This window comes from Squalius cephalus (genome assembly GCF_949319135.1).
Source record: "Squalius cephalus genome assembly, chromosome: 20".
Lineage (NCBI taxonomy): Eukaryota > Metazoa > Chordata > Actinopteri > Cypriniformes > Leuciscidae > Squalius > Squalius cephalus.
In genome coordinates this window covers 29,284,446-29,408,770 of record NC_137141.1, presented here as the reverse complement: position 1 = coordinate 29,408,770, position 124,325 = coordinate 29,284,446, and the positions used below count along the sequence as shown (strand labels likewise).

The window sequence follows — 124,325 nt, the reverse complement described above, 5'->3', positions numbered from 1 at the left end:
GCAGAGGTCAGGTACGGATGCCCTTCCCACAGGTGGACCTCGAACACGAGATGATGAAAGAGAACGCTCGATGGTGTTTTAAGCCCCCAATGGCTCCTTAGAGGCAGCTAACCCTACCCTCAACCTTAAACCTACCCATCCCCTCGCTACCTGGAAGGCGCTGTTTGGGGCTTAAAACACCAAGTGCCAAAGAGAACATCATGCAACCTGCAGCGCTGTTCAAAAGAAACTGCTCAAAGTTAAGTGTCAGTCTGTATTTAGTTTTTGACCATAGCCTTACAATTAAAGTCTTGCAAATACATTGTCCTGTCTATGGCATAACACCTTTTTAACACATATTTAAGTTACCTGTGAACTGTTTCAGATCACTGAAAAAAACACATTCTGTATATTAAAACTTGTTGCTCAAGCAAGGCTAGCTTGTAAATATTTTGGTGATGAGCCAAAATGAATGTTAGCTGGCATATACAGCTACTTGACCTGCTCCCTTTCAATGTCTGGGGAATATATATGTCTATTTTTAACAGCTAACAACTAGCTCTTAGCAGCTCAATATTTTCCTGACCCCATAATGACCCCTGTCCACAGCCAAGTGCCTACATGGGTGAGTGTCAGAACTGGACCATGGAGCAATGGAAGAAAGTTGCCTGGTCTGGCGAATCACGTATTAGATCAGGGGGATGGCCGGGTGCGTGTGAGTGTGAGTTGTTTACCAGGGGAGGATGGCAGCCAGATCCACTATGGGAAGAAGGCAGGCCGAAGGATTCAGTGTTGTGCTCTGGGCAATGTTCTACTGGGAAATCTTTGGTTCCTGGCATTCATGTGGATGTTACTTGACACGTACCACCTACCTAAACATTGTTGCAGACCACATAGGCTACACCCCTTCATGACAGTGGTGTTCCCTGCCCTGATAGCATTGGCCTCTTTCAGCAGGATAATGCACCCTGCCACACTGCAAAAAGAAATTAAGGAATGGGTTGAGGAACATGACAAAGGGTTCAAGATGTTGCCTTGGCCTCCAAATTCCCCAGATCTCGTTCCGATTGAGCATCGATGGGATGTGCTGGACTAACAAATCGGATCAATGGTAGCTCCACCTCACAACTTGCAGGACTTAAAGGATCTGCTGCTAATGTTTTGATGCCAGATACCACAGGACACGTTCAGAGGTCTTGTGGAGTTCATGCCTCGACAAATTATAACTGTTTTGGGCATTTTCAGCTGAAATTAACATGGCAATAAAACTACTTTTATTAATTTTCCCACAAATTTTCCCACAATTCCTTGCAAACTTACCTACATTTTGATGTTTGTATCACATAACCAGCTCCATATGGTTTCTCACATACATTTTCGGTAGAGCACCTGATACAGCATTGCACTTGAGTACTTTAGTCAGAAAAAAAAGCTCAAATATTTGTAGAAACAAGCTAAACTGGCGATGTTGCTTCAGTAAATGTCTTTTTATCTCTCGTTTACTTTGTTAACTATATCGGTTAGGTATTCAAATAATACTGTGCACTGACTTGACATTTCACTTTGAAAGTGTTGTGAAACGTGAAGAAGCAACCTTAATATCATTTTGCAGAAATGACTATTCCCTCCCTCAACATGTTTGTTGGATTAACAGCAATTTAGTGATAAATTATATTTAACAAAACAAACCTGTGTAATCATCTTCATATGCCAACCATATAAGCTGCAATAGCTCATCAGACTCAGGAGCTGATGCACAAGTGATAATTGAGGAGACATTTAAACAGCTGTCACCAAAGAAATAAAGCACCCTGCCAGTGCCACCCCAGCAGGCAGTCTCAAATGCCAGAGTCAGTCTCATGCAGAGACAAGCGAGAAGCAGGCATGTTAGCTAATGAAAAGGCAAACTGGGCAACAGATAGAGAGATGGGTCTAGTTAAATAAAATAAAAGATGTTAAGCAGGAAGGAAAATTTCAACTCTTACAGCTTTTTAGTTTCTCATTTGATAAACCATTGACTATAAGGGGCAGCAGTTTATAGACAATGTTCTTGTCTTTGCTGAAACAGAATAATGAGTAACATGAGAAAGTGCTGAGAGTCGGAAAGCCTGCTGGACTTAAATTACAATGCAAAAACACATTTCCATATCATTGACATTGACATGCAGTATTTCAGGTCAAAAATGCCTTGCTGAGCTCTCCTACCCATTCTATAACCCTAAAACCATTGGCATATTGTGAGCATAGCAGACAACTCAGTGGGGAACTGCTGATCTCACGCTATTACCCTGTGGACCATGGGAGAAAACAGCAGCTGATCTTTGTAAACAATAAATGCCATTACTTTGTAGTATCAGATTAAATTCTATTCCAGATACACAGAGAGCCTGCCCCTCTCTTCTCTCTTCAGCAGCCAGGTGATTGAAAATCAAAAAGCCACTTTTGCTGGTTTTGGCATTGCATGCGAGTTAAGAAGTGATAGTGATGGACTACAGTTTTCTTATGAAGAAACGCAGTAAAGAATATGATTTCAATCATGTTTCTTCAAGCCCACACTTCCCCAAAGAACAAGCGCCACATGGAGAGGTCTGGTACAGGTGGCCAAACACATGAAAAAAAAAAAATTCTCTCCGCTAGGTCAAGGCTACCCCATCTGAGTCCACATGGTTCAGGCTGGCAGAGAAGGATCTCTATACTGCACGTGATTCTGAAACTTTCCTGGTCAGAAGATGCAGTAGTCAGAAGTACAGATATGTGAAAGCAAGCATTCTTCTACAACTTAGAAACTTGGTTCACACAAAAATGAAAATTATGTCAATTACTCACTCTCATGTCATTCCAAACTCATAAGACTTTCCATCATCATTGAAACACAATTTCTAATGAAATCTCTGTCTCTCCAGTAAGTCTAGGCCTATTCACCCAAAACTCTGACCATTCAAAACATTCATAAAGAGATTGTAAAACAAATCCATATCAGTCGAGCTGTCTAGTCCAAGTCTTCTGAAGGGCCACGATCGCTTTATATGATGAATAGATTTAATTTAGGTTTTTATTCACAAATATTGATCAGCGCCAGCGACGTATAAAACACTCAAATATGGTAAACAGAAGTGCAAGCATGCTTGCTTGACACGCAAAACCAATGAGATTTGTTCTCGCGTGTCTCGCAAACACATTTGAGCTTCTGCAAGAATCAATGAGGGTTTGTTGAGTGCTTTATGTATGTATGTCAATCAGAGTGGACGACCAAAATGTCTGGATCTCAACAGGTAGAGTTAGTTCCACACCCAAAGTCCTGTAGTGAAGATTCTGGAAGGGACACTTAAATTTGATACTAATTACATAATCCATTTTCTCTGAATCTGAGAATACTGTAGTTGAGTTAAATCCAGCTCATTTTTGGCCATAGCAAAATTTTGTCTAAATTTGTAGTTACTCTGTTTTACATTTGTACATAATAGATGACAATGATGTCAACATATACTGTAGGGTACAAACCATAGAAAACCTGTATGAATCAGTCTACACTGCCATCTAGTGGCACCATATAAAACCACCATGTTTGGTAGAACGCAGCTCAAAACTATCAACTTCATTAAACATCAGTCACATACACGTTCTCACACATCATGCAAATGTGTAGCCTGGCTAACGTCAGACCACTTTCTCTTTGAGACGTGGTCTGGAAACCACATGTACATTTTCTCGTATTTGAGGCGTGGTTTACGAATGCCCAAGAGCCGTTTATTGGGCGCTACGAATGTCTATCAAATGCGCCTGTACGCAGCTCATAGCCAATCATTTCAAATTATACCAGATGACGTATGTAGAGCGACAGATATTCAAAGAAGACGACGATGGGTCAGAGATTTATGTGTACACCAGAGAGTCCTGCACGGGTCCGATTTTGTAAATCCGCACCCGACCCGTTTTCCAACAGCAGCACTAATAAAAATCTGCACCGACCCGCTTAAAATAGAACCGACACCCGACCCGCACCCGAAATAAAATCAGTTTAGACTATCACATTATAGACACACTTACAAACATTTTTATTGCCAGGTCATACAGAAGTTATTACACGACCATTATAGCCGAAGCTGTCAAAAGGCCGATACATGAAGAACATGGCTAACGTTACCACACAAATCGAACAGACGCGGCTACACCACTATATGCCACACAATTTCGTCTAGCCTACATCTGACAATTTTGGGTTCAAACACACCCTGCACACCACACATACTTAACAGTGTTAAATATGAAAAATACCGTTCGATAGAGCTGCTTTGTTACCAGTTATCTGCGTGCTTCCTCAGGGATGAAGTTCCACATTTGCGGCTATCCAACACGAAAATGTTTGCAGCAAAGCCTTTCACAATATTTTCTTCAGATAACTCCAAATTTCTCCCACACACTAGACTTGATTTTTGATGACGTATTGTCGACAACTTTACAATCTCCACTAGCTATTCTTTTCTTCAACTCCTCAGCATCTATCTCGACGACTGCAAGCAGAACGCGCGCGCGCGGTTGTGATGCATTTTTAAAAGTGGAAGTAGCCTTGGTAACGTTATAGATCCTGGGAGGGCGTGGCGCGTCGGCACAAATAAACTGATGTGGATTTTAAATTATTTTATCAACTTGAAATACAGGCATATTTTTGTAGATGTGTTCCTAAAAATATGCATATATTTTTACGTCTGTCATGTTGGATCCATAGATAAACAAACTGCTTCGGTGTGTCGCATATACTTCGTCATCGTCTTCCTGCTCCCTCCCCGTTCTGTGATTGGTTCCCTATTTCAGGGGAAAAATTAGTCCATGGTGTCCAGACTACCTTGCAGCGTGAATAAAATCGCGCTGCTCAAGGCAGTATGGGGAAACCCAGGCTAGCAAATGTGGGTAACCTGTCACAAAAACGGAAGTGTTATATGAATAGGCCTATTATTAATATGAACTATTGATCAAGCAACCAAAATGGTATGGAAAATCTTGTATGACACACACACTGACTGCATGTCCTTGACAATAAACTCAATGAACTTTATTTGTAATAAGTTGTTTATGGAGACTTTAAGCTGCAATGGAGCAAATAATAAACAATAAAATTACTTAAATAAATAATAGCAGTAAGCCGTTTCAAATATATGGTAAAACTACAATATTTTGAAGTCAGTTAGGTAGTTCTTCTTTATGACAATTGACAAACACGTGCTTAGCTTCCATATGTCAACTAACTAGACTAGCTAGCTAGTTCTTTGTAATGCAATTTTCTGTTTATAAATTTGGGATTTTCTTAGGCCTATTTGATGCCAGTCTGAAAGACATTCCACTACCTGTCGGACAGTTTACTAATAGACCTTATGCAGAGCAATGCCATGATAGGTATGACAGCGAAGCTGTGAGGGATAAACTTACCTGTTTTCAATGGCATCCGCAGTAAAAAGCTTTATGTATAAGCTGCTGCTTGATCACTTATAATTGTCCACAGCTATAGGCTATGGTCTGGGTTTTTTTGACAACTGAAATTTCTCGGAAAGATATTTTTGGAGTGTTTCATCAGCAGAACAATCCAAAAATACATTAACACTATAACCCAGAGATTGTCTATCTATCTACAGTATCTATACCTCACAGCCTCCCAAAGGTGGCGCTGCTGTGAATAAGGTCTATTCTGTGACGGACCGGTGAAAACTTAAAAGTTAAAATACCACTTGAATACCAGTTCAACAAACAGATTTACGCATAGCCAAAAAAAACCAAAACAAACCCCCCAACATTACACAAACAGCCTATCACCAGTATTATGAATAAACTGCCAAACGATTTGAGTCCATCAGTGAAAAGAACCGGTTCAAATGAATGATTCGCGAATCAGACGTCACGGAGATGCGTGACGCAGAATGCGTGCAGTGTTCAGTGCAATGGCGACTGACGAGGATTCAGAAGATTATTTTGTTAGAGAAATAGAAAAAAATGACGGGTCTATTTTAAGAATGTATCAGTGCAGCAAAGGGGACGTGGGCTGTGTAGTATGGGACGCTGCTATTGTCCTGTCAAAATACCTCGAAACGGAACAATTTTGCAGTATTCAGTCTGGTGTTAGTACGTGGTTCTCCAAGAGCATTATTGAACTGGGTGCAGGAACAGGGCTAGTTGGTCTCGTGGCTTCAACTCTGGGGTGAGTTATAAATGCCGTGCCATATAAACATATTAATTAAAATAGGTTAGATGTGATATGTGGCCATTTAAACAACTGATGAAAATGAATTTATTATATTCGGAAAGTTATAGGATTTTAATGTATTATTATTTGTTCTGATAATAAATATTATGCACAAATATTGTTTAATTAAATTTTTTTTTGGCTGGATTTCAACCTGAGTAATGTGCACCCATAGGGCAAATGTTACAGTGACAGATCTAGAAGAGCTGCAGCCTCTCCTAAAGCTGAACATTGAGAAAAATCAGCAACTGATCCGTACAGGCTCAATCACAGCCAAGGTACTGAAATGGTTTGTACTGCATTTCATCTACACCACAGGATCTTTTTGGGAGGGGTGTGTTTTCATCCTTAGCTATGAAACCTATTTATTCATTACATTCAAGGTTTAATAAATAAACGTTTTACATTAAAATAAATTAATACACTTAAAAAAAAGTTTTCTTCCAAATAAAGTTGCCCCCACATGATCACATTGCACACAAATAAATTAAAATATTGTCATCGTTTATTCACCCTTATGTCATTCCAAACATTATGACTTTTCTTATATAAAATATTCTTTTCTTATATGAAAATATTTTGAAAAAGGTCTGTTTTTTTGTCCTTACAATGAAAGGTTTTCATTTTATGGAAACGACTATTGAAACTTATTAAATGTTTTCCTTTTAAAAGGGGTGGAAGTGTTGAAGATTTTCTACCTAATCCTCATTATATTCTGATGGCTGATTGTATCTACTATGAGCAGGTACTCTAACAATGAATATTACACTAATATATATATATAATTTTTTTTTTTTTTTTTTTTAAGAACTTGTGTTACCCATACAGCAATGGATCTTATTAACAGCAGCGCCATCTTTGATTTTTAACGGGAATGAGACTGTGAGGGATAGACATACATCTCTTCTTTGGGTTGTACTGTTTACGTGTTTATGTGTACTTCAATGTGTTTTTTGGTTGTTCTGCTGACAAAACACTGCAAAAGTATCTTTCCAAGAAATTTCAGTAGACACAAAAACTCCAGACAACATGAAAAAATTATAAGTGATAAAACTCTAGCCCCTGGTTTCACAGACAGGGCTTAAGACTAGTCCTAGACTAAAATGTAAGTCTGAGCTGTTTCCACTGAAATAAACTTGCACTGACTGATCTTAAAAATATATCAGTGCCTTTTTAGTTTTAAGATGCACATCGGTAATGTTTTTTTCTAAGCATGTTTATAAAAATTACTTAAATGTCCTAATTGATCTATGGTCTAATCCTGGCTTAGTCTAAGCCCTGTCTGTGAAACCGGGCCTAGGAGTTTTATACAGCTTTTTACAGCGGATGCCATTGAAAACACGGTAAGTCTATCCCTCACAGCCTCGCTTTCATACCTGTTATGGCGCTGCTCTGAATAAGGTCTATAGTTAGCTCTACATTCCAGATTTGTTAACAGTACTAGGTTAATACCCTTTGTGTTTTATATTCCACAGTCTGTGGAGCCACTAGTGGAGACTCTGAAACTCTTGGCTGGACCAGAGACGTGCATCATCTGTTGCTATGAGCAGCGCACTGTTGGTGTCAATCCTGAAATAGAGAAGAGATTCTTTGAGGTGAGAGAAATAAACTGTAAAATCCTCTATTACTCCTATATATTTAGTGGCACACTTTAATGAGAGTGTGTTAGATCAGTAGAATATAAAATAAAGGGGACCTATTATGCCCCTTTTTACAAAATGTAGTAAAAGTCTCAGCTTTCCCCAGAATGTGTCTGTGAAGTTTCAGCTCAAAATACCCCACAGATCATTTATTATATGATGCCCAAAATGCCCCTTTTTGGGTGGAAGCAAAAACATGCTGTTTTTCGTGTGTGCAAATGAGCTGCTGCTTCCCGCCCCCCTTTCCAGAAGAGGGCTGTGCCTTTACAGCTTGTACCTGGAATAGTCTGGCAACAACAAAACAGGAGAAACAGTATGGATGGATTTTTGCATTCCACTCCACTGCTTTTCCATTATTTTCGATGTAAACGTGCGCTAGACAGACCTTGTGTTTTTTCTCCCTCCCATGCGGGGCAATTCACTCAATGTGTCTTTGCGTCTAAAAACGCAAGACGCGGACAGTGGAAAATGATAGGTGTTGAGATGCGAATTTCGAGATTAAATTTCTTTTAACTTTAGCGCTGCATTTTTAGAACGATGTTTCCTGTGGGCGGGAAGTTTCCTAACAGCCTGTTACACTGTCACCTCACAATGTACAAAATTTGCAGACAAGTCATTTTGAGACACTGTTTATGATTTATGGGGAATAAAAAAAAGGAGTAGGTGGATTTTTATTCCATTGTAGGGTGTTTGTGTACACATTTATGTTTTGCATAAAAGGTTCCTTTTAAATGCATGAATAAAAAGCCAGTTAAATTTCTTATCAGGCTAAATCTGCTATTGTCTTATTCCTCATTTAATACACTCTGTTTCATAGCTACTTCTGCAAGAGTTCCAGTCAGAGGAGATCCCACCTGAGAAACAAGACCCAGAGTTCAACAGTCCTGACATTCGTCTTCTCCACCTGCGACGAAGAGTCGACTGAATGCCTTTTACGAGGATGGGCTGTGTGTTTGTGTTTTAATAGACTGCAGTGTTTGTCACTGTACCTATTATAAAAAAAACTATTTTTAAGTGCATGTTATGTGGTCTGGGAATTTGGCCTTAATGTGAGCCCAAGTGTGTTTTCAGACAAACAAGTTTAAGCAAATGGTTTTGCATGTGCATTGTGCACTATGTTAAACTGACAATAAATCTCAAGTGTCTTTTTTTTACACCAATTCAAAGAATGTTAAACTGAATGTGATCTGTAAATAGGCTAATCACTGTCTAAACTTCACCAAAACATTTTTGTCAATACCAAATAATTTAAAAACCTTTAGACAATGCTCAGTTTCAGTGTCATTAATCATCTGATTGTGATGTTTCAGCATTATTTATTTTTTTACAGTTTTGTCCAGTGTCATTCTGGGCCCTTGAATGCATTGAGACTACAGTGGAGATGTTTAGTGGTATGTTTCATAATTTCTTAAGACTTAAAGAGTTACATCTGAAGCAGAAAACACTGAATTTTCAGCAAATACTGATCTTTATTTAAATTTTAAGTATGTATTATTTAGTTATTAGATTCATGTTAATGTGTTTACTTTTCAAAGTCACAATTAATTACAGAGGCAGATGTTTTTTCCTATTGGGGAAACATTTAGATTTTTGTCAAATCTATAAAATAGAAATGATGACTTTAAAATTAAAATGTAAGGGATTTATTTTATTGTGATGGTAAAGCAGTGTACAAAATATGTGTTACAAAACCCTGGAGATTGATCAGCTTGTTCCTTTCATTTGCAAGATTTTTAAAAGAAAAAATAGGAAAAGATTAATATATAAAAAATAGGAAAAGATTAATATATAACCCCAAGTGTCTTTGGGATAAAATGCTATTAGGATTTTTAGAGTGCTTTACTGTACTAAATACTACTAATAATGATTGTTCAAAGGATTCTACATCAGACCACCTGATCTTAACTGGTATTCCCTCTTCTACACCAAAGATGAACTAAATAAACTATGTATTCATTTTAAATAATGCATGGACTGGAGTTAGTGGTTTATGGCCTCATATAAAGTCTCTGGTGGGAACATGATTGAGGATTGAGTTTAATAATTCTTTATTTTACAAACAACATTACTTGTTTTCCCATCATTGTGTGTCTAGAGTTAAGGCTATATATGGTGGAATTCACTGTTTGGCAAATTTACAGGTGGGAGGAAAAGCCTTTTAAAAAATTCCAAGATATTTATTGACAAAAAAAACAACAACAACTTTGCATTTGAGTCCACCGCTCTATGCTTGTTCATACAAAAATGCAGTTATTTTAGTCACAATGTTGCAACTTAAGTCAGTGATAGACATAAATCAAAATGTCTTCAGTGTGCCTCCTGCTCCTTTCTTTGGGCCTTTATTGACCTATTCTGGACGCATATTTGTGGAAACACCAGACTCCACTTAATCTACAGTTCATAATGATTCAGAAGAATCCAGAATTATTTTTGCCAGACATATACGCCAGACAATACGTGGCGCACAACTGATCAGCATAAAATACTATACACAGTTAAAAAATCCAGTCAAATCAAATCAAAATGTATTTCTATAGCACATTTAAAAGCAACAGATTTGTAACAAAGTGCTGTACAATAAAACACTGAGCATATAAAAAGAAAGCATAAAAAGCAGCATACAAAATATAAACACATGAAACAAAATACAATAAAAAGTAAAAAAAAAAAAAAAAAAAAATCTAATCTAATCAAAAGCCAGAGAGAACAAATAAGATTTAAAACTGGCTAATGAATGAGCAGACCTCACATTTAAGGGCAGACTGTTCCAAAGTTTAGGTGCTGCAGAAGAGAAGGCTCGACCACATAGTTTTATAGCGAAAATGTGGGACAGTTAAGAGAAGCTGATTACCAGATCTAAGTGTTCTTTGGGGAGAGTAAGGAATCAGAAGGTCACAAATGTATTTTGGTGCAACGCCAGATAAAGCCTTTTACACAAATACAGCAAAGTTAGAATCAATTCTTAACTTTACAAGAAGCCAAAGTAAAGTCGCTAAAATGGGAGAAATGTGTTCTCTCTTTTTTGTGCCGGTTAAGATGTCTCACTGCAGCATTTTGGACAATTTGCAGGCGAGAGATTGCAGTTTGAGACAGGGAATTAGAGTAGTCCAGACGTGATGTTATGAGAGCGTGGATTACGGTCTCCAAATCTTTCGGAGGTAGAAACTGTTTTAATTTCCGATCTCAGATGAAAGAAACTGCCCTTTACCAATGTACGGATTTGTTTCTAAAAATTTAGTGAGGAATCGGAATCAAATGTAACCCCAAGATTCTTTACATGAAGTTGAACACTGGCGGCAATAGAATCTAAATAAAAAAGAAATCAAAATTTCGCTTTTGCTTTCATTTAATTGCATAAAATGATTAGCCATCCAACATTTGATCTCCTCAAAACAGTTGCAGAGCACGTCCAAAGGATAAAAACTGTCAGTTTTAGGAGGTAGATAAAACTGTGTATCGTCAGCAAAGCAATGGTAGGAAATCCTATATTTCTTAAAAATGGCACCCGATGGTAGCATATAAATTGGAAAGAGAAGAGGGCCTAGAATGGACCCTTGGGGCACACCACTTAATAGGGGAAATGAGGAAGAAGAAAACTTGCTCACTGAGAAAGTTTTGTCTTTGAGCTAAGAGGCCAACCACTGCAAGGCGACACCCTGAATATTAAACATAGTTTCAAAGTATCAGTATACCTGGCAATAGAGAAACACACAGCAATTGTGCTGGAAGTTTTGCTTACAGATGCTTTCTTCAGTGGTTTTCCAAATCTCTCTAAATACCCAAATGGAACAAAAGAACTGTAAACATTTAGCACCCAGATATTCATGAAGCTTTTGTGGGACCTACTCTCATGCACATAGGGTCACACCTGGTTTCGGGCATGACTGACTGAGGGAGTGGGGGAGACAGGGGGGAAGAGATGAGAATGACCAAATGGAATCCTGTGCTCTCATTTTGAGATTTTACATTTTTACTGCTTGTACTACAAGTGAACTTATAGGTATACTGATAGTTTACTAGCCAAATACTTGTAGCACATTTTTTAGCCTATGAAAGTACACTTTGAAGTATACTCTCAGCAAACTACTAGATTGGTAGTTTTATACTGCAAGTATACTTGAAATTTTTCATTAAATGAACTTAACATCATACTTAGTTCACTATTCATGTATTATTTTGCACTTTAAGTATACTACTATGTTTCTTAGGAATTAATTTGACTAGAAATATACCTTTAACTGTATTTTAACACTTTCCCCGCCAGCTTTTTTTTTTTTTTTTTTCTTTTTTTTTTTACAGTTGCCAGCCAGCGTCAGAATCTTAGATCATTTTCAGAAAACTTTCATGGCCCCCAGAATATTTTGTTTAATGAATATCTGAACATACAATAAATCAAATGAAAAAACAGAACCTCTGTTTTTACAAAAAACAAACAAACAAAAATATTGTATTCTAGCTTCATGCCTATTTTGTTATCAACACTTGACTGTGTTTAAGTTTCTTTAAACATTTAGAAGTAAACTGGAAGTAAACCAGTGGACTAGCCTAAAAATGCATATACCCAGAATTAGGAACATATCTGTTTTCTTTATAAATAAAACAATGTAAATTTATAAGACATTATGTAAAACTGTGTGTAAAGCCTACTCAGTCAAACACAACTACAAGCCAAGTATGCTTAGAATAAGTCGTTATACTTTTAAGTATATCACGATCAAAAGATTAAGTACAAGTATAGGCCAAATATACTTTTCTGTCAGTTTAAGTCAAGTATACTTGAGTAATTTTAAGTATACTTCTGAGAAGTCCATAAATTATATGAAATTATACTTTCTTATATTTTAATTTATAAGAAGTATACTTTGAATAAACTTTTTAAGGGGAGTTTCAGGTGAGAACATGAGTGAGATTTGTGAAGAGATCAGTAGAGTTTTTCATTTTCATGATCTTATATATCATTTTAACTTTATTGATAAGTCAGATGAAGTTTCTTTATTAATTCAATATTATATTAAAAACAAACATTATTTTGGCTACAATCTTAAAAACACATTTGAAGTTCAAACTGCTTTCTATGTTCATTTGCATATTCAATTTTTTTTAGAGTTAAGTCTATAAATGGTGGAACTGGTGTCCCTGAGCAAAACCAAACCTACACACTGCTCTACACCCTTCCTGAAAACATCATTCGGTCTGAGCGCGGAATTCCAGAGCCTAGGGCAGAACAAAGAGAATCGGTCAAACCTAGTAAGAGAAAACTGCTCAATTAGGTGAGTTGTTATCTTTGAAGGTGAAGTATATCATTTATATCTTAAAAACTGAGTTTAATCTCTAATTATATTGTAAGTCTCTTAAAAGCTATCAAGATGTGTCTTCCAAAGGGACAAGATTTCTCTCCCAAACAGGTCTAACAAGCCTAGAGTATCTCATCTCTTATAAGTCTTTGGAAACAAAACATATTATAGCATAGTGTTGTGTCATCTCACCAGTAACAGATGCCTTTTTCTTTATATTTTTTTCCTAAACATCTGACTTTTACAGCTGTAAAAATGCCACCACCTCCTGTGAACAGAATACCCACGGATGACCAGCCCACAAGAGACAAAACGGGCACTCTTGACGTCCCTTTGAAATTCTTGGATCAGGACTACCAGGAGTTGAAGAAGAGCTGCTTCACCAATAAAAGGAGATATGTTGATGAGAAGTTCCCTTCAGACAGCAGCTCCATTGACCCAAAGAAGAAACTTGGATTGGATATGGAACAAATCAAATGGTTTAGGCCATCAGTAAGTTATTGACTTTCTATCTTCAGACCTTCAGAAACTTTCAAGAAGAATATATAGACATTATTGTTTGAACGGATCTAATAACTTGTTGAATATTACCATCATCAATTGTTGCTAAATGTCTCTTAGAGCTTGTAAGAAAAGGTTTATCTGTGGCATTTCCCAACATATATTTATTTACAATTGTGGCAAGACATCTTAAAGGCGCAATAGATAGATTGATCTATTGATAGATATCTAATAGATAGATAGAAAAATAGATTACATTTTTTAGATTAAAATATCCAAAACGACTAAAACAATGCTATATATTTTGTTTGTTTTGATGTTCTTGCATGATCGCAAATGTTTCCAGCAATGTTTAAATCCAGAGAAATCAGGTATTTTAACCAGCGTAACGGCCCGTGTCATTATGTCGTCTATATATCCACGTTACCAGTAGGACATATTTGAGTTTGGATACTTTTATTGACAGAAAACTAATCATTGTTATATAGTTCAACACGGTTATTCTTATTTCTTGAATCTCTTGTTTTCTTGATTTACCGCGAGTAACGTGTTTGCACCATGCCTCAGAGACAATGTAATTTAGTCAAATGGCTAACATGGCATTATCAAAAAGAGCTTGTAGTAAAAGTACAGCATTTTCTCCACAATACAATATATTTTAAAATTAAGTGCATGCCATTTAGCAACACAAGTCACCCAGCTTTTAATAATATGATATTCTAATATCGATCTAGCTTACTGTAATTAAACAGCCACTGAGCAAACGCACAGAGTAACGTTAACATAACTTTCAACACACTCAAATGCATTTTAAGATGACAACTCCCATGATTCCACGTTCAGTCACGGCATCATCAAGCTCCGCCTTTGTTATTGTTTTGAAAAAGGAACATCTAGAGGCGTACTTTGATTTGATTTGATTTGATTTATTAGACAGTAAAAAAATAAATGCATAACATGAAGTCATCACAGTGACATTATTACATTATACTGTGCCTTTAAGTGTCTTGAAAGCAGATTCAAAATACAATATACAAGTCTAAATGTCTTCAGTTGTTCCCAAATCCACAGGGCAAATTTCATTGTATAATGTATTAATTTAATTAATTTCTCTCTTTAGAAAATAGTGGCAGACCCTCAACTCATTGTTAAGGGGGTTTCCAGGTTTGACTATTCCCAAGGATCTTTAGGTATGCTTATATATCTGTGTTTATTACATACTCCATTAGGTGTTGGTTTAAAAATGATACTGTATCTGTGCAGTAATTTGCATCACTCTGTATTTTGTCTTTTGTTAACACAATGAAAGATACATTTTTGCTAATGTTTGTGCTTTTACCTTAGGAAACTGCTGGTTTCTTGCTTCAGTTGGAGCTTTAACCTTTCAGGAGGATGTCATGGACCAGGTCATGCCAGTTGGCCAGTCATATGGTGAAGATTATGCAGGGATATTTCACTTTAGAGTGAGTTATTTGGTCTTTTTCAAAATAACTTAAATACATTTTATGAAATAATATGATCAGTCCTTAAGCCTTCTGCTTTATTCATATAGTTCTGGAGGTTTGGGGAATGGATTGACGTTGTCATTGATGACAAACTGCCAACAATCGATGGCAAGCTCATTTTTGTTCATTCAAACACATCTAATGAGTTTTGGCCTGCCTTGCTGGAGAAAGCTTATGCCAAGTAGGTTTATTCTTAAAATGATTCTTCTTTCATAGTATAAATGCATGTTTGTTTATTGAACATAAACAAAGAGATCCAAATACAGGCCAAAAAGCCCACAGGATTTTATTGTCCAGAGGCCACAAATAAAGTGCAAAAAAGTGCAAGAGTGCAAAGCGTTTTTGTGTTCAACCCTTCATCAGTGTCACACTTTATTGATCATAAAAATATTAGGTTACACTTGATTTTACAGTAAGTGTACTTACCCAAGACAGCACTGGTAATATAAGGTAACTACATGGGTAATTGTTAAGTTTAGGGGTAGGTTCAGGGTTAGTACCTAGTTATTACCCAGTTATTGTAATTGCTATAATAAGTATGTATGTACATGGGGAACAACACAGTAAATAAAGTTGGTTACACTTTATTTTAAGGTGTCATTGTTACATAGTAATTATACATTTAAGTACTATGTAATATTAAGCAACTACATGTACTTACTATAGGGTTAATGCTAGGATTAGAATTTAGTTGCATGTAATTATGCATAATTTACTTTTATTACTATAGTATGGTAATATTTTTTAACCATAATTACAAGAGATTTTGGCCCTTTTAATGTTTTGTATGTACCTTGGTTCTGTACCTTACAACATTGTCACAATGATAACAGTCCAAACCCGGTCCTGGAGGGCCACTGTCCTGCAGAGTTTAGCTCCCGCTTGCCTCAACACCCCTGCCTGAAGTTTCTAGTAAGCCTAGTAAGACCTTGATCAGCTGGTTTAGGTGTGTTCAATTGGGGTTGGAGCTGAATTTTGCAGGACAGTTGTCCTCCAGGAGCAGGATTGTACACCCCTGGTCTATTTTAATCACCAACAATTTGAGTAAATCCACAGAATCAATCATTAAAGGCTTGTTGGTCCACTGTATATTGAAATGTAGAATGACTTTTACAGGACGTGCGGCTCTTATGCTGACATGAAGTCTGGTCTTGCATCTGAGGCTCTGTTGGACTTCACTGGTGGCATCCACGTGCGCTTTGAAACAGCAAAACCTTCTATTGATTTGTGGAGCCTGATGAACCGTGCAGAAAAAGCAAAGGCTCTGATGGCGTGTAGCACCTTTCTGGGGGTAAGCGGTGATCTCAGGCTTGTCCAGATTATCACCATGTCTAAACACTGTCACTGAAGTATTTCGCATTAAAGATTTCAATGTTCAATTAAATACAAATTACTATAGTGAACATTTTTACATTTTTAGAAGATGTAGGCAACAATGTAGAGCATTAGCTGTACAAAAAAATATTTTTTCCTATTTCCTGATACATATTTCACAGAGCAGCATTATTAATTCAATGTCTTTTTTTCATACCATATCAGAAAACATCTGCAAACACAGTATTACCCAATGGCATTGTTCAAGGCCATGTATATACAGTGACGGGAGTTTACAAGGTAAGTCTGCACAGAATCAAATGTCAGATCACAGTGCCATCAGACTATCAGATAGATAGATAGATAGATAGATAGATAGATAGATAGATAGATAGAGATAGATAGATAGATAGATAGATAGATAGATAGATAGATAGATAGATAGATAGATAGATAGATAGATAGATAGATAGATAGACAGTCTGTCTTATTTCTGATTGGAAAGCAAGAATAGTGCGTTCTTTTCCAAAATATAACTGCAAGTAAACTCACCAGGGTTCCTTCCAATTCCAGTCCTCTAAGAAATATCAAAACATGTAAAAATCTAGCTGTCTAGAAACTTTCTGAATTTGTTTTCCATAGGAGCATCACTTTTTAGCTATTGTAGATCTTCAGGAGCGCTTGATAATTACAGACGGGTGTGTTAGATCAGGGTTAGATCTGAACTCTGCAGGTTTGATCTATACTATAGGAACAGGATTGGGCACCCCTGAACTACAACAATACTTGCTTTGTTCTCATATTAACCATTTTTGTTATTGTGTACACCAGTATTTATTTACTAATTGCATTCACATGTATTCAGCATGAGCTCCACACTTTGGTATGTCCTTTGTTCAGTTTGCATTCATTCCTGTGAATCTCTTATTTCAAGCCTGTGATTTTGCAAGAGAAGTTTCTTGAAATAATGTTTTGTACTTTATGTAACTCAAAGCATTGTGTTTAGTCACCTTAGTCCTGAGGTAAATATGTTATTTCACAATATCCCTGGTGAAATGGCATATTCTGGATTTAAACTGTGGTGGTAAAATCACACAGAAGAAGCAAGTAGCCCACACTAAGGTTTAAAAGACTTATTACAAGGATTTTGCATTAAAAGTGTCATGTCATGTTGTATTCTACAGGTAACATGCCGAGAAAAACCAGTTCAGCTGGTGAGAGTGTTGAACCCTTGGGGAAAAGGCGAGTGGACCGGTGACTGGAGTGACAAGTAAGAGTCATATGAAATTATAGGTTCACTAATCACAACCCTGATCAAGCGTCATTCTTTGTTTGTACCACTAGATGATTCATGACTAAAATATCAAAACAATTCTTAACAGGTTTGAGAGTTGTATTAAGTTATTAGTATGCCAAATAACTTTTTTCAGTTAGCTTGTTAGCTTTCAAACTGTAAATCTTTAAAAGTAATTTTGTCCCCATCATATATGTTGTATATTAGATAAAATATTAAGCTCACCAAGCTGAATTCTATATTATTTTTTCTAGGTTTCTTTGATCAAAACATAAATAATTATAATTATACCACTACTTTGGTTTGTCCCCATGTTTTAAAATGTGTATATATATATATAATTCCCAGGTGTTTCATTTTTTTTTATCAAAATGAAAGCAATTGGTGATCAATTTTATATATTTTTTTGGGGTTAAAGGTCCTTGCCCACTGAGTCCGAAATTTCCGCATGCGTTTTTCATATTTGTGATTCGGTGGCTCTGAATTGTCAAAACACCATTCAAAATATGTAAGCGAAAAACGCAGAAAATCCTTGAATTAAGTCCTTGAATATCTGAAGAATAACCAAAACCTTATGTTAAGATGGCTCCTGCACTGAGTATTGTTTATTAGGCAATGACATTGAGAAACGTTGCATGTGACCAAAATGTATTTTCATTGAAGTAGTGGTTTTATCTCACAATTGTCAGTTTTCCTTCATTGTTAGAGTGAGCAGGCCTTTTTTAATCTTAGGGTACGTTTACACGACAAAGTAAAAGTCTTTCATTTGCGTTTTTAGCGCACAACGACAATGAAACACTACGCGTCACCTATAGACTGAACATGCAACATGCATATGCATGACGTCAGTGTTTTCACAAATTTGCGTTTTTGTACTTTACATGGAGACGATAACATTTTTGGTGTATGCAAAATCTTGCATACTTTTTTAGAAAAATATTTATTAATTCCAAAAGAAGCTTATTCAGTTCAAAAGGTACAGTATATCTGTTTTTTTCCTCTTTATTTTCTGATGCTAATTTCTCAGTTAGCATAACACCATTAAATATTTTAATATATGCTTTTGCTTAACTTTAGGTCATCTTTGTGGGACAAAGTGAGTAAGGAGGAGCAATCCAGGTGTCGTTCTTTGGCCAATGACGGGGAGTTCTGGTGAGCATTAACTGTAGTTTCAGATATGATCTCTAGCATTAATGAATCAAATGTTTTCAGTCAAAATGAAAAAATCAAAATGAAAAAACTCATTTTACTGCAGGATATCAATGGAGGACTTCACCAAAAACTTCGAAGACATTGATATTTGCTGTCTCAGTCCTGATTTTCTGGACAGTTCCTCTGAATGCAAATGGACTTCCACATGTTACAAAGACAGCTGGGTTGATGGGACTACAGCCGGTGGCTGCCTCAATAATAAAGGTATCATAAATATATAATGAGAAAGTGAGCATTGAGCATGTGAGCATTTCATACAATTATATAGCATGCATGAATAAATATATTATATACAGCATGCAATATGCTTTTTGGGTATCTATGCATAATATTGGCCATATGGTGTGTGTGTGTGTGTGTGTGTGTGTGTGTGTGTGTGTGTGTGTGTGTGTGTGTGTGAATGTTTATGTGTACCTACTGTATGTACCTCAAAGTTCTGATTCAATGGATGTCTTGTAGACTCTTTCTGGAAGAACCCTCAGTTTCGGGTGAGGATTGAGGAGCTTGATAAGGAATGTAGTGGCCAGTGCCCTGAAAACATACTGGTGTCCCTCATGCAGAACCACGGGAAGAGAAACAGAAGTGAAGTTTCTAACTACTCCATCAGCCTCTATGTTTTTGCGGTCAGTATTAACAAATAACTCTATTGGAGTCACCGGAAATACAGTAATTCTGGTTTCCACTTATTAATGGTGTGTTATTCTATTTTCTACTTCAACAGATTCCACCAGAGGCAAGTAAAAAATATAATTCAAGCTCAAAAGTGTAAAACTTTGCTTTGAAACTGCATAAATTACATGGTATTTACTAAATAAACTGGTTGCTTGAATAGAAGTTTATATTTAATCCTCCTTTAGATGAAAGATGTGAAGCTCCCGGACAAGTTCTTCTACCGCAAACGCCCCATTGAAGTTGGGAACTTCATCAATACAAGACATGTGATGAGATTCTTCAAGCTTGAACCAGGAGAGTATCTCATTGTACCGACCACTTTAAATCCTAAAGAGTCTGCAAAATTCATATTGTCCATCTTCTCAAAGAGTGAATCCCAGAAGAGAAATATGAAACCTGAGATGACATATGTATGAAATGACCAATCAGTGACTCCAGATAAATGAAAAGTCACGACTGTACTGACAGTTTCATACATGATCAGTGCTATGCTATATATATTCCCCGGGGATTTTTGTTGTTTACAAGCATTAATGTTTCTCTTAAACTATTGTTATTTCATGTAATATCTGAATTTTTGAGCTGTGAAATTAATGTTATTAGTCATATTTATTGTTGTTTATGTGTAAGGTTTTAGATTTTCTGTCATGTTGTAATGTTGTGTTTGGGTCAGGTCAATCAGTAACATAATGACACCTTGTTAATGCCATTTCAGTGACTGAGTGCCCATCATGTCTTCAAAATTAATCGTATACTGTAGACTGAAGTGTCACAAAAGATCCAATACTAAAAAAATAAACAATGTTTTTCAAATAATTATTTTCCCATATTATTTCAAATGTCTGATTACAATTTTAATATTTGCTATGCAATAAGACTGATTGACCGCTAGTGCGGCTGCGTCGAGTTTTTCCAGCTAAACTGCTCCAAATCCATAAAACTATTATTTATGGGACAGTGTTTTGAGAATCTAGAATCAGAGGAAGACGGAGGAACTGTTTCAGTTAAATTTATTGTACAGTGAAAACGGGGGAAAAAATGGAGATGTACAGTAATCTAAAAATCAAAACTTGTGTAGTCGTCTCCGTTAGTAAGGGTAGACAGCATACTGAACTTACAGACTTTACAATGGCTGTATACAAGTATTTTATTAAATGTTCAAATCTCACAACTTTCACTGGTGTAATGAGTTTTTGTCCTCTGATCCTTTTTTACTGTTAACCCTTTAACTGCCCCCTCCCCCTCTCATGTTCAAGAAACCAATTTGAAATGATTCGAGCTTTGTGACATAGTGCATTATCCTGCTGGAAGTAGCCATCAGAGGATGGGTACATGGTGGTCATAAAGGGATGTAAAATGGTCAGAAACAATGCTCAGGTAGGCCGTGGCATTTAAATTATGCCCAATTGGCACTAAGGGGCCTAAAGTGTGCCAAGAAAACATCCCCCACACCATTACACCACCACCACCAGCCTGCACAGTGGTAACAAGGCATGATGGATCCATGTTCTCATTCTGTTTACGCCAAATTCTGACTCTACCATCTGAATGTCTCAACAGAAATCGAGACTCATCAGACCAGGCAACATTTTTCCAGTCTTCAACTGTCCAATTTTGGTGAGCTCGTGCAAATTGTAGCCTCTTTTTCCTATTTGTAGTGGAGATGAGTGGTACCCGGTGGGGTCTTCTGCTGTTGTAGCCCATCCGCCTCAAGGTTGTGCGTGTTGTGGCTTCACAAATGCTTTGCTGCATACCTCGGTTATAACGAGTGGTTATTTCAGTCAAAGTTGCTCTTCTATCAGCTTGAATCAGTCGGCCCATTCTCCGCTGACCTCTAGCATCAACAAGGCATTTTCGCCCACAGGACTGCCGCATACTGGATGTTTTTCCCTTTTCACACCATTCCTTGTAAACCCTAGAAATGGTTGTGCGTGAAAATCCCAGTAACTGACCAGATTGCGAAATACTCAGACCGGCCCGTCTAGCACCAACAACCATGCCACACTCAAAATTGCTTAAATCACATTTCTTTCCCATTCTGACATTCAGTTTGGAGTTCAGGAGATTGTCTTGACTAGGACCACACCCCTAAATGCATTGAAGCAACTGCCATGTGATTGGTTGATTAGATAATTGCATTAAAGGGGCTATATGCAACTTTTTCCCCAAAATAAACATAACAATAGCCTTTTTATTTTACCATTTATGACTCAAACATCTCCTGATGAGCATACTGACACCTTGTCCGCTCACAGTGGGTGCACCTATAAGCCTGTATCCTATTTTTCCTATTTTCTGTCGGGTCGGATTTTTCCCGCGCTGTCTGCGGATGTGACGTCAAGCGCGTTCATGTTAAACGTTTCAGATCACTCTGCCACCGCCGCAAGTCAGCAAACAAACTTAGTTTCTCAAACAATATATGTATTTGACTGTTCTTACCTCTGTAAACATAATGTTGACTTCTTTGCAGCGGATGACTTGTGAAGTGTGCACGTATGAGAGCGAGCAGAAAGGAAGAGCAGTTCCGTTTTTTGGCCACAGGTGTCAGTCGCAAGTTTAAATTTCAGAAAATCGCATATAGCCTCTTTAATGAGAAATGGAACAGGTGTTCCTAATAATCCTTTAGGTGAGTGTATATATATATATATATATATATATATATATATATATATATATATATATATATTACAAAATATATTTTACTCTAAAACTGTAAGAAAATTAAAGCCAAAAATCTGAACAATATATCTCAAAAAATTAGCTTTCAGTAAAATTTTATTTGAGCGCAGTACCACACTTTTTCACTAGATGGACAGCCAAGCTTCCTTACTGACCATATAAGGGTGCCTCAATTTTCATATATGTTTTGAGTGATCTGAACCATGTATTTCCATAATTTTCATAGAATTTATGAAGTAGACATCCTAAACAGAAATAGTATGGGTGGGTTGGCAGTATTTGATTAGATTTCAACCTCTAATAAACACATAAAAAGAGCGCAAATGTGCGTTATAGTTCGCTGCCACATCTCAAATCCATAATATTTTTCCTTATATTCAAACATTTTCAGACCTTTTTTCTCATAAAATTGAATTGGACGACCACCATTCAACCCGAAAAAAGTCATATAACCATTCCAATGACTCTGTCAGCTGTTCAGTTGAGGTAAAACAAACTGCATTCACCTTTAAGTCAATATTTCTGGAGCATGACATTTCATGGGTGTGACAAGCTTATCAAGTCTTCTGAACAAAATAAGGGTGTGTGGGATGTCATGGCAAGAATAAAAAGAAAAGAGAACATTCCACAGGTGTCGAGTATAAAACCAGATGCACTGGGCGAGAAAGCACCATTTTATGCTAACTTTCTGACCAACCAGATTCTTACAGGTAAAATGCGTATTCTTCTTTTTGATGAATGTATTCATTTTATCTAATGCATTTAATATTTAAATATTTAAATGCATTTTTTTATTTATTAATTCTGCTAAATATATTTTGTTTTGAAACATGTATTTAGCAGATACATGAGCTGATACATGAGCATTAGCTATAACACATGGGACAGCATAATATGAAATTAGAAAGTCACAGACCATTTTTGTGTTTGTAGTTTGTCTTTATAGAAAGGCTTCTCTGAGTGAAAAATGCCTCCTCCTCATAAGCGCCATGACACCACGACGGATCATCATGTGGGTTCTCCGACTAATCCTATGGCATTCCTGGGTCAGGACTATAAGAAGCTGCTCCACCAATCTCTCCATAGAAAGAAGCTGTACACTGATGAGTTGTTTCCTCCAAACAGCAGCTCTATTGGCACTCTGGCTAAAGACTCTGATCTGGACCTCAAAAAGATCAAGTGGAAAAGGCCATCAGTATGTAAACAATGTTCATTAAAATAAATAACTTTAATTCTCTCTTCATATCCATGGTATGAATATAAGGATACTTTGATCATTCTGTCTAAACAGGAATTAGTGTCACCTAATAAACCTTTCTTCACTGTTGATGGAATGTCCAGGTTTGACTACAAACAAGGGGAATTAGGTAAGGCTGGGTTTATTTGAATAGTTCGGCTTAGGCTGCATCATCTTAAGGGGGGGGGGGGGGGGGGGGGGGGGGGGTGAAATGCTCATTTTCACTCAATCTCCTGTTAATCTTGAGTACCTATAGAGTAGTATTGCATCCTTCATATCTCCAAAACGTCTTTAGTTTTATTATATTTATAAGTGAAAGATAGGCTGTACCGAGTCTTTCCGGAGGGGCCGTGTGGGCGGTGTGCTATAGCTGTGCTAACTGATCTAACAACAACACAGAGAGACATTTGAAGTAGTTTACTCACAGCATGCGACAGCGAACCTTTATCATTGTGACTGCTCGATCCTTAAGCATTAGACGATCTGCAAATCCGTCGATCTGGGCTTTGTTTATAAAACAATCATCGTCGAAATGCAGGGAACAAAGAGTCGTGCACAACCTCCGTTGATGCTTCGAAAAAACAAACTCCATCCACTATTCCCTTAACGCTGGGTTCTTTGGGAATCTGTGCAGGGTTGTCTTGCCCTGCCAACCAAAAACCCACTTCTTTGGTGACATTGACTTCCCTAAAAGCCGAGCACAGCGCTTTGAGGTAACGTACTGCTTTCGCTCTCTTCTCTCTCTAGTCTACGAGTGCGCGCGCGGCCGCAGAGAAGTGCCCTTAGGACCCATATAAGGAAATTCCGCTCTATCTTACGTAAGACAGAGCCATACTCGAAAAAAACTTTCCGAAACTTGTGACAAACCGGAAGGAGTATTTTTGGAACAAAAATAGCCTACTCCTTCAAACGTACAACTTACCTTTTGAAACTTTGTCCATGTTTAGCATGGGAATCCAACTCTTTAACAGTGTAAAAAACTCAGTATGCATGAAACAGCAATTCACCCCCCTTTAAATGAAAAATGTGATAAAAAAGTTCTTAAAATAGTGCACTGTAGGCTATAGGGGATATGGAACGATGTTGTAAATAGACAGTGTAAATAGGCTTTCCACTGGGGCGAATGAAGTCTTGTTTCACGTTAGTGCCCCGCAAACTGCCGCAGCTCCGGTCCATAGACACGATAGCACAGAGTGTGTACTGTACAGTCTGCTCATCGCCGTGGGCGGTAGAGCTGCACAATTCTGGCTAAAATGAGAATCACGATTTTTTTTTTTGCATGGAATCAAGATCACGATTCTCTCACGATTCTGAAAAGCTTTATTATTTTAAAGATCTTCAAATCCTGAACATTAGGTTACCAAACAAGATAGATATAATACTCTTGTTTCAGTCAAATTTAAATAAATGCAGTAAACAAAAAGAATGTAATATTTAAAGTCCAACTGAAATCAAAATTGACCCTATTTACTTTGTTAGCACATATTACTAGTCTTGTGGTGAAAAATTAATCCGTGCACGTTAATACACAGAAATTTTTTTTTGCCGTCGTGATCTTTAATCAAAGTCTAAAAAGTTACTTCCAGTCTGGAATGGCGTTCCTTCTCTGATGATGTAGGTTTGACGGCTTGGGTTGGGAAACGCTTAACCACTCCCCTCAAATCGTCAGTCTGCTATGAGCAGAGATGGAGAGGAGGAGAGCTAGAGTAAAACCCTGCCCTCTGTTCAATATTCCTTTTCACTTGGAAATACATCACACACAACACTGGAGAAAAGTCGTTTGCAACTTCCGGTTCACGCTGAATAAATAAAAAATGACAATTAAACATTGACAACATTCAAAGGTATTACACCAGGCTAGACCTATGAAAGATTCTTAGCAAGAAACACTATCAACATTTTTGGGTATGGTGTGCGTTGAATAGCGTTGCTTTTATAGACGTTTGTTTCGTCTGGCCGCTGGTACTTTGTGATTGAGCAGTTTTGTTTTTAACCATCTCATGTAGTTTAAGATAAGTGTTTAATTGAGATAAGTTTATAATAACTTTGCTTTTCATTTATTAGGCCTACTTAAAGCTCAGTTGAAGTTTTTCGATAGCTACTACGTTAAAAACTACTAGCCTAACTGATAAATTTCACATGTAACGGGTACCGTGGTGACGGCACCCGAAGGGGACAGATAATTCTCCTGTAAATATACCTCAATTACTTCTCTTAAATGATTAAACATTTCTATTCACAATATTTTACCAGTATCACATTAATACGATGCTGCAAATCACTCTCAGAATTATTAATATACTTCAAATATAACTTTAAACCTTATTTAACACATTAACCATTATCAATTGACATTCAACACACATAGATAGTACATTAAACAATACTTATTAACCTTTAGAGCTTATAGAATACCTTCATGTGCATTTGTATAAGGAAAAATTTATATTTTTAACTGACACGCTCACAAACGTTACACGTGCGTTTTCAGTAGGCCGCTAATCGGTCGAGCTTTTCTCTCTCGCTTAAATCAAACTCAAAAACAACCTCTGACGAACATCACTTCTCTAAAACAATTCACTTATATTCTAAACACATTTCAGCATGGTTAAATTCAACTTTAAAGTGTTTTTATACATTTACCCACCTATAACACACGTTCAAGCTCTCTGGAGTAATGAAAAACTCACGACTCGCACAGCGTAACACCCATCGCTCGACTCTGCACCTAATGGTCAGGAGTAGCATTGCACACTTCTCTCTTTTTTTTTTTTTTTTACAAGGAATCACATTAAAATAAAACCCTTCCGAATGTTTCTTTTTCCAAAATAACACAATAACATATTCAAAATGAAACCAATAATTTTGAATATACCTAAAGTACAATTACAATACTTGTGTGATCGTCACACACACATTATTTAAAACAAGTGAACAGTCAGTAATAAAATAAGAACAAATACACAAATTACAAGCAGAGATGAATACTAAATAACAAAGTTTACAAAGTCTAACAGTATATTCAGGTACATAAATGAATAATTAAACTTAAATGTAAAATAACACTATTTGTCACTGTATAAATTAAATATAGTTTAATCTTTGTTAAAGCTGTATTTTATTATTTTATTTATATCAATGACACAGAAAACAGTATATAATATTAAGTGTGTGCTGTTTAAGACCGACTGCACGGACTGAAAAAAACTGACAAATATCCGTTTCTTTCTCAGCTATTCACATATGACATAAACGAGAGAATAATGTCGAGACGGTCATTTAGACCGGTATTTTGACAATTTTGTGTTTATGTGTCCGTTCGAGCGCTGTCTGAAATGCGCCTCTCTCTCTGTGTGTGTGGCGGCTCTTCTTCCGCGTTTAAAATTGTTGAATGTGTAAATTGGCAAGTCAATACACGCCCAAATTATGAACTTTCACTCTATGATGGTTAAATTTAGCAGTTAATCCGCAAATCACATGCGTGCAGAACCGAATCTAGTGCGATCCGTTCCACCCCTAGCGCGAATATCATTGGCAGAACCGTAGAAAAGCAGGATTAAAGGGTTAGTTCACCCAAAAATGAAAATTCTGTCAGTAATTACTAACCCTCATGTTGTTCCAACCCCGTAAGACCTTTGTTCATCTTCGGAACACAAATTAAGATATTTTTGATTAAATCTGAGCGCTGTCTCACTCCTCCACGTAGCGCGTCTGTTGCACGTCACCACGTAGGCTCACTATTGGCCGACGCTGGTCATGTGTGTGATACGTGGTGACGTGCAACAGACGCGCTACGCTTAAACACTACGCGAAAATACTCGAGGCCCAGAGAGAAGGAAATGAAAAGTGGAATAAAGTCGTTATTTGTGTTTGTTTTTGCGCACAAAAAGTATTCTCGTCGCTTGATAAACTTAAGATTAAGCCACTGTAGTCACTTGGACTATATTAACGATCTCTTTAATAACTTTTCTGGGCCAGCCAGTTTCAGTCCCTTAGAAGCCTATGGAGGAGTGAGACAGCGCTCAGATTTAATCAAAAATATCTTAATTTGTGTTCCGAAGATGAACGAAGGACTTACGGAGTTGGAACAACATGAGGGTGAGTAATTACTGACAGAATTTTCATTTTTGGATGAACTATCCCTTTAAGATCGCGTGGGGGGTTGAATCGAGATCTAGGTCTTTTAACGATTAATCGTGCAGCTCTAGGGGCGGCCTTCTGCGTCTGCCCTTGCTCCCGCGACGCAGTAGCAGCCTCCACCTAAAGTGTGTACATTGTCATATTTGTCATTGTTTGTTTCCTATATTGCATGTATACATTGGTCAAACTCCATTCAGATTTGCACATTTTTATTTGTGTTTAGGAAACTGTTGGTTTTTAGCTTCAATTGGGGCTTTGACCTCGACAGATGAGAAGACATCGGTTATGACTAAAGATATAATAAACCAAGTCATTCCAGCTGATCAGTCATTCAGCAGCAATTATGCAGGGATATTTCACTTCAGGGTGAGCTGAATTAGATAATTCAATGTTAATGAATCTTTGAATGAATTTCCCTGGTTTAGCCTCTCTGTAATTTATCTTACAGTTCTGGCGGTTTGGTACATGGATTGACGTTGTCGTTGATGATCTACTTCCAACAGTCGATGACAATCTCATTTTTGTTAATTCAAAAACATCGAATGAGTTTTGGCCTGCTTTACTGGAGAAGGCTTATGCAAAGTAGGTGGCATTAGAGACTTTGAAATAAACACTGAATCAATTAAATTATTGTTTCTTGTCTCAAAAATATTGGTTGGAGAATGGATGCATGATCTTTCCTTTGATTTGTCTCTCTTGGATTTGTATGTTGTTGTGTGGAGTAACATTTTAAAGTTTTCAGTTATATGTGTAAACAGGGTATTTTACATCATATTCATTAAATCGTGTCTGTGACATTGTAGCATTTACATTGCACCATAAAAATGGTTCTTGCCTTGACAGGGTGTGTGGATCTTATGAGGACCTGGATGGTGGATTCATATCTGAGGCCCTGATGGACTTCACTGGTGGGGTGCACATTGAGTTTGCACTGAATGAAGCTCCTCCTTATCTGTGGGACATTATGGATCGAGCAGCCAAGTCAAAAACCCTTATGGGCTGTGCTACTTACAACGGGGTAAGACCTCAACTGCAGTAATCCTGGATCTATTTTTCTTTGACAAATACAGTGCGTGCAGAATTATTAGGCACGTTGATTTTCTGATCATATTTTATTTCCAGGAACATTTTGCCAATTCCAAACCATATTAATCTTAATAACTACTATTAATTTTGTATTTAATCATGTATAAGTGATATATAATTGTTCATGAAGGCTGGAAATGAAAAATGTCTTATTTTCAAGTGTGCAGAATTATTAGGCAAGTTTTCTTTTACAGATAAAATAAGCCAAAAAAGAGATTTAACAAAGACTGAAAAGTCAACAATTATTAAATGCCCATGAGAAGAATGCAATACTAATGCAATACTAGAGATTGCAGTTAAGGCATGACCATTGGACAGTGAAATGCTCATTGGGTCAGCAGGGTCAGACAAAAACAGGTGGAGAAGAAAAGACACATGCTAACTGCAAAAGAATGAAGAATTAAGGTGAAGAATTAAGTGTGAAACCATCAGGAACCCTTTAGTCTTCAGTGCCACCATTTTCCAGAACTGCAACCTACCTGGAGTCTCCAGAAGTGCAAGGTGTCAGGGTCTCAGAGACGTGGATTAGGTAAAGAATCCTAAAAAATGACCCCCTCTTAATAAGATTCACAAGCTGAAGTGTTGTGAAATACATGAAGACTGTTTTTATAGGCTTTATAGACTGACAGATTGAGAGTGACTCTTGAAGGACCAGCACCACATCCTCTTCTACCACTATTTGAAGAATTCATCTTCTAGAATACGTTTTAATAAGTTTTGGGAGTTCATTTTTAGTCCATCTCTGCAAAACGGACTTCAGGGTAGGAGATGGACTAAAAATGAACTCCCAAAACTTATTAAAACGTATTCTAGAAGATGAATTCTTCAAATAGTGGTAGAAGAGGATGTGGTGCTGGTCCTTCAAGAGTCACTCTCAATCTGTCAGTCTATAAAGCCTATAAAAACAGTCTTCATGTATTTCACAACACTTCAGCTTGTGATTCTTATTAAGAGGGGGTCATTTTTTAGGATTCTTTACCTAACCCACGTCTCTGAGACCCTGACACCTTGCACTTCTGGAGACTCCAGGTAGGTTGCAGTTCTGGAAAATGGTGGCGCTGGAGACTAAAGGGTTCCTGATGGTTTCACACTTAATTCTTCACCTTAATTCTTCATTCTTTTGCAGTTAGCATGTGTCTTTTCTTCTCCACCTGTTTTTGTCTGACCCTGCTGACCCAATGAGCATTTCACTGTCCAATGGTCATGCCTTAACTGTAATTTCTAGTATTGCATTAGTATTGCATTCTTCTCATGGGCATTTAATAATTGTTGACTTTTCAGTCTTTGTTAAATCTCTTTTTTGGCTTATTTTATCTGTAAAAGAAAACTTGCCTAATAATTCTGCACACTTGAAAATAAGACATTTTTCATTTCCAGCCTTCATGAACAATTATATATCACTTATACATGATTAAATACAAAATTAATAGTAGTTATTAAGATTAATATGGTTTGGAATTGGCAAAATGTTCCTGGAAATAAAATATGATCAGAAAATCAACGTGCCTAATAATTCTGCACGCACTGTATTGTTGGCATAAATCTTTATTAAAGTTGACAAATTTAAATAGACAAATGCTTAAGAGTCTATGCATTGCAGTGATTATTATGTTTCTAGCATGTTAAATGTTTGGCAACAGTTCTTCGGTTTAATTTACGTGTTCTAAATACTCAACTTTATGAAAGTCCTTCCATGGACTGAAGGACTTGTTTGTTTTTGATTTAAGGAAACACGTGAACCTGTGTCATCCAGTGGCATAGTTGGGGGTCATGCTTACACTGTGACAGGGGTTTCCAAGGTAAGAACACAGAAAATCAATTCTCATAGCAACCAAATACCTGCAGTGATGGACATTCGTTTCAGACGACAGACGTCCCTTTGCTTTTTTAGGTTTATTCTAGAGGTGGGCATAGATTAATTTTTTTAATCTAGATTAATCTAGATTAATGTTGAAATTAATCTAGATTAATCTAGATTAAAATGGCTCATTTGAATTCTGCCGAAGGCATTCAGAATATGTGTGCTACCCAAATAAGGACTATAAAAGTAAGTCTTTGAGAAAGGGTTTCTCAAGCCAGGTGGCGCATTAGACCAGGGGCTCATCTCCTGTTTCCAAAATGCATCACAAACTGCTTGAGAAAGCTGTTCTACTCATAGACTGTAAAAGGTTACTACTGTACTGTTACCGTACGTAGGCAACATTAGGTAGGCCTATGTTATTATCAACTACTATAGGCTATCAATTAGGGATGGGCGATATGGCCTAAAATCCATATTGTGATATACATTGCAGCCTCTTGCGATAACGATATTAAAATAAAACCATTTCAGAACAGGTTACACAGACCCTGCTAAACAACTATTAAAGGTTTTTTTTTTTTTTTTTTTTTTTTTTTTTTTTTTTTAAAGGGTGTATGTAGTTTTGAGAACATATATTGTGCAAAACTGTAAGTATACAACATAATTTTGCAGATAAATAAAATTTAAGTACACTAGCTGCAGAGACTTAAGTAGGTCTAATGTTTATTATGGCTTGGAGCTTATGAAACCCCAAATTTAAAATTAGAATATTGTCTAACTGATGTCTTTTCAGTTAAAAAGAAACACAACAACGATTCTTAAAATTGGGCGCTTTTAATAAAAAGAGATTATGTGCTACACCACTCACTAAGATATATTGGGAATAATACGCGCGCGCTGGTATTCAGTGATATGTTTCGTTTTGAATTTGAGGTGGTAGAACGGATTAGTCGTGTGTTAACTTACCGAACTGTTACCCCACACAGTCTACGTCGGACGGCTTAAATCCGAACCAAGTCCAAATAAGGGTTGCACCGATCTTTTTCACCAGCTTTCACTTTCAGCCGTGTTTACTGATGACGACGAATATGATGCGTTGCAGCCGGGTGTACCTCGCGGCCGCGGGTAGATTGCGTCATCATAGCTTGTGTAGCTTGAGCCAGCTCACAACGCTCCCAACCCAACTTGGTAGGGATGGGGAAATGAAGCCTCATGAATCACTGAGGCTTTCCCCTGACTGTTCCGGGAAAAGATTCAAAGCTTCGAGAGTGTCGAGAACAGCGCCGAGAACAGCGCCATCTGGTGCTTATTTAAAATAAAGCAGCCAGAAGCCTGTGTTAGAAGCTCTGGCAGATGAAGCAACCACAACACACTCCATAGTTTCAGTGTTATGTGTACAAATAAAAGCCTTACATGTTTGTGTTTGATTTGTTCATTAAATAAATTAATTTTCCCATTAAAGTGTGACAATAAAATATAATAGCTTATATGATTCAATACGATTTAATGTAGGCCTACTCTCTTTCTCTCTCTCTTTCTACACACACACACAATGAATAAGGACAGTCTGATAGGATCATCTGTTATTAAATGTCAATATCGATAATTGTAAATATCAACCAGACTGAGGCAACAATGACTCGTTAAATACGATCTGAAGTTCGAGCCTTCTGACACCCAAAGCGAAACGCGCACGTGACTGGACAGAAAGTGAGGCTTCATTTGTCATCGATCACGTGACTCTAGTAAACCAATACACGCCTCGATACGGGGCTTCACTACAAATTGTGTCGCTTATGTGATACGCGCATCGAAGCTTCAGTGTCATATGTAACATCACTACAACTTGGAGAATAGATTAACGGCGATATTTTTTTTATCGCGCGATAAGAGTCTCGCGTTAACGCAGCGCGTTAACGCCGATAACGGCCCACCACTAGTTTATTCCTAAAACCATAACATCTTCCTGATTATGCGTGCATGAACTTTTGTACTTTTTTTGTATGTTAACGCCCCCTCTACTTATTCATGTATACGCTATTACCTGCCCTCTTAAAAGTTTTAGTCTGACAGCATCATTCTTGGTTTTCAGGTGATGAGTAAAGGACACCCAGTTCATCTGGTGAGAGTGTTAAACCCATGGGGAGACACAGAGTGGAATGGAGACTGGAGTGACGGGTTAGTGTTGCTAATTTGCTTTTATGTACTGAGTAACAGCTTTCTTTATTGACAAACTTGCATCCACATATTGTCGCTGACAGGTGGAAATCTCATATCTGTATATTTAGCCAATGAATATTGAAAAAGAGCTTGTGACTAAACTTTCTATCTCCATTGTATCCTCAAACTGTCGGTAAACCGCCTCTATCGCAAATGAAGTGCCATCTTGCAGTGCAAGGGTAAATAAAGAACTGGTTCTTTGAGTAAGTACAGCATTTGTATTATTTAAGAAACACAATATATATATATATGATAATATGTGTATATATAATATGTCTTAGTCAAGCATTTGTGGTCAAGCCATTGCCAGTTCTGTATGGAAGCTTATAGGTAGCAATATTCAATTTGAAATGTAAAATGCAAAATGATGCAATATGTAAAATGGCAATGCATTTCTGTATTTAAATTTGAATTTTACCATACATTTGTGCAACGTTTGGTGCAAAATGAAAATGAAAATTAAATTATATAATTTACATTTCCCATTTCATACACTAGTTTTAATATGTAAATTGAATACATATTTTAACGCTTTATAAGTTGCAAAATTTAAATTAAAATGTATTACAGAAATGATTAGATATGTTTAGCATGTTCAAGCAAAAACTGTAGCAAAATTGTAATTTAAATGTTATTTTTTCTTAATTGCATTTACACTCACAGTTAAGACACTTGCTATTGCATTTCCACTAAAGGCACAATATGTAACTTTTTTGCTTTAAAAATAGCAAAAATCACTATATCTGTTATATATATTTTTTAGTTGTGTACTTACATTATCCCGACTGTTTCCAACAACTTTCAAACCAGGAGAAATTTGTAATTTAATTCGAGAAACATCCCGTTTCTTTATTTCCGTTTTGTCGTCGCCAATGGCGTCATATCGGCGTTGTCCCTGGTTTCCGCTCGTGCTGCCATGGCAACCAGAGCTATGAACCAGAGCCGTCTGATAGTAACCAAAGCGACTGACGCGGACAACTTTGTAGTTCGCAATGTCTATTTGCACGCTGTTGTTGTTTCGTTCAAACATTATGGACCATGGCAAGCAGACTTTGGATAAAAAAATGAGAACTAAAACGAGAATCAATATCAGCGCGGTGTTTTCGAGATGCCTAGAGCTCCCATGGACAGTACGTTATATAAACGAGAGCTCCACGTCCGAGACTTCGACCGCTCCTACATGTACTTTATTAAACAGGTGAGCACATTTACATAAAACTAATCAATGTTATATAGTTCAACAATGATAAAATGTCAGAATATGATCTGTATGTTATTCTAATGTTGATCTAGTTTACTGCTAGTCTCATACAGACAGACTAACACATACATTTCAACACATTCAAATGCAGTTTAGTGTGCTAGTGTAATGTTAGACCAAGTGAAACAGCACTGCGTTACCTCACAAGTTTAATTTGTCTAATAAACTGACCTGTGAGTAGTAATTTTGCGTGTAGCTCGGTAGAATGAAATGTCCATATTCCTTTTATATCCGCGGGACCCGCGTCGCGTGTGGAGCTGATAGCTGTCTCTTAGCAATCCCGACCTGCTTAATATCACAGTCATGATAAAAGCATCGATGTATTCAGTCATCCATAAACATTATTAGATCGGTCGGCTTGACGTTGACGACAAGATCCATAATTCTTAGCAAATGTTGCGTCATCAATCTACGCCTTTGTTATTGTAAATAGGTTAGAGACCCCTAGTGGCGAAAAATGCCATACTGTACGTTTAAGTGTCCCGCAATGAATGTAGCAAAATTCAAAGTGCAATTTGAAAATGCATTCTGAGCTGATCACGTTCCTGCCCCGCCCTGTCAATCACTGCGTGAAGGCGTGGCTCGGCGATAGGCTATGGGGCGTATTTTGAGGTGTTGGAAGGAATCACTAGCAGATGAAGTGGAGCGTGAACAGAGAAATGGTAGTGTTTCCGAAGATTATTACACGTCTGCAGGTGATAGAACCAGTACGATGTTGGACCGTCTGGGTCTGGGAGAATGTTCTGCCTTATCAAGCGTCGACACCCATGTCAACATATGCTGAGCTGCTGTTGTCTGATGCTGGACTGTGTTGGTTTCGTTTTGTATAAAATATTCTCTTTGTCTGATACATGCTTATCTTTATTCTTATTACTATTAACTGTAATACCCAATAATGTTGGAGATCCTATAGTTTTTCCTTACAAATGCATAGGCCTATTACTCTTGAGATCACATAATATGACAAAGCTCCGTTGGTATTCGCTATTAATAATAATAATAATAATAATAATAATAATACATTTTATTTGTTTGGCGCCTTTCTGGACACTCAAGGTCGCCTAATAGCTACCGAAAAATGTGACCACTCTTTATTTATTTATAACTGAGTGTAGTGTTCAGTAAAGTGACAAATGTGATGTGTGACCATCTCTGTTTATGCAGCGCTGTATAATCATAAAATATGAGGCAGACATGCGAGTCCCCTTTCTATTTTATAAAGCATATTGATCAGGTATTAATACATATGTAGCCTACATTGTCACAGGATCTGACGGGTCAAATTCATCGACCTAGCCTTTTTTGGGTAAATGTGGAGCAGGTCGAGGGCTGGCGACGTCATCGTCTATAATTCAGTGTCTAATATTTTAAACAACGAAGCAGCACACGAAACTTTAACCGGCACAAACAAACAAGACTATTTTGGGTGAATGTGGAGCAGGTAGGGGGGTCGAGTGACCTCAGAATGACCAATAAATATTATTTTAATATTATTATTTTAGAATTGCTCAAAGTAAAAAAATATCATACTTTATGATGTTAGTTTTAATATAAAAAATAATAAAAAAAATTAAATCAAGGAAATTTCTCTGGCATTTATTTCTTTTTGCTGTATCAAAAACGTACCGAACCATGACACAAGTGTATCATATTGAACCGAACCGTGAATTTTGTGAACCGTTACACCCCTAATATATATATATATATATATATATATATATATATATATATAGCCTATATATACAGGTATATATATATATATATATATATATATATATATAATGTGTGTGTGTGTGTTATCAGAAGGGGCTCTCTCAACAAATATTGCATTGTGGTTCAATTATAAAAAGATGCTTTAGAAATATGCAGTAGGAGTACATGAAAATACTATTTGAAGGAAATGTGTAATTATCCTTACACAACTTCTATTGTGACTGTGAAAATGGTCATGACTTTCAGGGCTTGAACTGTCTTACTGTCTAAATAGGCCCATTTAAAATGCTGTAATTATTATATGTAGACCTAGTTGTAGCCTATATTCTGAAAAGTACATTGTTCAACATGTATTTCCACATTAAAAACTGGTATTTTACAAGCTTAATCTAGTTAGGTTCTCTGTGTTTGAACGCGTTAACGCGTAAATGACGTGTTAACGCGTAAATACGTGTTAACATGCCAGTTTCACACGTTTTGGCATTTTTGGCCTTCCATACTTCTTCAGCACGATTTCCTACTGATAAAATTTGCGTCTCTTAATGACGCCACAGTTTCCCATTGAACGCAATGGAGTTCCTAATTCGTCATATAGTGACGTACAGGGGCACCTTTGGCGTCTTTATTGTGACGCCGGGGGCGCTTGACCATGCTTCAGTTTTTGACGCCTTTGGAGTGAGACTGGGTTGACTTTGACAAGGCAGTGTTTAATTATTAAAAAAAATACTGTGTTTTTGGAGATATGAGGTTTCTACCCAACAGCGACAATATATATATATATATATATATATATATATATATATATATATATATATATATATATATATATATATTTCAAATGTACAGCAAAATATTTAGTTTTTCAATTAGAAGTAACCAATTAGAAGAAACTGAGAAAAAGCATAAGTAACAAAATGCATTACTTACAATAAAAAGTAACTGACACAATTAGTTACTTTTTAAGGAAGTAACGCACTATTGTAATGCATTACTCTTAAAAGTAACTTTGATTACTTTCTCCCATCACCTCACATTCACGTACGTAAATGGTTATTTGCTATATATCATAGGGTTATATCATATATATCATTCTATACATACTGTATAACAGGACTGCTGTGATGCTGGTATGGCACATCAAAGCCAATATATTTTGTGTGTATACTGTACATAATTCTTTCAGATCAACTTTGTGGAACACAGTGAGTGTGGAGGACCGCAAGTACCGTGAAAAACTTGACAATGGAGAGTTCTGGTTAGTATTGATCTGAAACCTTAATTTACAAATGTGTGATTCACATATTGGGTATTATTTACTCAGGATAATTGTTTTACAGGATGCCAGTGAAAGATTTCACCAAAAACTATGAAAGCCTGGATATCTGCTGTTTCTGTCCTGATTTTCTGGATAGATCTCCTGGATATCACTGGACATCACAACGCAGTTTTGGCAAATGGATTGCTGGGACTACAGCTGGTGGTTCCATGGACAATATAGGTATGTATACAATAAATGATCTATGATATACTGTACTTTATGCTATTAACAAAACATTTTGTGCAAATGCTGTTTTCAGTAATGACTCTTTTCTCACACACTTTATGGACTTCACCTTCACATTCTGAATTTGATTTATAAAAAGTCCTGTGCACAAGCTTAACTATTTTGTTGTGTTGTAGAGACTTTTGGGAAAAACCCTCAGTTTCGTGTGAGGATTGAGGAGCTTAGTGAGAACTTTACACATGAGAAGGGAGCTGAAAACATACTGGTGTCTCTCATGCAGAACCACGAGACGAGAGACAGAAGTAGCCAAAACAACTACATGATTGGTTTCTACGTTTTTAAGGTTAGTATTGACATATGTAGGGACACTTTTTTTAACATTGTAACTGTTTTTTGTTTTACATTAGGCTACAATTCCCTACAAATGTTTTTAAATTAAACCCTTTATTTTAATTTAATCTTCTGTAACCTCGGGAGAATGATGGTCATGATCATGATTTTACTGCAGCAGCTATTTATATGTATAGAAACTGAGGGTACGTTTACATGACAATGATGTACTAAAAATGGAAAAGTTTTTACTTGGCTTTTTTAGCATACATAAGACAACGTTGCCAAACCGATCCCCGTTCACAAAGATCCGCAAAAACGGCTAAAAATGCTGCATTATGGATGCCAGGCCTGTAGTTGGTGATGTCATTTTGTAAAGAAATATTATGCGCCTATAGACCTTATGTAGCCCCGCCCCTTTTCAGCGCTGCGCTCATTGTCTTTTGACATCCGGTCTGTATTTTCACAGTGATCTTGCGTATGTATGAATGAACGGCTCGTTTTAAAATCTTCCCGGTCTACTGACATTTGTTAAGAGATCTGCTTTAAACATTACAATCCTCATGATTACTTTTGTTAACTTTAAATTATGTTATTCCACTTCAAAAGCCAATTACCTCTGGACAGTAATGCCATAGAAATAAACAGAGCGACCGCAAAACAGAAGTTCAAAGACAATATTCCAAAGATGGCAGGACATAATTTGTTTCTCTGCTGCATAAGGTCTATAGACTGAACACGTAATACGTATACGCATGACGTCAACTTTTTCACAAATTCACATTTTTGTTGTTTGAATATAGACGATAAATGTAACGTTTTCATAAACTTGCACTTCGAAACACGATTTTAAAAGCTTGCATTTTCAGGCCGCCAATACGCTGTTGACGTGTAAATGTAAGGCCAAAACCCAATAAAAAAAAAAATAGTTTTTTTGGTTGAAAACAGTGTCTTGTATTATACAGCCCCCAAATAAAACAAATATAGATTATGTGGTGAGATGCTTCTTTATTCTTTTTATTTCACTGTTTTATCAAACTTTTTTGTACTTTTGCAGATACACATACTCACAAAAATATATAACCAAATACAGTATTGATTCATTCTTCTTTAGATGAAACGTAAGAGTGGGAAGTTCTCAGCTGTGTTCTTCAAAGACAAGACACCTGTGGCAAAAAAGTCTTTCGATAGTTTGAGAGAGGTGATGGGGTTTTTCTGGCTGAAGCCTGGAGAGTACCTGATTGTGCCATGCACCAAAAATCCTGATGAATCGGCCTCCTTCATCCTGTCTATATTTTCAAAGCATGAGACACACTTTGAGTAAGTTGTGGTGCAGTCAAAAGTTTGTTCATTTTGAAAGTGACAAAGCAAAGACAACCCAGGGCCACAAACACATACACTCAAATATCATGTTAAGGCTTATTTGTGTGAATAACAACCATTAAATAAATGAATAAAATGCAACATTGATGTGCATTACATATATGATGGTACAATACAATTTTCAATCTTTTTAGGCACACATGATATAGAAGTATATGCAGTAGAAAATGAATTCACTGATTCGTATCCTGGGATTTTTCTGTTAGCTTCTGTCATCTAAATTTATTTTCCCATCAGATACATTGAAGAGACTGAGGAGAATGAAGACGATCCCTGATGAGAGTGAATCTGTCACACAAAAGGGCTTCTTGGAGAAATAAGTCAACATATGCCTCATCAATTTTTCTTTGTTTATTCATGCTCAGTTCAGAATGGGTTTCAAGTGTAAATGGTTTTCTTTTTTTCTTTCTCCCCTTTATGTAATCACTTTTGACATCACATAACTAAAGCTAATGTATTCTCTGATTGGTGCTTGATTTACTGTGTAGTTATATACTTTTTGGTAACACTTTATTTTACAGTGTTCTTGTTACACGTGTAGGGCTGAGCAAATATGGGCAGAACTCTTTACTGCCCTAGTTTTTCAAAAAGCCCTTTAAAGGGGTGGTTGAATATGACTGAACTTTTCTAACTTCAGTGTAATGTTGCTGTTTGAGCATTTGCTTTTAAAGAAATGTTTTTTAAGGACTACAACAAACGGTTGGTAGGGACTACACAAGCTTCCTCCCGGGTTAGTGACATCACTAACTCTAAAATTTACATAAACCCGCCCCCCGGAACACGATTTATAGATTATCATTAACACTAACCATTCAGAAATGTCCTGTTGCTTCTAGATGTTGTCACTTCTTCTTGAGTCTCTCCATTACTGTCTGACTCCAGTTTGAACATAAACATTGACATTTTCAGTGCATGTCTGTGTGAGTGCAAGGTCTTGAAGCTCCGCCCCCTGTGCTGAGAGCAGCAGCTCATTTGCATTTAAAGGGCCAGACACAAAACGGTGCGTTTTTGCTCACCCTCAAAAATTGACAACTTTAACTTTATCCCCCTCTGGATCTATTTGCCTCATCTTTTGGTTTCCTGTTTTCGGTTGGGTTCGGTGTTGGTATTCCACTCATGTTTAACAGTGCTTTGCTCAGGGTATAATAAGGAAAGGTAACTGTTGATCTAGGAGAAAGGCTTTAACCCCGCCACTCCCGAACATCGGTGCGTAACCTCATACAAGAAAGACTTTTACAGCCTCATCTGCACAACAGTGCATTATTTGTTTTCTATACAGTATGTTGTTCCATTCTACTGTCTGTATATTTAAACATGTAACTTAATAAATAACTTTGCTTGCTTTAAAGGCTTTGAGAATCTTTCCTTTTATCACTTATTATGTTTAAAGCTAAAGCTGAATCTAAACGTTCAGGTTAAATCCTACGTTTTCCTATTAGTTTTAAGAAAGATCTTTACCTTTAAAGAATAAGAGGTTAAAGAATAACAACAACTTTAATAAAGTCAGATTAATTATATTGGAGTCAGATAAATATTTGGATCATACACGTCATCCTTCAACTGCCTTTTGTTTCCGATTATGGTTCAAAATAGCAGCGCAAGTTTCCACGTTACATGTAGTTATAGTAATAACTAGAGAGAGTGTGTGTGCGTCTGTGAGTGTGTGTGTGCGTCTGTGTGTGAGTCTGTGAGTGTGTGTGTGTGAAATATGCATAATTGCATGCAACTAGCCCTAAACCAAACCTCAATCATGACCCTATAAGTACATGTTGTTAATTATTATTAGTCAGTACTTAAAATAATACACTGTAACTGTCACGGGTGTGTGCAAAGTCAGACGAAGGCGAAGAGGCTGAAGGCTCCAGTGCAAGAGTTTAATCACAGAAATAACTCAAGGTACAAACAGGCAGGTAACACACTCAAAATAAGACTAACTACAGACAAAGACTGGTCGAACTGAAGGAAACTAAATACTAACACTGATGAACAGAAACAGGTCACACATATGAACTATTTAACTGTTGACTTGAAGGCCACAAGCATATAGGCTGTGCATTGCGGTAGGGCTGTGGGATAGGAGGGCACAGTCATTAGCGTATTGCAATTCATGAATTGTGGTCGTGGTGGTCTTGGTGTTGGCTTGCAGGCGGGGGAGGTTAAAGAGGTTCCCGTCCAGACGAAACTGTAGGAAAACACCATCGTCAGGGCTGAGGGAATTGCGGGTGAGGAGGGTGACTGCTGCCAGGAAAAGGTTGAAGATCACTGGAGCCAGTATACACACCCCTGTTTCACTCTGCTCCGCGATGTATTTTTCACTGCGTGAGGACATGGTGTGGCGTGAGAGCAGCATAGCTTGTCGGACATAGCGAAAGTAACTAAGGGCGCCCCCTTTCGGTCTTTGTGAACGGTCAATTGTGTAAAATTTGCTGGCCCCGTTCAGACTGCAGGCAAAAGTGGCCCAAATCCAAAAATTTTTGGGGTCAAGTGACCAGGTCAGACTTCTTCAGAAGTAGTGTGAACACTCAAATCTTGTCCAGATCTGATTTTTTCAAATCAGATTTAGACCACTTCCATATGTGGTGCCAAATCAGACCCAGATCTGATTTTTTTTCAATGCGGCCACAGTGTGAACAACCAAGGCAGATTTGATGCGACTTTTACGCCAATCTACATCGACATTGATACATAAAATTGTAAGTCCCGCCCCAGCTCGTGAACAGAACCAATGAGAGTTGAGGCGGCAGTGCTGCGTGAAGTTAACAATGAACTTGGTGGAAGAGCAGGAGACTGACTGACTGAAACATGTCGGGGAAAAGAAGGAGAGGAAGGCCAGGAGAGTTGTTGTATCCCAATCAATCAAGACGTTCTTAAAGACATAGGCCGCAGTACGTGAGCTGTATCGTTCAGTTTTGTTCCGACAAATGGGGCACTACTTTTTCTTTTGCTCAATATGTTCAACGTTAATAAAAGGTATCCAAGCAAAAAGTTCTCCACGCATTATCCTGCAGTTAATGAGAAAAGTGTAATTTATTGGCGCACTATATTGACTGCGTATTGAGACATATAAAACTGTTGAGCTAGATTTTCAACCAATCAGCATCGAAAATGTAAGTAGGTCAGAGCCAATATCAAGCCAATATCACTACTCACATGTAAACATGGAGGAGGACGTAAGCAGCGCATCTTCATCTGATAGCGGCGATCAAGCTCGATTAACACCCGTAAAGTGTATGCTTCATGTCGGAAAAGATGGTGGGAAAGGTCCGCAGCCCTTTACTGAAGTCCGATGGGAAAAAAATCAAGCAATGTGCGAAGGAATGGCTCAAAACGTCGGACACTACGGAGCTAGCTATTGCTAATAAATATGTTGCCCTCCTGGACAAACCGGTCTCTTATGTCCGAACAAACTAACGTTACGGGTTTCAGGTTAGGTGTTTTTTTTTTTCATATATGCAGCCGCCTAGTAAGACTACTAAGCCGTTTCTCAATATGCGTTCTTGTTTCACATCTAACCAAGTCCAGTTCAAATCCCCGGATGTGTTCTTGATCCGCCCCTTTTACCGAGGATGCATCGAGAGGTGACTTGTGAGGACTTGAGACAGCCAGGTATCCCAGAATGCATCTCACACCAACCAGCAAGCGTCAATAGCAGAGGAGAAACCCCGCGTAATTTAAAAATACTGCTGTAATTGTGTCACGAAATGTAGTTTTAAGAGTATTTCAGGCGAGAATGTAGTTGTTTAAAGCTCAAATCTTTGGTTTATTTATAAAGATAGCGCCTATTTGAAAATTTGATCTGAAGTTTTCGGAGTTGTGAGAACCAGGCAGTCGGACGCTCGGCGCTCACGTACCCCGCCGAGAACAGCCTTTCCTCGGTTAGTGCAGCTGACGTTTGCCGCTGGCTCGAATGTCTCTAGTCTAGTGGTTTAACATGAGATATAAATCGTCTTGTGTATATCTAACGGACGATTTATTTATTTATTTATTCTATTTGTCTCATTAATCTATAATTTGTTCCACCTACAACTTGGAGAGTTGGCAATGGCTGCGGTGCGAAAGCGGTTTGCCACACCATTCAGGAATCGACCATAAGCCTGTAAGTCTTCAAGCACATCTAAAGGGGGAACTTTATTCATTTTATCAACATATCTGAGCTCAAGACTGTGCACGCACACATGCATATCCAGGTTTGTTTTACTATACTTTTGGGGACAGGCATCAAATATAGCCTGACAGTATTCGGAAAATAGCTGTTCTATAAGCTTAACTTGGTCACTATCAAAGCATCCTGGGCTTCTAGAACACCTCAGCAGTGCCACAGGTTGTTACCTCTGTACCACACCACACTGATGCAGTAATTTGTTCTAAAACAGGCACCAACAAAGTATTGAGTGCAGAAATTAACATATTTATCAGAAAGTTGACACTTTTGTATTTTAACCCATTTGGACCTGACTCTATGAGGTTGACTCTAAAGAAGTCTTCTAAAAAGCAAAGCATCTACAAAGCATTTGCGGCCCATCTATCTGACCACCTAACCCCGCTGCCCATCGGCCAGATAGGATAGTCAGATAGGTGAGCCGCATGCATTTTCTGAGCATGTTTATTGTAATGATATATGATCAATCAATTTATGGCTTTTTAGGTCAATTGAGGTCTGAATCGTTTTTTTAATTGTTTTCTGTAATGTGAGCTATATGCTCTAAGACTTAATCAAAAAATATTTTGTTATGTGCAATGAAATGTAGACTATTACAGTTCAGCTTTTTGAATTAGAAATGCACCGAATCTTTACCAAATTGTAAAGCTAACTAGACTTGTCATAAAACAATAATTTCTCTAGTGAGGACCAGGAAAATGGTCCTCACAATGTCTATATTTTAATTATACTATAGTCGGAAGACATTTGGTCCTTACTCACTTGCCCTCTCTAACTCTCGCTCTCTTGTATTTTCTTTTTTAGCCTGGAATAAACATGGTGGAGTACCTCCATGAGGCCAAGGCATGCAAACCTCCACTGCACCAGTTCCACTATATTTTTGATATGAACTGCACCAGTTCCACTATATTGTTGCTATTAATTAATGTAATATAATAAAAAAAATTCAGACATTCCATTGTTGTTTTGTTTTTGGATTAAGTGTTTATTGCATAATATGTGCATAAATCTAGCATGTATTCTGTTCTAAGTTTGTAGTTTAACAGTTTTATAGCTATGGGTAGTCTATTGCAATTTATTTTCTTAAATTGTACTGTAATGTGTTAGAATTAATCTGGCATTTGGGTTAATTTTACCCAGCATTTGTGTACACTTTATAACAAATAAGTAGTTGAATCAACCCAGAATTGTAATTAATTTGACCCAGCATTTGGGTACACTTGATAACAAACAAGTAGTTGAATAAACCCAGAATTGTAATTAATTTGACCCAGCATTTGGGTACCCTATATAACAAATATGTGTAGTTAAATCAACCCATAAATGTATTTAAATTGACCCAGCATTTGGGTAGAATATTTAAACTCATCTGTTGGGTTAAAAATGACCAACCCATCTTGCTGGGTCAAATTAACTACTGCTGGTCTGGTGCAATATTGATCCAGCGGTTGGGTTATAAAACAACCCAACTTTTGTTATTTTTAACCCATCATTTTTAAGAGTGAAACTAAGCTCTAACCCTACCCCACACACAGACAGAGAGCTTCCACGACCAATAATAAAGATAGAGAGATTTCTCCGCCTCCACCTTTTAGCATGTCCATTACTCCAACCTGCAGATACTCACACTGGGAGAAAAGAGATAGAGATTATCCTACCGCTCATTAAACATTCACTACTAGGCTTAAGAGATATAACCAGTTTAGATGGAGAGGATCTCAAGCTGACTAGCTAAAGATAGCTATATCCATTAATAGACACAATATTTCCTTGAAAATAAATCATGAAATGACCCTCTAACAATAGATAATGCTTTACTATGAACTCTGTTAAAGAGCTTCATGTATCTGTTAAATAAAATACCTTACTCACCTGTTGAGTAATAAAAAATGCCACTTTTACAACATTTCAAATCCCTAGTTCTCGCCATCTCCGAAAAGCCAAAAACAAAGTGGATTCTTGCTTTATTAAAAGCTCTGTCGTGTTCTCTTTTTGCCAGCAGACTTTTCCCGGAGATTGGAGATTTAGCTGCTCCATGTCAACATTTCTCACTCGTTGTGACAACTAACCTGTTCCACTCCCACACAGACACACGATAAAATAGCTGGAGCTACTATGAGACACGCACAGGAGAGTGACGAAAATCTCCCTGCTGGGTCTAATATATATATATATATATATATACATATATATATATATATATATATATATATATATATATATATATATATATATATATATATATATATAAAGTTCTCCAGTCTTAAACTCCAGTCTTCACAGAAATAAATTATATTTTAAAGTATATTACAATAGAAAACCATTATTCTAAATTGTAATAATATTTCACAATATTACATTTTTTTCCTGTATATTTGATCAAATAAATGCAGGCTTGATGAGCATAAGAGACTTTTCAAAAACATAAAAAATAACAATGCTTCCAAACTTACACACACACAATAGTGTGTGTAGTTTGGTCAATGGTCACCAAAACTGGTTACCAACATTCTTCAAAATATATTTTGTGTTACGCAGAAGAAAGAAATCCATACAGGTTTGGAACAACAAGAGGATGAGTAAATGATGAAAGAAATTTCATTTTGGGTGAACTATCCCTTTAATGCTCAACATAGCCTAATACATTGAACACAAGTACCCAATGAATCAGAATGTGACTTATTAAAAATATATTTATCAAAACTAGTAAAGGGTTATGTGTTTTCCTGGACTTGCAGCTCTAATTGAATAAAACTGTTTTAAGTGGTTCCTCTAAAAGTTTAAATATTATATTGTATTGCTTGTAGAATTATTTTTTTGTTACAATTTTGTTGTGGTTCTCTTTGTTCAGTCTGGCATCAGTGTGATGTTCCGCATTAAAGTAATTCGGGCAAAGTTTCAGTTATATGACTATAGTATTGATTCATTGTTCTTTTAGAATGAAATGATCATGTCAGAAAAAGCTAAATGGATAAGGTCTTTACTGGCCTGTTCCAGCAGGACACAACAATAAGTATTCTATTCTGCTGAATTATAATTGCCCCTCCTCAAAAAAAAAAAAAAAAAAAAAAAAAAAAAAAAAATGTGGAATGTTACTGTCTAACAGTAAGTGTATAGATGAAGTCTTGAGTTTGTGGTTAAACCGATGCCACAATGTTCTTAGTTTCTGTTTATAATTATGGTCATTATAATCGTGTGTCCCTTTTTTATCTTATCAACCAATCTAACACACTAAATTTTCCGTCAAAACATTAATTGGCTTAGCAACAATCTTAAAAAGACATTTGAAGTTCTTGAGCGCTGTCCACGCTCATTTGCATATTCAATTGTTTAGAGTTAAGGCTATATATGGTGGAACTGTTACGCAACTGCACAGGTGGGAGGAGTTTTTAAGTCTTTTTAAGTCTTTCACCCTTCCTGAAAACATCATTCGGTCTGAGCGCAGAATTCCAGAGCCTAGGGCAGAACAAAGAAGAATCGGTCAAACCTAGTAAGAGAAAACTGCGCAATTAGGTGAGTTGTTATCCTTGAAGGTGAAGTATACAATTTATATCTTAAAAAAACTGAGTTTAATCACTAATTATATTGTAAGTCTCTTATAAGCTATCAAGATGTGTCTTCCAAAAATCTGACTTTTACAGCTGTAAAAATGCCACCACCTCGTGTGAACAGAATACCCGGGGATGAACAGCCCACAAGAGAAAAAACGGGCACTCTTGACGTCCCTTTGAAATTCTTGGATCAGGACTACCAGGAGTTGAAGAAGAGCTGCTTCACCAATAAAAGGAGATATGTTGATGAGAAGTTCCCTTCAGACAGCAGCTCCATTGACCCAAAGAAGAAACTTGGATTGGATATGAAACAAATCAAATGGTTGAGGCCATCAGTAAGTTACCTGTATTGACTTTCCATCTCCAGACCTTCAGAAACTTTCAAGAAGAGTATATAAACATTATTGTTTGAACGGATCTAAAAGAACTTGAATATTACCTGTCATCATCAAATGTTGCAAAATGGGCTTGTAAGAACAGGTTTACATGTAGCATTTCCCAACATATTTTTATTTACAATTGTGGCAAGGCATCTTAAAGGCACAATATGTACGATTTTTTGGATTAAAATGTCCAAAAACCACTAAAATAATGTTATATATTTTGTTGATGCATACTTGATCACATCATGATCCCAAATGTTTCCAACAATGTTTAAATCAAGAGAAATCGGGTATTTTAACCAGTGTAACAGCCCGTGTCATTATGTCGACAGAAAACAGCGCTGTGTTACCCCACAATTTAATTTTTTCAGATAAAGTGACCTGTATGGGAAGTAATTCAGCACTTGCTGTCAGGTATGTGGAGATAGATAGGACCCGAAGGCGTGAAGCAGATTTAGTTATCCTTTAATAGAAACAAGGCAGGCCGAATAGGCAGACAGAAAAACAATACTCTTCTTAATATAATGTCCAAACGAAAACGAGAGACAATATAACAGTAGGTCTCTACTTAAATTACAAACAGAAAGCAGCGCTGATCTGCAACGTCTGGTCAGGTCGGTGAAAGCGGGGAATCTGGCGGCACCACGAACCCACAGCAACTCTCCTCAGCAGGAAAAACTGGCTGAGCACAAAGAGAGAACAAAATAACAGGAGGTAGATACCACACAGTGTAACACTCGACAGGACTGGACTGGGCAGTGGTCAGGACCTCTGTAGACAGAGATAGCGATCAGTTACATACGTGACAGTCAGCAATAATCCGACAGAGGAAAAGAGAAAGAGGGGACTAGAAATAGAGATGATAGAAGATGGGAAACAGGTGAGGAGAGAGGGGAGAGGAAGATGGGGTGACGAGATACAGCTGGAGGGAATGAGCGCGTGTAATAATGGGTGTGTGTGTAAACGGGTGTGGGCGGAGGGGAGTGTGTGAGTACGAGGGAAAGGGAAAAAAACAGAAGGAGGAATAAAGAGAGAGAGCCAGGATCATGACACTTGCGGCTGTTTTATTAGAATTAAATAAAATGAGGGGAATTTAAGTGATCAAACATAACTGTAACAAAGTTTAAGTTCAGGAAAGGAGGTGAACTTTAAATGTAACTAATAAAAACAGCAAGGTAGAATGTCCCACGGCTCTCGGCCCGCCCTGCTTCATACCACAGTAACGTTAATAAAATGAACACATTAGCTCAATCATTAATCATCAATCAGCTCAAGGCTGTGGAGGTGAAGAAGACAACTCCCATGATTCCACGTTCAGTCACGGCATCATCAAGCTACGCCTTTATTATTGTTTTGAAAAAGGAACCTCTAGAGGCGTACTGTGCCTTTAAGTGTCTTAAAAAAAGCAGATACAAAATACATTATAAGAGTCTAAATGTCTTCAGTTGTTCCCAAATCCATAGGGCAAATTTCATTGTATAATGTATTAATTTAATTACTCTCTCTCTCTAGGAAATAGTGAAAGACCCGCAACTCATTGTTAAGGGGGTTTCCAGGTTTGACTATTCCCAAGGATCTTATTTATGTATGTTTATATCTGTGTTTATTTACATACCCCAGTAGATGTTGGTTTTTAATGATACTGTATGCAGTAAATAACATCACTCCATATAGACCAGAATGCCTTTTGTTAACTCAATGAAAGATCTATTTTTGCTAATGTTTGTGCTTTTACCTTAGGAAACTGTTGGTTTCTTGCTTCAGTTGGAGCTTTAACCTTTCAGGAGGATGTCTTGGACCAGGTCATATAGTTCTGGAGGTTTGGGAAATGGATTGACGTTGTCATTGATGACAAACTGCCAACAATCGATGGCGAGCTCATTTTTGTTCATTCAAACACATCTAATGAGTTTTGGCCTGCCTTGCTGGAGAAAGCTTATGCCAAGTAGGTTTATTCTTAAAATGATTCTACTTTCATAGTATAAAAACATGTTTGTTCATTGAACATAAAAATATTAGGTTACACTTGATTTTACAGTAAGTGTACTTACCCAAGACAGCACTGGTAATATAAGGTAACTACATGGGTAAAGGTTAAGTTTAGGGGTAGGGTCAGGGTAAGTACCTAGTTATTACCCAGTTATTGTAATTGCTATAATAAGTACGTACTACATGTACTTACTATAGGGTTAGTGTAGGACTAGGATTTGGTTGAGGGTTAGTTAGTTGCATGTAATTATGTATAATTTACTGTTATTATGGTAAGTAACAAGGACACTGTAAAATAAAGTGTTACCATAAAGTGCTACCAAATATTATTTAACCATAATTACAAGACATTTTGGCCCTTTTTATGTTTTGCATGTACCCTGGTTCTGAAGCTGCCTTACAGATGGAAGGATTGGACATTGTCACAATGATAACAGTCCAAACCCGGTGCTGGAGGGCCACTGTCCTGCAGAGTTTAGCTCCAGCTCGCCTCAACACTCCTGCCTGGAAGTTTCTAGTATGCCTGTGTAACGGAGGTAAACCTCACTGCTCTGATCTCAATAGGTGCTCTGGCGACAGATGCTAGAGGCTGCAGTCTTTAGCCTCCTTGTTAGAGCGCCTGACTCTCATGCCGGAGACCCGTGTTCGAGACCTGCACAGAGCGGGGTGAGAAGGACCCGGGTGGAGGGGTTACGCCTAGTAAGACATTGATTAGCTGGTGTTTAATTGGGGTTTGACCTGAACTCTGCAGGACACTGGCCCTCCAGGAGCAGGATTGGACACCCCTGGGCTATTTTAATCATTAACAATTTGAGTAATCCCACAGAATCAGTCATTAAAGGCTTGTTGGTCCACTGTATATATTGAAATGTAGAATGGCTTTTACAGAGTGTGTGGCTCCTATGCTGACATGCAAGCTGGTCTTGTATCTGAGGCTCTGTTGGACTTTACTGGTGGCATCCACATGCACTTTGAAACAGCAAAAGCTTCTATTGATTTGTGGAGCCTGATGAACCGTGCAGAAAAAGCAAAGGCTCTGATGGCGTGTAGCACCTTTGTGGGGGTAAGTGGTGAACTCAGGCTTGTCCTTTCATTATCGTGACAGATTATCACCATGTCCATCTAAAACACTGTCACTGAAGTATTTTGCATTAAAGATTTTATTTCAATGTTCAATTAAATACAAATTACTATAGTGTACATTTCTACAATGTAAGATGTAGAAAACAATGTAGAGCATTAGCTGTACATAAAACAGTATTCACCGGGCAGCATTATTGATTCAATATGTCTTTTTTTCATACCATATCAGAAAACATCTGCAAACACAGAATTACCCAATGGCATTGTTCAAGGCCATGCATATTCAGTGACGGGGGTTTACAAGGTAAGTCTGCACAGAATTAAATGTCAGATCACAGTGCCATCAGATAGATAGATAGATAGATAGAACAGACAGACATACAGTCTCTCTTATTTCTTATTGGAAAGCAAGAATATTGCGTTCTGTTCCAAAATGTAACTGCAAGTAAACACACCAGGGTTCCTTCCAATTCCAGTCCTCTAAGAAATATCAAAACATGTAAAAATCTAGCTGCCTAGAAACTTTTCTGAATTTGTTCTCTATAGGAGCATTACATTTTCTATTGCATCATTTCCAGTCCATTTAGTTTTAAAACCTCCTGCACTTTAACTTTGTGTTGATTTCCTAAGCAGTGTCCTCAAGGCTCTGTTCTGGGACATGTAATCACCTGGGAAAATTTTCTTTAACTACAACAGGGGTGCCAAATCCTGTTCCTGGATATCTACCTTTCTGCAAAGTTCAGCACCAATCTTGATCAAACACAACAGAACCAGCTATTGTAGACCTTTAGGAGCGCTTGATAATTACAGACGGGTGTGTTAGATCAGGGTTAGATCTGAACTCCTCAGGTTTGATCTATATAGGAACAGGATTGCGCACCCCTGAACTACAACAATACTTGCTTTGTTCTCCTATTAACCGTTTTTGTTATTGTGTACACCAGTATTTATTTACTAATTGCATTCAGATGTATTCAGCATGAGCTCCACACTTTGATATGTCCTTTGTTCAGTTTGCATGATTCATTCCTGTGTATCTCTTACGTCAAGCCTGTGATTTTGCAAGAGAAGTTTCTTTAAATAATGTTTTGTACTTTATGTAACTCAAGGCATTGCCAAGTCAAGTCACCTTTATTTATATGGCACTTTTTACAATACAGATTGTATCAAAGCAGCAGTGATAACATGAAAATAATACAACAAAGTTTGTTTCTAGAAGAAAACTGCATCATCGTCCACCTTAAGTAAGGCAGATCAATAATATTGTTGAATATTAAATGTCCCCAACTAAGCAAGCCAAAAGCCAAGGCAACAGTGGCAAGGAACCAAAACTCCAGAATGGAGTGACAGAATGGAGAAAAAAAACCTTGGGAAAAACAATGGCTCAGTCAGGGGCCAGTTCTCCTCTGCCCAACGTACGAACAGTGTATGATTATGATTCAGGCAGCATTACAGGTCAGAAGTTAGATTGGATCAGAACATTCACAATATTTATCCAGTTCCATCTGGTTGGAGGTCAGAGTCATCATGCCGGTATGGAGACGAGTTTGTTGAGGATCAGTGCCGATGGCTGTCGTGTCCATGAGGCTAAACTGCTCCAAATCCATAAAACTATTATTTATTGGACAGTGTTTTGCTCCATTTAGTTTCTGGAGGAATAAGTGAAGTGCCCCTGTAAGTATTGAACTAACACTGCAGTTATGGGTTTCTTACAGTAGAGGGCAGCAGTTTACTAAAACAATGGATGTCACATTGACACAAACAACGTAACTTACCAGTTTTGAAAATGTTGTTTTGAATTTATTTAGGGTTGCCAACTTATGGAAAGGAAAATAGGGGACAATTGTGGTTCTTTATAGGAAAATAAGGGACACTCAAAATATTTGTACTGTACCACACAGTGCATATCATTTTAGCATCTGCTGTTAAAATGTGTACAAAAGATGTATAAAAGGTTCTCAGACAAACACATTTGGTGCATCTCGTGGAAAAATGCACTCTGTCGTTCTACTGGGGGACTTCAACGCCCATGTGGGCAGCGACAGTGACACCTGGAGGGGCGTGATTGGGAGGAACGGCCCCCCTGATCTGAACCCGAGTGGTGTTCTGTTCTTGGACTTCTGTGCTAGTTACAGCTTGTCCATAATGAACACCATGTTCAAGCATAAGGGTGTCCATCAGTGCACATGGCACCAGGCCGGAGGTCAATGATCGACTTTGTGGTTGTTTCATCTGACCTCCGGCCGTATGTCGTGGACACTCGGGTGAAGAGAGGGGCGGAGCTGTCAACTGATCACCACCTGGTGGTGAGTTGGATCCGATGGCGGGGGAGGAAGCTGGACAGACTCGGCAGACCCAAACGTACTGTGAGGGTCTGTTGGGAACGTTTGGCCGAATCCCCTGTCAAAGAGATCTTTAACTTCCACCTCCGGCAGAGCTTCGACCGGATCACGAGGGAGACTGGAGATATGGAGTCCGAGTGGACCATGTTCTCCGCCTCCATTGTCGACGCGGCCACTCGGAGATGTGGCCGTAAGGTCTCCGGTGCCTGTCGAGGCGGCAATCCCCGAACCCGGTGGAAGTAAGGGATGCCGTAAAGCTGAAGAAGGAGTCCTATCGGGCCTGGCTGGCTTGTGGGACTCCTGAGGCAGCTGACGGGTACCGACAGGCCAAGCGGACTGCAGCCCGGGTGGTTGTGGAGGCAAAAAATCGGGCCTGGGAGGAGTTCGGTGAGGCCATGGAGAAGGACTACCGGTCGGCCTCAAAGAGATTCTGGCAAACCGTCCGGCGCCTCAAGAGGGGGAAGCAGTGCCCTACCAATGCTGTTTACAGTGGAGGTGGGCAGCTGTTGACCTCGACTGGGGATGTCATCGGACGGTGGAAGGAATACTTCGAGGATCTCCTCAATCCCACCATCACGTCTTCCATTGAGGAAGCAGAGGCTGAGGGCTCGGAGGTGGACCCGGGCTGAAGTCACCGAAGTAGTCAAGAAACTCCTTGGTGACATGGCACCGGGGGTGGATGAGATCCGCCCCGAGTACCTAAAGTCTTTGGATGTTGTGGGGCTGTCTTGGCTGACACGCCTCTGCAACATCGCGCGGCGGTCGGGGTCAGTGCCTTTGGACTGGCAGACCGGGGGGGTGGTCCCTCTTTTTAAGAAGGGGGACCGGAGGGTGTGCTCCAACTATAGGGGGATCACACTTTTCAGCCTCCCCGGGAAAGTCTATGCCAGGGTACTGGAGAGGAGAACATGGCCTATAGTAGAACCTCCGATCCAGGAGGAACAGTGCGGTTTTCGTCCCGGTCGTGGAACACTGGACCAGCTCTATACCCTCTCCAGGGTGCTGGAGGGTTCATGGGAGTTTACCCAACCAATCCACATGTGCTTGTTCCCGGTGCATGTTGGACTCCAGCAGGGCTGCCCTTTGTCGCCGGTTCTGTTCATAATTTTTATGGACAGAATTTCTAGGCGCAGCCAGGGGCCGGAGGGTGTCAGGTTTGGGGACCACATGATCTCATCTCTGCTCTTTGCGGATGATGTTGTCATGCTAGCCCAATCAGACCAGGACCTTCAGCATGCACTGGGATGGTTTGCAGCAGAGTGTGAAGCGGCTGGGATGAGAATCAGCGCCTCCGAATCCGAGGCCATGGTTCTCAGTCGGAAAAGGGTGGCTTGCCCACTTCAAGTTGGTGGAGAGTTCCTGCCTCAAGTGGAGGAGTTCAAGTATCTTGGGGTCTTGTTCACGAGTGAGGGAAGGATGGAACGGTAGATTGACAGACGGATCGTTGCAGCTTCTGCAGTAATGCAGTCGATGTACCGGTCTGTTGTGGTGAAGAAAGAGCTGAGCCGCAAGGCGAAGCTCTCAATCTACCGGTCAATCTACGTTCCTACTCTCACCTACTGTATGGTCATGAGCTGTGGGTCATGACCAAAAGGACAAGATCCCGGATACAGGCGGCCGAAATGAGCTTTCTCCGCAGGGTGGCTGGGCGATCCCTTAGAGATAGGGTGAGAAGCTCGGTGACTCGGGAGGAGCTCAGAGTAGAGCCGTTGCTCCTCCACATCGAGAGGGGCCAGCTGAGGTGGCTCGGGCATCTTTTCTGGATGCCTCCTGGTTGCCTTCCCGGGAAGGTGTTCCGGGCATGTCCCACCGGGAGGAGGCCCAGGGGAAGACCTAGGACACGCTGGAGGGACTATGTCTCCCGGCTGGCCTGGGAATGCCTCGGTGTCCCCCCGGAAAAGCTGGAGGAAGTGTCCAGGGAGAGGGAGGTCTGAGCATCCCTGCTTAGACTGCTGCCCCCACGACTTGGCCCCGGATAAGCGGAAGAAGATGGATGGATGGATGGGTCAAAATGGCAATTTTCACCTGAGATTTGGAGTCAGATTACAGGGGGGGTTAAAATGACTTTAGAACTGCATCATTATTTTACTTTTACACAGAGATTGTTAGCTAAATCAGTTGACTTTAGCCATCTTCGTTTTATTATAGCTATGCCAATGGTGACATTTTAAAAATGGGAAAAAGCACTACTTTTGTTTTTTGCCCAAAGTTTGCCTGCAACTCATATTAAAAATATCTTAATATCCTTTTAGATTCTAATTCTTAACACAATTTTCTTTTGGTTTCTTAATTTTTAAGGCCGAATATGGTTAATTTTAAGTCCCAATACATAGGGATGTTAATGTGGATCCATAATTAAATTAGTACACATTTTCAATGGTCGCACATTTTCTGAAGAACAAATTATGTTGAAACTAGAAATATATCTTGTTTTTTGTTTTTTTTCTATCAACACAATTGAACATTACTTAGTGTCATAAATAGTATATTTCCTAAGTTTGTGTGCCTGTAACTCTAAAAGTAATATAAAGTCATCTTAATATCCTTCTATATTCTCATTCTTAATAAACTTTTCTTTTGTAATCTTCATTTTAAAGGCCCTATATGGTTCAATCTTATAATGTGGCTCCATGTTCAAATTGTTGAATTTTACCCATTTTCTATATATAGCTACACCAATGGATATTACTGTATCATCAACCTCTATTCAAAGCGATAAACAAAAGTTTTTTTTTTTCTTTGTCAGGAAGATATATAGATGGCATAAACATTTAAAAACACAATAACTACTTTGAAATTACAGCAAAAAAAAAAAAAAAGAAAAGAAAAAAGAAGAAAAAAAGAAAAAGCATTTATGGTACTTAAATTTTTTAACTAGGCCTAAATGTTTTTGCAACCGTGTATGAATAAATGAAAAGTGCATACTTTCCAGATAAAGAGAACTTGGATGATTAGTATGGGCTGCTTTTGGTGCTTGAGATTTTATTGGTTATTTTGTGTTTCAATAACGAGGTCCAACAAGTAGCCTACTGTACAAGTTACTTTAATGTAAAATGTTTTTCTCTATTTAACATTAACGTAGGCCTACAATAGTGAAAGGTTTTTGACAACGTCTTCGCCCAACAGGGCTGCCAACTCTCACACATTCACCGTGAGACGCAATTTACTCTTCTCACACGCTCTCGTCTCAAGGCCTCATTATACTTCTGCGTCGGACCTACGCCGGAGCCTATACGCCGTAGGCAACGTGTTGGTTTTAATTTATACTTCTGCGTCGTTGTCCGCGTTGACGCGCACCTAGGGAGCATGTGAAACCCCGAGGGAGGGGTTCTGGCAGACCAATCACAGCGCTTTGCGTCCGCGTAGAATTGACGCGTTGTTACATTTTTGGAGAGGTGCACGTCAGGGTACGCCGTAGGGTACGCGCGCTAAACACAGCCTACGACGTAGCTACAGGCCTCATTATACTTCTGCGTCGGACCTACGCCGGAGCCTATACGCCGTAGGCAACGTGTTGGTTTTAATTTATACTTCTGTGTCGTTGTCCGCGTTGACGCGCACCTAGGGAGCATGTGAAACCCAGAGGGAGGGGTTCTGGCAGACCAATCACAGCGCTTGTGTCCGCGTAGAATTGACGCGTTGTTACATTTTTGGAGAGGTGCACGTCAGGGTACGCCGTAGGGTACGCGCGCTACACACAGCCTACGACGTAGCTACGGCGGCAGTTCGACGCAGAACTCAATAGAGAGCCTAAGTCCCTCCCCTTCCGGTCGACCACCATGGGACCTTATTTCAGAAAAATATTGTATGGTAGTCAATGGCGAGAGACAACAAATATTTTGATCTCGTTTGAATTGTGCCCTGATTTACACATATGATGTTTGTCAATTTAAAAGATACATTTTAAAGTCAAGAAAGTCGCAGCTTGATGTAAAACTGCTGAGGTATAAGACTGTGAAAATACGTAATTACAAAGACTACAAACCCAGAAGGCGCACATGCGACGTCATACCTTTTCTCTCAATGAATGAAGCTAACTTTACTGAAGCTAACATCTGTCATTTTTTCTATAGTCTTACATTATAATCGTAACGTAACGCCGTCATGCCTGAGTGTTTTGAGCCAGAATACACACATACGAGCAACAGATCTTGTGACGTACATAGTGCGAGACGAGAGATGTAGTTCATTGAGCGATTTTCACATAAAATTAAACGTTACTCTTCTGTTTTATGACAAACTGCGACTTTCTTGACTTTCATAATTACCTTTTAAATTGACAAACATCATATGTGTAATTCAGGGCACAGTTCAGACGGAATAAAAAGATAAGTTGTCTCTCGCCATTGACTTCCATACTGTCACATTCACCGTCTGTCATCGTCCTGTCTGCACTACAGTTCCCAGAATCCTCCTTGTTTCCACACCTGAACTCACTCCCTTCATTACCCGCCTGTTCGTCATCATCATCATCTGCATCACCTGTCTTGTGTTCATCTGTCTGTGTATTTAAGTTCCTTCTGTTCACTCATCACTTGTCGGTCAATGTTTATGTTAGGTTTATCTATGTTCTGAGCACACGCTCCCTTTTTGTTTGTATTTGTTTATATTGAGAATTAAAATCTTGGAATTCATCATCTTCGTGTTCGTCTCCTACTTCATCCTCCCAGAAGCCTGACAGATACATATTTTTTCTGAAATAAGGTCCCATGAGCCGGAAGTGGAGGGGCGGGACTTAGGCTCTCTATATGAGAGTGAGGAGTTGTCGTCACGGTATAGAGCCCCTCCCCTCGATCCGCCATGTTGGCAGGATTCCAGCGGCAAAACATCATTGTTTACGTGTGTTGTTAACTCGGTAGTAGAGGAGGTTTTCGCAATTCCGCACTGTTACCATGCCTGGAAGTAAAAACTGCTCCAGTGTTTGTCACAAGAAGCCAAGCGCCGACATTTAGGCATTTCTCAATAGCAAGTACGCAAAGTTCGGACTTAAATGCCAAGTCCAGTTCAGGAGAATGACTCCCGAGGACGCCACTCAGCTCGCTCTGCTACTCCGGTTATCTCTGTATGTACATTTTAGGCAACAATAAAACGAAATATGTTATAAAACACTACACTGCCTCTTTTCGTTTTCATTTAAAGAAATCTTAAACATTACACAAATGTTGTTCAGGCAACGCATATTTATTATATTCACTACATGTAACGTTAGCATATTTATAACAAAACTTTTTTTTTAAATTGTTATATTTAAATTGTTCTTTTCGTTTAAATTTAAAAAATATTAAACTTATTAATATGGTTCAGGCAATATATTATGTGCATTTGTACTCTGATCATCACTGTAATAAAATAAAATAAAATACAAAACTAAACCCTGTCTCTTTTTGTTGAATTTCAGTTTTATCAATAATAGCCATTATAAAAGTAGCCTATAAGTAGAAAGTACAAGAAGCTATACAATAAGAAATAAAGCAAACGATTCAGTCAAACATACAAAGTCAGCGCTCTAGTCTAACATTACAACAACGGTAAAGTTAAATAGCCTAAATATAAAGTTATGAAATTTCACTTAGCCCTCAGTTTGGCCAGGGAACAAGATTCACAAGACCAAAGATCGCCTGTTAGGTCAACACAAGACGAATTATATCTCATGTTATCTTCTCTAAATACCGCTGTGGCGTGAGCTTGTTCCTGTAAGGTCCCTTTTCTTTCGCTTTATCTTTTTGCATTGCTTTACTTTCTTCCTTTTCTTTTTCGTATTCGTAGATCAGTCTGTGTCCCGCTGAAATAATAAATAGCCTAATAATAATAGCCTAATAAATGCGCAAAAATGAAAGAGCTCTCGAATGTTTAGTCGCGCTTCTGTGTAGTTCTGAAGGCGTTGCCCCTGGCAACCGATAGCGTCTCCTTCCATCATGGCCGACAGGCAGCCTAATCATTAGAATGTCATTATAGATCAGTGCTCAGACCCCGCCCAAATCAACCCAAGTCGGCACGTGACTCCTCACTCTCAATAAAGGCCTCAACGCCGCACATCCATTTTCTCACGCACAGGAAAAACAAAGAGGACGGAGACCGACAGACAAGACAGAGCAGGTTACTTATTATATAAAAAAATCTCAGCTCTCAAATTCTGTCAATTTTATTACGAAATTCAAGCAATAGGCTAAATACCGTTTGGGCGCTTGTAAATGTGACGTGACAGATCCCTAGCGGCACGTGAACCGATAATCTCTACTAGCTAGATAAAAACACGAATGAACAATGTTGAAAGAGACAGTAGCCTACAACTTACCGAAATGTATATTCCTCTATCTATCAATCACACTGAGTAAAATAATATATAATAAAAAACGAGTTATTTTAACCTTATTACCAGCTGATAAGGCTCTCTGTACAGCATTAGGTGAGTTTTTTTTTTTTTCTTTCTTTTTTTCTTGAGAAAAATTAACGCCTATCTTGTGTACCTAATATTTATCCAAATGAGTCAATATTGAATCAAATCACAAGAATTGAATTGAATTGAAATTGAAATTTGTGTCAAGCAATAATAATAATAAAAAAAAACAGCTTACCAGAAATTGTATGTAAACAGTGTAACTTGTTAAACCTAAAATTCTGTGTAGTTACTAAATTGTTTTGACAATCACAATACACTTATTGTGATGCAAGGTTTATTTTTTATTTTTTACATGAATCATGAATTTTTTACATTTTCTGATATTAATCAGAATTTGACAAATCAAATTTGACAGAATTTGAAAAATATATATCAAAACTAAGAAAGGTTTATGTTTTCCTGGACTTTTAGCTCTAAGTGAATAAAACTGTTTTAAGTGGTTCCTCTAAAATGTTAAATATTCTATTGTATTGCTTGTAGAATTATTTTTCTGTTATGTTCCACATCAAAGTAATTTGGGCAAAGTTTCAGTTATATGACTTGATTCATTGTTCTTTTAGAATGAAATGATCATGTCAGAAAAAGCTACATGGATAAGGGCTTTACTTTGCTTTTACAGCAGGACACAACAATAAGTATTCTATTCTTCTGAATTATAATTGCCGCTCCTCAAATAAAAAAATAAAAAAATGGATTGTTACTCTCTAACAATAGGTGTATTTCTATAGATGAAGTCTAAGTTTTATGTAGTTTGTTGTTAGACCGACGCCTCAATGTTCTTAGTTACTGTTCATAATTATGGTCATTATGTGTGTCCCTTTGTGGTCTTATTAACCAATCTAACACACTAACATTTCCGTCAAAACATTAATTGGCTTAGCAACAATCTTAAAAAGACATTTGAAGTTCTTGAGCGCTTTCCGTGCTCATTTGCATAATAATTTTTTTAGAGTTAAGGCTATATATGGTGAAATTGTTATGCAACTGCACAGGTGGACCTTGCGCAATAATGTCCCTGAGCAAAACAAAACCTACACACTGCTCTACACCAGTGGTTCCCAATCCTGGTCCTGCGGACCCACAGCTCTGCACAGTTTGTATGTCTCCCTGATTTAACACACCTGATTCAGATCATCATCTCGTTAGGAAAGAGCTCTATGAACTGAACTGGGTGTGTCAGATAAAGGAGACATACAAAATGTGCAGAGCTGTGGGTCCCCAGGACCAGGATTGGGAACCACTGCTCTACACCCTTCCTGAAAACATCATTCGGTCTGAGCACAGAATTCCTGAGCCTAGGGCAGAACAAAGAGATTCTGTCAAACCTAGTAAGAGAAAACTGCTCAATTAGGTGAGTTGTTATCCTTGAAGATGAAGTATATCATTTATATCAGTGGTTCTCAACTCCAGTCCTCGGGACCCGTTGCTCTGCACATTTTGTATGCCTCTCTTATCTGACACACCCAGTTCAGTTCATGGAGTCTCTCTTAACGAGCTGATGATCTGATTCAGGTGTGTTAAATAAGGGAGACATACAAAATGTGCAGAGCAGCGGGTCCCGAGGACTGGAGTTGAGAACCACTGATTTATATCTTAAAAAACTGAGTTTAATCTCTAATTATATTGTAAGTCTCTTAAAAGCTATCAAGATGTGTCTTTCAAAGGGACAATATTTATCTCCCAAACAGGTCTAACAAGCCTAGAGTCTCTTATCTCTTATAGGTCTTTGGAAACAAAACATATTATAGCATAGTGTTGTGTCATCTCACCAGTAAACGATGCCAGATGTGACACTTTAATCTTTTCCTTTATATTTTTTCCTAAAAATCTGACTTTTACAGCTGTAAAAATGCCACCACCTCGTGTGAACAGAATACCTGGGGATGTACCTGACGTCCCTTTGAAATTCTTGGATCAGGACTACCAGGAGTTGAAGAAGAGCTGCTTCACCAATAAAAGGAGATATGTTGATGAGAAGTTCCCTTCAGACAGCAGCTCCATTGACCCAAAGAAGAAACTTGGATTGGATATGAAACAAATCAAATGGTTTAGGCCATCAGTAAGTTATTGACTTTCCATCTTCAGACCTTCAGAAACTTTCAAGAAGAGTATATAAACATTATTGTTTGAATGGATCTAAAATAACTTGTTGAATATTACCATCATCAATTGTTGCTAAATGTCTCTTATGGCTTGTAAGAAAAGGTTTATCTGTAGCATTTCCCAACATATTTTTATTTACAATTGTGGCAAGACATCTTAAAGGCACAATATGCACTATTTTTGGATTAAAATGCCCAAAAACCACTCAAACAATGTTATATATTTTGTTGATGTGTACGTGCAAGATCCCAAATGTTTAAATCCAGAGAAATCAGGTATTTTACCCAGTAACGACCCATGTCATTGTGTCGTCTGTCAATGACATATCCATGTTACTGGTAGAAGACACTTTAATATAATGTTTATAATGTATATTATGTTATGTGTTTAATAATTACTATACTTAAATATATTATGTTTTATTAGATAGGTGAGCAACTGTTTGGATACTTTTATCGACAGAAAACTAATCATTGTTATATAGTTCAACACGATTAGTCTTATTTCTTGAATCTCTTGTTTTCTTGATTTACCGCGAGTAACATGTTTGCACCATGCCTCAGAGACAATGCTATTATGTCAAATGGCTAACATGGCATAATCAAAAAGAGCTTGTAGTAAAAGTACAGCATTTTCTCCACCATACAAAATATTTTGAAATGAAGTGCATGCCATTTTGCAACACAAGTCATCCAGCTTTTAATAATATGATATTCTAATATCGATCTAAGTTACTGCAATGTGCAACAAGTGTCTCATATCAGCCACCGAGCGAACGCACAGAGTAACGTTAAAATAACTTTCAACACACTCAAATGTATTTTAGTAAGATTGTAAAAACAGCGCTGTGTCACCCCACAATTTAAATTTATCAGATAAAGTGACCTGTATGAGAAGTAATTCAGCACTTGCGGCTGTTTTATTAGAAGTAAATAAAATGAGGGGAATTTAAGTGATCAGACATAACTGTAACAAAGTTTAAGTTCAGGAAAGGAGGTGAGCTTTAAATGTAACTTTAATAAAAACAGCAAGGTAAAATGTCCCACGGCTCTTGGCCCACCCTGCTTCATACCACAGTAACGTTAATAAAACTAACACATTAGCTCAATCTTTAGTCCCGTCAGACTGCTTTCCATTGGCTGTGGAGGTGAAGAAGACAACTCCCATGATTCCACGTTCAGTCACGGCATCATCAAGCTACGCCTTTATTATTGTTTTGAAAAAGGAACCTCTAGAGGCGTACTGTGCCTTTAAGTGTCTTGAAAGCAGATTCAAAATACAATATACGAGTCTAAATGTCTTCTGTTGTTCCCAAATCCATAGGGCAAATTTCATTGTATAATGTATTCATTTAATTATTCTCTCTCTTTAGAAATTAGTAGCAGACCCTCAACTCATTGTTAAGGGGGTTTCCAGGTTTGACTATTCCCAAGGATCTTTAGGTATGCTTATATATCTGTGTTTATTACATACTCCATTAGGTGTTGGTTTTGAATGATACTGTATCTGTGCAGTAATTTGCATCACTCTATATTTTGTCTTTTGTTAACTCAATGAAAGCTCTATTTTTGCTAATGTTTGTGCTTTTACCTTAGGAGACTGCTGGTTTCTTGCTTCAGTTGGAGCTTTAACCTTTCAGAAGGATGTCATGGACCAGGTCATGCCAGTCGGCCAGTCATTTGGTGAAGACTATGCAGGGATATTTCACTTTAGAGTGAGTTCTTTGGTCTTTTTCAAAATAACTTAAATATATTTTATGAAATCAAATGATCAGTCCTTAAACCTTCTGCTTTATTCATATAGTTCTGGAGGTTTGGGAAATGGATTGACGTTGTCATTGATGACAAACTGCCAACAATCGATGGCAAGCTCATTTTTGTTCATTCAAAAACATCTAATGAGTTTTGGCCTGCCTTGCTGGAGAAAGCTTATGCCAAGTAGGTTTATTCTTAAAAGCATGTTTGTTTATTGAACATAAAAATATTGTTACACCTGATTTTACAGTATGTGTACTTGCAGTGTACTTACCCAAGACAGCACTGGTAATATAAGGTAACTACATGTAAAGGTTAAGTTTAGGGGCAGGTTCAGGGTTAGTACCTTTACCCTGTTATTGTAATTGCTATAATAAGTATGTACTGTATGTACATGGGGAACAAGACTGTAAATAAAGTGCTACCAAATATTATTTAACCATAATTACAAGAGATTTGGGCCCTTTTCATGTCGTGTATGTACCCTGGTTCTGAAGTTGCCTTACAGATAGAAGTATTGGACATGATGTATTGGTCACAATGATAACAGTCCAAACCCGGTCCTGGAGGGCCACTGTCCTGCAGAGTTTAGCTCCCGCTTTCCTCAACACCCCTGCCTGAAGTTTCTAGTAAGCCTAGTAAGACCTTGGTCAGCTGGTTCAGGTGTGTTTAATTGGGGTTGGAGCTGAACTCTGCAGGACAGTGGCCCTCCAGGAGCAGGATTGGACACCCCTGGTCTATTTTAATCATCAATTTGAGTAAATCCACAGAATCAATCATTAAAGGCTTGTTGGTCCACTGTATATTGAAATGTAGAATGGCTTTTACAGGACGTGCGGCTCTTATGCTGACTTGCAGGCTGGTCTTGTATGTGAGGCTCTGTTGGACTTCACTGGTGGCATCCACGTGCACTTTGAAACAGCAAAAACTTCTGTTGATTTGTGGAGCCTGATGAACCGTGCAGAAAAAACAAAGGCTCTGATGGCCTGTGGCACCTTTGTGGGGGTAAGCAGTGACCTCAGGCTTGTCCTTTCATTACCGTGACAGATGTTATCACCATATCCATCTAAAACTGTCACTGAACTATTTTGCATTAAAGATTTTATTTCAATGTTCAATTAAATACAAATTACTATAGTGAACATTTCTAAAATTTAAGGGAACAATGTAGAGCATTGGCTGTACAAAAAACAATCTTTTCCTATTTCCTGATACATATTTCACAGAGCAGCATTATTGATTCAATGTCTTTTTTTCCATCCCATATCAGAAAACATCTGCAAACACAGAATTACCCAATGGCATTGTTCAAGGCCATGCATATACAGTGACGGGGGTTTACAAGGTAAGTCTGCACACAATCAAATGTCAGATTACAGTGCCATCAGATTAGGGGGATAGATGGATAGATGGATAGATGGATAGATGGATAGATGGATAGATGGATAGATGGATAGATGGATAGATGGATAGATGGATAGATAGATAGATAGATAGATAGATAGATAGATAGATAGATAGATAGATAGATATTCTGAATTTGTTCTCCATAGGAGCATCACTTTTTTCCATTGCATCATTTCCAGTCCATTTAGTTTTAAAACCTCCTGCACTTTAACTTTGTGATGAATTGCTGAGTAGTGCCCTCAAGGCTCTGTTCTGGGACCTGTCTTCACATGTAACCACTTGGGAAAATGTTAAATAAGCCAGAGGTTGATTTTTATAGAAAGACAGGTGTTAAACTACAACAGGGGTGCCAAATCCTGTTCTTGGAGATCTGTCTTCCTGCAAAGTTCAGCAACCCTGATCAAACACAACAGAACCAGCTATTGTAGATCTTCAGGAGCGCTTGATAATTACAGACGGGTGTGTTAGATCAGGGTTAGATCTGAACTCTGCAGGTTTGATCTATACTATAGGAACAGGATTGCGCACCCCTGAACTACAACAATATTTGCTTTGTTCTCCTATTAACCGTTTTTGTTATTGTGTACACCAGTATTTATTTACTAATTGCATTCAGATGTTTTCAGCATATGAGCTCCACACTTTGATATGTCCTTTGTTCAGTTTGCATTCATTCCTGTGTTCCTCTTACGTCAAGCCTGTGATTTTGCAAGAGAAGTTTCTTGAAATAATGTTTTGTACTTTATGTGACTCAAAGCATTGTATTCAGTCACTTCAGTCCTGAGGTAAACAGGTTATTTCACAATATCCCTGGTGAAATGGCATATTCTGTATTTATGCATTAAAAGTGTCATGTGATGTTGTATTCTACAGGTAACATGCAGAGATAAACCAGTTCAGCTGGTGAGAGTGTTGAACCCTTGGGGAAGAGGCGAGTGGACCGGTGACTGGAGTGACAAGTAAGAGTCATATGAAATTATAGGTTCGCTAATCACAACACTGATCAAGCGTCATTCTTTGTTTGTACCACTAGACTAGATGATTCATGACTATTATATTAAGTATAAATAAATAAATAAATAAATAAAAAGTCTTAATGAGGTTTTAGTGTTGTATTAAGTTATTAGTATGCTAAATAACTTTTTTTCGGTTAGCTTGTTAGCTTTCAAACTGTAAATCTTTAAAAGTAATTTTGTCCCCATCATATATGTAGGCTATATTAGATAAAATATTAAGCTCACCAAGCTGAATACCATATTATTTTTTTCTAGGTTTCTTTGATCAAAACATCAGCATTTTAATAATTGATTTTAAATTATACCACCACTTTGGTTTGCATGATGCTGCCATTTTTGAAAGCTGCCTTTTTTTCAAGTCCCCATGATGAATGCAAAATTCAGGTGTTTAATTTTCTTTTCTTTTTTTCAATTTCAATCAAGATGATAGCAATTGGTGATCAATTATATATAGCCTATATTGGGGTAATTCCTTGAATATCTGAAGAATAACCAAAACCTTAAGATGGCTCCTGCACTGAGTATTGTTCATTAGGCAATAGCATTGAGAAACGTTGCATGTGACCAAAACGTTTGCCGTTTTTTCATTGAAGTAGTCTCAAGGGGGTCGCACACCGAACGCGCAGCTCAGCGCCGCGCCGCGCCACGTCTAGGACAACTCTCACCTGAAAATCCGATAACATCAGCAATTTTCTGATTTCTGTAAATAAATATAAAACTAAATGTATATTGCAGCACAGGGTGAAGTCCGTATACATTAACTACGATTTGAGACACATAAATGTACATTTAATATAAAACTATGTAAATGGCGCTCTGTGGCGCGGCAGGATTTTGAACACGATCCTGAGCCGTTGCTGGGCGCCGGTGTGTGTATTCTCATAGAGAATAGTGTGTTCGAATTTAAAAGACGTGGCGCTGCGCGTCTGACCCCCTTCACTCTCATCTCACAATTGTCAGTTGTCCTTCATTGTTAGAGTGTGCAGGCCTTTTTGAATCTTAGGGTAAGTTTAAACAACAACAATTTCTTAATGTAAAAGATTTACTTTGCGTTTTTTGCGTACAGACGACAATGTTGTCAAAAGTATTACCATTCACACGGATCCGCTAAAACGATTAAAAGCACTGTATTATTCATGCCAGGCCAGTGCATTGGCGCTGTCACTTTGTAAAGATACACTACACACTTACTTATAGACTGAACATAATACACATGTGCATGATGTCACCGTTTTCACAAATTAGCATTTTTGTACTTTACACAGAAATTATAACATTATCGGTTTCAAAAACTTGCACAGACCCCCAAAACGCTGTTGTCGTGTAAATAAACGGCCAAGACGTTTTCTGTTTTTAGTTTAAAATCTTGTCTCTTGTTAAGGAATGTTCACACTAACATAGATTAAATCGCTGGAGGTTGTCAAGTGCCGTTGATTTTTAATTTGCTTGAGTTACTTCAACGGTCACTGCTAACTCTCATTCACTTAAGGATATTTTGAATGAATGAGCTTTTGTTGCCTTTAGTCAGTCTTTTGTAATAGAATATACCTTTAAAACAAAAGCCAGTTCTTTAGTGACATCACTTTCTGGGAAATGACATCATTTGGGTGGGGAACAAAGGACAAACATCAATTACTTTTAAAAAGAGTTGATGAATTCTGATGATCACTTTAAAACATTTCAGCCTGTTAAAATGAGAGAAATCTGTATGATAATATATAAAAAGATGGTTAAACAATATTAAAATGGACTTAAAATTAGCAATTGTACCTCAAAATCAATTAATTTTTTTTACTTTTTGCTTATTTAATTCTGTGCCATTGGAAATTCAACTATAGCCTGACTACGTCAGACTTCTTACTTCCGCTCAATTTCATTTCGCTTCTGTACCAGAGAATGTCTAATAGGAAGAGAATTGGCACTCTCTGCTTACTTCCGGTTTCTGGACTGGCTGCAGTAACACGTCTCTGTCCATGCGGGGGCGCTCGCAGGCGAGTGCAGAATGAATGGAGGTCTATGGCGAAAAACCCTCAAAATCCACTTTTCTCAGGATATAATTTGTCTAGTAATTTGAATGTTGTATTCGAAAGGAGATGCAAATAAATTACACATTGCTGGGTGTTAGATTTTTTAGAGTCACTTATTTGCTTTAAAAAGTCTTTTAAAATGTCAATGACGTCAGAATGCTAGCGTGTTATGGGCAACAACTCAACCTGTAAGAAATCGAAAAGAAATAAGTACTCGTTCATTCAACTTTCGACCTATAACCCATGTTGAACTTGCAAAACCTACAATAAAATCTGAGATTTCTCAATGGCAATCGGGTGAAAGAGACACATTTAGCCGTCTAGCCCCATAGACTCCCATTCAGTCTGCACTCGCCCGCGATCACCCCCAGTGGAATTCTAATGGAACTGCAACCAAGATCGATACAATGGGGCTAATAGGAAGTGCCAAGGCTGTCCGTAAACGGGCTCTGTCTGTACTCAGTCTGAGACAGCGTAATAGCTTTCCGTTTTCCTCCGGCCTGAAAACAGCCGGCCAATCAACGAACAGAGGGCGGGCTGAGAGCCGTGACGTAGACGCTGATTGTACCGTGGATGCGTAGATTTACTTCACATAATCTGCAAAAGTCGCGCACAGCCATGTTCACTCCGGTAATTCGCTCGATGGTTTTGTTTTTGCATCATACATGTGTTTACAGTGGAAGTTAGATGCGGCTGAGCATGCGCATAACACACGCCATAACCAAACGTTATGTGATTGGCTTACGGGTAACCAATGATTTTAAACTTCAGACAAACGCTTTTCAATTATGCCATGCCAGACTCTGTCTACGAAGCAAAGCGAAGTAGCAGAGTTTGGTATTACCAGGCTAATTCAACTATACCCTTTTGGAGAAATACTAATTACAACAGAAGCTTGTACTTTCAGTTCAAAAGTATATCTGTTTTTTCCTCTTTATTTGCTGCTGTTAGTTTCTCAGTTAGCATAACACCATGAAATATTTTAATATATGCTTTTGCATAACTTTAGGTCATCTTTGTGGGACAAAGTGAGTAAGGAGGAGCAATCCAGGTGTCGTTCTTTGGCCAATGAGGGGGAGTTCTGGTGAGCATTAACTGTAGTTTCAGATATGATCTCTAGCATTAATGAATCAAATGTTTTCAGTAACTCATATTTTACTGCAGGATGTCAATGGAGGACTTCACCAAAAACTTCGAAGACATTGATATTTGCTGTCTCAGTCCTGCTTTTCTGGACAGTTCCTCTGAATGCAAATGGACTTCCACATGTTACAAAGACAGCTGGGTTGATGGGACTACAGCCGGTGGCTGCCTCAATAATAAAGGTAGCTCATAAATGTATAATGAGAGACAGTGGCATGTGAGCATTTCATACAATTACATACTAGCATGCATGAATAGAAATATTAGATACAGCATGCAACATGCTTTTTGGGTGTCTATGCATAATATTGGCCATATGGTGTGTGTGTGTGTGTTTGTGTACCTACTACATGTACCTCAAAGGTCTAACTCAATGAATGTCTTGTAGACTCTTTCTGGAAGAACCCTCAGTTTCGGGTGAGGATTGAGGAGCTTGATAAGGAATGTAGTGTGTAGTGGCCAGTGCCCTGAAAACATACTGGTGTCCCTCACGCAGAACCATGAGAAGAGAAACAGAAGTGACGTTTCTAACTTTGCCATCGGCTTCGATGTTTTTGCGGTCAGTATTAACAAATAACTCTATTGGAGTCACCGGAAATACAGTAATTCTGGTTTCCACTTATTAATGGTGTGCTATTCTATTTTCTACTTCAACAGATTCCACCAGAGGCAAGTAAAAAATATAATTCAAGCTCAAAAGTGTTAAACTTTGCTTTTAAAATGCATAAATTACATGATATTTACTAAATAAACTGGTCGCTTGAATACAAGTTTATATTTAATTCTCTTTTAGATGAAAGATGTGAAGCTCCCGGACAAGTTCTTCTACCGTAAAGGCCCCATTGGTAGTGGGAACTTCATCAATGCAAGAGATGTGATGAGATTCTTCAAGCTTGAACCAGGAGAGTATCTCATTGTACCGGCCACTTTCAATCCTAAAGAGTGTGCAAAATTCATATTGTCCATCTTCTCAAAGAGTGAATCCCATAGGAGAAATATGAAACCTGAGTTGACACATGTATGAAATGACATTAGATGTTTTCTAGATGTTTTTCAACTTTGTCTCGTATAGACTGAAGTGTCACAAAAGATCCAATACTAAAAAAATAAACAGTGTTTTTCCAATATTTATTTTTTCATGTATTATTTCACATGATTAAAATGTTAATATTTGCTATGCTATAACTAAGACTGATTGACCGCTATTGCGGCTGCGTCGAGTTTTTCCAGCTAAGCTGCTCCAAATCCATACAACTATTATTTATTGGACAGTGTTTTGGTCCATTTAGTTTCTGGAGGAATAAGTGAAGTGCCCCTGTAAGTACTGAACTAACACTGCAGTTACGGGTTTCTTACAGAAGAGGGCAGCAGTTTACTAAAACAATGGACATCACATTCACAACAAACACAGGTAGAAGTGAGAGCATTTGCTGAGATCCGCCTCGGTCAGCCGAGAAGTATCGCTGTGTACACCTGTATCATGAGTCTCAAATGCGTCTCCTTTGACGGTTGACCTGGTATGAGTCGGATTCGGGTGAACGTCTCTGGATTTGTAACCAGATCATCACTAAATCAAAGTGTTGCCGGTGTCGTGCCGAATTTCTACCCCCGCCCAATTATAACCCCCCTAGTATTGGTAGGTTTAGATTAGTTATGGGGGAGGGGTTAGGATTAGGGGTGGGGTTAGGATTAGGCAATCAGGTACTGACTTCAACGAGGGGGGTAATAATTTGGCAGGGAGTCGAAATTCGGCACAACACCGGGCATCAGAGATTGACAGGTTATCGTTTTCGCTGTTGCCCCTGTTGATGCCATAACTAATGACAGAATTATAATGGCAAAACGCTCGTCTTTCCATTAACGGAATTCAGAAGTAGCCCTCTATTTCAAATTAATTTGTTTTCACAAATCACGCCATATGTTCACTTCAAGTATTTCATTTATTATAGTAGATATGTGAACACTAGGTTATGTTTGGAGAGCATGAACTTGACATAAGATCACAAAACATCTTTGGGTTTATTATTGTAGGCTATTTAGCTCTCCACTTTTGATCACCTCATTTGGATCTTATTAGGCCTACCAGGTGTAACTGAGGTCTTAGAGAGCCAATACAGCTTACAACTTTATTTATAAAAGTTATTATTAAATTATTATAATTAAATGATTAATATTACACCATTGTCCCTCTAGCGGTTAAAACCAAAATTGCATGCATTTTGCAGAAGAATGTTGTTTTGGTTCCAACCTGCAGATACTCACACTGGGAGAAAAGAGAGATTATCCTACTGCTCATTAAACAGTCACTACTAGGCTTAAAGGGTTAGTTCACCCAAAAATGAAAATTTTGTCAGTAATTACTCACCCTTATGTTGTTCCAACCCCTTGAGACTTTCGTTCATCTTCGGAACACAAATTAAGATATTTTTGATGAAATCTGAAAGCTGGATCACTCCTTCTAGGCTTCTATGGGATCGGAACTTGCCGGCCCAGAAAAGTAAAGACATCGTTAAAATAATCCAAGTGACTACAGTGGCTCAACCATAAGTTTATCAAGTGACAAGAATACTTTTTGTGCACAAAAAATGAATAAAAATATTTTATTCAACTATTCATTTTCTTCTGTGTGGGCCTGAGTGAATTCACGTAGTGTAACAGCGCAGCGCTTCTGTGTTGTACGTCACCACATAGGCTCACTATTGGCTGACGCTGGTCATGTGTGTGATGCGTGAGCCTACGTAGGCTCACTATTGGCCGACGCTGGTTGTGTGTGTGATGCGTGAGCCTACGTGGTGACGTATAGCGCAGAAGCGCTGCATATCCATTGTGGATCCAATGTATCCATTGGTTGTATCTTTTGTGTTCATCATGTGAAAAGGTTTGTGAAGGGGGGAACCACAAGCAACATAACTTGCCAGTTTTGGAAATGTTGTTTTGAATTTATTTTAGGGTTGCCAACTTATGGAAAGGAAAATAAGGGACAATTGTGGTTCTTTATAGGAAAATAAGGAACACTCAAAATATTTGTACTGTACCACACAGTGCATATCATTTTAGCATCTGCTGTTAAAATGTGTACAAAAGATGTATAAAAGGTTCTCAGACAAACACATTTGGTGCATTTCGTGGAAAAATCAAACAAATTTCAGAAACTTTACCGGCTAATTTTTTATTTTGTTAAAATATTCTGAAGAAAGACAAACGTAAATGAAGAATAAAGCCAAAATATTAGGCTACATGTGAAGGATGCATATTTACTGAGTAATTTACAGTTTTGTAAAATGGGTCGAAATGACAATTTTCACCTGAGATTTGGAGTCAGATTACAGGGGGTTGAAATGACTTTAGAACTGCATCATTATTTTACTTTTACACAGAGATTGTTAGCTAAATCGGTTGACTTTAGCCATCTTCGTTTTATTATAGCTATGCCAACGGTGACATTTTAAAAATGGGGAAAAGCACTAGGCTACTTTTGATTTTTGCCCAAAGTTTGCATGCCTGCAACTCATATTAAAAATATCTTAATATCCTTTTAAATTCTAATTCTTAACACACTTTTCTTTTGGTTTCTTAATTTTTACGACCAAATATGCATGGTTAATTTTAAGTCCCAATATATAGGGATGTTAATGTGGCTCCATGATTAAATTAGTACACATTTTCAATGGTCGCACATTTTCTGAAGAACAAATAATGTTGAAACTAGAAATGTATCCTTTTTTTTTTTCTATCAACACAATTGAACATTACTTAGTGCCATAAATAGTATTTTTCCAAAGTTTGTGTGCCTGTAACTCTAAAAGTAATATAAAGTCATCCTTCTATATTCTCATTCTTTCTATATCCTCCTATATTCTCATTCTTAATAAACTTTTCTTTTGTAATCTTCATTTTAAAAGCCCTATATGGTTCAATCCTATAGATATAATGTGGCTCCATGTTCAAATTGTTGCATTTTACCCATTTTCTATATATAGCTACACCAATGGATATTACTGTATCATCAACCTCTATTCAAAGGATAAACAAAAGGTTTTTTTTTTTTCTTTATCAGGAAGATATAGGCTATAGATGGCATGCAATTTAAAAGCACAATAACTACTTTGAAATTACAGCAAAGGAAAAGAAAAAGCATGTATATGGCACTTACATTTTTTAACTAGGCCTAAATGTTTTTGAAACCGTGTATGAATAAATGAAAAGTGCATACTTTCCAGATAAAGAGAACTTGGATGATTAGTATGGGCTGCTTTTGGTGCTTGAGATTTTATTGGTTATTTTGTGTTTCAATAACGAGGTCCAACAAGTAGCCTACTGTACAAGTTACTTTAATGTAAAATGTTTTTCTCTATTTAACATTAACGTACAAGTGAAAGGTTTTTGACAACGTCTTCGCTCAGCAGGGCTGCCAACTCTCACACATTCACCGTGAGACGCAATTTACTCTTCTCACACGCTCTCGTCTCAAGGCCTCATTATACTTCTGCGTCGGACCTACGCCGGAGCCTATACGCCGTAGGCAACGTGTTGGTTCTCTTACGAGAGGTTCTCTCGTATTGCGTAGTTGCTACGCTACGGGAAAGCCTTTCTTTCTCGAGATACTGAAGCCAAAAATTATCCTTAATTTTTATAATCTTGTCAACGCAGTGCGGCAGCCTGCAGACCTAGGGCGAGCTACTAGCGTGCCCATTGGCTGCCCTGCGGCAACTGCAGCAGCCTACCGCTGAGCCCTTGGCGTGACGTCACGACCAATGAGCGCGCTTGGCGCGCTTAATGCGTCACAGCCCGCGAAAAAGGGGTGTGGCTTAGCGTATATAAACAGGGCTCGGAGGCTGCTTCTCTGATTTCTGTCTTTTCAGCGAAGCTCTTCGCATCGCTGCTCTCTGAGGAAGCCGCCGTTGAATCAAGCGACCAGCACGCCGAGGATCTCAGCCTGAGGACGCCGGCCGCCTTCGCCGCCTTCAGCTTTCCCTGCCTGCTTCGCTATCCGGCGAATATATCCTTTACTGCTCTGTGTTGTATGTGTGTGTGTGTTCGCCCCGCGACACACTTTGCATCTAAAAGAGCGCGAGGCGTTGTTGCAAATGCCTCGCTCATCCTGTGGCTCGTGCAGAGCCTCGCTCAGCGACGGAGACCGCCACGTGGTCTGCGCTCTCTGCCTGGGCCTCGACCACGCAGCCCGCGCCCTCTCCACGGGCGGCTGCGAACAGTGTGAGGACTTGCCGATGTCGACCCTGCGGGCTCGACTCGCCATGTTTGATGATCCTCCACCTTCCCCGGCTGCCTCTTCAGGGCCGCGAAAGAAGAAACGCCGCTCTCAAAGGCCTCCCGAGCCGGTGGTTATAGCTGAGCGCTCGCCGGAGCCCCTCCCGCGAGCCTCGCTCTCTCCTTCTCCCCCGCCCTTCACCGACGCGCAGCGGCCGGCCACTGCCTGCACTGCCGTCGCCTTAGGGGATGAAGCAGATGACGCTGCTGACAGCTGCTCTCTGCTTGCTTCGGACAGCGAGGAGTGGTCGGGCTCTCACCGCTCCGCCTCCTCGACTCCAGAGTCTGGCAGGTCCCGCTCCAGTGTTGACGCGGAGCTTATCCGCCTCCTCACCAAAGCGGTCGACCGACTGGGATTGGACTGGTCCCCACCCAAGGAGCCCGCGCCGAACCGACTCGACGGGTGTTTTCTGCCTAGCCGCCGCCAAGCGCCAGCCTCTAGGTCAGCACCCTTCCTGCCCGAGCTCCATGCGGAGCTATCGAAGTCGTGGAACGCGCCCTTCTCCGCTAGACTCCGCTCATCTGTCTCCTCGGCCCTCTCCCAGGTGGACGGGGCCGCCGAGAAAGGATATACCGGCATCCCTTCCGTTGAGGAAGCGGTGGCAACGCACCTTTGCCCGCCGTCTGCTAGATGGCGCTCAAAGTCTGCCCTGCCGTCCAAAGCCTGCAGGACCACATCAGCTCTCGCCGGCCGCGCATTCGCCGCCTCCGGCCAAGCTGCTTCCGCCCTGCACTCGATGGCTGTTCTCCAGATCCTGCAAGCCGACCTCCTCCGCGAATTGGACGAGAAGGGCTCGGATCACACAGCCTTAACAGATCTGCGCAGCGCGACGGACCTTTCGCTCCGCGCTACCAAGACCGCTGCACAAGCCATCGGCAGATCTATGGCCGCGCTCACCGTCATCGACAGACACTTATGGTTGACGCTGGCGGATATGAGTGAGTCAGAACGCGCTGTTTTCCTCAACGCCCCGCTCTCGCCCACTGGCCTCTTCGGCCCTGCGGTCAGCGGGATTGTGGACCGCTTCTCTGAAGTACAGAAGGCGTCGCAGGCTATGAATCTCTTCCTGCCCCGCCGCTCGAGCCCAGCCGCAGGCCGCTCTCAAGCTCAGCCTCCTGCGCGCAGCTCCACACAGCGCTCGTCTCGGCCACCAACTGCTTCGCAGCGACGCCAGGGCGGCCGCCCTAGGTCGCGCTCAACCAGCCGTCACAGACCGCCGCCCCCCCGGGGTCCGCGTCCCAAGATAACGCTGAAGTCTGAGCCCGCGAAGTCCTCCTAGCACCCGCAGGGAGGAAAAGATGGCTGAGTCCCGCTGCGGCCGGACCGCCATCAAAACGCCCAGCTCTGTCAGTCCCCTCAGTACAGGCTACTGCAGCAGCTTACACCGCAGCCAACGAGCCAGTAACACCATTCGCTCGCCTGCACACAAACGCCGTTTTTACGGCGGCCCAAATAAATCTCAGAAAGAGTGTAAATTCGGGTTTTCCGGCTCCGGCCGAAGGTGTTGTAAGTGTAGAAAATGTGCCCACTCCCACGTGCTCACTGCTTCACACAAACACGGTCCCCATGGTAACGCGTTCAGAGCGCTCTCTCATAAAGCGGTCACACACCGCTCGAGTACTAAGTGTAGTAAATGTGCCCACAACTCTGTGCTCACATCTACCCGTAACTCGCTCTGCCACTCGGTTACCCCGGGCAACAACGGCTCAGGCCGAGAGTATTATAAGTGTAGAAAATGTGCCCACTCCCATGTGCTCACTGCTTCACACAAACAGGGTCCCCATGGTAACGCGCACAGAGCGCTCTCTCATGAAGCGGACGCAAGCCGCTCGAGTATTAAGTGTAGAAAATGTGCCCACAACCTTGTGCTCACACCTACCCGCTGTTCGCTCTGCCAGTCAGTTACCTTGGGTCACAGACCCTCTAAAGCTCCCAAACACTGGCCATGTCATAAGTGTAAACTCTGCTCACGAGCACGCGCACTCACTTTTAGACATTATAATCCCCACGCCACTCTCGCGCCTGGGATGTTTGACAGCAAATCACGCTCCATCCGATGGGACCGAGCTACTGGATGCTGTTCAGTCGGCCAATACTGTTTATCAGCCCCCGTGTTCGAGCACCAGCGGCGCGCACGCCGCTCCATCCTCTCTGATACAGGTTCCCCATCCCGCGCAGCGCGGCGATCTGAACCCAGAGACCATTCGACCCCTAGCTATGCATGCGAAAGCATGGGAAGCGATTCAGGGCGCGTCAGAATGGGTGCTGAATACTATAAAACACGGCTATTCGCTTCAATTCGCTCGTCGCCCTCCGCGCTTTACAGCACAGACGGAGACGAGAGTGAGTTCAGAAGCTGCGCACCTGCTTCAAGCAGAAATAGCGAAGCTGCTGCGCAAAGGGGCTATAGAACAGGTTCATCCTTCTCTGAGCGAGTCGGGCTTTTACAGCCGCTACTTCCTCGTACCCAAGAAGGACGGAGCGTTAAGACCTATTTTAGATCTGAGACATCTGAACAAAGCCCTCATGAGACGGCCGTTCAAAATGATCACAACCAGAAAAATCCTCGCGCAGATTCGCCCAGGAGACTGGTTTATCTCTCTCGATCTAAAAGACGCATACTTTCAGATCCAGATAACTCCCCGTCACAGGCCATTCTTGAGATTCGCCTTCAACGGTCGAGTATATCAGTACACAGTCCTGCCCTTCGGCCTGTCTTTGGCACCCCGTACATTTACGAAATGCATGGACACGGCCCTCGCTCCCCTGAGAAAACAGGGAATGCGAATACTGAATTATCTGGACGATTGGCTTATTCTAGCGCAGTCAGAGACGGAACTTGTGTCTCACAGAACAGCGCTTCTCAGCCATTTGGAGGAGCTGGGTCTCTCGGTCAACTGGACCAAGAGCTCGCTATCGCCCCGTCAGTCAATTTCCTTTCTTGGAATAGAACTGGACTCGGTGGCTATGACGGCCAGACTGTCGGAGCAGTGCGCGCGCCGCATCCGCCTCCTCGCCACATCCCTCCAAATAGGCAGCCGGGTTCCGCTGAGGACATTCCAGCGTATCTTGGGGCATATGGCCTCAGCTGCAGCAGCGCTCCAGCTGGGCTTACTGCGCATGCGCCCGCTTCAACGCTGGCTGAAAGCGCGCGTGCCCCACCGAGCCTGGGCGGCCGGCGGCTTGCGAGTCAGAGTGAATCAGGGCTGCATTTCAGCCCTGCAGCCCTGGCTGGCAGCCGAATGGTATCTCACGGGAGTGACTATGGGAGTGATTTCACACCGGAAGGTTGTCTCGACAGACGCTTCCAACCTAGGTTGGGGAGCGCTCTTCGAAGGCAGACCGGTCTATGGCCGCTGGTCAGACCAGGAGAATCTCCTACACATAAACTGTCTAGAGATGCTCGCGGTCGAGAAAGCGCTCAAACACTTCCTCCCATTCCTCCACGGTCACCATGTTCTAGTCCGCACGGACAATACATCGGTAGTGGCCTATGTGAATCGCCAGGGCGGTGTCAGATCAAAGACGCTCTGCACCCTGGCGGAACGCCTCCTCGTGTGGGCTCAGCACCCTCTGCGCTCGCTGAGAGCCGCGCATGTGCCTGGCCACCTGAACGAGGGTCCCGACAGACTGTCCAGGGACAGCGTTCCCCCTGGGGAGTGGTCTCTACACCCCCAAACAGTCCAGTCACTGTGGCGCCGTTTCGGCAAAGCGAAAGTCGACCTTTTTGCGTCAAAAGACAACGCTCATTGCCCAGAGTTCTTCTCGAAGAACGAGGACGCGCTGGCCCAGACCTGGCCCAGCGGCCCGTTGTACGCTTTTCCCCCGGTCTCTCTGCTGCCTCAGGTCATCGAGAGAATCAGGGAAGCGCGCCACTCAGTGCTCCTCATAGCCCCATGCTGGGAGAACCAAGCTTGGTTCCCGGATCTAATACAGCTGGCAGACTCAGCCCCCTGGCCGATACCGGTGAAGAGAGACCTTCTCTCTCAAGCCCGCGGCTCGATATGGCATCCCCATCCAGAGCGCTGGTCTCTGCATGCGTGGAGCCTCAACGATTACACGCTGATCTGCCAGACGGGGTCATGAACACGATCATACAATCTAGAGCCCCCTCTACGAGGCGGCTCTACATGTCGAAATGGTCAGTGTTTAACAGATGGTGCACTGCTAAGGGGCTCGATCCACAGACATGTGGGGTATCGCGAATTCTGTGTTTCCTTCAAGAGCTACTGGACGCGGGCAGGTCCCCCTCCACGCTCAAAGTCTATGTTGCGGCCATTTCAGCGCTCTCTGTTTCAGAGCGGGGCCGCGCATTAGGAAGGAACGAGTTCGTCATCCGCTTCCTTAGGGGAGCCAGGAGGATGAACCCCCCGCGACCCCCCGCGGTTCCTATGTGGGATCTTTCTCTGGTCTTGGAGGCCCTGAGAGCGCATCCCTTCGAACCCTTGGAAACTGTGGATATGAAATACCTCACGCTCAAAACCGTTTTTCTGATAGCACTGTCTTCAGTCAAACGAGTGGGAGACCTTCACGCGTTATCTATTAACGCCGCGTGCCTCGAGTTCGGACCTAATGACTCCAAAGTCATTCTCAGACCGAGGCATGGGTACGTTCCCAAAATTTTGGGCACTCCCTTCAGAGCACAGGTCATTTCCCTCTCAGCCCTGCCAACGCACGGCAGCGAGGCCGATAGTAATCTCCTCTGCCCGGTCAGGGCGTTGAGAAACTACATTTCACGGTCCGCCGCTTTCAGGCGCTCGGATCAGCTCTTTGTTTCGTTTGGTGGGCGCACCAAGGGTCTCGCCGCCTCGAAACACAGCCTGTCCAGATGGATAGTGGACGCTATTGCTGTGGCTTATGCGTCTAAAGACCTGCAGTGCCCATTGGGCATTCGAGCTCACTCCACCAGAGGCATGGCCTCGTCGTGGGCGTGGTCCAGCGGGATTCCCATTCATGACATTTGTGCAGCGGCAGGCTGGGCCTCCCCCTCTACATTTGTTAGGTTTTACAACCTGGATGTTCCCGCCTTGCAGGCGAAAGTGTTATCAGTCTAAGTCTCGCGTATGCCGGCCCACTATCTGTGCGCGGGCTACGGTGTGTGATTTAGCTCTACTGGTTGAGCTGCACTATGCAGGGAATTGTCAGTTCGGACCGGCCGTGCCGCTCCTAACCCCCTAGTGTGTGCTTATGTACGGCGCTAGCCCTCTTTGGGCCGCCCGGCTCTCCGCTATCACGTTCCCCGGGCTCTCCCTGGGACTCATTCAGTGGATGCTGGGCGCGCACGGCGTTGACAAGGGCGTTCCCGTAGCGTAGCAACTACGCAATACGAGAGAACCTCTCGTAAGAGAACGTTTCGGTTACTCACGTAACCTCTGTTCTCTCTAGAAGAGGGAACGAGTATTGCGTAGCCCGCCGTGCTCGCGCCACGAGCTCATTTCGCTTCATGCGACAGAAACCAGAGAAGCAGCCTCCGAGCCCTGTTTATATACGCTAAGCCACACCCCTTTTTCGCGGGCTGTGACGCATTAAGCGCGCCAAGCGCGCTCATTGGTCGTGACGTCACGCCAAGGGCTCAGCGGTAGGCTGCTGCAGTTGCCGCAGGGCAGCCAATGGGCACGCTAGTAGCTCGCCCTAGGTCTGCAGGCTGCCGCACTGCGTTGACAAGATTATAAAAATTAAGGATAATTTTTGGCTTCAGTATCTCGAGAAAGAAAGGCTTTCCCGTAGCGTAGCAACTACGCAATACTCGTTCCCTCTTCTAGAGAGAACAGAGGTTACGTGAGTAACCGAAACGTTTTAATTTATACTTCTGCGTCGTTGTCCGCGTTGACGCGCACCTAGGGAGCATGTGAAACCCCGAGGGAGGGGTTCTGGCAGACCAATCACAGCGCTTTGCGTCCGCGTAGAATTGACGCGTTGTTACATTTTTGGAGAGGTGCACGTCAGGGTACGCCGTAGGGTACGCGCGCTAAACACAGCCTACAGCTGCGTTCACACTACACGCGACCAAGCGACGCGATACCATTCATTTTCAATGGGGAGCGGGCGACTTCCGGCGACACGCGCGGTCGCGACCGTTGGCGACTGGATGGGGCGTGTCTGGCGACGCGACAAAGTTGAGAAATGTTTAACTTTATGCAAATGAAGAGCGACTTTCGCGAGCGACAACCAATAGCAGTGAAGTCAGTGGAGCACATGTGATCCGTCACTCTTCAGTGCAGCGTCTGACCGAGGCAAGATGAATGAGAAGTTTATTTTAGCAGTCAGAAACTGTCCAATAATTTATGATATGTCTCTGTGTACATACAGTAGTGCTCGTCGTGCTGACTCTGAGGCCGAATGGTTTCGTGAACTCAGAAAGACCAGTATTTGCCCATTTTCTGCAGCAGTTCATGTGAGTGAGGAGTTGTCGTCACGGTATAGAGCCCCTCCCCTCGATCCGCCATGTTGCCAGGATTCCAGCGGCAAAACATCATTGTTTACGTGTGTTGTTAACTCGGTAGTAGAGGAGGTTTTCGCAATTCTGCACTGTTTTACCATGCCTGGAAGTAAAAACTGCTCCAGTGTTTGTCACAAGAAGCCAAGCGCCGACAGCTCAGCTCGCTCTGCTACTCCGGTTATCTCTGTATGTACATTTTAGGCATCAATAAAACGAAATATGTTATAAAACACTACACTGCCTCTTTTCGTTTTCATTTAAAGAAATCTTAAACATTACACAAATGTGGTTCAGGCAACGCATATTTATTATATTCACTACATGTAACATTAGCATATTTATAACAAAACTTTTTTTTTAAATTGTTATATTTAAATTGTTCTTTTCGTTTAAATTTTAAAAATATTAAACTTATTAATATGGTTCAGGCAATATATTAGCCTATGTGCATTTGTACTCTGATCATCACTGTAATAAAAAAAAAAAAAAATACAAAACTAAACCCTGTCTCTTTTTGTTGAATTTCAGTTTTATAAATAATAGCCATTATAAAAGTAGCCTATAAGTAAAAAGTACAAGAAGCTATACAATAAGAAATAAAGCAAACGATTCAGTCAAACATACAAAGTCAGCGCTCTAGTCTAACATTACAACAACGGTAAAGTTAAATAGCCTAAATATAAAGTTATGAAATTTCACTTAGCCCTCAGTTTGGTCAGGGAACAAGACTCACAAGACCAAAGATCGCCTGTTAGGTCAACACAAGACGAATTATATCTCATGTTATCTTCTCTAAATACCGCTGTTTTGCGCTTGGTGTGAGCTTGTTCCTGTAAGGTCCCTTTTCTTTCGCTTTATCTTTTTGCATTGCTTTACTTTCTTCCTTTTCTTTTTCGTATTTGTAGATCAGTCTGTGTCCCGCAGAAATAATAAATAGCCTAATAATAATAGCCTAATAAATGCGCAAAAACGAAAGAGCTCTCGAATGTTTAGTCGCGCTTCTGTGTAGTTCTGAAGGCGTTGCCCCTGGCAACCGATAGCGTCTCCTTCCATCATGGCCGACAGGCTCAGACCACTGATCTATGATCTATATAGAATGACATTGAATGACTAATCATCACTGATTAGATCAGTGCTCAGACCCCGCCCAAATCAACCCAAGTCGGCACGTGACTCCTCACTCTCAATAAAGGCCTCATTACGCCGCACATCCATTTTCTCACGCACAGGAAAAACAAAGAGGACGGAGACCGACAGACAAGACAGAGCAGGTTACTTATTATATAAAAAAAATCTCAGCTCTCAAATTCTGTCAATTTTATTACGAAATTCAAGCAAAAGGCTAAATACCGTTTGGGCGCTTGTAAATGTGACGTGACAGATCCCTAGCGGCACGTGAACCGATAATCTCTACTAGCTAGATAAAAACACGAATGAACAATGTTGAAAGAGACCGTAGCCTACAACTTACCGAAATGTATATTCCTCTATCTATCAATCACACTGAGTAAAATAATATATAATAAAAAACGAGTTATTTTAACCTTATTACCAGCTGATAAGGCTCTCTGTATGTTTACAGCATTAGGTGAGTTTTTTTTCCCTTTTTTTCTTGAGAAAAATTAACGCCTATCTTGTGTACCTAATATTTATCCAAATGAGTCAATATTGAATCAAATCACAAGAATTGAATTGAATTGAAATTAAAATTTGTGTCAAGCAATAATAATAATAAAAAAACAGCTTACCAGAAATTGTATGTAAACAGTGTAACTTGTCACTAAACCTAAAATTCTGTGTAGTTACTAAAATGTTTTGACAATCACAATACACTTATTGTGATGCAAGGTTTATTTTTTTATTTTTTACATGAATCATGAATTTTTTACATTTTCTGATATTAATCAGAATTTGACAAATCAAATTTGACAGAATTTGAAAAATATATATCAAAACTAATAAAGGTTTATGTTTTCCTGGACTTTTAACTCTTAGTGAATAAAACTGTTTTAAGTGGTTCCTCTAAAATGTTAAATATTCTATTGTATTGCTTGTAGAATTATTTTTCTGTTATGTTCCACATCCAAGTAATTTGGGCAAAGTTTCAGTTATATGTAAGAACCTAGTAAGAGAAAACTGCTCAATTAGGTGAGTTGTTATCCTTAAAGATGAAGTATATCATTTATATCAGTGGTTCTCAACTCCAGTCCTCGGGACCCGTTGCTCTGCACATTTTGTATGTCTCTCTTATCTGACACACTCAGTTCAGTTCATGGAGTCTCTCTTAACGAGCTGATGATCTGATTCAGGTGTGTTAAATAAGGGAGAGATACAAAATGTGCAGAGCAGCGGGTCCGAAGACTGGAGTTGAGAACCACTGATTTATATCTTAAAAAACTGAGTTTAATCTCTAATTATATTGTAAGTCTCTTAAAAGCTATCAAGATGTGTCTTTCAAAGGGACAAGATTTCCCTACCAAACAGGTCTAACAAGCCTAGAGTCTCTTATCTCTTATAGGTCTTTGGAAACAAAACATATTATAGCACAGTGTTGTGTCATCTCACCAGTAAACGATGCCAGATGTGACACTTTAATCTTTTTCTTTATATTTTTTCCTAAAAATCTGACTTTTACAGCTGTAAAAATGCCACCACCTCCTGTGAACAGAATACCCGGGGATGAACAGCCCACAAGAGACAAAACTGGCACTCTTGACGTCCCTTTGAAATTCTTGGATCAGGACTACCAGGAGTTGAAGAAGAGCTGCTTCACCAATAAAATGAGTTATGTTGATGAGAAGTTCCCTTCAGACAGCAGCTCCATTGACCCAAAGAAGAAACTTGGATTGGATATGAAACAAATCAAATGGTTTAGGCCATCAGTAAGTTACCTGTATTGACTTTCCATCTTCAGACCTTCAGAAACTTTCAAGAAGAGTATATAGACATTATTGTTTGAATGGATCTAAAATAACTTGTTGAATATTACCATCATCAATTGTTGCTAAATGTCTCTTACGGCTTGTAAGAAAAGGTTTATCTGTTGCATTTCCCAACATATTTTTATTTACAATTGTGGCAAGACATCTTAAAGGCACAATATGTACTATTTTTGGATTAAAATGCCCAAAAACCACTCAAACAATGTTATATATTTTGTTGATGTGTACTTGCAAGATCCCAAATGTTTAAATCCAGAGAAATCAGGTATTTTACCCAGTAACGACCCATGTCATTGTGTCGTCTGTCAATGACATATCCATGTTACTGGTAGAAGACACTTTAATATAATGTTTATAATGTATATTATGTTATGTGTTTAATAATTATTATACTTAAATATATTATGTTTTATTAGATAGATGAGCAACTGTTTGGATACTTTTATCGACAGAAAACTAATCATTGTTATATAGTTCAACACGATTAGCCTTATTTCTTGAATCTCTTGTTTTCTTGATTTACCGCGAGTAACATGTTTGTACCATGCCTCAGAGACAATGCTATTTTGTCAAATGGCTAACATGGCATAATCAAAAAGAGCTTGTAGTAACAGTACAGCATTTTCTCCACCATACAAAATATTTTGAAATTAAGTGCATGCCATTTAGCAACACAAGTCACCCAGCTTTTAATAATATATTCTAATATCGATCTAAGTTACTGCAATGTGCAACAAGTGTCTCATATCAGCCACCGAGCGAACGCACAGAATAACGTTAAAATAACTTTCAACACTCTCAAATGTATTTTAGTAAAATTGTAAAAACAGCGCTATGTTACCCCACAATTTAAATTTATCAGATAAAGTGACGTGTATGAGAAGTAATTCAGCACTTGCGGCTGTTTTATTAGAAGTAAATAAAATGAGGGGAATTTAAGTGATCAGACATAACTGTAACAAAGTTTAAGTTCAGGAAAGGAGGTGAGCTTTAAATGTAACTTTAATAAAAACAGCAAGGTAGAATGTCCCACGGCTCTTGGCCCGCCCTGCTTCATACCACAGTAACGTTAATAAAACTAACACATTAGCTCAATCGTTAGTCCCGTCAGACTGCTTTCCATTGGCTGTGGAGGTGAAGAAGACAACTCCCATGATTCCACGTTCAGTCACGGCATCATCAAGCTACGCCTTTATTATTGTTTTGAAAAAGGAACCTCTAGAGGCGTACTGTGCCTTTAAGTGTCTTGAAAGCAGATTCAAAATACAATATACGAGTCTAAATGTCTTCTGTTGTTCCCAAATCCATAGGGCAAATTTCATTGTATAATGTATTCATTTAATTATTCTCTCTCTTTAGAAATTAGTAGCAGACCCTCAACTCATTGTTAAGGGGGTTTCCAGGTTTGACTATTCCCAAGGATCTTTAGGTATGCTTATATATCTGTGTTTATTACATACTCCATTAGGTGTTGGTTTTGAATGATACTGTATCTGTGCAGTAATTTGCATCACTCTATATTTTGTCTTTTGTTAACTCAATGAAAGATCTATTTTTGCTAATGTTTGTGCTTTTACCTTAGGAGACTGCTGGTTTCTTGCTTCAGTTGGAGCTTTAACCTTTCAGAAGGATGTCATGGACCAGGTCATGCCAGTCGGCCAGTCATTTGGTGAAGACTATGCAGGGATATTTCACTTTAGAGTGAGTTCTTTGGTCTTTTTCAAAATAACTTAAATATATTTTATGAAATCAAATGATCAGTCCTTAAACCTTCTGCTTTATTCATATAGTTCTGGAGGTTTGGGAAATGGATTGACGTTGTCATTGATGACAAACTGCCAACAATCGATGGCAAACTCATTTTTGTTCATTCAAAAACATCTAATGAGTTTTGGCCTGCCTTGCTGGAGAAAGCTTATGCCAAGTAGGTTTATTCTTAAAAGCATGTTTGTTTATTGAACATAAAAATATTGTTACACCTGATTTTACAGTATGTGTACTTACCCAAGACAGCACTGGTAATATAAGGTAACTACATGTAAAGGTTAAGTTTAGGGGCAGGTTCAGGGTTAGTACCTTTACCCTGTTATTGTAATTGCTATAATAAGTATGTATGTACATGGGGAACAAGACTGTAAATAAAGTGCTACCAAATATTATTTAACCATAATTACAAGAGATTTGGGCCCTTTTCATGTTGTGTATATACCCTGGTTCTGAAGTTGCCTTACAGATAGAAGTATTGGACATGATGTATTGGTCACAATGATAACAGTCCAAACCCGGTCCTGGAGGGCCACTGTCCTGCAGAGTTTAGCTCCCGCTTTCCTCAACACCCCTGCCTGAAGTTTCTAGTAAGCCTAGTAAGACCTTGATCAGCTGGTTTAGGTGTGTTTAACTGGGGTTGGAGCTGAACTCTGCAGGACACTGGCCCTCCAGGAGCAGGATTGGACACCCCTGGTCTATTTTAATCATCAATTTGAGTAAATCCACAGAATCAATCATTAAAGGCTTGTTGGTCCACTGTATATTGAAATGTAGAATGGCTTTTACAGGACGTGCGGCTCTTATGCTGACTTGCAGGCTGGTCTTGTATGTGAGGCTCTGTTGGACTTCACTGGTGGCATCCACGTGCACTTTGAAACAGCAAAAACTTCTGTTGATTTGTGGAGCCTGATGAACCGTGCAGAAAAAGCAAAGGCTCTGATGGCTTGTGGCACCTTTGTGGGGGTAAGCAGTGACCTCAGGCTTGTCCTTTCATTACCGTGACAGATGTTATCACCATATCCATCTAAAACACTGTCACTGAAGTATTTTGCATTAAAGATTTCAATGTTCAATTAAATACAAATTACTATAGTGAACATTTCTAAAATGTAAGGGAACAATGTAGAGCATTGGCGGTACAAAAAACAATCTTTTCCTATTTCCTGATACATATTTCACAGGGCAGCATTATTGATTCAATGTCTTTTTTTCATCCCATATCAGAAAACATCTGCAAACACAGTATTACCCAATGGCATTGTTCAAGGCCATGCATATACAGTGACGGGGGTTTACAAGGTAAGTCTGCACAGAATCAAATGTCAGATTACAGTGCCATCAGATTAGGGAGACAGACAGACACAGACAAACAGACAGACAGATAGATAGATCTTCACATGTAATCACCTGGGAAAATGTTAAATAAGCCTGAGGTTGATTTTTATAGAAAGACAGGTGTTTAACTACAACAGGGGTGCCAAATCCTGTTCCTGGAGATCTGTCTTTCTGCAAAGTTCAGCTCCAACCCTGATCAAACACAACAGAACCAGCTATTGTAGATCTTCAGGAGCGCTTGGTAATTACAGACGGGTGTGTTAGATCAGGGTTAGATCTGAACTCTGCAGGTTTGATCTATACTATAGGAACAGGATTGGGCACCCCTGAACTACAACAATACTTGCTTTGTTCTCCTATTAACCGTTTTTGTTATTGTGTACACCAGTATTTATTTACTAATTGCATTCAGATGTATTCAGCATATGAGCTCCACACTTTGGTATGTCCTTTGTTCAGTTTGCATTCATGTGATTTTGCAAGAGAAGTTTCTTGAAATAATGTTTTGTACTTTATGTAACTCAAAGCATTGTATTCAGTCACTTCAGTCCTGAGGTAAACAGGTTATTTCACAATATCCCTGGTGAAATGGCATATTCTGTATTTATGCATTAAAAGTGTCATGTCATGTTGTATTCTACAGGTAACATGCAGAGATAAACCAGTTCAGCTGGTGAGAGTGTTGAACCCTTGGGGAAAAGGCGAGTGGACCGGTGACTGGAGTGACAAGTAAGAGTCAAATGAAATTATAGGTTCGCTAATCACAACACTGATCAAGCGTCATTCTTTGTTTGTACCACTAGATGATTCATGACTATTATATTAAGTAAGTATAAATAAATAAATAAATAAATAAATAAATAAATAAAAAGTCTTAATGAGGTTTTAGTGTTGTATTAAGTTATTAGTATGCTAAATAACTTTTTGCATGTGACCAAAACGTTTGCCGTTTTTTCATTGTGACCAAAACGTTTGCCGTTTTTTCACTGAAGTAGTCTCAAGGGGGTCGCACACCGGACGCCCAGCTCAGCGCCGTGCTGCGCCACGTCTAGGACAACTCTCACCTGAAAATCCGATAACATCAGCAATTTTCTGATTTCTGTAAATAAATATAAAACTAAATGTATATTGCAGCACAGGGTGAAGTCCGTATACATTAACTACGATTTGAGACACATAAATGTACATTTAATATAAAACTATGTAAATGGCGCTCTGTGGCGCGGCAGGATTTTGAACACGGTCCTGAGCCGTTGCTGGGCGCCGGTGTGTGTATTCTCATAGAGAATAGTGTGTTCGAATTTAAAAGACGTGGCGCTGCGCGTCTGACCCCCTTCACTCTCATCTCACAATTGTCAGTTGTCCTTCATTGTTAGAGTGTGCAGGCCTTTTTGAATCTTAGGGTAAGTTTAAACAACAACAATTTCTTAAAAATGTAAAAGATTTACTTTGCGTTTTTTGCGTAAAGATGACAATGTTGTCAAAAGTATTACCATTCACACGGATCTGCTAAAACGATTAAAAGCACTGTATTATTCATGCCAGGCCAGTGCATTGGCGCTGTCACTTTGTAAAGATACACTACACACTTATAGACTGAACATAATACACATGTGCATGATGTCACCGTTTTCACAAATTTGCGTTTTTGTACTTTACACAGAAATTATAACATTATCGTTTTCAAAAACTTGCACAGACCCCCAAAACGCTGTTGTCGTGTAAATAAACGGCCAAGACGTTTTCTGTTTTTAGTTTAAAATCTTGTCTCTTGTTAAGGAATGTTCACACTAACATAGATTAAATCGCTGGAGGTTGTCAAGTGCCGTTGATTTTTAATTTGCTTGAGTTACTTCAACGGTCACTGCTAACTCTCATTCACTTAAGGATATTTTGAATGAATGAGCTTTTGTTGCCTTTAGTCAGTCTTTTGTAATAGAATATACCTTTAAAACAAAAGCCAGTTCTTTAGTGACATCACTTTCTGGGAAATGACATCATTTGGGTGGGGAACAAAGGACAAACATCAATTACTTTTAAAAAGAGTTGATGAATTCTGATGATCACTTTAAAACATTTCAGCCTGTTAAAATGAGAAATCTGTATGATAATATATAAAAAGATGGTTAAACAATATTAAAATGGACTTTAAATTGATTTTGAGGTACAATTGCTAATTTTATTTTTTTACTTTTTGGTATCTTATTTAATTCTGTGCCATTGAAAATTCAACTATAGCCTGACTACGTCAGACTTCTTACTTCCGCTCAATTTCATTTCGCTTCTGTACCAGAGAATGTCTAATAGGAAGAGAATTGGCACTCTCTGCTTACTTCCGGTTTCTGGACTGGCTGCAGTAACACGTCTCTGTCCATGCGGGGGCGCTCGCAGGCGAGTGCAGAATGAATGGAGGTCTATGGCGAAAAACCCTCAAAATCCACTTTTCTCAGGATATAATTTTTTGTCTAGTAATTTGAATGTTGTATTCGAAAGGAGATGCAAATAAATTACACATTGCTGGGTGTTAGATTTTTTAGAGTCACTTATTTGCTTTAAAAAGTCTTTTAAAATGTCAATGACGTCAGAATGCTGACGTCATTAGCAGAATGCTAGCGTGTTATGGGCAACAACTCAACCTGTAAGAAATCGAAAAGAAATAAGTACTTGTTCATTCAACTTTCGACCTATAACCCATGTTGAACTTGCAAAACCTACAATAAAATCTGAGATTTCTCAATGGCAATCGGGTGAAAGAGACACATTTAGCCGTCTAGCCCCATAGACTCCCATTCAGTCTGCACTCGCCCGCGATCACCCCCAGTGGAATTCTAATGGAACTGCAACCAAGATCGATACAATGGGGCTAATAGGAAGTGCCAAGGCTGTCCGTAGACGGGCTCTGTCTGTACTCCGTCTGAGACAGCGTAATAGCTTTCCGTTTTCCTCCGGCCTGAAAACAGCCGGCCAATCAACGAACAGAGGGCGGGCTGAGAGCCGTGACGTAGACGCTGATTGTACCGTGGATGCGTAAATTTACTTCACATAATCTGCAAAAGTCGCGCACAGCCATGTTCACTCCGGTAATTCGCTCGATGGTTTTGTTTTTGCATCATACATGTGTTTACAGTGGAAGTTAGATGCGGCTGAGCATGCGCATAACACACGCCATAACCAAACGTTATGTGATTGGCTTACGGGTAACCAATGATTTTAAACTTCAGACAAACGCTTTTCAATTATGCCATGCCAGACTCTTTCTACGAAGCAAAGCGAAGTAGCAGAGTTTGGTATTACCAGGCTAATTCAACTATACCCTTTTGGAGAAATACTAATTACAACAGAAGCTTGTACTTTCAGTTCAAAAGTATATCTGTTTTTTCCTCTTTATTTGCTGCTGTTAGTTTCTCAGTTAGCATAACACCATGAAATATTTTAATATATGCTTTTGCATAACTTTAGGTCATCTTTGTGGGACAAAGTGAGTAAGGAGGAGCAATCCAGGTGTCGTTCTTTGGCCAATGAGGGGGAGTTCTGGTGAGCATTAACTGTAGTTTCAGATATGATCTCTAGCATTAATGAATCAAAAGTTTTCAGTAACTCATATTTTACTGCAGGATGTCAATGGAGGACTTCACCAAAAACTTCGGAGACATTGATATTTGCTGTCTCAGTCCTGATTTTCTGGACAGTTCCTCTGAATGCAAATGGACTTCCACATGTTACAAAGACAGCTGGGTTGATGGGACGACAGCCGGTGGCTGCCTCAATAATAAAGGTAGCTCATAAATATATAATGAGAGACAGTGGCATGTGAGCATTTCATACAATTACATACTAGCATGCATGAATAGAAATATTAGATACAGCATGCAACATGCTTTTTGGGTGTCTATGCATAATATTGGCCATAAGGTGTGTGTGTGTGTGTGTGTGTTTATGTGTACCTACTACATGTACCTCAAAGGTCTAACTCAATGAATGTCTTGTAGACTCTTTCTGGACGAACCCTCAGTTTCGGGTGAGGATTGAGAAGCTTGATAAGGAATGTAGTGGTCAGTGCCCTGAAAACATACTGGTGTCCCTCACGCAGAACCATGAGAAGAGAAACAGAAGTGACGTTTCTAACTTTGCCATCGGCTTCGATGTTTTTGCGGTCAGTATTAACAAATAACTCTATTGGAGTCACCGGAAATACAGTAATTCTGGTTTCCACTTATTAATGGTGTGCTATTCTATTTTCTACTTCAACAGATTCCACCAGAGGCAAGTAAAAAATATAATTCAAGCTCAAAAGTGTACAACTTTGCTTTTAAAATGCATAAATTACATGATATTTACTAAATAAACTGGTCGCTTGAATACAAGTTTATATTTAATTCTCTTTTAGATGAAAGATGTGAAGCTCCCGGACAAGTTCTTCTACCGTAAAGGCCCCATTGGTAGTGGGAACTTCATCAATGCAAGAGATGTGATGAGATTCTTCAAGCTTGAACCAGGAGAGTATCTCATTGTACCGGCCACTTTCAATCCTAAAGAGTGTGCAAAATTCATATTGTCCATCTTCACAAAGAGTGAATCCCATAGGAGAAATAAGAAACCTGAGTTGACGCATGTATGAAATGACATTAGATGTTTTCTAGATGTTTTCTAGATGTTTTTCATCTTAGTCTCGTATAGACTGAAGTGTCACAAAAGATCCAATACTAAAAAAATAAACAGTGTTTTTGCAATATTTTTTTTTCATGTATTATTTCACATGATTAAAATGTTAATATTTGCTATGCTATAACTAAGACTGATTGACCGCTATTGCGGCTGCGTCGAGTTTTTCCAGCTAAGCTGCTCCAAATCCATACAACTATTATTTATTGGACAGTGTTTTGGTCCATTTAGTTTCTGGAGGAATAAGTGAAGTGCCCCTGTAAGTACTGAACTAACACTGCAGTTACGGGTTTCTTACAGAAGAGGGCAGCAGTTTACTAAAACAATGGACATCACATTCACAACAAACACAGGTAGAAGTGAGAGCATTTGCTGAGATCCGCCTCGGTCAGCCGAGAAGTATCGCTGTGTACACCTGTATCATGAGTCTCAAATGCGTCTCCTTTGATGGTTGACCTGGTATGAGTCGGATTCGGGTGAACGTCTCTGGATTTGTAACCAGATCATCACTAAATCAAAGTGTTGCCGGTGTCGTGCCGAATTTCTACCCCCGCCAAATTATAACCCCCCTAGTATTGGTAGGTTTAGATTAGTTGTGGGGGAGGGGTTAGGATTAGGGGTGGGGTTAGGATTAGGCAATCAGGTACTGACTTCAACGAGGGGGGTAATAATTTGGCAGGGAGTCAAAATTCGGCACAACACCGGGCGTCAGAGATTGACAGGTTATCGTTTTCGCTGTTGCCCCTGTTGATGCCATAACTAATGACAGAATTATAATGGCAAAACGCTCGTCTTTCCATTAACGGAATTCAGAAGTAGCCCTCTATTTCAAATTAATTTGTTTTCACAAATCATGCCATATGTTCACTTCAAGTATTTCATTTATTATAGTAGATATGTGAACACTAGGTTATGTTTGGAGAGCATGAACTTGACATAAGATCACAAAACATCTTTGGGTTTATTATTGTAGGCTATTTAGCTCTCCACTTTTGATCACCTCATTTGGATCTTATTAGGCCTACCAGGTGTAACTGAGGTCTTAGAGAGCCAATACAGCTTACAACTTTATTTATAAAAGTTATTAAATTATTATAATTAAATGATTAATATTACACCATTGTCCCTCTAGCGGTTAAAACCAAAATTGCATGCATTTTGCAGAAGAATGTTGTTTTGGTTCCAACCTGCAGATACTCACACTGGGAGAAAAGAGAGATTATCCTACTGCTCATTAAACAGTCACTACTAGGCTTAAAGGGTTAGTTCACCCAAAAATGAAAATTTTGTCAGTAATTACTCACCCTTATGTTGTTCCAACCCCTTGAGACTTTCGTTCATCTTCGGAACACAAATTAAGATATTTTTGATGAAATCTGAAAGCTGGATCACTCCTTCTAGGCTTCTATGGGATCGGAACTTGCCGGCCCAGAAAAGTAAAGACATCGTTAAAATAATCCAAGTGACTACAGTGGCTCAACCATAAGTTTATCAAGTGACAAGAATACTTTTTGTGCGCAAAAAATGAATAAAAATATTTTATTCAACTATTCATTTTCTTCTGTGTGGGCCTGAGTGAATTCACGTAGTGTAACAGCGCAGCGCTTCTGTGTTGTACGTCACCACGTAGGCTCACTATTGGCTGACGCTGGTCATGTGTGTGATGCGTGAGCCTACGTAGGCTCACTATTGGCCGACGCTGGTTGTGTGTGTGATGCGTGAGCCTACGTGGTGACGTATAGCGCAGAAGCGCTGCGTATCCATTGTGGATCCAATGTATCCATTGGTTGTATCTTTTGTGTTCATCATGTGAAAAGGTTTGTGAAGGGGGGAACCACAAGCAACATAACTTGCCAATTTTGGAAATGTTGTTTTGAATTTATTTTAGGGTTGCCAACTTATGGAAAGGAAAATAAGGGACAATTGTGGTTCTTTATAGGAAAATAAGGAACACTCAAAATATTTGTACTGTACCACACAGTGCATATCATTTTAGCATCTGCTGTTAAAATGTGTACAAAAGATGTATAAAAGGTTCTCAGACAAACACATTTGGTGCATTTCGTGGAAAAATCAAACAAATTTCAGAAACTTTCCCGGCTAATTTTTTATTTTGTTAAAATATTCTGAAGAAAGACAAACGTAAATGAAGAATAAAGCCAAAATTTTAGGCTACATGTGAAGGATGCATATTTACTGAGTAATTTACAGTTTTGTAAAATGGGTCAAAATGACAATTTTCACCTGAGATTTGGAGTCAGATTACAGGGGGTTAAAATGACTTTAGAACTGCATCATTATTTTACTTTTACACAGAGATTGTTAGCTAAATCGGTTGACTTTAGCCATCTTCGTTTTATTATAGCTATGCCAACGGTGACATTTTAAAAATGGGGAAAAGCACTAGGCTACTTTTGATTTTTGCCCAAAGTTTGCATGCCTGCAACTCATATTAAAAATATCTTAATATCCTTTTAAATTCTAATTCTTAACACACTTTTCTTTTGGTTTCTTAATTTTTACGACCGAATATGCATGGTTAATTTTAAGTCCCAATATATAGGGATGTTAATGTGGCTCCATGATTAAATTAGTACACATTTTCAATGGTCGCACATTTTCTGAAGAACAAATAATGTTGAAACTAGAAATGTATCCTTTTTTTTTTCTATCAACACAATTGAACATTACTTAGTGCCATAAATAGTATTTTTCCAAAGTTTGTGTGCCTGTAACTCTAAAAGTAATATAAAGTCATCCTTCTATATTCTCATTCTTTCTATATCCTCCTATATTCTCATTCTTAATAAACTTTTCTTTTGTAATCTTCATTTTAAAAGCCCTATATGGTTCAATCCTATAGATATAATGTGGCTCCATGTTCAAATTGTTGCATTTTACCCATTTTCTATATATAGCTACACCAATGGATATTACTGTATCATCAACCTCTATTCAAAGGATAAACAAAAGTTTTTTTTTTTTCTTTATCAGGAAGATATAGGCTATAGATGGCATGCAATTTAAAAGCACAATAACTACTTTGAAATTACAGCAAAGGAAAAGAAAAAGCATGTATATGGCACTTACATTTTTTAACTAGGCCTAAATGTTTTTGAAACCGTGTATGAATAAATGAAAAGTGCATACTTTCCAGATAAAGAGAACTTGGATGATTAGTATGGGCTGCTTTTGGTGCTTGAGATTTTATTGGTTATTTTGTGTTTCAATAACGAGGTCCAACAAGTAGCCTACTGTACAAGTTACTTTAATGTAAAATGTTTTTCTCTATTTAACATTAACGTAGGCCTACAATAGTGAAAGGTTTTTGACAACGTCTTCGCTCAGCAGGGCTGCCAACTCTCACACATTCACCGTGAGACGCAATTTACTCTTCTCACACGCTCTCGTCTCAAGGCCTCATTATACTTCTGCGTCGGACCTACGCCGGAGCCTATACGCCGTAGGCAACGTGTTGGTTTTAATTTATACTTCTGCGTCGTTGTCCGCGTTGACGCGCACCTAGGGAGCATGTGAAACCCCGAGGGAGGGGTTCTGGCAGACCAATCACAGCGCTTTGCGTCCGCGTAGAATTGACGCGTTGTTACATTTTTGGAGAGGTGCACGTCAGGGTACGCCGTAGGGTACGCGCGCTAAACACAGCCTACAGCTGCGTTCACACTACACGCGACCAAGCGACGCGATACCATTCATTTTCAATGGGGAGCGGGCGACTTCCGGCGACACGCGCGGTCGCGACCGTTGGCGACTGGATGGGGCGTGTCTGGCGACGCGACAAAGTTGAGAAATGTTTAACTTTATGCAAATGAAGAGCGGCTTTCGCGAGCGACAACCAATAGCAGTGAAGTCAGTGGAGCACATGTGATCCGTCACTCTTCAGTGCAGCGTCTGACCGAGGCAAGATGAATGAGAAGTTTATTTTAGCAGTCAGAAACTGTCCAATAATTTATGATATGTCTCTGTGTACATACAGTAGTGCTCGTCGTGCTGACTCTGAGGCCGAATGGTTTCGTGAACTCAGAAAGACCAGTATTTGCCCATTTTCTGCAGCAGTTCATGTGAGTGAGGAGTTGTCGTCACGGTATAGAGCCCCTCCCCTCGATCCGCCATGTTGCCAGGATTCCAGCGGCAAAACATCATTGTTTACGTGTGTTGTTAACTCGGTAGTAGAGGAGGTTTTCGCAATTCCGCACTGTTTTACCATGCCTGGAAGTAAAAACTGCTCCAGTGTTTGTCACAAGAAGCCAAGCGCCGACAGCTCAGCTCGCTCTGCTACTCCGGTTATCTCTGTATGTACATTTTAGGCATCAATAAAACGAAATATGTTATAAAACACTACACTGCCTCTTTTCGTTTTCATTTAAAGAAATCTTAAACATTACACAAATGTGGTTCAGGCAACGCATATTTATTATATTCACTACATGTAACATTAGCATATTTATAACAAAACTTTTTTTTAAATTGTTATATTTAAATTGTTCTTTTCGTTTAAATTTTAAAAATATTAAACTTATTAATATGGTTCAGGCAATATATTAGCCTATGTGCATTTGTACTCTGATCATCACTGTAATAATAAAAAAAAAAAAATACAAAACTAAACCCTGTCTCTTTTTGTTGAATTTCAGTTTTATAAATAATAGCCATTATAAAAGTAGCCTATAAGTAAAAAGTACAAGAAGCTATACAATAAGAAATAAAGCAAACGATTCAGTCAAACATACAAAGTCAGCGCTCTAGTCTAACATTACAACAACGGTAAAGTTAAATAGCCTAAATATAAAGTTATGAAATTTCACTTAGCCCTCAGTTTGGTCAGGGAACAAGACTCACAAGACCAAAGATCGCCCGTTAGGTCAACACAAGACGAATTATATCTCATGTTATCTTCTCTAAATACCGCTGTTTTGCGCTTGGTGTGAGCTTGTTCCTGTAAGGTCCCTTTTCTTTCGCTTTATCTTTTTGCATTGCTTTACTTTCTTCCTTTTCTTTTTCGTATTTGTAGATCAGTCTGTGTCCCGCAGAAATAATAAATAGCCTAATAATAATAGCCTAATAAATGCGCAAAAATGAAAGAGCTCTCGAATGTTTAGTCGCGCTTCTGTGTAGTTCTGAAGGCGTTGCCCCTGGCAACCGATAGCGTCTCCTTCCATCATGGCCGACAGGCAGCCTAATCATTAGAATGTCATTATAGATCAGCGCTCAGACCCCGCCCAAATCAACCCAAGTCGGCACGTGACTCCTCACTCTCAATAAAGGCCTCAACGCCACACATCCATTTTCTCACGCACAGGAAAAACAAAGAGGACGGAGACCGACAGACAAGACAGAGCAGGTTACTTATGATATAAAAAAATCTCAGCTCTCAAATTCTGTCAATTTTATTACGAAATTCAAGCAAAAGGCTAAATACCGTTTGGGCGCTTGTAAATGTGACGTGACAGATCCCTAGCGGCACGTGAACCGATAATCTCTACTAGCTAGATAAAAACACGAATGAACAATGTTGAAAGAGACAGTAGCCTACAACTTACCGAAATGTATATTCCTCTATCTATCAATCACACTGAGTAAAATAATATATAATAAAAAACGAGTTATTTTAACCTTATTACCAGCTGATAAGGCTCTCTGTATGTTTACAGCATTAGGTGAGTTTTTTTTTTCTTTCTTTTTTTCTTGAGAAAAATTAACGCCTATCTTGTGTACCTAATATTTATCCAAATGAGTCAATATTGAATCAAATCACAAGAATTTAATTGAATTGAAATTGAAATTTGTGTCAAGCAATAATAAAAAAAAAAAAAACAGCTTACCAGAAATTGTATGTAAACAGTGTAACTTGTTAAACCTAAAATTCTGTGTAGTTACTAAAATGTTTTGACAATCACAATACACTTATTGTGATGCAAGGTTTATTTTTTATTTTTTACATGATTCATGAATTTTTTACATTTTCTGATATTAATCAGAATTTGACTAATCAAATTTGACAGAATTTGAAATATATATATCAAAACTAAGAAAGGTTTATGTTTTCCTGGACTTTTAGCTCTAAGTGAATAAAACTGTTTTAAGTGGTTCCTCTAAAATGTTTAATATTCTATTGTATTGCTTGTAGAATTATTTTTCTGTTATGTTCCACATCAAAGTAATTCGGGCAAAGTTTCAGTTATATGACTATAGTATTGATTCATTGTTCTTTTAGAATGAAATGATCATGTCAGAAAAAGCTACATGGATAAGGGCTTTACTTGGCTTTTACAGCAGGACACAACAATAAGTATTCTATTCTTCTGAATTATAATTGCCGCTCCTCAAAAAAAAAAAAAAAAAAAAAAAAAAAAAAACTGGATTGTTACTCTCTAACAATAGGTGTATTTCTATAGATGAAGTCTAAGTTTTATGTAGTTCGTTGTTAGACCGACGCCTCAATGTTCTTAGTTACTGTTCATAATTATGGTCATTATGTGTGTCCCTTTGTGGTCTTATTAACCAATCTAACACACTAACATTTCCGTCAAAACATTAATTGGCTTAGCAACAATCTTAAAAAGACATTTGAAGTTCTTTAGCGCTTTCCGTGCTCATTTGCATAATAATTTTTTTTAGAGTTAAGGCTATATATGGTGAAATTGTTATGCAACTGCACAGGTGGACCTTGCGCAATAATGTCCCTGAGCAAAACAAAACCTACACACTGCTCTACACCAGTGGTTCCCAATCCTGGTCCTGCGGACCCACAGCTCTGCACAGTTTGTATGTCTCCCTGATTTAACACACCTGATTCAGATCATCATCTCGTTAGGAAAGAGCTCTATGAACTGAACTGGGTGTGTCAGATAAAGGAGACATACAAAATGTGCAGAGCTGTGGGTCCCCAGGACCAGGATTGGGAACCACTGCTCTACACCCTTCCTGAAAACATCATTCGGTCTGAGCACAGAATTCCTGAGCCTAGGGCAGAACAAAGAGATTCTGTCAAATCTAGTAAGAGAAAACTGCTCAATTAGGTGAGTTGTTATCCTTGAAGATGAAGTATATCATTTATATCAGTGGTTCTCAACTCCAGTCCTCGGGACCCGTTGCTCTGCACATTTTGTATGTCTCTCTTATCTGACACACTCAGTTCAGTTCATGGAGTCTCTCTTAACGAGCTGATGATCTGATTCAGGTGTGTTAAATAAGGGAGACATACAAAATGTGCAGAGCAGCGGGTCCGAAGACTGGAGTTGAGAACCACTGATTTATATCTTAAAAAACTGAGTTTAATCTCTAATTATATTGTAAGTCTCTTAAAAGCTATCAAGAGGTGTCTTTCAAAGGGACAATATTTCTCTCCCAAACAGGTCTAACAAGCCTAGAGTCTCTTATCTCTTATAGGTCTTTGGAAACAAAACATATTATAGCATAGTGTTGTCATCTCACCAGTAAACGATGCCAGATGTGACACTTTAATCTTTTTCTTTATATTTTTTCCTAAAAATCTGACTTTTACAGCTGTAAAAATGCCACCACCTCCTGTGAACAGAATACCCGGGGATGAACAGCCCACAAGAGACAAAACTGGCACTCTTGACGTCCCTTTGAAATTCTTGGATCAGGACTACCAGGAGTTGAAGAAGAGCTGCTTCACCAATAAAATGAGTTATGTTGATGAGAAGTTCCCTTCAGACAGCAGCTCCATTGACCCAAAGAAGAAACTTGGATTGGATATGAAACAAATCAAATGGTTTAGGCCATCAGTAAGTTACCTGTATTGACTTTCCATCTTCAGACCTTCAGAAACTTTCAAGAAGAGTATATAAACATTATTGTTTGAATGGATCTAAAATAACTTGTTGAATATTACCATCATCAATTGTTGCTAAATGTCTCTTACGGCTTGTAAGAACAGGTTTATCTGTAGCATTTCCCAACATATTTTTATTTACAATTGTGGCAAGACATCTTAAAGGCACAATATGCACTATTTTTGGATTAAAATGCCCAAAAACCACTCAAACAATGTTATATATTTTGTTGATGTGTACGTGCAAGATCCCAAATGTTTAAATCCAGAGAAATCAGGTATTTTACCCAGTAACGACCCATGTCATTGTGTCGTCTGTCAATGACATATCCATGTTACTGGTAGAAGACACTTTAATATAATGTTTATAATGTATATTATGTTATGTGTTTAATAATTACTATACTTAAATATATTATGTTTTATTAGATAGGTGAGCAACTGTTTGGATACTTTTATCGACAGAAAACTAATCATTGTTATATAGTTCAACACGATTAGCCTTATTTCTTAAATCTCTTGTTTTCTTGATTTACCGCGAGTAACATGTTTGTACCATGCCTCAGAGACAATGCTATTTTGTCAAATGGCTAACATGGCATAATCAAAAAGAGCTTGTAGTAAAAGTACAGCATTTTCTCCACCATACAATATATTTTGAAATTAAGTGCTTGCCATTTAGCAACACAAGTCACCCAGCTTTTAATAATATGATATTCTAATATCGATCTAAGTTACTGCAATGTGCAACAAGTGTCTCATATCAGCCACCGAGTGAACCCACAGAATAACGTTAAAATAACTTTCAACACTCTCAAATGTATTTTAGTAAGATTGTAAAAACAGCGCTGTGTCACCCCACAATTTAAATTTATCAGATAAAGTGACCTGTATGAGAAGTAATTCAGCACTTGCGGCTGTTTTATTAGAAGTAAATAAAATGAGGGGAATTTAAGTGATCAGACATAACTGTAACAGAGTTTAAGTTCAGGAAAGGAGGTGAACTTTAAATGTAACTTTAATAAAAACAGCAAGGTAAAATGTCCCACGGCTCTTGGCCCGCCCTGCTTCATACCACAGTAACATTAATAAAACTAACACATTAGCTCAATCATTAGTCCCGTCAGACTGCTTTCCATTGGCTGTGGAGGTGAAGACAACTCCTATGATTTCACGTTCAGTCACGGCATCATCAAGCTACGCCTTTATTATTGTTTTGAAAAAGAAACCTCTAGAGGCGTACTGTGCCTTTAAGTGTCTTGAAAGCAGATTCAAAATACAATATACGAGTCTAAATGTCTTCTGTTGTTCCCAAATCCATAGGGCAAATTTCATTGTATAATGTATTCATTTAATTATTCTCTCTCTTTAGAAATTAGTAGCAGACCCTCAACTCATTGTTAAGGGGGTTTCCAGGTTTGACTATTCCCAAGGATCTTTAGGTATGCTTATATATCTGTGTTTATTACATACTCCATTAGGTGTTGGTTTTGAATGATACTGTATCTGTGCAGTAATTTGCATCACTCTATATTTTGTCTTTTGTTAACTCAATGAAAGCTCTATTTTTGCTAATGTTTGTGCTTTTACCTTAGGAGACTGCTGGTTTCTTGCTTCAGTTGGAGCTTTAACCTTTCAGAAGGATGTCATGGACCAGGTCATGCCAGTCGGCCAGTCATTTGGTGAAGACTATGCAGGGATATTTCACTTTAGAGTGAGTTCTTTGGTCTTTTTCAAAATAACTTAAATACATTTTATGAAACCAAATGATCAGTCCTTAAACCTTCTGCTTTATTCATATAGTTCTGGAGGTTTGGGAAATGGATTGACGTTGTCATTGATGACAAACTGCCAACAATCGATGGCAAGCTCATTTTTGTTCATTCAAAAACATCTAATGAGTTTTGGCCTGCCTTGCTGGAGAAAGCTTATGCCAAGTAGGTTTATTCTTAAAAGCATGTTTGTTTATTGAACATAAAAATATTGTTACACCTGATTTTACAGTATGTGTACTTACCCAAGACAGCACTGGTAATATAAGGTAACTACATGTAAAGGTTAAGTTTAGGGGCAGGTTCAGGGTTAGTACCTTTACCCTGTTATTGTAATTGCTATAATAAGTATGTATGTACATGGGGAACAAGACTGTAAATAAAGTGCTACCAAATATTATTTAACCATAATTACAAGAGATTTGGGCCCTTTTCATGTTGTGTATATACCCTGGTTCTGAAGTTGCCTTACAGATAGAAGTATTGGACATGATGTATTGGTCACAATGATAACAGTCCAAACCCGGTCCTGGAGGGCCACTGTCATGCAGAGTTTAGCTCCCGCTTGCCTCAACACCCCTGCCTGAAGTTTCTAGTAAGCCTAGTAAGACCTTGATCAGCTGGTTTAGGTGTGTTTAACTGGGGTTGGAGCTGAACTCTGCAGGACAGTGGCCCTCCAGGAGCAGGATTGGACACCCCTGGTCTATTTTAATCATCAATTTGAGTAAATCCACAGAATCAATCATTAAAGGCTTGTTGGTCCACTGTATATTGAAATGTAGAATGACTTTTACAGGACGTGCGGCTCTTATGCTGACTTGCAGGCTGGTCTTGTATGTGAGGCTCTGTTGGACTTCACTGGTGGCATCCACGTGCACTTTGAAACAGCAAAAACTTCTGTTGATTTGTGGAGCCTGATGAACCGTGCAGAAAAAACAAAGGCTCTGATGGCCTGTGGCACCTTTGTGGGGGTAAGCAGTGACCTCAGGCTTGTCCTTTCATTACCATGACAGATGTTATCACCATATCCATCTAAAACACTGTCACTGAAGTATTTTGCATTAAAGATTTCAATGTTCAATTAAATACAAATTACTATAGTGAACATTTCTAAAATGTAAGGGAACAATGTAGAGCATTGGCGGTACAAAAAACAATCTTTTCCTATTTCCTGATACATATTTCACAGGGCAGCATTATTGATTCAATGTCTTTTTTTCATCCCATATCAGAAAACATCTGCAAACACAGTATTACCCAATGGCATTGTTCAAGGCCATGCATATACAGTGACGGGGGTTTACAAGGTAAGTCTGCACAGAATCAAATGTCAGATTACAGTGCCATCAGATTAGGGAGACAGACAGACACAGACAAACAGACAGACAGATAGATAGATCTTCACATGTGCCACTTGGGAAAATGTTAAATAAGCCAGAGGTTGATTTTTATAGAAAGACAGGTGTTTAACTACAACAGGGGTGCCAAATCCTGTTCCTGGAGATCTGTCTTCCTGCAAAGTTCAGCTCCAACCCTGATCAAACACAACAGAACCAGCTATTGTAGATCTTCAGGAGCGCTTGATAATTACAGACGGGTGTGTTAGATCAGGGTTAGATCTGAACTCTGCAGGTTTGATCTATACTATAGGAACAGGATTGGGCACCCCTGAACTACAACAATACTTGCTTTGTTCTCCTATTAACCGTTTTTGTTATTGTGTACACCAGTATTTATTTACTGATTGCATTCAGATGTATTCAGCATTGGAGCTCCACACTTTGGTATGTCCTTTGTTCAGTTTGCATTCATGTGATTTTGCAAGAGAAGTTTCTTGAAATAATGTTTTGTACTTTATGTAACTCAAAGCATTGTATTCAGTCACTTCAGTCCTGAGGTAAACAGGTTATTTCACAATATCCCTGGTGAAATGGCATATTCTGTATTTATGCATTAAAAGTGTCATGTCATGTTGTATTCTACAGGTAACATGCAGAGATAAACCAGTTCAGCTGGTGAGAGTGTTGAACCCTTGGGGAAAAGGCGAGTGGACCGGTGACTGGAGTGACAAGTAAGAGTCATATGAAATTATAGGTTCGCTAATCACAACACTGATCAAGCGTCATTCTTTGTTTGTACCACTAGATGATTCATGACTATTATATTAAGTATAAATAAATAAATAAATAAATAAATAAAAAGTCTTAATGAGGTTTTAGTGTTGTATTAAGTTATTAGTATGCTAAATAACTTTTTGCATGTGACCAAAACGTTTGCCGTTTTTTCATTGAAGTAGTCTCAAGGGGGTCGCACACCGGACGCGCAGCTCAGCGCCGCGCTGCGCCACGTCTAGGACAACTCTCACCTGAAAATGCGATAACATCAGCAATTTTCTGATTTCTGTAAATAAATATAAAACTAAATGTATATTGCAGCACAGGGTGAAGTCAGTATACATTAACTACGATTTGAGACGCATAAATGTACATTTAATATAAAACTATGTAAATGGCGCTCTGTGGCGCGGCTGGATTTTGAACACGGTCCTGAGCCGTTGCTGGGCGCCGGTGTGTGTATTCTCATAGAGAATAGTGTGTTCGAATTTAAAAGACGTGGCGCTGCGCGTCTGACCCCCTTCACTCTCATCTCACAATTGTCAGTTGTCCTTCATTGTTAGAGTGTGCAGGCCTTTTTGAATCTTAGGGTAAGTTTAAACAACAACAATTTCTTAATGTAAAAGATTTACTTTGCGTTTTTTGCGTACAGATGACAATGTTGTCAAAAGTATTACCATTCACACGGATCTGCTAAAACGATTAAAAGCACTGTATTATTCATGCCAGGCCAGTGCATTGGCGCTGTCACTTTGTAAAGATACACTACACACTTATAGACTGAACATAATACACATGTGCATGATGTCACCGTTTTCACAAATTTGCGTTTTTGTACTTTACACAGAAATTATAACATTATCGTTTTCAAAAACTTGCACAGACCCCCAAAACGCTGTTGTCGTGTAAATAAACGGCCAAGACGTTTTCTGTTTTTAGTTTAAAATCTTGTCTCTTGTTAAGGAATGTTCACACTAACATAGATTAAATCGCTGGAGGTTGTCAAGTGCCGTTGAGTTACTTCAACGGTCACTGCTAACTCTCATTCTCTGAAGGATATTTTGAATGAATGAGCTTTTGTTGCCTTTAGTCAGTCTTTTGTAATAGAATATACCTTTAAAACAAAAGCCAGTTCTTTAGTGACATCACTTTCTGGGAAATGACATCATTTGGGTGGGGAACAAAGGACAAACATCAATTACTTTTAAAAAGAGTTGATGAATTCTGATGATCACTTTAAAACATTTCAGCCTGTTAAAATGAGAAATCTGTATGATAATATATAAAAAGATGGTTAAACAATATTAAAATGGACTTTAAATTGATTTTGAGGTACAATTGCTAATTTTATTTTTTTACTTTTTGGTATCTTATTTAATTCTGTGCCATTGAAAATTCAACTATAGCCTGACTACGTCAGACTTCTTACTTCCGCTCGATTTCATTTCGCTTCTGTACCAGAGAATGTCTAATAGGAAGAGAATTGGCACTCTCTGCTTACTTCCGGTTTCTGGACTGGCTGCAGTAACACGTCTCTGTCCATGCGGGGGCGCTCGCAGGCGAGTGCAGAATGAATGGAGGTCTATGGCGAAAAACCCTCAAAATCCACTTTTCTCAGGATATAATTTTTTGTCTAGTAATTTGAATGTTGTATTCGAAAGGAGATGCAAATAAATTACACATTGCTGGGTGTTAGATTTTTTAGAGTCACTTATTTGCTTTAAAAAGTCTTTTAAAATGTCAATGACGTCAGAATGCTGACGTCATTAGCAGAATGCTAGCGTGTTATGGGCAACAACTCAACCTGTAAGAAATCGAAAAGAAATAAGTACTCGTTCATTCAACTTTCGACCTATAACCCATGTTGAACTTGCAAAACCTACAATAAAATCTGAGATTTCTCAATGGCAATCGGGTGAAAGAGACACATTTAGCCGTCTAGCCCCATAGACTCCCATTCAGTCTGCACTCGCCCGCGATCACCCCCAGTGGAATTCGAATGGAACTGCAACCAAGATCGATACAATGGGGCTAATAGGAAGTGCCAAGGCTGTCCGTAGACGGGCTCTGTCTGTACTCCGTCTGAGACAGCGTAATAGCTTTCCGTTTTCCTCCGGCCTGAAAACAGCCGGCCAATCAACGAACAGAGGGCAGGCTGAGAGCCGTGACGTAGACGCTGATTGTACCGTGGATGCGTAGATTTACTTCACATAATCTGCAAAAGTCGCGCACAGCCATGTTCACTCCGGTAATTCGCTCGATGGTTTTGTTTTTGCATCATACATGTGTTTACAGTGGAAGTTAGATGCGGCTGAGCATGCGCATAACACACGCCATAACCAAACGTTATGTGATTGGCTTACGGGTAACCAATGATTTTAAACTTCAGACAAACGCTTTTCAATTATGCCATGCCAGACTCTGTCTACGAAGCAAAGCGAAGTAGCAGAGTTTGGTATTACCAGGCTAATTCAACTATACCCTTTTGGAGAAATACTAATTACAACAGAAGCTTGTACTTTCAGTTCAAAAGTATATCTGTTTTTTCCTCTTTATTTGCTGCTGTTAGTTTCTCAGTTAGCATAACACCATTAAATATTTTAATATATGCTTTTGCATAACTTTAGGTCATCTTTGTGGGACAAAGTGAGTAAGGAGGAGCAATCCAGGTGTCGTTCTTTGGCCAATGAGGGGGAGTTCTGGTGAGCATTAACTGTAGTTTCAGATATGATCTCTAGCATTAATGAATCAAATGTTTTCAGTAACTCATATTTTACTGCAGGATGTCAATGGAGGACTTCACCAAAAACTTCAGAGACATTGATATTTGCTGCCTCAGTCCTGATTTTCTGGACAGTTCCTCTGAATGCAAATGGACTTCCACATGTTACAAAGACAGCTGGGTTGATGGGACTACAGCCGGTGGCTGCCTCAATAATAAAGGTAGCTCATTAATATATAATGAGAGGCAGTGGCATGTGAGCATTTCATACAATTACATACTAGCATGCATGAATAGAAATATTAGATACAGCATGCAACATGCTTTTTGGGTGTCTATGCATAATATTGGCCATAAGGTGTGTGTGTGTGTGTGTGTGTGTGTGTGTGTGTGTGTGTGTGTTTATGTGTCCCTACTACATGTACCTCAAAGGTCTAACTCAATGAATGTCTTGTAGACTCTTTCTGGACGAACCCTCAGTTTCGGGTGAGGATTGAGAAGCTTGATAAGGAATGTAGTGGCCAGTGCCCTGAAAACATACTGGTGTCCCTCACGCAGAACCATGAGAAGAGAAACAGAAGTGATGTTTCTAACTTTGCCATCGGCTTCGATGTTTTTGCGGTCAGTATTAACAAATAACTCTATTGGAGTCACCGGAAATACAGTAATTCTGGTTTCCACTTATTAATGGTGTGTTATTCTATTTTCTACTTCAACAGATTCCACCAGAGGCAAGTAAAAAATATAATTCAAGCTCAAAAGTGTACAACTTTGCTTTTAAAATGCATAAATTACATGATATTTACTAAATAAACTGGTCGCTTGAATACAAGTTTATATTTAATTCTCTTTTAGATGAAAGATGTGAAGCTCCCGGACAAGTTCTTCTACCGTAAAGGCCCCATTGGTAGTGGGAACTTCATCAATGCAAGAGATGTGATGAGATTCTTCAAGCTTGAACCAGGAGAGTATCTCATTGTACCGGCCACTTTCAATCCTAAAGAGTGTGCAAAATTCATATTGTCCATCTTCACAAAGAGTGAATCCCATAGGAGAAATAAGAAACCTGAGTTGACACATGTATGAAATGACATTAGATGTTTTCTAGATGTTTTCTAGATGTTTTTCATCTTAGTCTCGTATAGACTGAAGTGTCACAAAAGATCCAATACTAAAAAAATAAACAGTGTTTTTGCAATATTTTTTTTTCATGTATTATTTCACATGATTAAAATGTTAATATTTGCTATGCTATAACTAAGACTGATTGACCGCTATTGCGGCTGCGTCGAGTTTTTCCAGCTAAACTGCTCCAAATCCATACAACTATTATTTATTGGACAGTGTTTTGGTCCATTTAGTTTCTGGAGGAATAAGTGAAGTGCCCCTGTAAGTACTGAACTAACACTGCAGTTACGGGTTTCTTACAGAAGAGGGCAGCAGTTTACTAAAACAATGGACATCACATTCACAACAAACACAGGTAGAAGTGAGAGCATTTGCTGAGATCCGCCTCGGTCAGCCGAGAAGTATCGCTGTGTACACCTGTATCATGAGTCTCAAATGCGTCTCCTTTGACGGTTGACCTGGTATGAGTCGGATTCGGGTGAACGTCTCTGGATTTGTAACCAGATCATCACTAAATCAAAGTGTTGCCGGTGTCGTGCCGAATTTCTACCCCCGCCAAATTATAACCCCCCTAGTATTGGTAGGTTTAGATTAGTTGTGGGGGAGGGGTTAGGATTAGGGGTGGGGTTAGGATTAGGCAATCAGGTACTGACTTCAACGAGGGGGGTAATAATTTGGCAGGGAGTCGAAATTCGGCACAACACCGGGCGTCAGAGATTGACAGGTTATCGTTTTCGCTGTTGCCCCTGTTGATGCCATAACTAATGACAGAATTATAATGGCAAAACGCTCGTCTTTCCATTAACGGAATTCAGAAGTAGCCCTCTATTTCAAATTAATTTGTTTTCACAAATCACGCCATATGTTCACTTCAAGTATTTCATTTATTATAGTAGATATGTGAACACTAGGTTATGTTTGGAGAGCATGAACTTGACATAAGATCACAAAACGTCTTTGGGTTTATTATTGTAGGCTATTTAGCTCTCCACTTTTGATCACCTCATTTGGATCTTATTAGGCCTACCAGGTGTAACTGAGGTCTTAGAGAGCCAATACAGCTTACAACTTTATAAAAGTTATTATTAAATTATTAGTATTAAATGATTAATATTACACCATTGTCCCTCTAGCGGTTAAAACCAAAATTGCATGCATTTTGCAGAAGAATGTTGTTTTGGTTCCAACCTGCAGATACTCACACTGGGAGAAAAGAGATAGAGATTATCCTACTGCTCATTAAACAGTCACTACTAGGCTTAAAGGGTTAGTTCACCCAAAAATGAAAATTCTGTCAGTAATTACTCACCCTTATGTTGTTCCAACCCCTTGAGACTTTCGTTCATCTTCGGAACACAAATTAAGATATTTTTGATGAAATCTGAAAGCTGGATCACTCCTTCTAGGCTTCTATGGGATCGGAACTTGCCGGCCCAGAAAAATAAAGACATCGTTAAAATAATCCAAGTGACTACAGTGGCTCAACCATAAGTTTGTCAAGTGACAAGAGTACTTTTTGTGCGCAAAAAATGAATAAAAATATTTTATTCAACTATTCATTTTCTTCTGTGTGGGCCTGAGTGAATTCACGTAGTGTAACAGCGCAGCGCTTCTGTGTTGTACGTCACCACGTAGGCTCACTATTGGCTGACGCTGGTCATGTGTGTGATGCGTGAGCCTACGTAGGCTCACTATTGGCCGACGCTGGTTGTGTGTGTGATGCGTGAGCCTACGTGGTGACGTATAGCGCAGAAGCGCTGCGTATCCATTGTGGATCCAATGTATCCATTGGTTGTATCTTTTGTGTTCATCATGTGAAAAGGTTTGTGAAGGGGGGAACCACAAGCAACATAACTTGCCAGTTTTGGAAATGTTGTTTTGAATTTATTTTAGGGTTGCCAACTTATGGAAAGGAAAATAAGGGACAATTGTGGTTCTTTATAGGAAAATAAGGAACACTAAAATATTTGTACTGTACCACACAGTGCATATCATTTTAGCATCTGCTGTTAAAATGTGTACAAAAGATGTATAAAAGGTTCTCAGACAAACACATTTGGTGCATTTCGTGGAAAAATCAACCAAATTTCAGGAACTTTTCCGGCTCAAATTTTTGATTTTGTTCAAATATTCTGAAGAAAGACAAACGTAAATGAAGAATAATGCCAAAATATTAGGCTACATGTGAAGGATGCATATTTACTGAGTAATTTATAGTTTTGTAAAATGGGTCAAAATGACAATTTTCACCTGAGATTTGGAGTCAGATTCTAGGGGGGTTGAAATGACTTTAGAACTGCATCATTATTTTACTTTTACACAGAGATTGTTATTTAGCTAAATCGGTTGACTTTAGCCATCTTCATTTTATTATAGATATGCTAACGGTGACATTTTAAAAAAGGGAAAAAGCACTACTTTTGATTTTTGCCCAAAGTTTGCATGCCTGCAAATAATATTAAAAATATCTTAATATCCTTTTAAATTCTAATTTTTAACACACTTTTCTTTTGGTTTCTTAATTTTTAAGACCGAATATGGTTAATTTTAAGTCCCAGCAGTATATAGGGATGTTAATGTGGCTCCATGATTAAATTAGTACACATTTTCAATGGTCACACATTTTCTGAAGAACAAATAATGTTAAAACTAGAAATGTATCTTGTTTTTTTTTTCTATCTACACAATTGAACATTACTTAGTGCCATAAATAGTATTTTTCCAAAGTTTGTGTGCCTGTAACTCTAAAAGTAATATAAAGTCATCTTAATATCCTTCTATATTCTCATTCTTAATAAACTTTTCTTTTGTAATCTTCATTTTAAAGGCCCTATATGGTTCAATCCTATAATGTGGCTCCATGTTCAAATTGTTGAATTTTACCCATTTTCTATATATAGCTACACCAATGGATATTACTGTATCATCAACCTCTATTCAAAGCGATAAACAAAAGTTTTTTTCTTTTTCAGGAAGATACATAGATGGCATAAAATATAAAAGCAAAATAACTGAATGTCTTTGAAATTACACCAAAAAAAAGAAGCATTTATAAGACACTTAAAATTTTGAACTAGACCTAAATGTTTTTGCAGCCGTGTATGAATAAATGAAAAGTGCATACTTTCCAGATAAAGAGAACTTAGATGATTAGTATTGGCTGCTTTTGGTGCTTGGAATGGAATGGAATGGAATGGAATGAGGCATTTATATAGCGCTTTCATATGTACTACTGTTGTAACGGTCACCAGCTGGAGTGCCCTTAAGAGCCACCAGAGGGCACTCCACACCAGACTCCACACCAGACTCCACACCAGACTCTCACGTTCACTCACAGACTACATCTCCCATCATTCTCTGCCTGGACTCATCAGCACTCATTATCACATTCACCTGTATCTCATTATCTTGTTTAGTTCACCCCATATAAGCCTGGTTCACCCCTTCACTCACTGTGAAGTTGTGTATGTTGTTGCACTGCATTTCCGAGCATTTTCCCTGGTTTCATGTATCTTGGTTTTTGGATTTCTTGCCTGTTCTCTGGAGTACTCTTGTGCCTCTGTGTATATATATATAAACCTCCACTTTAATATTCTTGGAGCCAGGAAGGTAGGAGATGGTAAAACGGAAACGGGTAAAGAACAATGCCCATCTTGCCTGTCATGGGTTTAATCTCTTGGCGTCTCTAAGGTACTGTAGATTCTTGTGATCCGTCAACACTACGAATGGATGTTGTGCGCCCTCCAAACAATGTCTCCACCCCTCAAGAGCCAGCTTGACGGCTAACAGCTCCCTGTTGCCGATGTCGTAGGTGACCTCCGCTGGGTTGAGTTTGCGGAAGAAGGCACATGGATGGAGTCTACTTGGGTTCCCCTGCTGCTGGGAAAGGACCGCTCCCACTCCTGTGGTCGAGGCATCGACCTCCACGACGAAGGGTTTCTCTGGATCTGGATGAACTAGGAGGGGAGCGGAGGTGAAAGATTTCTTGAAAGACTCGAAGACTGGGCTGGCAATGGGTGTCCAGGACAGAGACTTGGGCTTGTGGCATAGGAGGCGAGTAAGAGGACTGGCGATGGTGCTGTAATTCAGGATGAAACCGCAGTAGAAATTGGCGAATCCGAGGAATCGTTGGAGTTCCTTGATAGTGGTGGGTATGGGCCAGTTGCGGATGGCATCCACATTCCCCTCATCCATCCGGATGCCACTGTTATCGATGTGATAGCCAAGGAACTGCATCCGGTTGAGTGCACGGTAATCTATACAAGGCCGCAAGCCTCCATCCTTCTTCGCCACGAAAAAGAAGCAGCAGGGGAAGTAGACGGACGGATGTAACCTTGATCCAGATCCTCATTGATGTATTCCACTATGGCCTTCTCCTCCGGAAGTGACAGTGGGTAGATCTTCACACGGGGCACTGACTCACCCTGAAGCAGATCGATGGCACAGTCCCATGGCCGGTGTGGAGGCAGCTTGGAGGCTCGCTGGGGGCAGAAAACATCACTGAAGTGGGCATAACAAGGAGGAATGTCTACAGAACGTTTCTCCACTGGACTTTCGATGGATGTAGAGCAGAGGGACAGCTCCCTGGACCGAGGAGTAGTCAGGACCGGAAATGCAGGAAAACGGTTCGGGAAGCAGCTGTTGCCCCACTTCAGGATTTCGCCGGTCCTCCAGGAGATGATGGGATTATGCTGCTCCAACCATGGGCGCCCTAGAATCACATCAGTGGTGGATTCCTCCAGAACCAGCAAATGTTGTTGTTCCATATGTAGGGCTCCCACTTGAAGCTGAATGGGTCCAGTACAGCGACTCACCCGCTTCCGGCTGAGAGGTCTGCCGGTTATCGAGTGGACTTGATAGATGGATTGCATGACGGTAGACTTGAGCTTGAGCTGACGGCAGAGGGCGCCAGAGATGAAGTTGCCAGCTGACCCTGAATCGAGAAGGGCGAGGACTGGAATAGTAACGTCGGCAGCTGTTAGGTTCACAATGGTAGAGAGGGGTTTCATCCTATCGAATGAAGGAAAGATAGCATTCACCATGGGACAAGGAGGACAAATAGGACATCTAGAGATGATGTGTTCAGAGGAACCACAATATAGGCACAGACCCTGAGTCAGCCGTCTCTGACGTTCAGCGCGAGTCAACCGTGTGCTATCCAGCTGCATGGGTTCGTGGGCTGGTTCTGGAGGGCTGATGGACTCAGGGCGGCGGAGGGGTGGAAGAGAGAATCGCTGATCTTGGTGCTCTTCGAGACACGACTGCATACGAGAGGCGAAACAGGTGGAGAGTTGGATGAAGCGTTCAAGCCCGATGGAATCCTCGTATGCAGCGAGATGCAACCGCACGCGAGGGTTCAAACCCTGACGATAAGTGGTGATCAGAGCTTGTTCAATTCCACCAACTAGCGGCAGCTAGTGTACGGAATTGCAGGGCATATTCACTCACAGGCATGACATTTTGCCTCAACTGGTGCAGTTGTTCACCAATCGATTAAAACCCAGGTGGGCGTCCCGAAAACTTCCTTGAAGTGAGTAAGAAAACTGGAGAGAGTCTGGATTATGTCACTTTTCTGGGACCAGAGTGATTCGACCCAGCGGAGCGCCTTACCATTCAACTGTGATATAACGAACGCTACCTTTGAGAGGTCGTCCAGATATAAGTGCGGTTGCATCTCCAAGACCAGCGAACATTGCAGAACGAACCCGTTGCAATCCTCCGCCGATCCTGAGAAGAGCGCCGGTCAGGCCATGGGACTGGCAAACACCGGTGGTGAAGGAGAGGCAACAGTGTTTGCGGAAGTGGATGCTGGTGGAACAGAGGGATCCGGGGTGCTCATGCTGGTGTTCGTCGGTGTGGTCCGGTATTCTGTTACAAGACAGAGGGAACAGACACACGGATGATGGTAATGATAGTTTATTATGAACAACCAGATGAGTGATCGGCAGTGCAGGTGAAGGTAAGTGGAAGAGATGAGATCCAGATGATTAGTGATGTTACGTCTGACACCGACGCTCCGAAGCTTGCTTCAAACTCGAACGGTCCTTGCAATGAACCACTGCTTCGGAGCTTGTATCATTACGTCACTAGTCACGTGAAAATGACGTCTGAAGCAAACACACTGCTTCACTCCTGTAGTGAACCACATGGCTGCTTTGACAGCCCAATCCAGTGTTGGCAGGTTTGAAACCTGGCGGCTGTGTTTCTTATAAAAGTGAAGGTAAAAAAAAAAAAAAAACTATAGAAACCATTACAGAAATTCTATTGGATTTAATGTTTTTCATGGGAATTTATTGGTTGTAATGGGAATTGTAGTGGTCTCTGTGGGTCTCTATGTGTTGGGTTGTATTGGTGGGGGCATTAAATCCTAATGGAATATGTCCCGAACACACTACAAAAAAGAATTATGTAGTGGTTTAAATGGTAAAAAGCCAATGGTTACTATTTTAATATAAACCATTAGAATTTCTGTGATGGTTTCAAACTTTTTGATCTTCTGTCCTTGTCTAAAGAAATAATTACACAGACACATCCTGCTTAATCTTTTATTATCAAGGTGAACACATGAAATTCATTAGTATCTGTAAAATTCACCTACATAAATGAGTTTCACAGCAAACACTGTTTCAGCTTTGATCACCTCGGTAAACACGTAATAAACGGGGCGTTATGGTTGTCAGCTTTGTTGCATTACATTTACTTCACCAGGAGATGGTGCTGCAATTTCTATCTGAATGAAGCTTCGAGTAATGAACCATTGTCGACACAATTGTATCAGAAAGCAATAATGCTTCGAAACGCTTCATTTGGCCATCACTACAGATGATTCAGGCTTGAATGACACAGTTCGTATACTTGCAGATGGAGATCGGATGAAGACAAACGGGAGTGGAGAAGACTCAGGAGAACACACTGGAGACGAGGAGCAACGAGGAAGACTTGGAGAGATGACAAGGAAACAGGCAAGTATCTTGGGAGTCCTAGAGGTAAGCACAGCGTTAGCGTCTTGACGCAAACGATACCGGACAATGACTGAGAGTGAGAGTGGGGCTTAAGTGCTGGAGGTGATTGCAGGACTGATGACGTGCAGGTGTGTGTGATCAGTAATCAGGAGAGGGAGTGTGCTGTGATTGAATGAGGGTGGAGTCAGGCGTGGTTGTAACAATATTCACTTCAAGTATTTCATTATATTATAGCAGATATTTGAACACCAATAGGTTATGTTTGGAGAGCATGTAATTGGCATAGGCCTATTTACGAAAACGTCTTGGGGTTTAGGCCTATTGTATTTAGGTCTCTACTTTTGACCATCTCATATCTTAATACTAGGTGAAAATTAGGTTTTAAGAGAGACAAAATGATTGTAAGTAACTTTATTTATAAAAACTATTATTCAATTATTAATATTACACTATTGGCCCTCTAGCGGTTAAAAAACAGAATTGCATGCATTTTGCGGAAGAACATTGTTTTCGGCTCTGTGCAGATGAATATGGTTCTTTCTCATAACTAAATAAAGTAGGCAGGAATAGCTGCAGGTTGGAGTAATGAGTGAATTGTTACAACTGAAACTAAGCCCTAACCCTACCCCACACACAGACAGAGAGCTTCCACGACCAATCATAAAGATAGAGAGATTTCTCCGCCTCCACCTTTTGGCATGTCCATTACTCCAACCTGCAGATACTCACACTTGGAGAAAAGAGATAGAGATTATCCTACCGCTCATTAAACATTCACTACTAGGCTTAAGAGATATAACCAGTTTAGATAGAGAGGATCTCAAGCTGACTAGCTAAAGACATTAGCTATATCCATTAATAGACACAATATTTCCTTGAAAATAAATCATGAAATGACCCTCTACAATAGATAATGCTTTACTATGAACTCTGTTAGAGAGCTTCATGTATCTGTTAAATAAAATACCTTACTCACCTGTTGAGTAATAAAAAATGCCACTTTTACAACATTTCAAATCCCTAGTTCTCGCCATCTCCGAAAAGCCAAAAACAAAGTGGATTTAGCTGCTCCATGTCAACATTTCTCACTCGTTGTGACAACAAACCTGTTCCACTCCCACACTAGACACACGATAAAATAGCTGGAACTACTATGAGACACGCACAGGAGAGTGACGAAAATCTCCCTGCTGGGTATAATATATATATATATATATATATATATATATATATATATATATATATATATATATATATATATATATATAAGTTCTCCAGTCTTAAACTCCAGTCTTCACAGAAATAAATTATATTTTAAAGTATATTACAATAGAAAACCATTATTCTAAATTGTAATAATATTTCACAATATTACATTTTTTCCTGTATATTTGATCAAATAAATGCAGGCTTGATGAGCATAAGAGACTTTTCAAAAACATTAAAAATAACAATGCTTCCAAACTTACACACACACAATAGTGTGTGTAGTTTGGTCAATGGTCACCAAAACTGGTTACCAACATTCTTCAAAATATATTTTGTGTTACGCAGAAGAAAGAAATCCATACAGGTTTGGAACAACAAGAGGATGAGTAAATGATGAAAGAAATTTCATTTTGGGTAAACTATCCCTTTAATGCTCAACATAGCATAATACATTGAAGACAAGTACCCAATGAATCAGAATGTGACTTATTAAAAATATATTTATCAAAACTAGTAAAGGGTTATGTGTTTTCCTGGACTTGCAGCTCTAATTGAATAAAACTGTTTTAAGTGGTTCCTCTAAAAGTTTAAATATTATATTGTATTGCTTGTAGAATTATTTTTTTGTTACAATTTTGTTGTGGTTCTCTTTGTTCAGTCTGGCATCAGTGTGATGTTCCGCATCAAAGTAATTCGGGCAAAGTTTCAGTTATATGACTATAGTATTGATTCATTGTTCTTTTAGAATGAAATGAAATGATCATGGCAGAAAAAGCTAAATGGATAAGGTCTTTACTGGCCTGTTCCAGCAGGACACAACAATAAGTATTCTATTCTGCTGAATTATAATTGCCCCACCTCAAAAAAAAAACAACAAAAAAAAAAAAAGTTTGGAATGTTACTGTCTAACAGTAAGTGTATAGATGAAGTCTTGAGTTTGTGGTTAAACCGATGCCACAATGTTCTTAGTTTCTGTTTATAATTATGGTCATTATAATTGTGTGTCCCTTTTTTATCTTATCAACCAATCTAACACACTAAATTTTCCGTCAAAACATTAATTGGCTTTGCAACAATCTTAAAAAGACATTTGAAGTTCTTGAGCGCTGTCCACGCTCATTTGCATATTCAATTGTTTAGTTAAGGCTATATATGGTGGAACTGTTACGCAACTGCACAGGTGGGAGGAGTTTTTAAGTCTTTTTAAGTTCACACAATAGTGTCTCTGAGCAAAACAAAGTCTACACACTGCTCTTCACCCTTCCTGAAAACATCATTTGGTCTGAGCGCAGAATTCCAGAGCCTAGGGCAGAACAAAGAGAATTGGTCAAACGAGAAAACTGTTCAATTAGGTGAGTTGTTATCCTTGAAGGTGAAGTATACAATTTACATCTTAAAAAACTGAGTTTAATCACTAATTATATTGTAAGTCTCTTAAAAGCTATCAAGATGTGTCTTCCAAAAATCTGACTTTTACAGCTGTAAAAATGCCACCACCTCGTGTGAACAGAATACCCGGGCATGAACAGCCCACAAGAGACAAAACGGGCACTCTTGACGTCCCTTTGAAATTCTTGGATCAGGACTACCAGGAGTTGAAGAGGAGCTGCTTCACCAATAAAAGGAGATATGTTGATGAGAAGTTCCCTTCAGACAGCAGCTCCATTGACCCAAAGAAGAAACTTGGATTGGATATGAAACAAATCAAATGGTTGAGGCCATCAGTAAGTTACCTGTATTGACTTTCCATCTCCAGACCTTCAGAAACTTTCAAGAAGAGTATATAAACATTATTGTTTGAACGGATCTAAAAGAACTTGAATATTACCTGTCATCATCAAATGTTGCAAAATGGGCTTGTAAGAACAGGTTTACATGTAGCATTTCCCAACATATTTTTATTTACAATTGTGGCAAGGCATCTTAAAGGCACAATATGTAAGATTTTTTGGATTAAAATGTCCAAAAACCACTAAAATAATGTTATATATTTTGTTGATGCATACTTGATCACATCGTGATCCCAAATGTTTCCAACAATGTTTAAATCAAGAGAAATCGGGTATTTTAACCAGTGTAACAACCCGTGTCATTATGTCGACAGAAAACAGCGCTGTGTTACCCCACAATTTAATTTTTTCAGATAAAGTGTACTGTATGGGAAGTAATTCAGCACTTGCTGTCAGGTATGTGGAGATAGATAGCACCCGAAGGCGTGAAGCAGATTTAGTTATCCTTTAATAGAAACAAGGCAGGCCGAATAGGCAGACAGAAAAACAATACTCTTCTTAATATAATGTCCAAACGAAAACGAGAGACAATATAACAGTAGGTCTCTACTTAAATTACAAACAGAAAGCAGCGCTGATCTGCAACGTCTGGTCAGGTCAGTGAAAGCGGGGAAGCTGGCGGCACCACGAACCCACAGCATCTCTCCTCAGCAGGAAAAACTGGCTGAGCACAAAGAGAGAACAAAATAACAGGAGGTAGATACCACACAGTGTAACACTCGACAGGACTGGACTGGGCAGTGGTCAGGACCTCTGTAGACAGAGATAGCGATCAGTTACATACGTGACAGTCAGCAATAATCCGACAGAGGAAAAGAGAAAGAGGGGACTAGAAATAGAGATGATACAAGATGGGAAACAGGTGAGGAGAGAGGGGAGAGGAAGATGGGGTGACGAGATACAGCTGGAGGGAATGAGCGCGTGTAATAATGGTTGTGTGTGTAAACGGGTGTACGCGGAGGGGAGTGTGTGAGTACGAGGGAAAGGGAAAAAAACAGAAGGAGGAATAAAGAGAGAGAGCCAAGATCATGACACTTGCGGCTGTTTTATTAGAATTAAATAAAATGAGGGGAATTTAAGTGATCAGACAAAACTGTAACAAAGTTTAAGTTCAGGAAAGGAGGTGAACTTTAAATGTAACTAATAAAAACAGCAAGGTAGAATGTCCCACGGCTCTCGGCCCGCCCTGCTTCATACCACAGTAACGTTAATAAAATGAACACATTAGCTCAATCATTAATCATCAATCAGCTCAAGGCTGTGGAGGTGAAGAAGACAACTCCCATGATTCCACGTTCAGTCACGGCATCATCAAGCTACGCCTTTATTATTGTTTTGAAAAAGGAACCTCTAGAGGCGTTCTGTGCCTTTAAGTGTCTTAAAAAAAGCAGATACAAAATACATTATAAGAGTCTAAATGCCTTCTGGTGTTCCCAAATCCTTAGGGCAAATTGCATTGTATAATGTATTAATTTAATTATTCTCTCTCTCTAGGAAATAGTGAAAGACCCGCAACTCATTGTTAAGGGGGTTTCCAGGTTTGACTATTCCCAAGGATCTTATTTAGGTATGTTTATGCCAATCTGTGTTTATTTACATACCCCAGTAGGTGTTGGTTTTTAATGATACTGTATGCAGTAAATAACATCACTCCATATAGACCAGAATGCCTTTTGTTAACTCAATGAAAGATCTATTTTTGCCAATGTTTGTGCTTTTACCTTAGGAAACTGCTGGTTTCTTGCTTCAGTTGGAGCTTTAACCTTTCAGGAGGATGTCTTGGACCAGGTCATGCCAGTTGGCCAGTCATTTGGTAAAGATTATGCAGGGATATTTCACTTTAGAGTGAGTTATTTGGTCTTTTTCAAAATAACTTAAATACATTTTATGAAACCAAATGATCAGTCCTTAAACCTTCTGCTTTATTCATATAGTTCTGGAGGTTTGGGAAATGGATTGACGTTGTCATTGATGACAAACTGCCAACAATCGATGGCGAGCTCATTTTTGTTCATTCAAACACATCTAATGAGTTTTGGCCTGCCTTGCTGGAGAAAGCTTATGCCAAGTAGGTTTATTCTTAAAATGATTCTTCTTTCATAGTATAAAAACATGTTTGTTCATTGAACATAAAAATATTAGGTTACACTTGATTTTACAGTATGCGTACTTACAGTGTACTTACCCAAGACAGCACTGGTAATATAAGGTAACTACATGGGTAAAGGTTAAGTTTAGGGGTAGGGTCAGGGTTAGTACCTTGTTATTACCCAGTTATTGTAATTGCTATAATAAGTACGTACTACATGTACTTACTATAGGGTTAGTGTAGGACTAGGATTTGGTTGAGGGTTAGTTAGTTGCATGTAATTATGTATAATTTACTGTTATTATGGTAAGTATCAAGGACACTGTAAAATAAAGTGTTACCATAAAGTGCTACCAAATATTATTTAACCATAATTACAAGACATTTTGGCCCTTTTTATGTTTTGCATGTACCCTGGTTCTGAAGTTGCCTTACAGATGGAAGGATTGGACATTGTCACAATGATAACAGTCCAAACCCGGTCCTGGAGCGCCACTGTCCTGCAGAGTTTAGCTCCAGCTCGCCTCAACACTTCTGCCTGGAAGTGTCTAGTATGCCTGTGTAACGGAGGTAAACCTCACTGCTCTGATATCAATAGAGGCTGCAGTCTTTAGCCTCCTTGTTAGAGCGCCTGACTCTCATGCCGGAGACCCGTGTTCGAGACCTGCACAGAGCGGGGTGAGAAGGACCCGGGTGGAGGGGTTACGCCTAGTAAGACATTGATTAGCTGGTGTTTAATTGGGGTTTGACCTGAACTCTGCAGGACACTGGCCCTCCAGGAGCAGGATTGGACACCCCTGGGCTATTTTAATCATTAACAATTTGAGTAATCCCACAGAATCAGTCATTAAAGGCTTGTTGGTCCACTGTATATATTGAAATGTAGAATGGCTTTTACAGAGTGTGCGGCTCCTATGCTGACATGCAAGCTGGTCTTGTATCTGAGGCTCTGTTGGACTTCACTGGTGGCATCCACGTGCACTTTGAAACAGCAAAAGCTTCTATTGATTTGTGGAGCCTGATGAACCGTGCAGAAAAAGCAAAGGCTCTGATGGCGTGTAGCACCTTTGTGGGGGTAAGCGGTGATCTCAGGCTTGTCCTTTCATTACCATGACAGATGTTATCACCATATCCATCTAAAACACTGTCACTGAACTATTTTGCATTAAAGATTTTATTTCAATGTTCAATTAAATAGAAATTACTATAGTGTACATTTCTACAATATAAGATGTAGAAAACAATGTAGAGCATTAGCTGTACATAAAACAGTATTCACCTGGCAGCATTATTGATTCAATATGTCTTTTTTTCATACCATATCAGAAAACATCTGCAAACACAGAATTACCCAATGGCATTGTTCAAGGCCATGCATATTCAGTGACAGGGGTTTACAAGGTAAGTCTGCACAGAATCAAATGTCAGATCACAGTGCCATCAGACTATCAGACAGATAGATAGATAGATAGATAGATAGATAGATAGATAGATAGATAGAACAGACAGACATACAGTCTCTCTTATTTCTTATTGGAAAGCAAGAATATTGCGTTCTGTTCCAAAATGTAACTGCAAGTAAACACACCAGGGTTCCTTCCAATTCCAGTCCTCTAAGAAATATCAAAACATGTAAAAATCTAGCTGTCTAGAAACTTTCTGAATTTGTTCTCCATAGGAGCATTACATTTTCCATTGCATCATTTCCAGTCCATTTAGTTTTAAAACCTCCTGCACTTTAACTTTGTGTTGATTTCCTAAGCAGTGTCCTCAAGGCTCTGTTCTGGGACCTGTCTTCAAATGTAATCACCTGGGAAAATTTTCAATAAGCCTGAGGTTGATTTTTATAGAAAGACAAGTGTTTAACTACAACAGGGGTGCCAAATCCTGTTCCTGGAGATCTACCTTTCTGCAAAGTTCAGCACCAATCTTGATCAAACACAACAGAACCAGCTATTGTAGATCTTCAGGAGCGCTTGATAATTACAGACGGGTGTGTTAGATCAGGGTTAGATCTGTACACTGCAGGTTTGATCTATACTATAGGAACAGGATTGCGCACCCCTGAACTACAACAATACTTGCTTTGTTCTCCTATTAACCGTTTTTGTTATTGTGTACACCAGTATTTATTTACTAATTGCATTCAGATGTATTCAGCATATGAGCTCCACACTTTGGTATGTCTTTTGTTCAGTTTGCATTCATTCCTGTGTATCTCTTACGTCAAGCCTGTGATTTTGCAAGAGAAGTTTCTTGAAATAATGTTTTGAACTTTATGTAACTCAAGGCATTGCCAAGTCAAGTCACCTTTATTTATATGGCAGTTTTTACAATACAGATTGTATCAAAGCAGCTTCACAGTGATAACATGAAAATAATACAACAAAGTTTGTTTCTAGAAGAAAACTGCATCATCATCCACCTTAAGTAAGGCAGATCAATAATATTGTTGAATATTAAATGTCCCCAACTAAGCAAGCCAAAAGCCAAGGCAACAGTGGCAAGGAACCAAAACTCCATCAGGTGACAGAATGGAGAAAAAAAACCTTGGGAAAAACCATGGCTCAGTCAGGGGTCGGTTCTCCTCTGCCCAACGAACGAACAGTGTATGATTATGATTCAGGCATCATTACAGGTCAGAAGTTAGATTGGATCAGAACATTCACAATATTTATCCAGTTCCATCTGGTTGGAGGTCAGAGTCATCACGCCGGTATGGAGACGAGTTTGTTGAGGATCAGTGCCGATGGCTGTCGTGTCCATGAGGCCTTCACAGGGCTGATGAGCATGGCACTTCAGGGGTGCATTGTGGATGGGTCCAGGCACAGGTCCACCATCTGATCTGCATATGGCCCGGATCCGGCTGACTTCAGTAAACCTTGGAATAAACGGAAAGACTAACATTAGCGTAGATGCCATTCTTCTTATGATGTAACGAGTACATCAGGTGTTAAAGGAAGTGTCCTCGGTTCCGGCTGACCTAATTTATGCAGTCTAATAATCATTTAACTGATTTGAATAATATGAATGTATAATGTTCTATGTGAATGCCAGGTAAAAGAGATGCGTTTTTAGTCTAGATTTAAACTGACAGAGTGTGTCTGCTTCCCGGACAATGTTAGGAAGACCGTTCCAAAGTTTAGGTGCTAAATAGGAAAAGGATCTACCACCAGCAGTCGATTTTGATATTCTAAGTATTATCATCTGGCCAGAATTTTGAGATCGCAATAGATGTGAAGGACTATAATGCGTTAAGAGCTCACTCAAGTACTGCGGAGCTAAACCATTTAGTACTTTGTAAGTAGTCAGCAATATTTAAAAATGTATATGATGTTTAATAGGGAGCCAATGCAGTGTTGACAGAACCGGGCTAATACAGTCATACTTTCTGGTTCTGGTAAGAACTCGAGCTGCTGCGTTTTGGACCAACTGGACTTTGTTTATTAAGCGTGCAGGGCAACCACCCAGTAGAGCATTACAATAATCTAGCCTTGAGGTCATGAACGCATGAACTAACTGTTCCGCATTTTTCATTGAAAGCATATGTCATAATTTATATATATTTTTAAGATGGAAGAATGCGGTTTTACAGATGCTAGAAACGTGGCTTTTAAATGAAAGATTGGTATCAAAGAGCACACCCAGGTTCCTAACCGACGACGAGGACTTGACAGAGCAGCCATCAAGTGTTAGACATTATTCTAGGTGATTAAGTGAAGAAGTTTTTTGTCCAATAATTAGAATCTCTGTTTTTTCAGAGTAGGAAATTACTAGTCATCCAAATTGTTATATCAGCTGTGCATTCCGTTAATTTTGTGAATAGGTGTGTTTCGTTGTGGCGCAAAGTAATATAGAGCTGAGTATCATCAGCATAACAGTGAAAACTAACTCCATGCTTCCTAATTATATATCCCTAGGGTAGCATGTACAGAGTGAATAGCAACGGTCCTAGTACCGAGCCTTGTGGTACTCCACACTAAACTTGTGATCGATATGACATCTCTTCATTTACTGCTACAAACTGATAACGGTCAGATAAGTATGATTTAAACCATGTTAGTGCAATTCCACTAATGCCAACATAATTTTCTAATTCAAAATAATGTTGTGGTCGATGGTGTTTAGTCACTTCAGTCCTGAGGTAAATAGGTTATTTTACAATATATATATATATATATGTATATATATATAAAAGTTTTATGTAACAAGGTTTGGGAGGAGCACATTCAGGTAATCAACCAATCAGCACAAGAGGAAGCCGGCATAAATATAGCCTTCCCTCACCTCTGTCCCATGACAGTTTCACAGCAACCCTCCACCACCCAATCACCTCACTCTTGGCTAGCTTTCTATCCCAGTCAAAAGGGGGGAGTACTCTGGGTTTGGGCCAAATTCCGTGCTCGCAGCCCTCTCCTGGACAGCACGCCAAAATATGCATAAATTACTACATGTGATTTCATGTACGTGTGAACTTGTGAAATCCCTGGTGAAATGGCAAATGGCATATTCTGTATTTACAATGTGGTTGTGACATCTGACAGAAGAAGTAAGCAGCCCACACTAAGGTTTTAAATACTTTTATTACAAGCATTTTGCATTAAAAGCGTCATGTCATGATGTATTCTACAGGTAACATGCCAAGAAAAACCAGTTCAGCTGGTGAGAGTGTTGAACCCTTGGGGAAAAGGCGAGTGGACCGGTGACTGGAGTGACAAGTAAGAGTCATATGAAATTACAGGTTCACTAATCACAACCCTGATCAAGCGTCATTCTTTGTTTGTACCACTAGATGATTCATGACTATTATATAAAAAAAGTCTTGATGAGGTTTGACGGTTGTATTAAGCTATTAGTATGCTAAATAACTTTTTTTCACTTAGCTTGTTAGCTTTTTAAACTGTAAATCTTTAAAAGTAATTTTGTCCCCATCATATAAGTAGTATATTAGATAAAATTTTAAGCTCATCAAGCTGAATACCATATTAGGTTTCTTTGATCAAAACATCAACATTTTAATAATTCATTTTAAATGATACCACTACTTTGGTTTGCATGGATGCTGCCATTTTTGAAAGCTGCTATTTTTGACAAGTCCCCATGCAAAATTCAGGTGTTTAATTTTTTTTCTTTTCAATTTCAATCAAGATGATAGCAATTGGTGATCAATTTTATATATATATATATATATATATATATATATAATTCAAGGAATTACCCCAAATATAATTCCTTGAATATCTGAAGAATAACCAAAACCTTATGTTAAGATGGCTCCTGCACTGAGTATTGTTTATTATGCAATGAGATTGCATGTGACCAAAACGTTTGCCGTTTTTTCATTGAAGTAGTGGTTTTATCTCGCAATTGTCAGTTTTCCTTCATTGTTAGAGTGTGCAGGCCTTTTTGAATCTTAGGGTACGTTTACACGACAACAATGTAGGCTACTAAAAATGTAAAAGTTTTTACTTTGTGTTTTTGACAAAGTTGTCAAAAGTATTACCATTCACACAGATCCGCAAAAACGATTAAAAGCACTGTATTATTCATGCCAGGCCAGTAGTTGGTGCTGTCACTTTGTAAAGAAACACTACACGTCTATAGACTGAACATAATACACATTATACACATGTGTTTTTGTACTTTACACAGAAATTATAACATTACCGTTTTCAAAAACTTGCACAGGCCCCCAAAACGCTGTTGTCGTGTAAATAAACGGCCAAACCGTTTTCTGTTTTTAGTTTAAAATCTTGTCTAGTCTTGTTAAGGAATGTTCACACTAACATAGATTAAATCGCTGGAGGTTTTCAAGTGCCGTTGATTTTTAATTTGCATGAGTTACATCAACGGTCACTGCTAACTCTCATTCACTGATGGATATTTTGAATGAATGAGCTTTTGTTGCCTTTAGTCGTCTTTTGTTATAGAATATACCTTTAAAACAAATGCTAG

At 39.2% G+C, this 124,325-nt stretch overlaps 8 protein-coding genes and 1 long non-coding RNA gene across 10 annotated transcripts in view; all 9 read left to right on the top strand.

Annotated features, from left to right (window-relative positions):
• The first annotated feature begins 5,873 nt into the window (after positions 1 to 5,873).
• vcpkmt (valosin containing protein lysine (K) methyltransferase) lies at positions 5,874 to 9,819 on the top strand. Its single transcript, XM_079853692.1, has 5 exons — positions 5,874 to 6,166; positions 6,387 to 6,500; positions 6,884 to 6,956; positions 7,687 to 7,806; positions 8,669 to 9,819. Exons 1-5 carry the CDS (start codon positions 5,889 to 5,891, stop codon positions 8,774 to 8,776), a joined length of 693 nt encoding a protein of 230 aa, XP_079709818.1. The 5' UTR covers positions 5,874 to 5,888; the 3' UTR covers positions 8,777 to 9,819.
• A 3,205-nt stretch (positions 9,820 to 13,024) lies between these two features.
• Positions 13,025 to 17,739, top strand: LOC307148530 (calpain-1 catalytic subunit-like; the record flags this gene model as incomplete). The annotated part of the gene is made up of 8 exons (XM_079854141.1): positions 13,025 to 13,121; positions 13,393 to 13,637; positions 14,767 to 14,836; positions 14,991 to 15,109; positions 15,199 to 15,332; positions 16,268 to 16,442; positions 16,691 to 16,765; positions 17,650 to 17,739. The coding sequence occupies exons 2-8, from the start codon at positions 13,401 to 13,403 to the stop codon at positions 17,737 to 17,739; spliced, it is 900 nt and encodes a 299-aa protein (XP_079710267.1). The 5' UTR covers positions 13,025 to 13,121; positions 13,393 to 13,400.
• Positions 17,740 to 18,842: 1,103 nt separating this feature from the next.
• On the top strand, positions 18,843 to 20,108 carry LOC307147594 (calpain-2 catalytic subunit-like). Its single transcript, XM_079852455.1, has 5 exons — positions 18,843 to 18,911; positions 19,015 to 19,175; positions 19,431 to 19,594; positions 19,693 to 19,708; positions 19,829 to 20,108. Exons 2-5 carry the CDS (start codon positions 19,022 to 19,024, stop codon positions 19,879 to 19,881), a joined length of 387 nt encoding a protein of 128 aa, XP_079708581.1. The 5' UTR covers positions 18,843 to 18,911; positions 19,015 to 19,021; the 3' UTR covers positions 19,882 to 20,108.
• A 3,147-nt stretch (positions 20,109 to 23,255) lies between these two features.
• On the top strand, positions 23,256 to 40,342 carry LOC307147592 (calpain-1 catalytic subunit-like). The gene is made up of 12 exons (XM_079852453.1): positions 23,256 to 23,517; positions 23,614 to 23,689; positions 27,923 to 28,065; positions 28,148 to 28,281; positions 28,543 to 28,717; positions 30,513 to 30,584; positions 32,679 to 32,764; positions 36,964 to 37,035; positions 37,118 to 37,278; positions 37,461 to 37,627; positions 38,729 to 38,934; positions 39,235 to 40,342. The coding sequence occupies exons 1-12, from the start codon at positions 23,290 to 23,292 to the stop codon at positions 39,272 to 39,274; spliced, it is 1,560 nt and encodes a 519-aa protein (XP_079708579.1). The 5' UTR covers positions 23,256 to 23,289; the 3' UTR covers positions 39,275 to 40,342.
• A 6,287-nt stretch (positions 40,343 to 46,629) lies between these two features.
• Positions 46,630 to 48,674, top strand: LOC307147595. Its single transcript, XR_013819330.1, has 3 exons — positions 46,630 to 46,669; positions 46,798 to 47,042; positions 48,603 to 48,674. It is a non-coding gene; the product is annotated as an uncharacterized lncRNA (long non-coding RNA).
• A 12,115-nt stretch (positions 48,675 to 60,789) lies between these two features.
• Positions 60,790 to 68,917, top strand: LOC307148529 (calpain-1 catalytic subunit-like; the record flags this gene model as incomplete). Its single annotated transcript, XM_079854140.1, has 10 exons — positions 60,790 to 60,963; positions 62,380 to 62,449; positions 62,603 to 62,721; positions 62,811 to 62,944; positions 63,592 to 63,766; positions 64,032 to 64,106; positions 65,042 to 65,127; positions 68,221 to 68,295; positions 68,376 to 68,536; positions 68,743 to 68,917. Coding segments are annotated over 10 exons (1,137 nt in total), but the record flags the coding sequence as incomplete, so codon positions are not given.
• Positions 68,918 to 82,558: 13,641 nt separating this feature from the next.
• LOC307147593 (calpain-1 catalytic subunit-like) lies at positions 82,559 to 90,834 on the top strand. Its single transcript, XM_079852454.1, has 11 exons — positions 82,559 to 82,944; positions 84,364 to 84,433; positions 84,587 to 84,705; positions 84,795 to 84,928; positions 85,560 to 85,734; positions 85,996 to 86,070; positions 86,750 to 86,835; positions 89,566 to 89,640; positions 89,721 to 89,881; positions 90,096 to 90,263; positions 90,494 to 90,834. The coding sequence occupies exons 1-11, from the start codon at positions 82,708 to 82,710 to the stop codon at positions 90,532 to 90,534; spliced, it is 1,341 nt and encodes a 446-aa protein (XP_079708580.1). The 5' UTR covers positions 82,559 to 82,707; the 3' UTR covers positions 90,535 to 90,834.
• Positions 90,835 to 98,300: 7,466 nt separating this feature from the next.
• Positions 98,301 to 106,278, top strand: LOC307148528 (calpain-1 catalytic subunit-like; the record flags this gene model as incomplete). The annotated part of the gene is made up of 11 exons (XM_079854139.1): positions 98,301 to 98,537; positions 99,957 to 100,026; positions 100,180 to 100,298; positions 100,388 to 100,521; positions 101,153 to 101,327; positions 101,589 to 101,663; positions 102,342 to 102,427; positions 105,098 to 105,172; positions 105,253 to 105,413; positions 105,650 to 105,813; positions 106,048 to 106,278. 11 exons carry the CDS (start codon positions 98,301 to 98,303, stop codon positions 106,276 to 106,278), a joined length of 1,527 nt encoding a protein of 508 aa, XP_079710265.1.
• A 9,696-nt stretch (positions 106,279 to 115,974) lies between these two features.
• LOC307147826 (calpain-1 catalytic subunit-like) overlaps positions 115,975 to 124,325 on the top strand; it is an 11,559-nt gene continuing 3,208 nt past the window's right edge. For both annotated transcript variants that reach the window (XM_079852827.1, XM_079852828.1), the window contains exons 1-7: positions 115,975 to 116,215; positions 117,776 to 117,848; positions 118,008 to 118,126; positions 118,216 to 118,349; positions 119,271 to 119,445; positions 119,697 to 119,771; positions 123,003 to 123,088. In XM_079852827.1, coding sequence (XP_079708953.1) covers positions 115,979 to 116,215; positions 117,776 to 117,848; positions 118,008 to 118,126; positions 118,216 to 118,349; positions 119,271 to 119,445; positions 119,697 to 119,771; positions 123,003 to 123,088 — 899 coding nt within the window. In that variant the 5' untranslated portion in view covers positions 115,975 to 115,978. The remainder of the gene's footprint in view (positions 116,216 to 117,775; positions 117,849 to 118,007; positions 118,127 to 118,215; positions 118,350 to 119,270; positions 119,446 to 119,696; positions 119,772 to 123,002; positions 123,089 to 124,325) is intronic.

Bases quoted from the DNA above. Each gene is read 5' to 3' on its own strand.
- LOC307147594 (XM_079852455.1), top strand. From the start codon at position 19,022: ATGGAGGACTTCACCAAAAACTTCGAAGACATTGATATTTGCTGTCTC. The intron at 19,176-19,430 runs GTATCATAAATA...GATGTCTTGTAG, and splicing joins TGGCTGCCTCAATAATAAAG to ACTCTTTCTGGAAGAACCCT.
- vcpkmt (XM_079853692.1), top strand. From the start codon at position 5,889: ATGCGTGCAGTGTTCAGTGCAATGGCGACTGACGAGGATTCAGAAGAT. The intron at 6,957-7,686 runs GTACTCTAACAA...TATATTCCACAG, and splicing joins ATTGTATCTACTATGAGCAG to TCTGTGGAGCCACTAGTGGA. The intron at 7,807-8,668 runs GTGAGAGAAATA...TCTGTTTCATAG, and splicing joins TAGAGAAGAGATTCTTTGAG to CTACTTCTGCAAGAGTTCCA.
- LOC307147592 (XM_079852453.1), top strand. From the start codon at position 23,290: ATGCCTCCTCCTCATAAGCGCCATGACACCACGACGGATCATCATGTG. The intron at 28,718-30,512 runs GTAAGACCTCAA...TTTTGATTTAAG, and splicing joins GCTGTGCTACTTACAACGGG to GAAACACGTGAACCTGTGTC. The intron at 37,036-37,117 runs GTTAGTATTGAT...ATTGTTTTACAG, and splicing joins CTTGACAATGGAGAGTTCTG to GATGCCAGTGAAAGATTTCA.
- LOC307147593 (XM_079852454.1), top strand. From the start codon at position 82,708: ATGCCACCACCTCCTGTGAACAGAATACCCGGGGATGAACAGCCCACA. The intron at 82,945-84,363 runs GTAAGTTACCTG...CTCTCTCTTTAG, and splicing joins TCAAATGGTTTAGGCCATCA to AAATTAGTAGCAGACCCTCA. The intron at 89,641-89,720 runs GTGAGCATTAAC...ATTTTACTGCAG, and splicing joins GCCAATGAGGGGGAGTTCTG to GATGTCAATGGAGGACTTCA.